This window comes from Choloepus didactylus, chromosome 1, assembly GCF_015220235.1.
Source record: "Choloepus didactylus isolate mChoDid1 chromosome 1, mChoDid1.pri, whole genome shotgun sequence".
Lineage (NCBI taxonomy): Eukaryota > Metazoa > Chordata > Mammalia > Pilosa > Megalonychidae > Choloepus > Choloepus didactylus.
Window position 1 is genome coordinate 140,640,947 of NC_051307.1, and position 124,979 is coordinate 140,765,925.

The following is a 124,979-nucleotide window of genomic DNA, read 5'->3' on the forward strand; positions in this document are numbered from 1 at the left end:
TCATTTCCTTTCACATCCCCCTTTTGGTCAAGAAGATGTTCTCCGTCCCACGGTGCCAGGTCTACATTCCTCCCTGGGAGTCATATTCCACGTTGCCAGGGAGATTCACTTCCCTGGGTGTTAGAATGTTTTTAAGTCCTTCACTACCCCCTGTATTCTTGGCTTGAACTTCAAGCCATGTTCAAGACATTCAAATTCTTTTTATCCTTTACATTAAAATCTGTTTTCATAACCTGCTTACATGGCCAAATTATTGGCTTGAGAGAATTGTCTCAATCAAAAATAATCAGGAAGCTACCAGCATGGGACTCAAGAGAACATAATGCAAGATTAAAAAGCCAAAAGGAATCAAATAAACAATGGCACTCTTGTTGATCATAGGGACAGGGATATGATTTCCTAGGTGAAGAAAATTCGCATAAATAAGAAAAATAGGAATAACTTAGGACCTGTTTGAGTGTAGGTTATGCAAAATACGTGGAGAATTAAGTTACCGTAAATGCTTTATTAAGCATGCCTTTTTTTTTTATCTCAGGATACATACCAAACCAAATTTAGCAATATAATGTCATAAAGCAGCACACACACACTGATTTTAATGTACTTTGTACTTTAGAATTCATATTTTATTCTTATCAATTCTCAAAAATGTTAACAATAATCTCAAAATCATTGAAAGCTTTATGATTAAGATATCCCTTATAGGATTTGCTTGAGATGATACAAGTTTATTATTAATCAGTTTTCTTACTTACTGACACTACTTATGGCTTTATTTAACTGCAATATTTATAAAATATGAGTGCTCATTTTTTATAGGGCAAATCCCTTTACAACCAAACTCTCAATAAAACAAACATAATAAGGCTTTCATTCTAAGACCTATTTCAAGGAGTTTTCAGAATAATATAACTTCATTATGAAGAGAGGATTGGGGGGTATATTATAAAGAATTTTTAGTTTAGAACATGACTTTGTAAGGTCATAACATAGGCTCCTTGCTTTGAGTTGAAGCAAATTCTTGAGTTCAAGATGTTTAATATGGGCTTCATTCACATTATCATCAAATAGTACTTTAAGATATTTAATAAGAAGGCTTCCAATCAAAGATAATGGTGAAAAGGTATTTCTACTCAGATCTCCTTCATGAAGGAGAACCCCTCCCACAAAAAAGAAAAATGGCAAAGAAAACCCATCTTTGATAAAGCTTTCCCATGCAGTGGATTGTGTACTGAAGTCAGTGGAAAGATGGCAAGAGCAAACATATGTCTCTGCATGTTACAGATTGAATCGTGTCTCCCCAAAAGTCATGCCATGGGAGAGGAAACTTGAACTTAGGGAACACAAATATTTTATAATGGGCAGTAAGCATGTCTGCCTTTTACTCTGGAGAGAAACATTATCCCTATATTCCCAGATTATAAGCACTCCTGTTCTTTACTTTAGAAAGAAACAGTATCTTTATATTCCAGGGCTGTTCACTATTAAAACATCATCAAAAAGAGAATCCAGAACAAAGGCAGTCAGTGTCTCTGCTTGCAAGACATGCAGACACATGAGCTTCAACACGTAAAAATTTAAATTCAAAAAAATGATAATATATAATATCAAGGAAGACATGACATTATTTTATGTTTTTTATATGTAGAAGTACTTTCTGTGTGACATTATTTTATGTTTTTTATATGTAGAAGTATTTTCTATGTGTGATTCCAGACCCCCTTCCTTCTCTTTGAGTTGTTTCTTATTAATGAATGTTCTTGCTACACAATAGCCTAAATAAAATCATCTCCTTAAAATATAAAAACTAAATAATGATAAACAAAATCATAATAAAATTCATAAATTCAGAACAAATATTTGAACAAATAATGAAGTTCTTATTTTCTTAACAGACAACAGGCATTTATAACTAGCAAATTGTTATAAAAAAATCAAAAACTTTACTAATGCTCAGAAACAGTGAGAATGGGAGAGAAATAGGCAGTCTTCATATACTTGGTTTTGTGCTACTGTAATTAGTGCAACTTCTTGGTTGGCATAAAGCCAAATCTGTCAAAATTTAAAGCAGCTTTGACGCTGCAATACCAATGATAAGAATTTGCCTTGCGCACGTACATTTATGCCTTGATAAATATGCAAGGATGCTCACTCATCATTGTTTTTATCGCAAAGCAGTAAGGAAAAACACAGAAGGAAAAAAGGCTTACATGTCATTAAATAAGGGACTAATTAACTAAACTATAGTTCAAGTAAATACAAAAAGTCATATAAAAAAAAATGAAGTGCTGATATGTAGTGATCGTCAAGATAAATTGGTCCATGAAGAAAACAAGATGTTGAACCATATGGTGTACAGATTCCGTTTGTGTGTACACGACACTGCTACTTGTCATTACTTCTGCACAGCAAGAGCATATCTTTCTTCTGTAGGGATTTTTGTTTCTGTTTTTGCTTTTTCGCCATATCTTTACAGTTATATTTAAGCCATATGCAAGCCTGATTTAATGGCATTCATCTCAAACCCTTTCTGGAACAAACGAAAGTCAAAATATAGAAATTGTGTCTATTATTTTATTTGTATCTCTTATCCCTGACCTCACCAGGCTGGCTGTATTCCCTCAACCCCCCACCTCTCACCACCACGAAGCACCACAGTCTATCATTGCAGATACTTCGTCTACTACATATTTCACACCCATTCTCTCCCACCTCCTTTTCCTTTCACAGTTTACGAATCTGAGCGCCATATGCAAAATGTGATAGTGGCTTTGTGGTTCAGATGATCATCGGAAGTGGAAGGAAAGGAAAAAGATAGCTCCTTCACCACAACTGATTCTCTCCTTTTACTGTCTTCCATCAGAGAACCCAGAGCTTATGATGGTGTCATGTTTCACCTCAGTGGAATCTGCCAGTTAATCTATCAAGAACTCATCATTATTTAGTCTAAGCTGTTATGATGCTTTTCATCTGAGCTCTTAAAGTTCTTCAGGATCAGCATCATTATTCTGTCTATGAATAAGGAGGAATTGAGCCATAGGCAAGATTAAATGGCTTGTTAAAGGACTCAGAGCTGCCATGGTGACAGTTAGAAATCACCTTCAGGTCATCAGATTCTGGCTTCTCTGCCAATGACTAGAGAATCAATACCACTTTTCACCTCTACAGCACACTTATTTCTAAGCTCTTACTGTGCCTTTCATTCAGATTTTAAAAGTTCTTCATAAATAAATAACCTTTTCCTTTCAAACATACCCAAAACCCTGAGGTATTTCTCACTCCAAAGCCCAGAGACACTTCTGCCCTTGTGAGTAGACAAGGAATGATGTATAGAAGGGAGGTCAATTTAATTTCCACTTCAATCACTGAATTGCATTATCATACTGAACAAATGATTTTGCTTACGTGCTCTGACTTAGCTGTAGAGTTTGGATAAAACTTCACTTCTCCTTAAAGACATAAGATCTACTGAGATAATTTTTTTTAAAACCTTTGGAGCTCAATGATGCTAAATGAAAAGCAAGAACAGGTGGCCCTCTGCATTATTCTATTACTGATTTAGGGCCTAACAAATTTGTATTGCCTCAGGAAATTCTCTTCCCCAGCAATGACTCTGATTTCACTTAGTCTGATAGACTACAGCTCATAGGATATTTGCAAAGGCAAGGAATCCAGAGAATAGCATAAAAAATAAAGCACCTACCATCCTGCCTCTGCAAGCCAGGGTTCTGGCATTGGATAACCAAGGTTCCTTCACACAATCAGTATGATTTTAGGTGGTTTATTTATTAGTTTGGGCTAACACTAATGTCCACATCATATAACAAAAGAATGTGCAGCACTTTATAAGAACTAAATAAATCTTAACTGCTATTATTATTGTTCTTATTATATGTTAGACTAGATAAGAGTATGTATATATCTTAATCTCAAAATTGACCCAAACATTTTATCAACCAGAGGGAAATTTGCATTGAATACTCCTCTTTCAGATAAACCAGGGATCAATAATTTTATTCTGTAAATATTTCTGGCTTCATGGGTCACACAGTCCCTGCTGCAACTACTCAGAATTCAACTTTGTCATTGTAGCTTGAAAGGGCCAGAAGAAAAACACAAATGAATGTGCATGACCATATTCCAATAAAATTTTATTTACAAAAACAGGCACTAGCCTGCAGAAAGCACTTTGTCGACCCTTTTAAGAAACCAAGAAATTTTTGAAAGTCATTGTTTTTGCCCATTGAAGGAAGTTGGGCAAAAAAGGCCTAAGATAGAACGTATTTCTCATCACAATAGTCCACATATCACCCCAAGGAAGATGACAATGTTCACACAGGGCACAGAGTGCTCAGTTTAGAAAGCAAAGCTATAGCACTGACCACAAAGAGAGAGAAGCCACTTCTAGGGCAGCAAGAGGCATTCATTTTGCAAAGGATTGGAAAGAGCAGTCTTTTTTGAGAACATGGTTAATGCAGTTTTCGTTATTAAAGTGAACTTTGAACAATTATAGATGTAGAAACTGACAAAGTTCTGATAATACTAAGAAAGGCTTTATTTAAAAAGAAGCAATATCCCACACTGGCATGGAACATGAATAATGGGGAGTCACATAATAATCAAGGATTAGCATTACATGGACCACAAAAGACAAAGAGAAATCAGGACCAGACCAGAACAGATAACTGTTCTCACAGCTACTGAAGGGTTTTCACCAGTTCCCTACTGAAGGGAAACTAGAAATTAATATCACAACCCCTCTGTATATCACTTATATTGATAATAATTAGCTCAGGAAATACTCTATCCCTGAGATACTGAGGAGATGTTAAAATAATTTCTTGGAAATCTTGTAACTCAAATGAACCTCTTGTACATAAGGTACAGGAGTCCCTCTTCATTAGTTCATTACTGAAGTTAAGGTTTGGTCAATTCATTTGCATTCAGGACATTCTCATCTCCAGTATTAAATATTTATCTTATTGAAACCCTTGGAATGGAAGGTTGTTTTCAAAGAGAGGAATTCAAGGAAGAAGATGGTACAAGAAATGATTAGACCGTAAGGGTCACAAGGGCAGGGGTCACAATGTTTTGTTTGCCACCAATGCACATTGCCTGAACCATAGACACTCAGATATTTGTTGAATGAATAAATGTTTACTGTATATAATTATGTTTAATAAAGCTATGTGATAAATTATGTATTATTTTTGTTCCATGAAATGTGTTTAGTAATTCTCAATCCATTCAACAGTTTCACTAAGCTCTACATAAAAACTCCTCCAGGTATTATCTTCATCATATAGTTAAGTGGCCCTTAAATAACTTCTATAGTCAAGATCTAGTGTTCAGATTGAGCAAAACTGAATAAGCAGTAACCATTAGTGAGAAATCTTATTTCTCTCTAGCTGTTCTACATTTACATGTATACATACACACCTCCAACTTTTTGTATCTTATATTAACCATGAAATAGATTAAAAATATCATAATCATGGACTTTCCCATTTGAAAGACCTTTGAAACATAACCACCCTAAATGTCAAGGAGCACCTTTGGGTTTACAGTGTGTTTAGTAGGTTTCTCAGAACTAGTTTCTCTGACTTACAGCCAAATTAAATTGTGTCCTAACTCATAATTATTAGGCATTATTAAGATATGGTGGGTTTCTGATGAGACACTGAAAAAGAAGAACATAAATCACAGCATTTGGGCTTTCCTATGATGCCAAACTGTCAATCACTTTTTTGGCAAACCATCAGCTGAACCAGAGTAAGTATGTATTTCATATAATCTGTATAATACACATATGCAATTATATGTATTATAAATTTATATATACACAATTATATATATTGTAAATTTATGTGTTTATTAAATGTTTTTATTTATAAAATCCAAATTTTAATTACATGTTATATATGTGTGTTCATAATACCTGGATAATTTTTGAGATCTCTCATTTGAGCTTTGTGTTATATTAGACAGTCTTAAACTGAGCAAGTAATCTAAAATGTTTTGGCTTCATAACACTATATTTCTAAAAATAGAGGGGTATTATACCTTCATGATTAACTTTATTTATGATACTTTTTTTATTTTCATAAAAAAACAAGACTAAACAATTCCATTTGGTCCTGTGGTTAGTTTTATTGCCAAAGTCCTACATTGCTAAGAATGTTATTTTACAATACTCAAGTACAACTTTTTGTGCTCTTTCCTGGTCTGTGAGGATTTTTAGATATAAAGTGGACTTTTAGAGAAATGAATTGCCTGAAGCACTTTGCAAAGGTATAATTACATCAAGGACTTCATAAACTCCAAACCTAATGAAATTATTGTCATGTAATTCTCTGTAGGTTGTTTTAGAGTCTGTAATGCTATATTCAGTACATGTTTTAAAGTAATTAAAGAAGCAGTGGGGCAACAATAAGTGAATCTTCACCCAAACTGTTCTGGCATAGCCATAATTTCCGTTTAAAGCAATATAAATTCATATTATTGAGCAATTTGAAGACAGAATTTAAAATAATTGAAGATAAAAAGCTTTAACATAGGTGAGATAAACAAGGCTCACTTACAGGAACTGAGTGAATTTTTTTTAAGACACAAAGGGGCTTCTTAGATATTTTTCTTCTCGTCTCTGAAAAGTTATCCTCACTATATGAAAGTCACTTAGAGTGACATTTTTTAAACTAAGGAGTATATTGTAAAGAAAATGAGATTGTGTCTAAGAAGAGGACTTATAACTTTCAAGAAATGCTGTTGTATATATTTATATGCATGCATTCTATAAAATATAAGGGTTGGTAAAAAGTTGTAAATTAAAATTTTGAAAAATGTGACATTTCAAACATACTTTGGGAGAAAAGAAAGTAGAAAAAAATGTTATCATTATCAACATTGATCGGAAGTATGCCCAAGGATGGGGTGCTTAGAAGAGGTTACTAGAACATTTGTGGCTGTTGTGATTAAGAATGCAGAGCCAGACTACAGTTTTAAAATCCAGTTCTAACACTTAATAGCTATGTTACCTTGGGCAAATCAATTAACGTTTCTATGCCTCTGTTTTCTCATCTATGAAATGGGGGCAATACCTAACACTATTAGGATGAGCCAGGTTATCATGCAATAAGAACAAAACCCCAAATTTCAGTGTCTTACACAACAAACGTTTATTTCTTACTCACACAAAGCTTGCTGTGGCTTCACACAGCTCTCCAGGGCAGCCATAATCACTCAGATGACTCAACAGTCCAGTCTGCTTGAATCTTATGGCATCTTCATACTGACAAGGGCTCAGAGACTATCATAGCAGGGAAAGAGCATGAAGGACCCAAACATCAACTCTTACAGGCTTCTGCCTTTTATAATGATAACAATGCTGATTATTGCAAAGTTGGCAGAAAATAAAATTAAGGTGACGTTAATCTGAACTTTTAAAAATTATATCATTGAGTTTTAGAACTGGAAATGACCTTAAAAATCATCCAATCAAAACTCCTTATTTTAAAAACATCCAGAAAGTATAAGGTTTTTTGCCTTAGGTTACACATCCAGCAATGGCAGAGCCTGAAGTGGAATTCAGATATCTCTTCTTGCTCCCTAGTGGTAGCAATTCCACTACCAACACTTGAAGGTGTGCCAAACACTATTCCCTCTCTGCAGCATCCTAGAGATCAGAGCAACATGGTGGTTAGGTTGCTCCTTTTCCAAATTTCTATTTAATGCAAAACTCAGAAATGATGGTAATGATGGGGGAATAGCCCCAGTCCTGAAATAGTATCACAAGAGCTACTATTAATTTCTATTCATATTAATAAAGTGATACTTATTGCTCAATCTAGCTGAATATCCATGCTTAATACTATTTTGGAGATTAATATTCTTGCTTATGGAGGGAAGGAATGAGATCCGAGAGGAGCAGAATACCATGACACCGATTTTTGAAAGTGATAAAAAATAAGGTCTGTATACAATTTTGTGCTTCTGCAAGGAACATTACTTTTAAAGGAATTTACTCGCAGACCCTTCCTACTCCCACAGAACTGCAGGGTCTATTGCTATCAGTAGAAGAGCTAGAGGGCTGAGATAGTTGTTACATGTGGTTTTTGTTTTCATTTGCTGAGTGAAGGGGAAAATCAAACAATCAACATGCCGAGATAAGTGAAAAGCCTACAGTGTTTATTGATGGGTATGGCTGGCAGTGACTAATACAATTGTTTGCCACTTGAGTAGATTCAGGTTCAAAATGTAGCTTCAGTTATTTCTAAAATGAAAGGAATGATCACAGTTCTATAACCACTTACATTCATTTAGATCATTAGCATGTCAACTCCCCCTTCACCTTCCTCTACTTCCTTTCAGACCTCCAGTACTGGGGTAGGGGGGAATGGGTCTGATCAAGAGGTGAGCTGAGGGAGGAATGCTGCTCTAAAGCATCCTGGGAAATGCCTGACCAGAACCACTGTCAATTACTTCTTAGCTTATGCCACTCATCTTGCAAAACCAACAATTCTTAAAAAGAGTTCAGAGTGCAGTTATTATACTCTGGTTTAAAATGTTTTTGTAGGGTGACCTTCCTGGTAGTCCCTATATAATGTCATCTGGCTTGAATAACAACTAGCAATATCATTTCTTCAAATGGCAGCCTACTTACTTGATGATGTTGGCAGAAAACAAATAGCTACAGGCCTAAAGCTAATTTGGCTCTGCCCAGAGATTCTGCATAATCTTGTTTCAATGTAATGAGGACCATAATGATATTATTATAAAGTACAATATTTTTTAAGAGAAAGAATAAAGCTGGCACATTCTATTCTATTTTTCCTCCAGTGGATTATGAAGCAGGGAAGTCCAGATAAGAATAAAAGCAGCCCCTTAGTTAGCAGAGTAACTTGGACCTTCAAAGGTGATATCTGTATTTCATATCAAGCCTGAGCAAGTATTGGGGCTAATTTCAAATGCCGTATCAAAGAGAAAAGCTTAATAAGGATACTGTTTCTTGCTTTAGATGAGGCACGCTGAGAAGATATACATCCTTTCACTCATACACTGAGCTCCCCTCCTTTTTGTTCCAGCTTTTCTCCTGCTTAGAGCTGACTCCTCCCTCCTGCAGCTCTGAGGATCACAGGCAGATTGAAAAACACAGCGGTTCAGACTCTAGCCTGCGCTCAGGCGCCCTCTGACTGCCTCTCTCTCACACACACACACTCACAGCCCGCAGAGCTGAAACCTACCTGACAATCTGCCTGCCTTTGAATCCAGCTCTGGAACCAAATGCATCATTATACTGCTCTTAAAAGTGCATAGAGTTTGATTACCTCAAGCTCCAAGCTGCTTTGCTCCATAAGAAGAACCCCAAAGGACCCAGGCATCATTGTTTTCCAGTCTACCTGAGGAGCTTTTGCTTTCTTGACCGAAACTTGATCGTGGGAGGGAGTTTTTTGGTTTGTTTGTTTTTAATTAGGAGATTGAAAAGTTTCTTATTAATGTTTTAAATGGAACCCAATTTTTAAATATGGGTTGAGTCAGATCTAAAGGAGACATGCCTGACCATTTCCTGCAGGACTAACCGAGGGAACAACTAGAGGAAAACTTCAGAGAAGAAAATGAAATCTGATTTGCAACTAAAAGCCATTCTTTGTTTGGGGGAAATTGTACAGACTCATTGAAAAGGGAAATTAAATACTGACCAAGGACAATGTCTGTATTTCTCAGTAACTTGCCAACAAATGACTCTAACCTGTGGAAGGAAAATCATAATTCTACGGAACTTTCGAATCCGCCAAGAACTCTGAATATCTTTCTTTTTTGCCTGACATGTTTAATGACTCTTGCTGCTCTGGCGGGCAGCATTTTTTCACTATTTTCCCTGCTAAAAATGCAGAACCGAACAGTTGTGTCCATGCTTGTAGCCTCCTGGTCTGGAGATGATCTCATGAGCGTCCTGTCGGTGACAATCTTCATGTTCCTGCAGTGGCCAAATGAAGTCCCCGGCTACTTCCAGTCTCTGTGCACCACTTCTGCCTTGCTGTATTTATGTCAGGGCCTCTCGAGCAACTTGAAGGCGGCCCTCCTGGTCTCATACAACTTTTACACGATGCACAAGACTGTGCGGGGCGAGGCAGCCTCCAGAAGATCTGGCCAGGTGCTTGGCGTGGCGCTGACCGTGTGGGCAGCCAGTCTGCTTCTCTCTGCCCTCCCGCTGTGCGGCTGGGGCGCCTTTGTGCGCACGCCCTGGGGTTGTCTGGCCGACTGCTCCAGCTCCTACGTGCTGCTCCTCTTTGCGGTATACACTTCGGCTTTTGGACTCCTCGTGGGCCTCTCGGTGCCTCTCACTCACCAGTTGCTGTGTTCGGAGGAGCCGCCGAGATGCCACGCCAACTACCAGGAAATTTCCCGCGGAGCTTCCACTCCCGGAACCCCTCCAACCAGGGGCAGAGTGACTTCCCTGTCCCCAAAGGATGCCCCTGGCCCGACCCTGCGGTGTTTGAGAGGATGCTCCCCGAGCTCGGACACTGCGTTCGGACCGGATCCGCCAGCGAGGGAAGGGCCTGGGCGGGGACTGAGGCGCGGCGCTGCCCCTGCGGCTGGGGCTGGGACCTGCAGGCGTGAGAACCCGGGCACTCTCTACGGCACGAGGAGCTTCACCAGGAGCATAGCGCAAAAGCGCTTCTCTTTGATCCTTGCGCTCACAAAAGTCACCCTCTGGCTGCCCATGATGGTAAAAGTGCAGTTGCTCACAGAGCGCGCGTGTGTGCCAGTTATTGTGAATGGGTGTTGGGACCAGCATCTCTGGTTTGGAGAGTCGTAAAGAGACGCGCAAACAGTCCGCTTTCAAGTGTATTTCGCTGGGTTTTGGAAACGCACTTGGTGGCAAGCAAATTCCGGGTAGTTGGCTCCGAAGCCTACGCCTTCAAGTGTTTCTCACTTCAGAATTGGGGTGGGAGGAAGAGGGGCGCATGGTGGGGGAGGGGGGAGGAGATGAAGCTTTCCAGAATGGGCGAGTTAGTTTTCCCAGATCTGTCATGGCCAACTGTGTTTAGAAAAGAGAGGGAGTAAGAAGGGTTTTTTGTTTGTTTGTTTCCTTGTTTGTTTTGTTTCGTTTCCCCCCCCAACCTAATGCCATCCCCTTCTCACCGTTCCATTCCTGCCTGGTGAGGACACCGCTCGTCTCCAGCAGGGCGAGAAGAGGGGCGCGATCAGATGAAGTGAGAGGAGAGGAGGGGACGAAGCAGGCTTTTGTTCAGGCCTCTTGGAGGGAGTCCAGTTGAGAGGTGGCAGGATAGCGCCCGCTGCGACAGGCGCGCCTGGGCGGAGGCGAGGGATCAGACCCGGGACAAAGACCATCTGGAGTACCAGATGCAGTTCCCACGGGCGCCCGCCTGTTAACTCTGTTTGTGTCCCAGGTTGTAAACTGTGCCTCTCTAGTGGCGACTTGAGTTGATAGGGGCCGCACACCCGGCTCCCAAGAGCGGGAACCCCCAAAGCCCTGTGTAGTCTCGCGGAGCGGGGCGCGTCCCACAGGCTCCCAGGGACCCACCACTGAAGTCGAGTGCACCAGTCCAGGAGCAGGGCTTCCTGTTCTCAAGCAGAAAAGGGGCGTGGAGAAGGGGACTGGGGAAGCGTGATGGGGAAAAGGCTTGGGGAAGTAGAAAACGTGATCCCGAATTAGGGCTGAAGCTCTCTCGCCTTTGCAGATCCGCATGGTGGCCCAGCACGTGGTGGGATTTCAGAGCCTTCCCTTCGAGACACTCAGCTTTCTACTAACCCTGCTGGCCTCCACTGTTACCCCAGTGTTTGTCTTGTCCAAACGCTGGACCCACCTACCCTGTGGCTGCATCATCAACTGCAGGCAGAACTCATACGCAGTGGCATCCGATGAGAAAAAAAGTAAGTCCTAGACAGTGCGGCAGGTGGAAGTAATGTGCATACATTCAGGTAGGTAAAGTGGTCTATTAAGAAAGTTGCCTGAGAAGGAAATGAGCAGCCCAAGGACAAATGTAAATGGTGAATAGTCGGAAGAAATTATAATTCTTAGCACAGTGTTGGCATAGCTTTTAAATGAAGCAGGCTTAAAACTTAACCTTATGTAGTAGTTTTGCCTTGAATAATTATTTTAGATACCATAGCAAGAGACTAGCATTCATTCAAACATAGCATGAAATCAACAAAGGCCCTTAGATACTATATCCACCAGGGCTCATTGCCCAGAGAAGAAAATAAACCCCCATCCCAAGTCTGCATATAAAATTTGCTATGAAAAGCCTGCATATAAAATTTTCTGTAAGAAGCCTGCCTCTAAAAAGAGTTTGTCGACATCTGTTCACATATGAATCTAACCATGCTATTTACTATAAAAAAAATGTCTGTGTACTAAAGAGCACACCTACAATGGGGTTGGGGAGGCAAGTTTAGTTACAAAATTCTCTAGAATGTAATTGTTCCCATATTCCAAGTCAGGAGAAGTCTGAAAAAGAACCTGTTTACTTTAATTCTGATAGGAAGGAAATAGATATTGTTATTTTGTCATTCCAGACAAAAAAAATAGGCTGTTGTACTAGTTAATAAATCTCATTACTGTAGGCTGAATTAACTGTTCCATTACCCATGAGAAATTCTTTGCTCAGAATAGGCAAGTATACTATTCTTTAATAGAGAAGAAAGGTTAAATAAAGATAGTTCATCTTAGGCTATTTTAGAGTTGTAAAAACTGAAAGATATCAAAACATACTCTGCAATCAATTCAACAACAGGGTTATTTTATAAATATTAATTAGTCATGATCTGGGTATTTTCCATGTGTTGATGACATTTAAAATTTAGTGTGCCTAGATGTTTTTCAAATGTCCAGAAGATTTTTTTATTGTTAAAGATGCCATAAAGATTTGCTGTTAATAAATGCCAAATTCATCTGTCTTTAAAATAAGATACCCATACAGCGTATAGTAATGATGTGCTTCTGGGGGTTAATATAATAGTGCTGGGATACAAAAAATTAATAATAAACCTTTATGGGGCACTGTTATGGAACACATAAGAAATCATTTACAAGCCTAGAGATTCTAACATTCTAATGAAATATTAACATTTTTCCACTAAATAAGTGAACCAGTCTTGATTTATAACATTTAATATTGTGAGAAAGATAAGAAGAGTCAAGTGCCAGTGAGAATGAAAAATCTTAGTGAGATGGTTTAGGACAGTCATTTTTAAGGAGTGGGGACACCTAGATCAGAAGCAAAAAACAAAGCAATGCAACAGGATTATCACTACAAATGACCGAGGACATATTTTATCTTCTGTACCACAGATAGAAAAACCTCAGGCTAGCAGAATCAACAATCATGTTAATATCACTTGTCTGAAATTACAGCCAGGACTTTCAAGACCAAAATAATATGTTTTCTCTAAAATTACCATTTTTATATGCATTTATGTTTAAATTCAAAAGAGGTCCTTGAAATATGTAGCTTATAAGAAAAGACATGGGTTCAAAACTAAAACAGGAGTGGTGTGAGAAATATTAGTTTAAGATCTCTATAGTTCAAATGACTCCATTCACTTTTATGATCCCAAACTCTGCCATAGGAGAATTTTGAGAATTAGATTGGGACATTTTCACTGTCTGACAGCCACCATAAATTTTCCTGTTGCTGGGACGACACAACAACAGAGTCTGTAAAGCCCAAAGATGGCTGTCTTAGGTGGGCCAGTGCTTGATCAGCTATAGTATTTTCTTCGGCATTATTACTGGAATTTCACATTTAAGATCTTTTCCTTTGACAAACTAAGATAGCCCCCCCTTTACATTCTTTATCATCAAACTTCAGGAGAAAGGGAAAATATTTTTTTTCCTAACTTATATTTACCATATTTTCATTTTGTAGTTGTAAGTATGATTCTACATCTCAGCTTCACTGAATGGGAACTGAGTGACGTGCAGCTAGAAAATGACTCAGTCCTGGAAAATAATTTTCAGAAATAGTAATTCTTTCCTGTTTCCAACAATGATCTTTATTTACCAACATCTCAAAAGTGTAAAAAAAAAATTGAGTTGACAGTGACACAGAGGTCTCAGGTGGCAGACATATGGGCTGGATATGGCTTTCAGACTTTTATTTTCCTGACACAATGTTTTTTTTAATTGAAAAAACAGTTAAAATAAAATTCTTTATATAAAAACTCAGATTTCCAATTTTATTTTTAACAAAATCAGAGTACCTGGTAAGTGACATATTACTCTGAAGAATTATTCATTTTTTTAGCTGATATAATTATTTATGTCTAAAATTATAATTGGCAAGATGTGACTAAAAACAAAAGACTAGAGCTGACTCATATTTTGTTCTGAGTTTGGAACGGTGAAAATTTTGCTTTTCAGAGAAAATAGAACATTGTGTTTATTTTTCAGAATTGTTGTACAGATTTGAAAATATCCTGGGCTGTGTTTTCTGATTGTCTTAAAGTTTCTCGCAAGTTACTAATCAGTGAAAGACCATTGTCTACATGAAAAAAAATTAAAAAGCAATTCCGCTAAGCTTTTCAGTGGCATGAAAGTAGGAGTCAGGACCTCTAATGCCCTTGATTCCCTACTTCCTATAAATAAATCACTTTTAAAGTTACCGTTTCTCTTGAAATCATATTCCATTCATCCAGGGTCTTTAACTCACAGCCATCCTGTCACAAACCTTCCCTCTCACACCAGGCATGATTCTCACTGCTTGCTTCATTCATTCACTCACTCACTCATCCAATATGTATTAGGGGAGTGGGTCACCATGAATCTGGCACTGTGCTACATGTTCAATATAGACCGGAGGTTCCCAACTCATGGCCCATGAGCTGAATTTGATTCAAAGACATGGTTTTATAGTTTTCATAGGTATTTTTTAAAATTATTTTTACATGTGCTATATAACCACCAAACATATACTCTCCTTCCCCTCTCCCCCATTTCTTGATAATCTCTAATCTACTTTCTGTTTCTGCATATTTGCTGTTTCTAGACATCTCTTAATAAGTCAAAGCATACATTTGTCCTTATATGTCTTGTTTATTTCAATGAGCATGTTTCCAAGGTTCTTCCACATTGCAGCATGTCTCAGAACTTCATTCTTTCTTATGACCAAATTATATTCCATGTACGTATGTACCACATTTTGTTTAGCCCTTCATTTGTTGATGGACACAGGGTCCTTTTCATCTTTTGACTATTGTAAATAATACTGCTATAATTTTTGGTGTGCTAGTATCTGTTTGAGATCCTATTTTCACTTTCTTTGGGCATATAAGTGGGATTGCTGGGTGATATGGTAGTTCTATATTTAACTTTTTGAAGAACTGCTATAACTGCTTTCCAAGTGGCTGCACCATTTTGCATTCCCACTAACAATACACTAGAGTTCCAATTTCTCCAATCCTCTCTGACACTTGTTATTTTCCATTTTTTAAAATAATAGCCATCCTGTGGGTATGACATGGTATTTCATTGTGATTTGGATTTGCATTTCCTAGCTCACAGGTGTTTTGGGTCAATTTTAAATAGGTGTAAAGATTTTAAGATCAGATTTTACATCAAAACCTGCATATCTGTATTGTCTTGAAATATCAGAAAATATGACATTGCAGCTCCTCCATCTTACAACAATTGGCTGGACCTAAGGCTTACATGGAAAGGAAGCTCTTCCATTTGCCACAATAAATATGTAAGCCTTATTAAATATTGATGTTACCTAACTGGCACCTCTAGACATAGGAGTTTTTCTACTCTTGATTCATAAAAATGAATAAGACATACACTTTGTTTTCAAGGAGCTTATAAATGATTTACTGTGACTCTGATACTAAGATTACTCTTCAACATAGTTATGATTATTCACTACAATAGAAACAGGGTTTTTCCCCCTTATAATTACCCTTTGGTCAAGGATTGCCAACCAGGGGTGACATTGTTATACCTAATATATTTCTCTTAGTAACCTCACTCAGAATTTACCTTTAGTGCTAAGAAAACTCACTAATATGAAATGTTTTCTTTGGTTACACTTCATAATTAATACACTTCCTCTTACTTAAGGGTAGTCATTCTGCTTCCATTAACATATTTCTTTCCTGGGTCTGGTTAGCAGTAAAGAAATTTCACATAGAGGTTAATAATTCCAATTGCAGATTCAGTTAGTTTTAAATTAAAATTTGTTAACAAGGTAATTAATCTCAGGTATGTTTCCTCTATTAACCTCAGTTTTTTTATCTATAAAGTAAGACCAATAATCTTTTCACTGTGTAGGGTTGCTGGTGTGTTAAAGAAATTATCTGTAAGCAGTACCTTGCCCTGGAATATTCTATTTCCCCATCGCCTCTTTCACCATCTCCCTTTCTCCTCATAACCTACATCAGATTGCCTTTTGCACATCATTAAATGAAGGGAAATTGATACATTCTGCACACTCCTTCAAAAATCTTATTTTTGCTTTATGTATTTCGTAGTTATAATATGCAACTAATAAAATACATAGTTATAAAAGTTGATTTTATCATGTTACACCACAAAATTGAGATTTTATGACAGTTTTCATTTTTTAGTGGTCCCAAATGAACAATCTGTTACATTATGCCTTTTTTAAGAGAAAAAAGAAATCAATCAATACTTAAAACATCCTTTTAATTTCTTCACTTTCACACTGTTAAAGTAGCTGAAAAATACTAGTTTTATCTATATTACTAGAAAATCTATATTACTAGAAAAAGTAAGTACAAATATAAATTAGGCAGTATATAAAATACTAACACATCTGTTTCTACTTTTCTATTCTCTTTGAATAGAAATTCTTTTTGTTTCTATTCTGGCTCAAACAACAATGAATGATGCTTATACACTTTTTTCAGACAGAACTGGCTTGTAAATCTTCAGTTCTGGGAGCATTTAAGTAATAGAATCAGCATGTAAATCACTGGGGTGAATTACAAAACAAATCAAATTTTACCTGTTTTCCCATAGAAAAGTCACAATTTTTCATAAACTTTTTCCACCAACAATAGTTAAATATCTGGCTATAAAACACAGAGCTATCAAAGTAGAAAATTTGCCTGAAATAAGCCATATTTCAAAAGATGAAAACAAAAATATTCAATTGCATTTTTCTCCACTACCATGATATAACTCTATTCTCAATATATAAAACTTTTACAGTATTTAGTGACATTCACACACACACACACACACACACACACACAAAGTATCACTTTCTGTCATGTCATCACTTGTCATTCTAATAAAACTTTGTGCCATTTCCACCAACTAATAGTACCATATTTAGGATACTATCATATTTCATCTAATTTAAATCCTAAAAAGTTTTGTGCATTCCTACTAAACTCACCTTGTAATTAGTCAGTTTTATAGACATGCTGTAAAGTGCTTCAGCTCACAGGAATATAAATCCATTCACATTTTTTACCAATTAATTCCAAATTTATTAGTATAAGAAATGAGCACATTATTTAAAAAAATTTAAAAACTGTATTGCAGCATGATTAATTTTTCAATGTATTTATAAACATATAAATTTCAGGAATAATATCAAAATATTCAGGGCAGTTATATTTGTTCATGGTATTGTTGGCTGAATAACTCAAATGTTAAAGCTATTTGCAAATTATTTACTAGCAAAATAAAATTTTTTAAACACTATATTTTTATCCTGAAAAACAGGAAGGTACACAATAATTAGTTAGACTGAAAAAAAAAGTACTAAAATTAAAACTGAATATATTTGAGAGTTTCTTTATTGATGGTTTAAATTTTTAAGTTACATAAAACTGCTTTAAAAACTGAAAGGGTCCTTTGTGTCATATGTACTCCAAGGCCCTCATTGTATAAAGGAGAAAAAGTAGACCCAAGGTGATGAGATGGCTTGAATTTGTAAACCAAAATTGCTTTGCATAACTGATAACATGTAAACGAAGGCTGCTTTTTAATTCATAATGATCAGGTTGGATGCACTTTCCTATTTTATTCACTATGATATTCAACAGTTTTATCTGTCTTATTAACCATGAAATTTCATTTTTGTTTTAACTTAGCCAAGAGAAGAGGCTTTGAATTCAATCTGTCATTCCAACGAAGTTATGGAATTTATAAAATAGCACATGAAGATTACTATGATGATGATGAAAATTCTGTATCTTATAACAACCTAGTGAACTATGACTGTGAAACTACAAAAGACTCTCAGAGAGACACCCACAATTTCCTCAATGCCATTAAAGTGGAAATCAGCACCACACCCTCTCTGGACAGCTCCACACTGAAAGGCATTAACAGATGCACCAATGCTGATATTTCAGAGGCTAAACAGGATTCTGACAAGGACAAGAGCATTCACCCACTGTGTTCTGACAAAACAGCAGGGGACATTAGCTGTGAAGACACTACCTTTTTGGAAGGACCAGAAAGAAGACTTTCTCATGAGGAGAATCAGAAACAAGATCTTTCAGACTGGGAGTGGTGTAGGAGCAAATCAGAAAGAACTCCTCGTCAGGTACAGTAAAGGTTGTTCTAACTGTGAAATTAAAAGTGAGACTAAATATGACAGTCATGAAAAAATTATCTGTTGCTTATTTTATTCAATCAAGTCCAAGGTTAATGTCACTTGCCTTAATTAATTTCCATAATGCTAACTTTTATTTTAAGGTGCTTCTTGGAGGACTTTTAAATTTTTTAATCAGCTATTCATTTTCATCCAAAATCTATATGTTTTGGAATAAGAAAAGTTAAGTAGACTCTTTGAGAATGGTAAAGCATTCTACTTTAACCTAAGAAGTCTGCATAAACTCAGATTCTCAAAATTTATGTTTCAAATCAGTTAACTTACGGGTTTGATTTTCCCATCTCTCAACCAAAATGTATCTCACAAGTCCCCAGAGAGATTTTCTTTTTAAATAAATGCAAATATTTATACAGCCAGCAATGAGTAAGAGTGTCCTGGGGAACTATACTAGATAACTTGCCTATCAGTCTTACTAGGGAGCAGTCCCTCCAGTACACAACGAGGAAACAAAAGGTCTGTTCCAGAACACACTGTTTGGTGAGCCTTTCAGAGCCCTGTTGAGTGCTCTGTCCCTTTAAGTATGGAAGAATGGTTTTATAATGTTTTACAAAACTAAGCATTTGCCCCTGAATCTTATCTCATTCTCTCCCATATTCCAGCCTGCCTGGAATGATGAGGGTTCCTACTTATTTTATTGAAACTGCAGTGTGACTTTGATATTGGATTGTTCTTTCCTGCAAACTCTTGTATCTGATAATTAAAGTTGCCCTTGCTTTCCACACTATTGATTTACTAGGAAGAAGGAGTATTTTCTACATGATTTAATGCATTTCAGAGGCCACTTGCATCTAGGCTATCTACTCAAAAACATAGTTCAAGAAATATTACACTAGAAATTTTGTATTTATGCATCAAAACATGAATATATGTAACACCAACTGTGATGCTCGGTAGAATAATCTGAGACTTTCTTTATTCTCACTGATTAATACTCACTCTGATATCAGCATTTTAAAAGTAAATTGATATACTCAGAGGAACTGAAAGTTAAGACACAAATGTACATTTGCAAACTGATGTTTATCGCAGCATTATTTATGATAGCCAAGAGATGGAAACGGACCAAATGTCCATCAGTGCAATAGTGGATAAATAAACTGTGGTACAAACACATGATGGAATATTATGCAGCTGTAAGAGAGAATAACAGAACATGTAATAACATGGATGAACTTGAGGACATTATGTTGAGCAAAGTTAGACAAAAACAAAAGGACCAATACTGTATAGTCACACTAATATGAACTAACTTTGATAACCAAACCTTGAAAGGCTATCAGAAGATAGAAAGAGAGTAGAGATTGGGCAGTTGATGCTTACGGACTACAGAATATTTAGCAACATTGATTGTATAGATCCAGAAATAGCATTATACTGTGTTATGGTAGCACAATAATGTAACTACACTGAGCAAATGTGTCTGTGAGTAAAGCTGAAGGACATGGGCTAGGGGTAATTATGACACCTGAGGTAGAGATGGAAGATAAAGACTGGGACTGTTTAATGTAGTGGAAAACGGAGTGGTCGGTGATTGTGACTAAATGTACAAATAGATAAATATTCTTGTAAGTTGGAGAACAAATGAATGTCAGCCATGCATAGTGTTGGAAAGGGATGGTATTTGGGAAAAATATAATCAAAGCAAACTGGAGTCTGTGGTCAGCAGAAGCACTGTAATATGCTTCCATTAAATGAAAAAAAAAAAAAAAGTAAATTGAATAATGCACCCAAGCATGCAAAATATATTATTAGAAAAGATAGTTGTGATTTTGTTTAGCAATTAGGAACATCAGAGAAATATCATTAAATATTTGCAACAAATTCAATAATACAATGAAAAGTAGAGGTAAAAGAACATAATACCTGGTATTTTTTAACAATATGGTACCCAGCTAAGAAGGGAAGCCCTACAATTTCATCCTAGATTTGTTCCTGAAAAATACAAACTTACTGGTTTTCCTCCACTTAAAAATTAAGCAATAGTCATGAAGAGGCATTATATATATATATAAAGCTTACAAATATATACATACACATATATATGCAAAAAACTTTAAGCTACCCTATGTGTTCCTCCCCCCTCCAATCTTACCCCTAATCTCATGATCACCTCTTAGAGGTTACAGCTATCTTAAATCTTGGGATTTTTTTTATTTTCATCTTTTTGTTTTATTATTTTATCACAAATGCATATACTTCTAAACTAGAGGTTGTTTGGTTTTGCTTATTTTAAGCTCTCTAAAGATGATATTGTATTATACTATACGTAGTCATCTGGGACTTGCTTTTTTTCACTCAACATTACTTTCATTGACTCCATTTTCTTGTATATTTTCTTAAAATATTCAGAATGATCATCAAAAAGATCACAGTTTACAGCTCTTATTTAAAAGTCATGGTTTTCATTTGAAGAGTTTCATTGATTAACTACACCTAGAAACATGGAAGAAATCAGACCATGTTTATATATGAGTATATCGTCTATTAGAATGATGAAGCACAACTTACCTACAAACCTTAAATCAAATAACAAAATAATATATGGAAACTACAAAACTTTGATCACCTAAACATCTTTAAATTACAAAGACTTGCTTACTAAGTATTCATGTTCTAAGATATCTGTGATGAGCAAGTAGCTCAGGAAACTGATCTGAAAAGGTGGCTATGAAAAATAATGATTAGTGGGAAAATAGGTATTGCAATAATTTGAAAACTTGGGCATTGTATTTCCAGAGAGTAACTGAAATTAAATGAAATGGAATCATAGATGGTATCACAAATAGAAAATATTCAACTATATGTTGATGTCTATATGGCCTTCCCTTAGTAAAATTGCCTATGGTCTTTAAAGCTAACATTATAATAAAAAGTTTATGAAAAGCTTATGAAGATTTTTCCTATGACCAGAAACAGGTTTTAACTCTTATCCTGTTCTTCAGTGGCAGATATTTCATAAGAATAGATGTTAACTTAGAAAATACTTTCATTTTCATCCTTTTCTTCCAGGTGCCTTCATTGCTCTTAGAGCAATATTAACTTGATATCTATGAAATCATAATAGACACTGAAGTAACTCTAAAACATTTCCTGTTTTGGCTTTCTGTGACCATACTGTCAAATATTTAGGCCCAATTTATTAGCTTGTATTTAATGGTACTTTGTTGACTAGTGTGTGTTCTTTGCTCCTGGGCTTAAAGCAAGTTTGATTTTCAAATATATTTTATGAGCCCTACTTTATTCTTACAATATACTTGGATTAGTTTTTTTTATTAGATTTTATGTTGGTTCTTATTGTATCTTGTTAGGAATCTGGTCCTAGTAGGAGTGAAAATGTCAGATCAAGGTTAGGGTATAAAGAAGACGGTAGAATGGCTTCAGTAAGTTTAAATGTGATCCAGTGAAATCAATGAGAGTTGAGAATGTCTGTGAGACTGAAAGTCAGCACTAAACCTGACCACATGATTGCCTCCTTTTGGACCTCTAGTAGGTAGACTCCTGCTAAGCAGTCCACTGTTAAAATGTTTAGAAGTGATACTCAGAACTATCAGAGATCTTCAGTTATGAAGTTTTAATGTGGGAGCCATGGTATGACTTTGTTTTTGAACTGAAATGATGATTTTCCAGAACCCAAAAGTTCTTACATATATGAATAAAGGACATCAGACTTACAAAGTAATTTGGTAGCTTCTGGTAATCATTCTATTTTTCTTTTGTAACACTAAGCTTATCAAATTACCCACAGGTTCATTTCTTTTCTTTTTATGTCTTGTTGTGGAGTTCTGGAAACTCATTCATTTAATATTACATATCAGAAGTGGTATGCAATAACTATGCCACTTGAGCCCATTTATAATCCTATCATTATAAAATCTGAAAGATGAAAGTGTTCTCCATTATTCAGTAGAATATAGAAAACAGATTCTGAAGCAATCTCTTTCAAATGAGAGGCAAAGCAGAGTGCGTGTGTTTGAATTTGCTACACAAACTACTTTGTGTAAAGGGTGAATGCAGCCAATGGGAACTAATTTTAAAGTTACTTGAGAATAAAGGAAATTTCATTCTAATTTTAAGGAAAATGTTTTAACTATATAAAAAGTTTTACAAATCAAGTTATGTTTGGTGGCATTATCAGTTTCCATAACCTGTTTTTAATATTATTACTCTTTAAATTATTTTCACAGGAATACAGAAACTAAGTCAGTGAGACTATTTTAGGTCCTTTGGACCAGAGTTCTCAAATTTTAATGTGCATACAAATCAGCTGGAAATCTGGTTAAAATGCAGACCATGATTTGGTAGGTCTGGGGTAGGGTCCAAGATTCTGCTAATTAACAATCTCTCAGGCAATTCCCATGGTGATAGTAGGTGAAATCAGAGTCCCACCCCTGGCTTACAGAATCAAAATTCCCCAGATGGTTCGTATGCACGTTAAAATGTGAGTTCTGCTTTAGAACCTAGGCACTAAAGAAAAGATATTAGTTTAAAAAGCAGAGTAAAATTAATTCTTTCTGTTTAATATGCTCCATAAAGTAAAATAAAATGAGAAGAAAATACCCCAATAAATATAATCTTTTTCCTCTCTCCAAAAAGATAGTACATTTTCCCTTTTCACTTTTTAAAAATAAACTTAGAAAATCAAATCGGATACAAGATGTTTCCTGTGGCATTGTTAGCTGAATAATTGCAGGCACTTTAATTTGTTCTCTGAGTAATTGTTGACATTTTTAACTGAAGTGACCACAGTAGAAAAATCCACTTATCACCTCCTATTTGCAGCCTCCAGGAAGTCATCCTAACACAAATGACTGTCTGGAGTGCAGATTTTTAATTTTTGGCTCCCTCCATCTGTTTGGAGTGGTTAGATCATTACTCTTGATTTAGAGACCCAGATATTGTTACATTGCTTTCTTTTAAAAAGAATTATAATCTTTATTTTTATAATTATAAAAGTAATAAATATTGTAGAAAATTTAGAAACTGTTGATACCCTAAGAGAAAACATCCACTTCCCACCACCTCACCCTCACCCCCCTGCCCCAAATTAAGAACTTTATATTTTGTCATATTGCAATTTAGCCTCTTTCCTATACATATATATATTTTTTTATTTTTGACAAAAATGAGATCATGCTGAATGTACTGTTTTGAATCTGCTTTTCTCCACTTAACAGTAAAATTTTCATCTGATCTAAAGTGTTGGAACCCTTTATGTGATTATCGGTATAGTATAGAATGACTATTTCCAATGTGGCTGAAAAACTCATCCATAAATGTAAATTTGTTTTCAAGTATTTAAAGTCTTGGAGGTTGAAGCTAAGGGAATTTCACTAAGAACTAATCAAAATAAATCATAATACATTTTGTGGTCCTGGCAGTGTGCATTCTTTGTTGCAATGTAGTAAAAATTGAGCTAATTGCTCACTTTCTACAAATTCAAGGGAATTATCATTGGATCAAAGCTGGTGTGGAATCCTCTAATACACCTCATTAACTAAGAATTCCAATTACATCTTCAGAAAAGTCTCTGGGCTTAAAGGAACCTAAAGGCTGTGTATTATCATTGCCTACCCATGGCTTGAATCCTTTCTACAAATTCCTATTAAGTGATTATCCTTTACATGAACTCAAGTGATTGGAAACTCACTACGTTTTAAAATTTTTTTATTTTGAATTCATTTTAGACTTATAAAACAGTTGCAAAGATGGAACAGAATTCTGATGTATCCTTCATCCACCTTCCATTGATGCTAACATATTTCAAGGAAATATATAACTACTCTACAGACCTTACTTAAATTTTGTCAATTGTCCTACTGATGTATTTTTCTGTTTCAGGATCACACATTGTATTTGTTGTCATGTCTCTTAGTCTCCTCCAAACTGTAACAGTTCCTCAGTTTTTCTTTGTCTTTCGTGACTTTGACACTTTTCAAGACTAAGGCCATTTTTGTTTTATTTTGTTTTGTTTTTAGAATATTCCTTAATTTGTGATTGTCTAATTTTTTCTAATTATTAGCTTGAGGTTATGCATTTTGGGCAAGAATACCAAAGAAATGATGTTTACCCTTTCCAGTGCATCACATCAAGAGATACATGATGTTGCTATGTCTTATGATGGTGATGTGGACTTTGATCATGGGGTAAAGGTGGTATCTGTTCCATGTAAAGTTACTGTTTTCCCCTTTGTAATTTGTATCTTGTGGGGAGACATTTTGTGACTATGCAAATATTGTTTATCATACTTTTGCCCATTAATTTTAGCAGTCATTGATGATTCCTACCTGCCACAATCATAATGTGATATTTGCCTAATAGTGAATTTCTATTTCTATCATTCCTTCTATATTTATTATTGAAATTCTATTGGAAGGAAAATCTCTCTCTTCCCCATTTATTTATTTATTTATTTATTCCTATCAGTATGAACTAATAGATATTTATTTGATTCTATAGGTTGTAAGCTTTACTATATTTATTTCATCAATTCAGTTCTAGATTTGGCTATGCGAAGCTTCTACAGGTTGGTTTCTGTATCCTTTTAGCATGTCACCATCGTCTTTTTTAGCACTTCTTTACTTTCTGTCAAAACAAGATATTCCAGCCTCACCTTGTCTTTCCCTTCACCCAGACCTTGAATAGAGAACCTTTGGTTCCTTTTATTGTAGAATGGTGTTTAGAAATCAAGGTCTGGGTGCTAGGTAAGCTCATTGCTACTGGGATGCCTTGCTTCTGCACCCTGCCATGGGACAAAGCTAGGAAATACATATAGGTATACTTAATACATATCTATATTATTTCTATATCAATCTCTCTGTATAAATAATTTAAAACCGTGAGTTATGTACTGATACGTCTGATTCTAGTTCAATACCGCAGGTTTCATTCAAGACTCACTCCCTTTCCTTATTTGTAACTTCTTTCTCTGACAGTGAGAAAATTGGCCCCCATTATCAATAATATATTTACTTACTTGCCCAGTCCTGGTATGTGCAAAAAGTAATTTTAGAATTGCTAAACTACACCCCTGGAGAAAAATTATTAACTGGAGTACAATAGTTACGCACAGTTCTTTTTCTCTAAGCCTAGAGCATATAGTCAAAATACGGTTTTCCAAAGTTACTTATTTCTCCATCCCCTTCATTTTGTATTTCATTTAGAATTTCCCCCACAATCTTTTTTGATTGTGGTTATTTATTTTTTTGGATATGTGAAACCTTACCATTATTCCAAGAGTCTAAACTATGTAAAAGGTATGCTGAGAGGTTGTCACTCCTCCCTCATTCCTTCTCCGCTAATCCCATTTCTCATTCTTCCAGTCTGTTCCCACTTCCCCTGTAAGTAACCAATCTCATAGTTTCTGGTTTAACCTTCTTGTACTTCTTTTTGCACAAATGAGCAGATACATGTATATTTTCATATATCCCCTTCTTTCTTACCTATAGATACTCTTTTGTAATTTCCAATTTTTCATTTAGCAATATATCTTATAAGTCTTTCTATAGCAGTTAATAGAGATCCTCCTTATTCTTTTATAGGTGCATAGTGTATATATACCATAGTTAATTCAACCAGTCTCTTATGTATGGGCCTTTATCCTGTCTCCTGTATTTTGCAATTACAAACCATACTGCCACAAGTAACCCATGTATATGCTTTTTCATATTGTTGGAGGTATACATCCAGTATAAATTCTAAGAATTGGGACTATTGGGTCAAGATGTAAGTGTAGTTTTCTTAGGTATTGCCAAAGTACCCTTCAGAAGGGTCATACCAGTTTGCATTCCAACCAGCAATGTATGAAACAGTGCCATTTCCCTACTGCCTCACTAACAGAATGTTATCATGTTTTAAAGTTTTTGTCAGTTTAACAGGACAGAAATGATAACTCAGCATTGTTTTAAATTTGATTCCTCTAATTATAAGTGAGTTGAATATTTGCATATGTTTAAGGAACTTTAAAGATCTATTTAATGAACTATCTGCTCTTGTCTTTTTCTAATTTTTCTATCAGGTTTTTTGGTCTTTCATCCCTACATTCTAAGAGTTGTTTATATATTAAGGCTGTTAGCCCTTTGTTATATATGCTGCAAATATTTTTTTCCTCCTTTTCCAGTTATTTGATTTTGTTTTTTTTTTTAATTTATCAATCATTTTTTAATTGTTTCTGGATTTTGAGGCATCATTAGAAAGTCTTTCCCTATGCCCAGACTGAAGTAGAATTCACCCATGTTTTTTCAGTAGTTGTATGGGTTTCATTTTGAGCTTATTTTTGTATATAGTGTGTGATATAGATCTAATTTTATCTTTTTCCAAATAGCTACCCATAATTTATTTTAAAAATCATTTATTTAAAAGTTCATAATTATTTGCAGTGATTTGAGAGGGCATCTTATCTTATACTACTTCTATTTATATACTTGGGTCTATTTCTGAGATTTCTGTCAAATGCCACTATTGTGTCTATTTGTGTTCCAGTACCTCACTGTTTTATTTATAGAGGCTTTAGAGTGTTCCCCTTGTATTTTTTCACTTTCAGTGTTTTTCTGGTTATTTTTTTTTTCATTGTGAAGATTGGTTTTATATTTTATATATGTGAAAGAAATACATTTCTAATTCAATAAAATAAAGAGAATTAAAAAAAAAAATTCTGGCTTGGTCTCTAGAGTCAGACCAGTAGTTGACTGGATTCAAATTCCAGCTCTGCTACTTACTAGCTGGGTAACCTTTGGCGAGTTTTCTCATCATGTTGAACCTCAGTTTCCTTATCTGGAATATGGAGATGATAATATCTTCTTCATAGGGTGGCCTGAGGATTAAATGAGATAATGTCCATAGTAAGAGCCCACTGAACATATTGTCTCCATGGGGCTGGGGACAGTCAAAGCAGCTATTGCTGGGAATTACTTTTGATGAAGTTGGTGGCAGAGATGAATTATCGGAGATTGCATTCCAGGTGGAGGAGACAACATGGACAAAGGTTGGAAGGTAAGGCTGGAAACCAAGTATTCCAGTCCCCTCTAGGGATGGGGCCCTGCTTTCTTCCTACTAGAGCCAGTTTAGTGGAGACAAGCCAAGTAGTTGCCAGAGGAGCAGGTGAGAAGATTTGTGGACAATGTCTCTACCCTCAGGTAGCTTTAATATGATGAAAAATTTCTAGACAGATTAGCAGGAAGCATCCAGAACACCTGCAATCCCCAAGCCTTAGTAGACCAAGACTTCTTCTGTCTTATTTGGCACTGTACCCTATTACCTAGCATAGGGCCTCATCCAGGGAGGCAATCCATAACTTCTTTTTTTTTATTTATAAACTTAAATTGTGTTTTATTGATACCACTAAAACATATGAGGGTGTAGTTTATTTCCATTACACTTGTTATCTCCTCCCAATTTTTAATTAAAACTTTTAAGCAGTTTTATTGAGATGTATTCACATACCATATAATCTATAAAGAATGTACAATCAGTGCCTTTTAGTATAACCACAGAGTTGTGCATTCATCGCTGCAATCAATTTTAGAACATTTTCATCACTCCGAAAAGAAAAACCCCGTTCGCCTTAGCAGTCACCTCTCAATCCTTCTATGCTTTCACAGCCTTATATAATCCCTAAACTAAATCTCTCTATAAATTTATTTATATGTACATTTTATAGAAATAGAATCATACAATATGTAGTATTGTTTCTGGTTATTTCACCCAACATTTTTTTTTTAATTTATTTTTTTTTCCCAAATGAAAACATCTTGCAAAACAATAGTACAATATCATAACTAGGATACTGATGTTGATATAGCCAAGATAGAACATTTCCATAACTATAAGCGTCCCTCTTGTTTCTCATTTAGACACACCCACTTTCCTTCTACCCCCACTGCCTCCTTAACCCAAGGCAATCAATAATTTGTTCTCCATTTCTATAATTTTCTCATTTCAAGAATGTTATTATGAATAGAATCATACAGTAGGTAATCTTTTGGGATTGGCTTTCTTACTCAGTATAATTTCTTGGAGATCAATCCAGGTTTTGTGTGTATCATTAGTTTGTTTCTTTTTGTTACTGAGTGGTATTCCATGGTATGGATGTACCACAGTTTGTATAAGCATTCACTCATTGAAGGGCGTGTGGTTTGTTTTCAGTATGGAGCTATTATGAATAAAGCTGCTATTAAATCCTTCATGTATAGATTGTTGTATGAACATAGTCTTCATTTCTTTGGGATTAAAGCCCAGGATTGAAAATGGCTTGGGTCATATGACAGCTGTATGTTTAGCTTTTTAAGAAACTGCAAAACTGTTTTCCAGATTGTCTGTATCATTCTACATAAATTGCTGTAGAAATTTAATTTAATTTTATTGAGAGTGTTCACATACTGTACAGTCATCCAAAGATCCAAATTGCACAATCAATTGCCCACAGTACCATCATGCAGCTGTACATCCATCACCACAATTAATTTTTTCCAATTTTTAGGACATTTTCATTATTCCAGAAAAGAAATAAAGACAAAAAAAGAAAACTCAAATACTCCCCTACCCCTAACCACCCCCCCTCCATTACTGACTCACAGTATTGGTATAGTACATTCATTACTGTTTTTTTTTTTAATTTTTTTTTAATTGAGATTGTTCAGGTACCATACAACTATCCAAAGATCCAAAGCATACAATCAGTTGCCCACAGCACCACCATACAGCTGTGCATCCATCAACACAAATGATTTTTTTTCAATTTTTAGAACATTTTCACTACTCCAGAAAAGAAACAAAGACAAAAAAAAAGGAAACTCACATCCTCCCATACCCCTAACCACGCCTCCCCTCCATTATTGATTCATAGTTTTGGTATAGTACATTTGTTACTGTTGATGAAAGAATGTTAAAATACTACTAACTGTAGTATATAGTTTGCAATAGGTATATATTTTTTCCCTATATGCCTCTCTATTATTAACCTCTAGTTATAGTGACATACATTTGTTCTAGGTCATGAGAGAGATTTCTAATATTTGTATAGTTAATCACGGACATTGTCCACCACAAGATTCACTGTTTTATACATTCCCATCTTTTAACCTTCAACTTTCCTTCTGGTGACATGTGTGACTCTGAGCTTCCCCTTTCTACCACCTTCACATACCTTTTAGCACTGTTAGTTATTCTCATTACATGCTACCATCAACCCTGTCCATTTCCAAATATTTAAGTTCGCCCTAGTTGAACATTCTGCTCATAATAAGCAACCACTCCCTATTCTTTAGCCTCATTCTATATCCTGGTAACTTATATTTCATGTCTATGAGTTTACATATTATAATTACTTCAAATCAGTGAGACCCTGCAATATTTGCCTTTATGTGTCTGTCTTACTTCACTCAATATAGTGCCCTCAAGGTTTCTTCATCAACCCATTTCTTTTAAGATGGTTTTGTTCAACACTATACATTCCATCCTAAGTAAACAATTGTTGGTTTCCCATATAGTCATGTATTTATGTATTGAGCACCATTGCCACACTCTATATAAGGACATTTCTTTGACAAAGACAGAGGAAGAGTCAAATAAGTCAGAGAGGCAAAAGAAAAAAGGCAAGAGAAAGAGAGAAAAACAAACAAACAAACAAAAAAACTTGATAGCTAGAAGGTGACAAAAGGAAAGAGAGCATTAACCTAAAGTAGAATAAAGAATCAGACAACATCACCAATGCCTGGAGTCCCATACCCTTCCCCTATTCCCCACCCCACCCCCATATGCATTTAGCTTTGGTGTATTGCTTTTGTTACATTAAAGTAAGCATAAGACAATGTTTCTGTTAATTCTAGACTCTAGTTTGCATTGATTGTATTTTACCCCCAATCCCACCCTATTTTTAACACCTTGCAATGTTGACATTCATTTGTTCTACCTCATGTAAAAACATATTTGTACCTTTTATTACAATTGTTGAGCATCCTAGGTTTCCCTGAGTTACACGGTCCCCGTCTTCATCGTTCTTATTCTGGTGTCCCACATGATCCCAGCCTTCCTCTTTCAACCATACTCACAGAAATCTTTGTTCAGTGTACTTACATTGCTGTGCTACTATCTCCAAAATTGTTTTCCAAACCTCTCACTCCTGTCTTTTCCTTTCTGTCTGCAGTGCTTCCTTTAGTGTTTCCTGTAGAACAGGTTTCTTGTTCACAAACTTGGTCATTGTCTGTCAGTCAGAGAATATTTTAAGTTTTCCTTCATATCTGAAGGATAGTTTTGCCAGATATAGGATTCTTGGTTGGTGGTTTATCTCTTTCAGTATCTTAAATATATCACCCCACTTCCTTCTGGTCTCCATGGTTTCTATTGAGAAATCCACACATAGTCTTATCAAGCTTCCTTTGTATGTGATAGATCGTTTCTCTCTTGCTGCTTTCAGGATTCTCTCTTTATCTTTGATGTTTGATAATCTGATTATTAAGTGTCTTGGCATAGGCCTATTCAGATCTATTCTGTTTGGGGTATGCTGAGCTTCTTGGATCTGTAATTTTATGTCTTTCATAAGAGATGGGAAATTTCCATTGATTATTTCCTCTATTATTGCTTCTGCCCCTTTTCCCTTCTCTTCTCCTTCTGGGACAACAATGATATGTAAATTCTTGCTTTTTGTTTTGTCTTTAAGTTCCTGGAAATGTTGCTTATGTTTTTCCATTCTTTTCTCTATCTGTTCTTTTGTGTGTAGGCTTTCAGGTGCTTTGTTCTCTAGTTCCTGAGTGTTTTCTTCTGCTTCTTGAGATCTGCTGTTGTATGTTTCCAGTGTCTTCCATCTCTTGTGTTGTGTCTTTCATTTCCATAGATTCCACCAGTTGGTTTTTTAAACTTTCAATTTCTACCTTATGTACATCCTGTGTTTTCATTATACGGTTCATCTCTTTTGCCATATAGTCCCTAAACTTTTTGAATTCAGTTATTATTAGTTGTTTCAATTCCTGCATCACAGTTGAAGTGCAAGTTTGTTCCCCTGACCAGGCCATAACCTCATTTTTCTTGGTGTAGATTGTAGTTTCTGTTGTCTAGGCATGGTTTTCTTGGTTACCCCAATCAGGCCTCCCCAAGCCAGAATGGGCTAAGATCCCAGAAGGAAGAACTATTCAGTATCCAGTTTCCCTGAGGGTGTGCCTTAGAAGATTGGTACACCCTCTGATGCCTCCGGTCACTGTGCTTTTCTGCCCAGCAGGTGGTACCTGTTAGCCTGTAATTCTTAACTGGTGTAAGTTCTGAATGAAAGGCAGGTAGTAGAGCTGGGCCCGACCCCTTTTGTCTTAGAGAAGATAGATGCCCTAGGGGGAGGAAATTAGCATTCCAATGGTCTCTCTCTGCCTGTGCTATACCCTTCTCTGGGTCACAGAACTGGGAACTGAAAATGGCCAAGGCTTTCTCCACTGAGTCGAAAAAGGAACAGAGCTAGTCTGAGGTGACCCTCCAGCTCTCCAAGGTCAGTTGTCACCCAAAGCCTCTGTCTACCTGGGGATTCGTACCTCGTAGTGAGCAGTTCACACTCGCTAAATAAAACCCCAGTTGGAGCTTAGCTGAGCGATATTGGCTTGCTGGGAGAAAGCTTCTCTCTGGCACCACAAGGTTTTGTGGCTCGGGCTGTGGGGGAGGGGTCTCCCGATTCGGTTCCGCAGTGTTTACTTAGAAATTTTATGCTGAGATCTCGGGCATTCCTCCCAATTCAGGTTGGTGTATGATGAGTGGATGGTCATGTTTGTCCCCCTGCAGTTATTCCTGGTTATTTACTAGTGGTTTCTGGTTTTTTTTAGTTGTTCCAGGGGGACTACTTAGCTTCCACTCCTCTCTATGCTGCCATCTTAGATCCTCTCCACATTTGTTACTGTTGATGAAAGAATGTTAAAATACTACTAACTGCAGTACATAGTTTGCAATAGGTATTTTTTCCATATATACCCCTCTATCATTAATTTCTAGTTATAGTGTCATACATTTGTTCTAGTTCATGAAAGAGATTTCTAACATTTATACAGTTAATCATGGACATAGTCCACCACAAGATTCACTGTTTTATACATTCCCGTCTTTTAACCTCCAACTTTCCTTTTGATGACATATGTGACTCTAAGCTTCCCCTTTCTACCACATTCACACACCATTCAGCACTGTTAGTTATTCTCATAATAATGTGCTACCATCACCTCTATCCATTTCCCAACACTCAAGTTCAACCTAGTTAAACATTCTGCCTATAATAAGCAACTGCTCCCCATTCTTTAGCCTTGTTCTATATCCTGGTGACCTATATTTCATGTCAATGAATTTACATATTCTAATTAGTTCATATAGGTGAGACTATATAATATTTGTCCTTGTGCGTCTGACTTATTTCACTCAATATAGTGCCCTCAAGGTTTCTTCATCAACCCATTTTTTTTTTTGAGACAGTTTTGTTCATACACCATACATTCCATCCTAAGTAAACAATTGATGGTTCCCTGTATAGACATGTATTTATGCATTCACCACCATCAACACTGTCTATTTAAGGACATCTGCATTTCTTCCACAAAGAAGGAGGAAGAGTCAAAGAAAAGGAAAAAGAAAGAAAAAAATGACAGCTAAAAAGCAACAAAAGAAAAGACAGAATTAAACTAAAGTAGAATAAAAGAGTCAGGCAATAGCACCAATGCCAAGAGCCCCATATCCCTCCCTTATGTCCCCCTCTTATAGACATTTAGCTTTGGTATATTGCCTTTGATATATATATATATATATATATATATATAAAGGAAGCATAATACCATGTTTCTGTAAACTGTAGTCTCCAGTTTGCATTGATTGTATTTTTCCCCAATACCACCCTATTTTAACAACTTGGAAGGCTGACATTCATTTGTTCTCCTTCATGTAAAAATATATTTGTACATTTTATCACAATTGTTGAACACTCTAAGTTTCACTGAGTTATACAGTCCTAGTCTTTATCTTTCCTCTTTTCTTCTGGTGTCCCATTGCTGTGCTACCATCACCCAAAATTGTGTTCCAAACCTCTCACTCCTGTCTTTTCTTATTGGTCTGTAGTGTTCCTTTTAGTATTTCCTGTAGTGCAGGTATCTTGTTCACAAACTCTGTCATTGTCTGTTTGTCAGAGAATATTTTAAACTCTTCCTCATACTTGAAGGACAGTTTTGCCAGATATAGGATTCTTGATTGGCAGTTTATCTCTTTCAGTATCTTAAATATATCACCCCACTTCCTTCTTACCTCCATGGTTTCTACTGAGAAATCTGCCCGTAGTCTTATCAAGCTTCCTTTATATGTGATGGATTGCTTTTCTTTTGCTGCTTTCATGATTCTCTCTTTGTCTTTGATGTTTGATAATCTGATTATTAAGTGTCTTGGTATAGGTTTATTCATATCTATTCTGTTTGGGGTATGCTGCACTTCTTGGATATGTAATTTTTTGTCTTTCATAAGAGATGGGAAATTTTCGTTGATTATTTCCTCTATTATTGCTTCTGCCCCTTTTCCCTTGTCATCTCCTCCTGGGACACCAATGACATGTACATTCATGTGCTCCATGTTGTCATTCAATTCCCTGAGATGTTACTCATATTTTTCCATTCTTTTCACTATCTGTTCTTTTGTGTGTAGTATTTCGGGTGTATTGTTCTTCAGTTCCTGAGTGTTTTCTTCTGCTTCTTGAGATCTGCTATTATTGTATGTCTCCATTGTGTTTTTCATCTCTTGTGCTGTGCCTTTCATTTCCATAGATTCTGCCAGTTGTTTTTTCAAACTTTCAATTTCTACCTTTTGTTTGCCCAGTGTTTTCTTTATAGCCTTCATCTCTTTTGCCATGTCCTCCCTGAACTAGTTGATTTGGCTTTTTATTTGATTTAGCATATTTCTTTGAAAATCTTCAATTGATTGTTTCATTAAATTGAAACAATATCTCACCTGTATCTTGATTGAGGTGTAAGTTTGTTTCTTTGACTGGGCCAGTGTAGTTTGTAGTCTTCTGTTATCTAGGCATCTGGCTTCCTCAGTTACCCCAATCAGATTTTCCCAGATCAGAACAGGTTCAGATCTCAGAAGGGGATTATATTCAGTTTCAAGTCTCTCTGAGGGTATGACAGACTTTCCTGTGAGGTCTCTAGCCAGTGCTTTTCCTAACCTGCCTGGCTGCTGGCACCTATCAGCCTGTCACTCCTGACTGGTGTAAGAAGGTGTGGCCTCCTTAGTGTCTGCTTTGGCTGTTTTCTCAGAGGCTCTAGGGTCTGAGTTCTGAAGTGAAGGTGGGAGTAGAGCTGGGGTCTCACCTCCTTCCTCTTAGGGAAGATACACCCCCTGTTCTCTCTGACTCTGTTATCTCCACCCCCATGCTGCAAACTGAAAATGGCTGAGGCTCTCTCCACTGAACCACTCAGGTGGAAAGAGAGAAAAAAAGGAAAGAAAGCCCCTTTTAGAGCTAATCCATCGCCCCCCAGTTTTGCCTATCAGCCAGAGATAGTACTTGGTCTTCTGGGCTCCCTCTCCAAAGGAGTTTTCTGGCTCTTTAAGGTCAGGCATCACTAAAAGCTTCTGTCTGCTTAGTATTTTTTTAGCTTGTATTCAGCAGTCCACATTTGCCAATTAAAACACCAGTTGGAGCTGGCCTGAGCTATATTCGCTTGCTCCAGGACTGCTGGTCTCTCCCACAGCGAGGTTTTGCAGCTCAGCCTGCCATGGGGAGAGACCAGCATGGGGAGAGGGGGCTCCCGGCATGGTTCCACAGTTTCTATTTACAGATTTTATGCTGGAATCTCAGCCACTTCACCCAGTCCAGGCCAGTGCGTGATGTGTGAACAGTCACGGTTGTTCCCCAGCAGTTATTCCAGATCGTTTACTAGTTGTTCCTGGTTGTTATAGTTGCTCCAGGGGACTAACTAAACTCTGCTCCTCTCTGTGCCACCATCTTGCCCCTCCTCTCTCATCCAGCATGTTTTTTTAAAAATTATTTTTGTTTTTTTAATTAGAAAAGTCATAGATTTCCAAAAAACTCATGTAAAGAACAGAAAGTTCTCATATATTCCCCTCTTGTTGACACTTTGCATTAGTGTGGTACCTTTGTTACAATTGATGAAAGAATATTAAAGTCAACTTAAAGTCCATAGTTTACATTAGGTATATTTTTTTCCCATATACCTCCTGATTATTAACACCTTGTTATACTGTAATACATTTGTTATAATTCATGAAATAACATTGTTATATTTGTACTATTAACCACAGTCCCTTATCCACAACAGGGTTCACTGTGTTAAACAGCCCCTTGTATTATCTTCTAACTTTCCTTCTAGTAACATACACAACCCCCAAATTCTGCTTTCAACCACATTTGCAAACATAATTCAGTACTGTTAATTACACTCACAATAATGTGTTCCATCACCACTATCCATTTCTTAACATTTACAATCAACCTAAACAGAAATTATGCACAAATTAAGCATCAGCTCCCCATTTTCTACCCCATTCTTTCCCCCAGTAACTTATATTCTAGATTCTAACTCTATGAGCTTGCTTTTTATAATTAATTCATGTCAGTGAGATTATACAATATTTGTCCTTTTATATCTGGCTTATTTTACTCAAATGAAATAATATCCTCAAGGTTCATCCATGTTGTTACATGCATCAGGACTTCATTCCATCTTACAGCTGAGTACTATTCCATCATCACAATTTGTTTATCCCTTTTTCAGTTGATGGATACTTCAATTGTTCCACCTTTTGGCAATTGTGAATAATAGTGCTATGAACAACAGGGTGCAAATGTCTACTTGAGCTTCTGCTTTCAGTTCTTCTGGGTTTATACCTAGTAGTAGGATTGATGGATCGTATGGCAATTGTATGCTTAGCTTCCTGAGGAGCTGCCAAACTGTCTTCAGCAGTAGCTGCACCATTTTACATTCCCACCAGCAGTAAATGAGTTTTCCTATTTCTCCACATCCTCTCCAACACTTGTAGCTTTCTGTTTTGTTTGTTTGTTTGTTTGTTTGTTTGTTTTAGTAGTGGCCATTCTAGCAGGCTGAAATGGTGTCTTATTGTGGTTTTGATTTGCATTTCCCTAATAGCTATTGATGTTCAGGATCTTTTCGTGTGTTTTTTAGCCATTTGTATTTCCCCTTTAGAAAAATGTCTATTCAAATCCTTTGCCTATTTTTTAATTGGGTGGTCTTTTTATTGTTGAGTTGTAGGATTTCTTTATTCTTTAATCAGAATGGCATTGATAGTCCATGGCATGAGTTTGCAATAGAGATATACATAATATCACCATTAGACACTGCTACTCATACATTTATAAGAGGCAAGACTCTAGTGACAGTGTTTTTACACTTTGATAGAGTTTTGTGGAGTTAAAAGGTATAATGATGTTGGCTGGCTGTTCCTAGATATGCTGTATTTAGTTATAAAAGAATGGATGAGCCAAAGGCTTCAGATTTGCCACACGAGTGCCATATGAAAGATGTAAAAGTTTCTGTGTGCCTTGAAAGAAAATCTTATTTCCTGTGGCTGCAGACTTGAGGTCTCTGAAAACCAGACCCAGAATCTCATTGTGCAAGTGGCAGAGGTATAACATAAAGTAAATTCACAACCTCGCAGGCTGTCTGCTGTTAAAGTGAGGGCATTGATTAGAAAGGAATGGGATCCTGAAATTTGGAATGGGGACTTATAGGTTGATAATGTTGGCAGTGGGAACATTGAAACCCTAGATTCTGCTGATTCTTTGCTAGATAGACTTGTAATAGTCTGTCCTGAAAAAAACAGCCTCCCCACCTCCAGCCTGCCCTAAGGAAAAAGCTTCCCTACCACCAGTCTGCCCTGAGGAGTCTGCCATCCAACCTCTACCTGAAGAAATTAACCCTACAGCACCTGATAAACCTGTAACCAGCACCCATTCTTGATAAAAATACTTTGAAAGATAGGAATAAAAGGAAACTTCCTCATCATGATAAAGGGCATGTATGAAAAAACCCATAGCTAATACCAATGATAAAAGACTGAAAACTTTCCTTCTAAGATCATGAACAAGAGCAGGATGCCCAATGTCGCCACTGTATTCAACATTCTGCTGGAAGTTCTACCTAGAGCAGTTAGGCAAGGAAAATAAATAAAAGGCATCCAAACTGAAAAGAAAAATGAAACTTTCCCTTTTTGCAGATGACATGATTCTATATTTAGAAAATCCTGAAAAATCTACAACAAAGCTACTGGAGTCAATAAATGAGCTCAGCAAAATGGCAGGAGACAAGGTCAACATGCAAAAATCATTAGGGTTTCTATACATCAGTAATGAGCAATCTGAGGGGGAAATCAAGAAAAAAATTCCATTTACAATAGCAAGTAAAAGAATCAAATATCTAGGAATAAATTTAACCAAGGATGCAAAGGACTTTCCACAGAAAACTACAAAGCATTGCTAAAAGAAATCAAAGAAGACCTAAATAAATGGAAGGACACTCCATGCTCAAGGATTGGAAGACAAAATATCATTAAGATGTGAATTCTACCCAAAATGATTTACAGGTTCAGTGCAATCTCAATCAAAATTCCAACAGTCTACTTTGCAGAAATTGAAAAACCAATTGCTAAATGTATTTGGAAGAGTAAGGGGCCCTGAATAGCCAAAAGCATCTTAAAAAAGAATGAAGTTGGAGGACTCACACTTCCTGACTTTAAAGCATGTTACAAAGCTGCAGTGTTCAAAACAGATCTATTGACCAATGGAATTGAATTACAGTTCAGAAGTAGACTCTCACATCTATAGCCAATTAGTATTTGATGAGACCTTGGATGTAAAATTGATCTATTGTAGACAGCACATAGATGGATCACACTTTTTTTAATCCATTCCGCCAGTCTGTGTCTTTTGTTTGGGGCGTTTAATCCGTTAACATTCAATGCTATTACTATAAAGACAGTACTTACTTTAACTATTTTATCCTTTGGTTTTTATATGCCACATTTTATTTTTGTCTCTTTTTTTATCCTTTTAGTTACCTTTACTGGTAACCAGCATTTCTACACTCTACCCCAAGCCTCTTCTCTTCTGTTTCCTCCTTTCAGCCTGAAGAGCTTACTCCAGTATTTCTTGCAGGGCTGATCTCTTATTGCCACTGCCTTCTGTCCTTCATGGTTTTTGATGAGAAATAGGCACTTAGTCTTATTGAAGTTCCCTTGTATATGATGAGTAGCATTTCTAGTGCTATTTTCAGGATTTTCTCTTTGACTTTGGCATTTGACATTCTGATTAGTATGTGTTTTGATGGAGGTCTATTAGGATTTGTACTTTTTGGAGTGTGTTGCGCTTCTTGGACATGTATATTTATGTCTTTCTTAAAGTTGAGAAATTTTCTGTCATTATTTCCTCAGATATTCTTTCTGGCTCTTTTCCCTTTTCTTCTCCTTCTGGGATACCCATGAGGTGTATGTTTGTGCACTTCATGTTGTCATTCAAATCCCTGAGACCCTGCTCAATTTTTTCTATTCTTTTCTCTATCTGTTTTTCTGTCTGTAAGATTTTGATTGTTCTGTCTTCTAGTTCTCTGATTCTTTTTTTTGCCTGTTCAAATATGCTGTTGTATGCCTCTAATGTATTTTTTACTCTCTTCTGTTGTGTCTTTCATTCCCATCATTTCTGTTATGTTTCTTTTTATACTTTCATTTTCTTCTTTATGCTCACCCACTGTCTTCTTAATAGCCTTTATCTCTTTAGCCATATTTTCATTCATCTCCTTCAATTGACTTAGGAGATTTGTTTGAATATATTTGATTAGTTGTTCCAAATTCTGTGTCTCCTCTGAAGTTTTAATTTGTTCCTTAAACTGGGCCATATCTTCCTGTTTCTTAGTATGGCTTGTAATTTTTGGCTGATGTCTAGGCTTCTGATTATCTTGATGGGTTTACTCTGAAAGTCAGCTTCTCTCTCTTGCCTAGGGTTTTATTTTTGATTGGCTTTGTGGAAAGGTTCTTCTTTGACACTTGATTCAACTTATTTTAGACATTTAGAATTGCGCATGTTTAACTGATCAGATTTTTTCAGCTCTTCTTCATCTGATTCTTGCCCTGGATGTGTGGTACAATTTTTAAGATTGTACTATTTGTGCAATTGTTTTACCCCCAGGTGAAAGCTTTCTTTACTCTGTTCCTTCACTGGCAATCTTGATCTGTTCTGTCTTCGTTTTTCTTCTGTAGATTTTTTTATACTCCTTTTGTTACCTCTAGATGACTTGCTAAGGGTGGCAGGCAAGTTCTGGGAATAGGGTCATCCCAGAGAGGAGTCTCTCAAGTCATTACTTTCCAGCCAAAACAGAGCCAGAGACCCACAAAGTGGGTTCAGACCAGCTCCACGGATCCTGGAAAGAGGGTCAGGAAAGACATCAAAACCTTTCTGAAGCTGCCCTTTCCTTGCCTGCCCTGCAGATGCCTCACTTCAGCAAACTGTTTCCCACAACCCTAAGAAGCCCGTGCATCTTTAAACTTCCACTGTCTCTGCTCCTGTTGAGTACAGAGTTGAAACAATGGCCATGTCTGTCCCTATCAATACTGGGCTGAAACAGCAGCTCAGAGCCAGGACCTGGAGATCCAAATTTACTAATCAAAAGATATGATCAATGTTTGGCTGCCTTCTACACACACACACACCCATTCTTGGGAAAGAGGACTCCCATGTCCCTCTCTGTCCATAGCAGCCAGCCAGGGACCACACCCTATGTGGCCCACCTTGAGAGTGGGGAATGGGCACCAGCAGCCACTGCAGAGTGAGCTACTCATAGTTCTTGGCCTCTTCATACTGCTCTTCTCTGGAAGCTGCACAGTGCTCCTTTGGCCTCTGGAGCCCCAGAACAGTTGTTTCAGACAGTTTCTGCCTGTCTACCAGCTATTTTGGAGGAGGAGTGAGTCCTGGAGCTCCCTACTCTGTCATATTTCCAAGAAGTTCCCCTTTTTCTGATTATTCTTGCATGTTTTTTTATTTTTGTTTTCAATTGAGACTTAGTTTCAACTTGCATAACTTCATGAAATAGCTTCATCAATTTATAAATTAAATCAGAGAGAACTGATACCTTTATAATGTTGAGTTTTCCTATCCCAGAATAGTTGCTCTTTCATTTGTTCCAGTCCATCTTACTTCTGTCTCTTGAAAGATTTTTTAATTCCTCATGTAAGTTTTCAATATTTTTGATAAGTTTATTCCTAAGCATTCAGTCTTGTTTGTTTCTATTTTAAATAAGATTTTGTATTTCATTATATCCTCTAGCTGGTTATTGCATGTATATATTAAAGCCATTGATTTTTGTCTGCCAACGTCTATTTCTGCCTCACCGAATTCTTTTGTTGTTTGAATTAATTTTATCATTAGTCATTGATTCTCTAGGGTTTTCTAGGCATAGTGTCATATCATCTGCAAATAGAGATAGTTTTATTTCTTTTATATCAATTCTTATGCCTCTGTTTTAGATCTCATATCTAATTGCATTGGCTAGTACCTCTAGAACAAAAGTAAATACTGGAATAGAGGGTGGGCATACATGCTCTGTTCCTGATCTTCACGGAAATGTTTCTAGTGTTTTCCCACTAGGAAAGATACTGGCTCTTTCTGTTTTCTAGGGCAGCTAATTTAATCTTTAGATAATAATAATTATAACAATCGCAATAATAATAGCCAATATTTATTGAGCATTTATGTCATATTTGTTCTACTCCTTTGCTGTTCACGATAGCATTGTGAATAGGGCCCTCAGAATGTGTTCACATGGACTTATGTTTTTAAAAAATTTAACATAAGTAAGATTCTTGTATTTTTTTCTTAAAGAATATAAGTTATATAAGCTTCAAGCTCCTGAAAATATAGTTCTGCTCCTGACTAAAAAGCAATGATACTTAAACCAGAGCAAAACACATATGAATTAGTTCTGCAAACAAAATGAAAGAAGCATAACAGATAAGGACCCCATATACTATGATTGAATTTAATAAAGTTTGAAATCAGATACAACTAAATTAAGTGGCTTAGGGATTGTTTTAATTTCCCAGGTGCTAAAACAAATACCGTACAATGGGTTGGGTTACACTGTTATTGGCTCACAGTTTTGGGGTTTGGAGAATTCCATATTTGAGGTGTCAGCAAGGTGATGCTTTCTCCCTGAAGACAGTGGCATTATGGGCTGGTTGCTGGTGACCTTGGGCCTTGACTTTCCTGTCACATGTCAAAGTACTTGGAGACCACTTCTCCTTTCTCCTCTGAGTTCCATTGATTTCCAGCTTTTTCCCATGGCTTCCTCTGTATTTATCTGGATTTCATCCTGCTTATAAAAGACTCCAGTCACCTAGATCAAAGCCCAAATTGATTCAATTGGGCCACACCTTATCTGAAGTAACATCTTCAAGAGATCCTATTTATAATGGGTCTGCATGCACCAGAATGTGGATCAAGACCAGGGAAACATGTCCAAATGGTGGGACACAATTCATCCCATAGGGATACATACATAAATGGTAAAACCATAAAGAAGAGCTTGGAGGTGATTATCGTAGAAATCTGAGCAAGATTTGCCTTTAGAATGAGGAAGTACACACGGAGTCTTATGGGATGCTAGCAATAGTCTATTTCTTATCTTGGGGAGAGTTTATACTCTCTTATACTGCATGTTTATGTTTAAGGCTCTCTTAAATGCATAATTACATTTCACAATTCTCTAAAATGTTAAACATAAATAAGTAAAACCTGCCCAGGTAATTCTAATAAGTAACACTGCTCTATGCCTCTCACCATGCTCTGCTTCTGCCTCTTGGGACCATCCAGAACCATTCTGTTACTTCTCCAACTTGTTGCTAAGTTAATGGAAGATGGTTATTCAATTCTTCACATTGCTGTTTTTTCTCATCTGTGCTAAATATTGTCACTTTCCTTAACCTTCCTCATGATAAATTCACTTATAGTAGTCCATAGTCCTTTTAAGTATGTAAAACTCAGAACAAATACAGTATTTAAATTGATTTTCCTCTTTTACTCTATGAGCTATACTTATCTTAATGCATCTTAAGAGCTTATGCACTTATTTGACAGCCATATCACCCAGCTGATGCTTGATGTACTTATCAGCTAATATCCTCAAGCCCTTTTTGCTCATATGTCATGCTACTCAGTCCCAAAGCTCCCCATTTTGTACATTTTTAATCTATTGTTTGGACCCAGTTTTATCTCTGTCCAATCTAATCTTGTTCATTTAGCTTACTCGTACATCTTTTTGATAGCCTTTTGGATGCTAATTCTGCCACCTAACTTATACACCTTCATTCTCAAATTTATTTCACCCATGGATTTAATGTTACTCTTCAATTTCTATCCTAATTGTTTATTTAAAATGTGGAGCAAGACAGGGCCAAGGATGAAGATCTGCTACTAGAAAAAATTCCCTTGATTCGTTTTTATTTGTTTAGGAACATCTCTGCTAGTGTGGTTCCAGTTGTCATTAATCTGATTAATGTCCTTGCAATCAATATATTTTTCCTCCTTTTTGTTCATAAACATATTGTAAGTATATTATGGGATACATCAATTAAACACTAATTTAAATTGTCTCCTTATGTACTATTAATTAGTTTATTTGTTAAATAAACATGGTTCATAAAAACTATGTTGATATAAAAATATAAGCTCCCTGACTTCAAGATGCTCACAACCAAGTGTAGGAAGCAGAATTACAGGCAAGTGCTGTACCTCAGTGAGAAAATACTAGACAGAATATATGCAATGTGCTTTGGGACCACAGAGCACGGGGTGGTAAGTCCAGCAACCCTGAGAGAGAAAAGGATCAGTATAGTAAGATATGGTCTTAAGGAACCCATACTATGTCCTAGCCATATAGACTTTCCCTCTTGGTTCTCAAACTCTGTCCCTTCATCAGGAGATTTTAGACACATTCCAGGAATTGATGTAAATATTACTTATCTAGTTTATTGAGTTCATTTCTTCCCATTTGAAAAATTAGAAATATATGCATGTTTTCAAGGGTAAATTTTCCATTTTCGTAAAGGTCATCAACAACAACTTTGTTTATACAGTATCTTTTCACAGTAACTTTGGGTCTGATTCTTTTCAGAGAGAGAACTTGCACTCTCTTGCAGTACCATATATGGTGATGAGTGTTCTGTTCTATAGATCCCACTTAAACCTGACCTGGATTCTTACGATACAAGCTGCTTTTCTTCCTCTCCTTGATCACTTATCATCATTACATAGCCAAAACTGCAGTTTTGTGACTCATATCTAGTTTTTTTCTGTTTTTTGTTCCAATCTGTCTCCTGAAGTTTAAAGGTATATAGCCTTCTACGTCCAACCTTTCCCTTTCTGGTTATCACACATTCTAGGAATAAATAGCCATTTTTCTCCTTAGGGTGTCCAAGTCTTCCAATTTTGCCAATCGTTTCCCTTATTGGGCAGAATTAGATACTAAGAAACTGTTCCCTGTTGCCTTCTGTGCTCTGTGAGATGAAACTGTCAGCCAAATGAGGCAAGGACATGCCAGACAATCTGCTTTTTAGTTGAATGAAACCTCAAGCAGATTTACTGGAAAACACTGCTCTGCCTCTAAGCAAACTTAGACTCTCTGCTTTCAAGAATGTATCTCTATTCAAGATTCATCTTTCCTGTATCTTCAGCCATGATTTAGAAATTTATATTCAGTTCACTGGCACTCTCTGAAAAGACAGAAAATGTTCAGAAAACAACCAGCAAATTAATAGCACCTACTAATAAATACCACCTATTTATGATGTGTCATAGTTTGCCAGGTTGCCAAGACAAATACCACATAATGGGTTGGCTTAAACAATGGGATTTATTGGCACACATTTTGAGTTTAGGAGACGTCCAAAACTCTGTGCATCAGTCAGGCAATGCTTTCTCCCCAAAGTCTGTAACATTTGGTGTTGGCTGCTGGTGATCCTTGGGGTTCCTTGGCTTGTAATCTCTACTTCAGGTCACATGGCAATGTCTTCTTCTTTCTCTTCCAGGTTCCCTTGACTTCCAGCTTCTGTCTCATCCTCACAACTTTCTCTCACTCTGGCTTCCAGTGTCTTTCTCTTTTATAAAGCCCCCAGTAATCTGGATTAAGACCCAGCCCCATTCAGTTGGTCTGCACCTTAATTTAAAATGACAACTTAAAGAGATTCTCTTTACAATAGATTCACACCCACAGGAATGCAGATTAATACTAAGAACATGTCCAAATTGGGGCACATAATTCAATCTGTCACAGAAAGTCACCAAGTTTAAGCAGTTCAGGGAAATAAAAGGGAAAAAAACTTTTAATAATTTTAGGAAATGTCCTTTTTTGTGTTTCCTCCTTTAAATAAGGAAAACCTTTGAACCAGGCCTCTTCTCCCATGAATTATGCAACTATAAGCAGTCAAACCAGCACTCCAACACATTTATCTTCCAGTGAAACAATAAACATTCTGTAGTATTTTATTATAAATTCCATTATGTCTCTTACCAATGTCCATTCATTTTGAAACAAAGATTATTCTAAGCAAAATACTGTTTTAATCGCTGATTATGATATATTTTCACTCTAGTAGTGGCCTGGTTCTCTAAGAGATGTTGCAGGTAGAGCACAGGCTTTGGAAACAAGTAGACCTGAGTTTGAGTCTTGGATCCACCTCTCTATACATGTTTCCTCAACAACAATATGGGAAAATAATAGAATCTGTTTTTATAAGTTTTTATGAAGATTAGATAAGGTAATGCATGTCAGTTACTTATTTCATTGGGTAATGCATAATAAATATTTCATGTTGGATACTATTGACTGTCCTCATGGATTTAATTCCTAGCATAGAAGAGATAAATTAAATAAATGAGTATTTATTAGTAAAAGTGATAATAAGAGCATCTATTAAGAAATCTAGCCTGGTCTGGGGGGATCAAGAAAGGCTCCCTGGAATACAAGGTCATTTAAACTGAGTAAGTGTAAAGAGTAAGTAGTATTTATTTACCTGCAAAATGAGAGAGAACAACATCCAGGATAAGATCTGTCATACTCCAAAGCCTATCCCCTTTGTGTAATTCCTTCATCTCTACAATTTTACAGTAAAGAAAGGAGGGTGATCAACAGCCATGCTAGGATATGTTTTCCCATATCTACTGAGTTATTTTAAATTTCCCTCAAAAATATTCAAGGTTACCTGTAAAACTCTTATCAACAAAATATAACTTAATTCCATGACCTCAAGGAAGTGGTTTTGCAACTTCTGAAATGATGTCATCATATTCAACACAATTTAGCACTGTGTCACTGGGGGAGTCTTTAGGATTTCTGTATAGGAAGAGCATCATAATGACAATCTTATAGAAGGGAACTAGGGGAGTTATCTTAAAGTGGTGCTTGCATAGAAAGCTCACTGGTTACTCTTATAGAACATGTTTTCTGAAGTGGGCTTGAGAGGTCCCATGAAGATTACTGGGGAGGATGCTAAGACCCTCCCCTAGGTTTTCCCTCAAATTGTACATAAACTCCCTGACTCCTAGTAAGCTCATAGTACTGCTACGAGGAACAAATATCTTGATAAAAATGATTTCAAATATATAAAGCTATTTACACACGTCTATGATTTTGACAGTACAGAAGTTTCAGACAAGAAGACCTTTGGATATGTATATGTGACATACAGAAGAGACTATAACTTGCTGTGGAATAAATAAATGTCAGTGGAAACAATCATGTATTTCAAGCTGGGTGCACAGGTGACTTAGGTGTTTATAATCATTATTTTCCTGCTCTATGGTAGAGATAACTCGGGTCTCAAATGTCAAGGACTCTAACAATAGTGCCACAAAGATAACCTCAGGCCATACCTTCAAATATTATAACAGTCTTAGCAGGGTAAATGGACCATCAATCTCTGGGACAGAAGAAAGCTGCCAACAGCCCTGGAGATACTCTGAGGATTTTGATTCCAACCTGGAGACTAAAGTACTAGGAGAAATTTGGGTTAAAGGTAGGATCGTGGGTGATAAGAAAGGAGGATCCCAAACCTAGCCTGAGGTTAAAGATGGGATTTATTAAACTAAGTGAAGACTGACAATTTTTAAACATTTGTGGGAAAAGAAAGAATATAATTAGATGAATTAGATACTCTTATCTTCAAATTATCAATTTTTTAGCATTTATTTGCTTTTTAATGTAACTTATATTCACCTTTTGAATGAGAATTTAATTTTGTACAAAGATGGAAAAATAGCATTGTAGCCTAAATCGTTGACAAAATATTTACAATAGAGATCTGAACTTTGACTTGTCTTTTGAATTTGATCTCTGGAGAAGCACCTAGTATGAGAAAATATGCTAATGCCCATGGTTCTGAACCCTAACTAGAAATTAAAGTCACCCAAGTTGCTTTTAATAATGCCCAGGCCCCCCTCAGACCAATCAAATGAGAATATCAGTGGGTTGGCTCTAAACGTTGGTATTTTTTTAAAACCAATGATTCTAATGAGCAGCCTAGATTGAGAACTACTAGTGCATGCTTTATAAACCAAAGTTATAAGATAATGAAAAAAAAAATAACCCAACTAAAATTAGGTCCCTTCCTCTTTTTATTTTTATTGGAGTCATGCTCAGCTAATCTGAGCAAATGGTGAAAACTAAACAGTGTTGACTTGGTCTAGTCTTTCTTCAGTTTGTCAAGACAATCATGGTACAAATGATATTGTTTCCTCTGAGTCAGTTCCACCATTGATGGGATGAGTCATGGTCCTTTTAATTATTTAAGATGCAAGAGACTTTTTGGAAATAGTTGGTCTTTTAAACTTATCATCTCATCCAAATTTCAATTTTAGTAATTATATTCTGCTTAACTCATTTCCCCATGCTGTTTCAGAGTTTCTTTCTTGCTCATTTTCTCTTTTTCTCTCTTTTTCTTTCAATCTTTTCTTCTTAAATTGCACTCAGAGCTTCGTGTTCTCAGCTGTGTGTGTATAATGAATACAGATGACAATAACTGTTCTAAATGCTCTCTTTTGTCGTTTTGGATAAAAGGCCATGAAAATAAGCAAGAAAAATATCAGAGATCAATGAACTCTACACTATGTTATTAACTCTCATAAAACAACTTTCTTCCCCAGTGAGTCTTTTATTTTAAAGATTCAAGATTTTTTCCTTAAAAGGAAAAAGCTTTAAAAAGCTTTGATGGTAGCCTAGACCAGGAGAAAAATGTGCTTTAACTTTCTATGATCATAATCTCAATTATTTGTATAACACTTTGCAATGCACAAAGAATTTTTACATGTGTTACCTAATCTTATCCTCCCTCTAGGTAGTCAGGGGAGATGTTGTCATCTGTTTTGACAGATAAATAAACTGAATTGAGATTGATATTCTAGTGGTGTGCTGGTAAATGTTTAACAACTGCCTCTACATAAGCTTATTGGAAATTTTCCTGATATAAAGGATATTTAACACACAAGTTATAAATGATATTAAAATAAACAATACTCTTAATAGTCAATTCCACAGAATTCTTACAGAATGCTGTCCCAGATTTTTGCCAAACTCTTGTATCCATAGTCAACCTATGGTTGCAACTGACGAGCGAGTGTGGTTCCAATACGAATGTTGGTTAGTATTTTCATACATTAATGAGTAAGATGAAAGTGTAACAGTGAAGACATGTGTTGAACTCATTTGTTAATGATGTATGCAACTGCTTTATTGACACAGATAATAGTTTTCAAATACTAGAAGAATATTTCCTCAATTTTCTGAGCTATTCGCATTGTAATGGCTACAGACATGACACACTTTTAATTCTTCTGACTCAACATGTAGTACTCTTTTTAGAGAACTTTGTCTTTTAAAATAACAAGGGACTAACTGACAGAAGAGATCATCCTCATTTTATTTTGTCCCTATTTCCTTCTCTACCTCAGATTGGTAGAAATGATTGAAAATACCTAAAGAGTTGACAAAGACAAAGGGCAAAGAGGAAGGCTCTCTATCCCCTACAAAGTTCTCACATATATAATAAAAATCTGAACTTAATATAGTTATATTCCTAAACTTGTTTTTTTGATATCAAGATTTATTTGCAATCAAGTTTTTAGTATCATGATATTTTATTTACCTTTAGATAGAGTTTAGATTTTTTTTTTAATTAGAGCTGTATTGGTTTTTTTTTTTTATTTTGAAATAAATTCAAAGTTACATGAATAGTTGCAAAAACAATACTAGCCCCATACACAGAATTCCATCATACCCTGACCCCCCTCCCCCGATAGCTCAATCCACCAACTTTAACATGCTGTCACATCACTATTTCTTTCCCTCCCTCCCTCCCTCCCTATCTATCATCCATCATGTATTGCTCCGTCTTCTAAACATACGAGAGTTTGCTGCACACATCCTTTAACATACACTATAATTCACGTATATACTTCCCATGAACAAGAGCATTCTTTTATGTAATTCCATTAAGCGCAGCTAAGAAGTATAAGAGATTCAACAATGATACAAAGCTTACATTCTATATTTCCTTTTCCTTATGTCTCAACTGTGTCCCTTTGAGCCACCTGTCCTCCACCCTCCAATCCCATCCAAGTTCCTCCTTAGTTTTCAATTGTCATCTAGTTAGACTTGTCTTTTTTTTTTTCTTTTTTCAGTTGTGGAAACATATATACAGCCTAAATCTTCCCATTCCACCCCCTCCCTAGCCTTCCATTAGTGGGATTAATCACATTTAGAATGTTGTAATGCTCTTTCCCACCATCCATTACTAGAAATTTCCCTTCACCTCAAACAGCAACCCTACACTCATTTCTTAACTCCCCATTGCCCCTTCCCCCATTTCTCTTAACCCAAACTCTACTTTTCATCTCTATGGTTATATTCTCTGATAATTTCTTTGTGTTTACTGTGGGGCTTAAAATTAACCTCTTAAATCCCTATCAATCTTGTTTTTCTTTGATACCACCTTCACTTCAGTACGGCACATAAACTATTCCCCCACCTTTATATAGTTGTCTAAAATTATTCCCTTCACCCCCCCACCTTTATATAGTTGTCTAAAATTACTGTGCCGGTTTGAGTGTGTTGTGTCCCCCAGATGCCATTATCTTTGTGGTCTTGTGTGGGGCAGGCGTTTTTGGTGATGGTTGGATTTGCTTGGAATGTGCCCCACCCAGCTGTGGGCAGTGATTCTGATGGGATGTTCTCATGGAGGCGTGGCCCCATCCATTCAGGGTGGGCCCTTATCGGTGGAGCTATATAAATGAGCTGACTCGGGGGGAAGAAAGAGAGTGCAGCTGGGAGTGATGTTTTGAAGAGAAGCAAGCTTGCTAGAAAGGAACATCCTGGGAGAAAGCCGTTTTGAGGCCGGAGCTTTGGAGCAGATGCCAGCTGCCTTCCTAGCTAACAGAGGTTTTCCGGATGCCATTGGCCATTCTCCGGTGAAGGTACCCAATTGCTGGGGTGTTACCTTGGATGCTTTGTGGCCTTAAGACTGTAACTGTGTAGTGAAATAAACCCCCATTTTATAAAAGCCAATCCATCTCTGGCGTTTTGCATTCCGCAGCATTAGCAAACTAGGACAATTACATATTTTACATTGAGTTCAAAACCACTGATTTGTCCTTAGAGTTTGTGTATTTTTTATCATGTAGGAAGTAAATAGTGGAGTTACAGTTCAAAAATTATTGACTTCTATTTGTATTCCATTGTGGTTGGAGAATGTTCTTTGAGTATATTCAATTTTTTTTTTTTTTTAATTTCTTGAGGCTTGTTTTATGTCCCAGCTTATGGTCCCTTCTGTAGAAAGATCTGTGATCACTAGAGAAAAATGAGTGTCCTGGTGATTTGGGATGTAAGGTACTATGTATGTCTGTTAAAATTCTCTATATCTCTTTCTTCTTTCCTTGTCTTTCTGTTGGTAGGGCTCCCTTTAGAATCTGAAGTAGGGCAGGTCTTTTATTGGCAAAGTCTCTCAGCATTTGTTTGCCTGTGAAAAATTTAAGCTCTCCCTCAAATTTGACGGAGAGTTTTGCTGGATAAAGTATTCTTGGTTGGAAACTTTTCTCTCTCAGAAGTTTAAATATGTCATGCCACTGCCTTCTCACCTCCATGGTGGCCGCGGAGTAGTCACTGCTTAGTCTTATGTTGTTTCCTTTGTATGTGGTGAATTGCTTTTCTCTTGCTGCTTTCAGAACTTGCTCCTTCTCTTCAGTATTTGACAGTCTGATCAGAATATGTCTTGGGTTGGGTTTATTTGGATTTATTCTATTTGGAGTTTGCTGGGCATTTATGCTTTGTGTATTTATATTGTGTAGAAGGTTTGGGAAGTTTTCCCCAACAATTTCTTTGAGTGCTCTTTCTAAACCTTTACCCTTCTCTTCCCCTTCTGGGAACCAATGAGTCTTAAATTTGGACTTTTTTTTTAATCTATCATATCCCTGTGATCCATTTCAATTTTTTTTATTTTTTTCTCCATTCTTTCTTTTGTTCTTTCATTTTCTGTTCTGTGGACTTCTAGGACACTGAGATGTTGTTCAGCTTCCTCTAGTCTTGTATTGTGAATATCCAGAGTCTTTTTAATTTGGCCAACAGTTTCTTTTATTTCCATAAGATCTTCTATTTTTTTTACTTATTCTTGCAATGTCTTCTTTATGCTCTTCTAAGGTCTTTTTTATGTCACTTATGTCCTGGGCCATGGTCTTCTTGATGTCTTTTAAATCCTTTGCCATGTTTTTGTTCCTCGATTGTAGTTCTTTGATTAATTGTGCAAGGTAGAGTGTTTCTTCTGAAATCTTGATTTGTGTGTTTGGAGTTGGATTCTCCATATCGTCTGGTTTTATCATATGCATTAAGATTTCCTGTTGTTTTTGGCCTCTTGGCATTTGTTTTGCTTGATAGGGTTCTTTCAAGTTGTAACAAAAAAAAGGATATCGATCTAATTTTTCAGAGACATAGTTTGGTGATGTACACTTTCTCTAAATAACCAGCAGATGGTGTCTGTGAGTCACCTATATCCCTCAAGTCAGTTCACAACCTTGTTCCCGTGGTGTGTGGGGAAGTGATTCTTGTGGGTTCAGTTGGAGAACTCAGTTTAGGTGTGTTGCTGGAGCCGTCTGCCCTGAATGTGGGGCATGTGTACGGGTGACCAGGGAGGAAGGGCAGTTCTAATGTTCAAATCCCCCTCGTTCCAGGAGATTCCAGGCTGCCACAAGAGTCTAAGCCTTCATTTCAGTTCAGTCCCAGACCCTCTCTCTCGCTGCTCCACAAACCACTGGACTTGGCGTAGCGCCCCTGGGTTCTCCAAGCAGGTCCCCCCTCCCAGCCGCGATCCTCCAGGAGCTCAGCCGAGGGAATGCCGTGCTACATCACCCGTGTGTGCCGTCCTTCAAGGGAAGCCCTGGGCTGCCGGGCTGTGCCACAGCGTGCTCTCAGCTCGTTTCAGAATGCAGAATGTCTGAGGCTGTCTTTACTGCAACGCCTTGTCGGCTGAGAACAGCTGAGGTTTTTTCCCCAGAGAAAGAGCGAGGGACAGAAAAACTCCCAGGTTCACCCGTCAGCCAGAGATAGCACCCGATCCTCTGGGTTCCCTATCCTGAGACAGATATGTCCCCCGATACTCCCAAGGTCAGTTGTCACCAAAAGCCTCTGCCTGCTTGTTGAGGATTTGCTGTCTGTATTGAGCAGTTAATATTAAAACCTCACTTGGAGCTGGGCTGAGAGAGTGCACGGCATGGCTTCCATGAGGGAGGGGCTCCTGGCTCTAGGCTCTCTGCTCTCAGCACAGGTCCACAGTTTTACTTACAGATTTTATGCTGTGATCTCGGGCATTCCTCCCAATTCAGGTTGGTGGATGATGAGTGGGCAGTCACGTTTGTCTCCCCACTGTTATTCCAGGTTATTTACTGGTTTTTTGTTCATTTATGAATTGTTCTGGGGGAGGCTAAGTCTTCCACTTGTCTCTATGCTGCCAGCTTCCCAGAATCCCTCAAGTTTAGATTTTTAAACCTTCTGAAAATGACCTTATAAAATTGTATAATGTTTAATTAAGATGGATAATTCCTATACTGAATCACAATAACTTATCGATTTAGGGATACTTTGACGCAAAAGAAGTATAATAAAGTCAACAAACTGTAGACAAACATTTTTAAGGCCCGCGTTGCCACACATGAAATGTCACAAAACAAAAGAAAAGTTATTGGGGCAGATATATTTATAATCAAAAATGCTGCTTCTTCAGTAATGTCTTAATAAACCAAAACATGAATTCCTTAATACTGGAAACCAGTAATGTGTGAACTTTACTCGTCCTTGACAGTTAACTAGCTGCTTGACTTTATTGCTTACTAAGTTACCTGCCTTGTAAAATGAGGATAGTTGTATTGGCCATATACTGAACTAAGGTTCCATAATGAAGAAATGGAGGATAGTCTAAATAAAAATTTGCAGTGTAATTTCTAAGTTGAAGCTCAGTGGAGCAACATAAAAAAGTTCTGCTTGGAATGAAATTTTCTAGCAAGAATCTGACAGAACTCAAACTACCTCAGAATTTTTCAGATTTATGTTCAAAACTAGGCAAAATTAGAACATTTATTATTCTTTTTGTTTTCCCAATCTGAGCCTCAGGAATCAGGAAAAATATTAAATGGAAAAAAATTGGCATCTTTCAAATATTAAGTAAATATTTTGAAGCCCCTTTCAAGAAATTACTTTTGAATGATTTCTTGCTTTTCCCACATCTTTGTTTTGGTCCTGTACATCAAGGTTTGGAAAACATCATCCTTTACTTGGCAGAGAATATGTATTTTTAAGTTATCCATGTTTTTAAGTGCATTTGTGCATGGTTTTAGTCTTGCTCTGGAAATTACTATGCAACCTGATTTTAAAAGTTTTCTCCCAATCTACCTCCTTGCTTTTCTGTTCACAACCTAATGCTAAGTCAATCCTTCTTACAAGAATTATTTACTTGCTCTTTTTAGGTCAGTATTTCAGTCTTCTGGCCTGTTTTGGCTTCCTAGCATGTTAGTATCCCAGTACTCATTTTTCCTTCTAAGCCATTCCATTTTCTTAAATTGACTTTCACCATTATAGTTTTTCACATATTCCAGCTATAGACTGGCAACACATCTCAACCTTACAATCTGTAAGAAAGCAATTACTCTTTTTACAAAGCAAGAAGGGAGGAATCAGCTTGAATGATAAGGAAGAGACAGATCTACTAAGTGAAGAGTGGTAATGCTAGAAGACAATTATGAGGCCTCTGGTAGTTGACTGATTAATGGTACTCAATCAATGCCTGCATATCCAAATAACTGGGAAATTTAAAGCATTTAAATTTGGCTTTAAGTCTTATTGTATCTAAAACTTTCTTCCAATTGTATTCTAAAATAGCTCATAGTTGTTAATTTTGTTGATAATCTCAGTTAACCATCTGATCTCAGTTTTCTGGGACTAAATCTTCTATGCTGTAAAACTGTACTGTCCAATGAGGAATCCATTAACCACAGTGTCTATTGAAATTTCAGTTAATTAAAATTAAGTAAAATTTAAAAATCATTTCCTCAGTCTCCCTAGCCACATTTCAAGTGCTCAGTAGCCACATTTAACTAGTGGATACCTCACTGAGCAATGCAGACATTTCCGTTATTTCCATCATTGCAAAAAGTTCTGTTGGACAGAGCTGCTCTATAGCTTCTATGCTTTAAAGCTCATTTTAGTAGCTGACGTGCTTTTTTCCATTCTACTCTGTGACTGTCAAAAGCAGATTGTCTTAAGAAGAAATCAGAGAAACTTAAGACTCAAATTCCATCCTCCCCACTCTCAACTCAAGTTTTATGTGCCAACCCAAACTTGGGAGGCTTCAGCCAGGACTAAACATTTGCTCTTGTACATAATGATCCCTGCAGACCCAGTGTTGCCCTTGTTGCTCTCTGATCTGGAAGACTCATAGGAAATAAGATCATTTCCAAAGGTGATCTGGACTCATTTCAGTACGTTTAGATGTGCCCTATCCCCAGCATAAGTGATTGTTCTTTCCTGTATGCCTCCTTTTACACACATACCTCTCTCTACCCTGTCTGTAATTGCATAATTTTGTAATTATGTATCTGTCACCTCTACTAGGATATGGTTGACTCTTTTCAATCTTTGTATCTCCTCCCAGAACCTTGTACAGTGCCTGGTGTGGACTTAATGCATAATGATGAATGGAATGAATAATCTGGGCTCAACTACTCTGTCCTAGGTTCTCCTGTAAGGTGTTGCCTTTTCTTGGAATTCTGAGGAGACCTATTGGTTCTCCCTCCTGTCCTGTGTTAATTCTCTTGTATTTGAATACATTTTATATCTGTGAAATTCTTAGCACAGCAGTGATTCTGCTTCTCCCAACAGGGGTCAGTTTGTCAGGAAGAACTCTGCTCTCTCTCATTTTGTGACAATAATGATACAGTTCTGTGCTAAGATTGTCAACCTGCAGACCACACCAGTGGTTTGGAGGCAGGTTCAGAGCAGTCGAGTTGGGTGGAATGATCAGGAGTTATGCCCCAGTTTCTGCATCTCAGCTCCATAAGCCTTACTAGGGAGGGGGCAAGGACGATGTTTTCTGAATGCTGCTCCCAAGACACAGAAGGGCATTCCTAAGTTAGCCCTCAGGCAAAAGCACAGTTGCAGGCCCAAGTATTTAGAAATTCAGAAAATTCAGAAATAGGAGTTTGAACGGCAGTGGAAAGCTGGGGAATAGAGAGAGAGAAAGAAGTTGTTTGAATTTTCCGGAATTTAAAAAGGGAAATTGGATTCCAAATTGGTATTTTTCCTACAAATTATAGTTTGGAAAAGTATATTTTGGAATGTCACTATTTGCCTCATATCTCATTTTCATATCTCATTTTATATATGAGAAGAACCATAAATATAAATGTACTTTAAGTGTCAGATAACATAGAATTAGCAGGGTTTTTCCAAAGATATCATTAAATGAAACATAATTTTCCAAAATAATCTTAAAAAATCAGTGTTATTATTTAAATGCATTTTATTGGAAACTGTGCATGGCTCACAAATCAATATCCGTTCCTGCAACTCAATATATCGGAAATTATTATTTGTTTTAAATGCCTCTACACCTTGAAGCAAGTTACAAAAATCAGTGGTCCCACACAATGCTATGCTCAGATTTATCTTTCTGTTTGCCTTATTCTTTGCTTCAGTTTTCTAAGATCATGCCGTAAGGTTTCACAGGACGTGCACTGTTTGATAATAGAAAACAGCACAGGTAGAGTGAAATGTTTCCAATTTCTTTTTCTCCTTGGGATAGATTTTTCAGCACTCTGGAGAGTGCCTGGAGCTAGCTTGACGTATTGATAATAATGTACTCTCTTATAAGAAACCCTGGTTCTTGAGATATGGTCTCACTTATTTTATACCATTCCTGTGAGGTAGGAGAATGTACAACTTTCTGCATTTAATAAGACACCCAGAGATAACAGATGATTGAACTACTGAAATAATTTAGGCTTACTAACTTCTACTCTGCCAAAATTAAAGGTAACGTAAAATCTGATCTAGGCTTGGGTCTAAGCAGGTTTCGACTTGGGTCTAAGCAGGTTTCAGCTTTTCTCAGCTGTACCGGTTTGTACATATTATGTCCCCCAGAAAAACATGTTCTTTGATGCAATCTTGTGGGGGCAGACATATTAGTGTTGATTAAGTTGGGACATTTGGATTAGGTTGTTTCCATGGAGATGCACCCCACCCAACTGTGGGTGATAACTCTGGTTGGATAATTTCCATGGAGGTGTGGCCCCACCCATTCAGCATGGGCCTTGATTAGTTTACTAGGGCACTATATAAGCTCAGACAGAAGGAGTGAGCTTGCTACAGCCAAGAGGGACACTTTGAAGAATGCACAGAAGCTGAGAAAGTAGCTGTAGCTGAGACAGACATTTTGAAGATGGCCATTGGAAGGTGATGCAGACATTTTGGAGAACGCCGTTTTGAAACACAACCTGGGAGCAAGCAGACACCAGCCACATGCCTTCGCAGCTAACAGAGGTTTTCCAGACGCCATTGGCCATCCTCCAGTGAAAGTACCCTTTGTTGATGGACACTTTATAGCCTTAAGACTGTAACTCTGTAACCAAATAAACCCCCTTTTATAAAAGCTGATCCATGTCTGGTATTTTGCATAATGGGCAGCATTAGCAAACCAGAACATCGGGTAACTGCATCTCAACCTAAGGCACATTGGGGAGATTGTGACAATACTTCTGAATGGGCCCAGGACTCATTGTTTAGCATTCAAAAGCAAATAAGATATTGCAAAATCAGCATTGGTGGGAGGGCACAGATAATGACATTTATCTTGAGTTAATTGATTACTACCATTTGGGAAAAAGTGCTACGTGCACAACTAATTCTGCCTGAGGGAAAACTGAAATCATCACAGCTTCACTATGAACCTTGAAAGGTATAATAGTTCACCTGCAGAAAGGTTGGGATGAAGAGAGCATGTTCCATTGCACTGAGGCATGAAAAATCCAGGAAATTTCCTATTTTCAGTTTGGCCTAAAATTTCTGTTCAGATGTTGTGGTGAAAATATCCAGTTGTTCATTTCAAAGTTTAACATGCATAGTGAGCATAATCCTGAGGTTCTATAGGATACTTGTTTTACAGAGAGAGAGAAGAGAGAGAGACAGAGAGAGAGAGAGAGAGAAATGCACTTCAAGTCCTTCTTCCAAAAGAGCAAAGCTAAATTTATTTCATATGAACAGGAAGGAAATGCATAGATAATTATAATCTTTTAAAAATATTGATTCTAATTTGTAATGTCTTTCAAGAAAAATCATATTTTTAAGCCTATCAATTCTTAGTGTCAGCTCCATGATTAAATCAGCAGTGACTGTTTCTTTTTTGTGTTTTCTTCAACAACAACTTTCACAAGGATATATGGCCCATTTCAAATGCACAGTCTCTGTAAAGCAGGTCCTAGGTGGAATCAGCTGGAAGTGGTCTCTCATGAGGGGATGCATGTTGCTTTAAGGAATTGTTTTACACTACAAGTGCATCCTGTGCAGTCGGGGAGATGAATGCAGGCGCTGTTGTGGAACTCTGATCTCCTGTTTTACACCCTGAGGACAGTGCCATCCACCTCCCTCTATAAAGTATTCCCTTGAGATATACAGGTAGGCAGGTATTTTAGGTCTTCAGAAATGAAGTCTAGCTCTTTGCAGTTATAGAAGTTGGTAAATGTGGGAATTTGATGCTTCCCAGCTGCCATTTTGTAGCTCTAACCCACTACTACTGCTTAACCTCTTTTAACCCTCAATTTCCTCAGCTGAATAGGGGGAAAAAAATACCCACCTTACAGGGTTTCAGGGATTAAACAAGCTAAAAATATAAAGCATCTTTCAAATATTAGCTGTTTGCTGTTCATTAAATATGTATTTGGTCATGTATTCATTCAACTAGCATTTGTTATGGGCCATTAGTTATTCCCCTATTTGCACATAAAAGAGTCATAAAGTGACAAGAAGTTGTTAAATTTATTGCATTGGAGGGTTTTCTTTGGATCCATGCCCGTACCTTGATCAGTTCTTAAGGGTAGACTCTGTGTGGATTTGATGGTAAACAACAACAAAAAAGGAATTCCCTTTAGATCACACAACTGGTAAATGACTCAAGATTCTACCCAGTCTGTCAGTCTGTCATCCTATCCTTTCTCACCCAACTCACTCCTCACAGTAGCTGTTAGAGGACTACATAGTAATTTACAGTGAGGACAGTAATTGGTTTATAGACGTTTCACAAATAGTTTGTGCCCAGGGGCATGGTGCATGAAGTAAGAGTTCCTCTGTTGGGTGTGAATAGGTATTTGGTGCTCACAACCATTACAATAACTATGGAAGCTCACTTTGGACTTCCCATATCTAAGGGATCCCCAGGTTTGGAGGATGATAACCTGATGAAATTACCCCAAACTCATCATCCTTGGTCTTGCTCCACAACAGGCATACCTTAAGTCTCTTTTCAGCAAGTCACTTTACCTAAGACCAAGTCCCCAGATACAGACTAACCCAGATACAACCCACAAACTCAGATAAGCACAACACACTTGTATCCTTTAAGAAATTCATTCATGGTATCTCAGACACACACATGCACATGCTCACAAAATGAATAATATGCATTCAAGGACAAAAGGAGAGGCGGGGCAAGATGGCAGACTGGTGAGCTGTAAGTTTTCGTTACTCCTACAGGAAAGTAGGTAAAAAGCCAGGAACTGCGTGGACTGGACACCACAGAGCAATCTGACTTTGGGCATACTTCATACGGCACTCATGAAAACGTGGAACTGCTGAGATCAGCGAAATCTGTGAGTTTTTGCGGCCAGGGGACCCGCGCCCCTCCCTGCCAGGCTCAGTCCCGTGGGAGGAGGGGCTGTCAGCTCCGGGAAGGAGAAGGGAGAACTGCAGTGGCTGCTCTTATCGGAAACTCATTCTACTGATTCAAACTCCAACCATAGATAGACTGAGACCAGACACCAGAGACTCTGAGAGCAGCCAGCCCAGCAGAGAGGAGACAGGCATAGAAAAAAAACAACACGAAAAACTCCAAAATAAAAGCAGAGGATTTTTGGAGTTCTGGTGAACACAGAAAGGGGAAGGGCGGAGCTCAGGCCTTGAGGCGCATATGCAAATCCCGAAGAAAAGCTGATCTCTCTGCCCTGTGGACCTTTCCTTAATGGCCCTGGTTGCTTTGTCTATTAGCATTTCAATAACCCATTAGATCTCTGAGGAGGGCCGTTTTTTTTTTTTTTTTTTTTTTTTTTTAAATCCTTTTTTCTTCTTTCTAAGAAGCCCAATACAGAAAGCTTCAAAGAATTGCAATTTGGGCACGTCAAGTCAAGAGCAGAACTAAGAGAGCTCTGAGACAAAAAGCAATAATCCAGTGGCTGAGAAAATTCACTAAACAACACAACTTCCCAAGAAAAGGGGGGTGTCCGCTCACAGCCACCATCCTGGTGGACAGGAAACACTCCTGCCCATCGCCAGCCCCATAGCCCAGAGCTGCCCCAGACAACCCAGTGTGACGGAAGTGCTTCAAATAACAGGCACACACCACAAAACTGGGCGTGGACATTAGCCTTCCCTGCAACCTCAGCTGAATGTCCCAGAGCTGGGAAGGTGGAGCAGTGTGAATTAACAAAGCCCCATTCAGCCATCATTTGAGCAGACTGGGAGCCTCCCTACACAGCCCAGCAGCCCAGAACTGCCCTGGGGGGACGGCACTCACCTGTGACATAGCACAGTCATCCCTCAACAGAGGACCAGGGGGTGCACGGCCTGGAAGAGGGGCCCACTTGCAAGTCTCAGGAGCCATACGCCAATACCAAAGACTTGTGGGTCAGTGGCAGAGACAAACTGTGGCAGGACTGAACTGAAGGATTAGACTATTGCAGCAGCTTTAAAACTCTAGGATCATCAGGGAGATTTGATTGTTAGGGCCACCCCCCCTCCCTGACTGCCCAGAAACACGCCCCACATACAGGGAAGGCAACACCAACTACACACGCAAGCTTGGTACACCAATTGGGCCCCACAAGACTCACTCCCCCACTCACCAAAAAGGCTAAGCAGGGGAGAACTGGCTTGTGGAGAACAGGTGGCTCGTGGACGCCACCTGCTGGTTAGTTAGAGAAAGTGTACTCCACGAAGCTGTAGATCTGATAAATTAGAGATAAGGACTTCAATAGGTCTACAAACCCTAAAAGAACCCTATCAAGTTCAGCAAATGCCACGAGGCCAAAAACAACAGAAAATTATAAAGCATATGAAAAAACCAGACGAAATGGATAACCCAAGCCCAAGCACCCAAATCAAAATACCAGAAGAGACACAGCACCTAGAGCAGCTACTCAAAGAACTAAAGATGAACAATGAGACCATAGTACGGGAGACAAAGGAAATCAAGAAGACCCTAGAAGAGCATAAAGAAGACATTGCAAGACTAAATAAAAAAATGGATGATCTTATGGAAATTAAAGAAACTGTTGACCAAATTAAAAAGATTCTGGACACTCATAGTACAAGACTAGAGGAAGTTGAACAACGAATCAGTGACCTGGAAGATGACAGAATGGAAAATGAAAGCATAAAAAAAAGAATGGGGAAAAAAATTGAAAAAATTGAAATGGACCTCAGGGATATGATAGATAATATGAAACGTCCGAATATAAGACTCATTGGTGTCCCAGAAGGGGAAGAAAAGGGTAAAGGTCTAGGAAGAGTATTCAAAGAAATTGTTGCGGAAAACTTCCCAAATCTTCTAAACAACATAAATACACAAATCATAAATGCTCAGCGAACTCCAAATAGAATAAATCCAAAAAAACCCACTCCGAGACATATACTGATCACACTGTCAAACATAGAAGAGAAGGAGCAAGTTCTGAAAGCAGCAAGAGAAAAGCAATTCACCACATACAAAGGAAACAGCATAAGACTAAGTAGTGACTACTCAGCAGCCACCATGGAGGCAAGAAGGCAGTGGCACGATATATTTAAAATTCTGAGTGAGAGGAATTTCCAGCCAAGAATACTTTATCCAGCAAAGCTCTCCTTCAAATTTGAGGGAGAGCTTAAATTTTTCACAGACAAAGAAATGCTGAGAGAATTTGCTAACAAGAGACCTGCCCTACTGGAGATACTAAAGGGAGCCCTACAGACAGAGAAACAAAGACAGGACAGAGAGACTTGGAGAAAGGTTCAGTACTAAAGAGATTCGGTATGGGTACAATAAAGGATATTAATAGAGAGAGGGAAAAATATGGCAAACATAAACCAAAGGATAAGATGGCCGATTCAAGAAATGCCTTCACGGTTTTAACGTTGAATGTAAATGGATTAAACTCCCCAATTAAAAGATATAGACTCGCAGAATGGATCAAAAAAAAATGAACCATCAATATGTTGCATACAAGAGACTCATCTTAGACACAGGGACACAAAGAAACTGAAAGTGAAAGGATGGAAAAAAATATTTCATGCAAGCTACAGCCAAAAGAAAGCAGGTGTAGCAATATTAATCTCAGATAAAATAGACTTCAAATGCAGGGATGTTTTGAGAGACAAAGAAGGCCACTACATACTAATAAAAGGGGCAATTCAGCAAGAAGAAATAACAATCGTAAATGTCTATGCACCCAATCAAGGTGCCACAAAATACATGAGAGAAACACTGGAAAAACTAAAGGAAGCAATTGATGTTTCCACAATAATTGTGGGAGACTTCAACACATCACTCTCTCCTATAGATAGATCAACCAGACAGAAGACCAATAAGGAAATTGAAAACCTAAACAATCTGATAAATGAATTAGATTTAACAGACATCTACAGGACATTACATCCCAAATCACCAGGATACACATATTTTTCTAGTGCTCACGGAACTTTCTCCAGAATAGATCATATGCTGGGACATAAAACAAGCCTCAATAAATTTAAAAAGATTGAAATTATTCAAAGCACATTCTCTGACCACAATGGAATACAATTAGAAGTCAATAACCATCAGAGACTTAGAAAATTCACAAATACCTGGAGGTTAAACAACACACTCCTAAACAATCAGTGGGTTAAAGAAGAAATAGCAAGAGAAATTGCTAAATATATAGAGACGAATGAAAATGAGGACACAACATACCAAAACCTATGGGATGCAGCAAAAGCAGTGCTAAGGGGGAAATTTATAGCACTAAACGCATATATTAAAAAGGAAGAAAGAGCCAAAATCAAAGAACTAATGGATCAACTGAAGAAGCTAGAAAATGAACAGCAAACCAATCCTAAACCAAGTAGAAGAAAAGAAATAACAAGGATTAAAGCAGAAATAAATGACATAGAGAACAAAAAAACAATAGAGAGGATAAATATCACCAAAAGTTGGTTCTTTGAGAAGATCAACAAGATTGACAAGCCCCTAGCTAGACTGACAAAATCAAAAAGAGAGAAGACCCATATAAACAAAATAATGAATGAAAAAGGTGACATAACTGCAGATCCTGAAGAAATTAAAAAAATTATAAGAGGATATTATGAACAACTGTATGGCAACAAACTGGATAATGTAGAAGAAATGGACAATTTCCTGGAAACATATGAACAACCTAGACTGACCAGAGAAGAAATAGAAGACCTCAACCAACCCATCACAAGCAAAGAGATCCAATCAGTCATCAAAAATATTCCCACAAATAAATGCCCAGGGCCAGATGGCTTCACAGGGGAATTCTACCAAACTTTCCAGAAAGAACTGACACCAATCTTACTCAAACTCTTTCAAAACATTGAAAAAAATGGAACACTACCTAACTCATTTTATGAAGCTAACATCAATCTAATACCAAAACCAGGCAAAGATGCTACAAAAAAGGAAAACTACCGGCCAATCTCCCTAATGAATATAAATGCAAAAATCCTCAACAAAATACTTGCAAATCGAATCCAAATTCACATTAAAAAAATCATACACCATGACCAAGTGGGGTTCATTCCAGGCATGCAAGGATGGTTCAACATAAGAAAAACAATCAATGTATTACAACACATTAAAAACTCGAAAGGAAAAAATCAATTGATCATCTCAATAGATGCTGAAAAAGCATTTGACAAAATCCAACATCCGTTTTTGATAAAAACACTTCAAAAGGTAGGAATTGAAGGAAACTTCCTCAACATGATAAAGAGCATATATGAAAAACCCACAGCCAGCATAGTACTCAATGGTGAGAGACTGAAAGCCTTCCCCCTAAGATCAGGAACAAGACAAGGATGCCCACTGTCACCACTGTTATTCAACATTGTGCTGGAAGTGCTAGCCAGGGCAATCCGGCAAGACAAAGAAATAAAAGGCATCCAAATTGGAAAAGAAGAAGTAAAACTGTCATTGTTTGCAGATGATATGATCTTATATCTAGAAAACCCTGAGAAATCAACGATACAGCTACTAGAGCTAATAAACAAATTTAGCAAAGTAGCGGGATACAAGATTAATGCACATAAGTCAGTAATGTTTCTATATGCTAGAAATGAACAAACTGAAGTGACACTCAAGAAAAAGATACCATTTTCAATAGCAACTAAAAAAATCAAGTACCTAGGAATAAACTTAACCAAAGATGTAAAAGACCTATACAAAGAAAACTACATAACTCTACTAAAAGAAATAGAAGGGGACCTTAAAAGATGGAAAAATATTCCATGTTCATGGATAGGAAGGCTAAATGTCATTAAGATGTCAATTCTACCCAAACTCATCTACAGATTCAATGCAATCCCAATCAAAATTCCAACAACCTACTTTGCAGACTTGGAAAAGCTAGTTATCAAATTTATTTGGAAAGGGAAGATGCCTCGAATTGCTAAAGACACTCTAAAAAAGAAAAACGAAGTGGGAGGACTTACACTCCCTGACTTTGAAGCTTATTATAAAGCCACAGTTGCCAAAACAGCATGGTACTGGCACAAAGATAGACATATAGATCAATGGAATCGAATTGAGAATTCAGAGATAGACCCTCAGATCTATGGCCGACTGATCTTTGATAAGGCCCCCAAAGTCACCGAACTGAGCCATAATGGTCTTTTCAACAAATGGGGCTGGGAGAGTTGGATATCCATATCCAAAAGAATGAAAGAGGACCCCTACCTCACCCCCTACACAAAAATTAACTCAAAATGGACCAAAGATCTCAATATAAAAGAAAGTACCATAAAACTCCTAGAAGATAATGTAGGAAAACATCTTCAAGACCTTGTATTAGGAGGCCACTTCCTAGACTTTACACCCAAAGCACAAGCAACAAAAGAGAAAATAGATAAATGGGAACTCCTCAAGCTTAGAAGTTTCTGCACCTCAAAGGAATTTCTCAAAAAAGTAAAGAGGCAGCCAACTCAATGGGAAAAAATTTTTGGAAACCATGTATCTGACAAAAGACTGATATCTTGCATATACAAAGAAATCCTACAACTCAATGACAATAGTACAGACAGCCCAATTATAAAATGGGCAAAAGATATGAAAAGACAGTTCTCTGAAGAGGAAATACAAATGGCCAAGAAACACATGAAAAAATGTTCAGCTTCACTAGCTATTAGAGAGATGCAAATTAAGACCACAATGAGATACCATCTAACACCGGTTAGAATGGCTGCCATTAAACAAACAGGAAACTACAAATGCTGGAGGGGATGTGGAGAAATTGGAACTCTTATTCACTGTTGGTGGGACTGTATAATGGTTCAGCCACTCTGGAAGTCAGTCTGGCAGTTCCTTAGAAAACTAGAAATAAAGTTACCATTCGATCCAGCGATTGCACTTCTCGGTATATACCCGGAAGATCGGAAAGCAGTGACACGAACAGATATCTGCACGCCAATGTTCATAGCAGCATTATTCACAATTGCCAAGAGATGGAAACAACCCAAATGTCCTTCAACAGATGAGTGGATAAATAAAATGTGGTATATACACACGATGGAATACTACGCGGCAGTAAGAAGGAACGATCTGGTGAAACATATGACAACATGGATGAACCTTGAAGACATAATGCTGAGCGAAATAAGCCAGGCACAAAAAGAGAAATATTATATGCTACCACTAATGTGAACTTTGAAAAATGTAAAACAAATGGTTTATAATGTAGAATGTAGGGGAACTAGCAGTAGAGAGCAATTAAGGAAGGGGGAACAATAATCCAAGAAGAACAGATAAGCTATTTAACGTTCTGGGGATGCCCAGAAATGACTATGGTCTGTTAATTTCTGATGGATGTAGTAGGAACAAGTTCACTGAAATCTTGCTATATTATGTAACTTTCTTGGGGTAAAGTAGGAACATGTTGGAAGTTAAGCAGTTATCTTAGGTTAGTTGTCTTTTTCTTACTCCCTTGTTATGGTCTCTTTGAAATGTTCTTTTATTGTATGTTTGTTTTCTTTTTAACTTTTTTTTTTCATACAGTTGATTTAAAAAAGAAGGGAAATTTAAAAAAAAAAAAAAAGAAAAAAGACAAACAAGGAAAAAAAAAAAAAAAGATGTAGTGCCCCCTTGAGGAGCCTGTGGAGAATGCAGGGGTATTCACCTACCCCACCTCCATGGTTGCTAACATGACCACAGACATAGGGGACTGGTGGTTTGATGGGTTGAGCCCTCTACCATAAGTTTTACCCTTGGGAAGACGGTTGCTGCAAAGGAGAGGCTAGGCCTCCCTATATTTGTGCCTAAGAGTCTCCTCCTGAATGCCTCTTTGTTGCTCAGATGTGGCCCTCTCTCTCTGGCTAAGCCAACTTGAAAGGTGAAATCACTGCCCTCCCCCCTACGTGGGACCAGACACCCAGGGGAGTGAATCTCCCTGGCAACGTGGAATATGACTCCCGGAGAGGAATGTAGACCCGGCATCGTGGGATGGAGAACATCTTCTTGACCAAAAGGGGGATGTGAAAGGAAATGAAATAAGCTTCAGTGGCAGAGAGATTCCAAAACGAGCCGAGAGATCACTCTGGTGGGCACTCTTACGCACACTTTAGACAACCTTTTTTAGGTTCTAAGGAATTGGGGTAGCTGATGGTGGATACCTGAAACTATTAAACTACAACCCAGAACCCATGAATCTCGAAGACAGTTGTATAAAAATGTAGCTTATGAGGGGTGACAATGGGATTGGGAAAGCCATAAGGACCACACTCCACTTTGTCTAGTTTATGGATGGATGTGTAGAAAAGTAGGGGAAGGAAACAAACAGACAAAGGTACCCAGTGTTCTTTTTTACTTCAATTGCTCTTTTTCACTCTAATTATTATTCTTGTTATTTTTGTGTGTGTGCTAATGAAGGTGTCAGGGATTGATTTAGGTGATGAATGTACAACTAAGTAATGGTACTGTAAACAATCGAAAGTACAATTTGTTTTGTATGACTGCATGGTATGTGAATATATCTCAATAAAATGATGATTAAAAAAAATAATAATAAAAAAGAAAAAAAAAAAAGACAAAAGGACAAAAAAAAAAAAAATATGCATTCAAGGCTGAAGTTCCTTTATTTACGTGTCTATTTGGAGGAAGTCCATAGAATAAGTTGTCTGGGGAGAAGGTGAAACAGAGACAACAGTGACACATAACTGCCTCTTATGGCAAGAGCATTAATAACTATTCCATAGCTATTCTACAGCCAAAATGATTGCTCATCCTGAGGATGGAATTCCAACCACGGACCCTAAATTAGCTCTACCCTGACTCAGAGTGATTACACACAGAAACGTGTAAATACTAGAACCTTGGACAGCCTTCCTGTTGCTTGGCAGAATATGCACTCTAGTCCTGGCTCTGGGATTAACTGCTCTTTGCCTTTGTGTCCTCATCTGAAAAATGAGACAATTGAGGAAAACTGAAAGATTGGAACTAGATAACCTAGGTCTTTTCCAGCTCTAGAATGCTATAGACTATAATTCTTTCCTATAATGCATCATCCCCAAATTCCACTTTGAAAACTCTCTCCAAAGTATTACAGTTTTGCTTATTCCTGTTATGTAGGCCCAAATTTTAGATTTCATGACCACAATATAATTCTCTCAGTTTGTATTTCTTATTGAAGTTGTGAAATTTCCTACAGAGCTCTGCACCTGGAGGCAGTTATTGGTGTGGCAAAGGTTTTGTTTTTGAACAATATTTTTTTAATGTTCCTAAGTGCTTTATATAGAGTCTGGAAATGTAGAAGCAGTGAGAAAATGGCTAGAATTTTGTTTTCCTAGTAAAAGCTATTTATAACTTTGCTTTTTAAGTTTAGTTTACTGGAGACAATATCTCACCTGAGGCTTCTGAAAAATGCCTGGAGTTTTTTAATCTTCACGGTTTTCTAAACCTCCCATGAACCTTCCACACTCTCAGTACAAAGAACATTTTGTCGATCCAGTATTTTATGTGTAACTTTCTTTTCTCCTCAAATGTCTAAAGATAACTGTAGCACCTCTGTTTCTCTAACATATGCCCATGGAATATGGGACTCAGAGTACTGGGGAATTTGTAACTCAAAGCATAAATCAAAACTTTCTTAAGAGAAGGATCATAAATGACTAGAGTTTCAAGAGCCCACGTATAACTAAATCAAGTCAATAAGTTGGCTTTTTTTAAAGTCACTTCAGTGTATCCAGCACTACGCTGCATACCCCCGTGAGGAATCTACATAAAATAAGAATTGAAAATACTGCTTCCTTCCTAGAGAGAAATCAGTAAAGAAGTAGGTACCCACAGCCAAATCCTAATTGAATTGTCTTCTATCTTGGGACCACCCAAGATTTAAAAGGAACAGAGACAATAGTGTGCAGTCTGAGATGGTTTAAATTGACCAGCTCAATGAAACTTCTCAGCCTCGTTCCAATTTTCCAAGCTTCCGCCTGCTCCAGTTCTCCCACAGCTGGGTCAACTCATTTTGTCTTCTGCAGATCTAGCCTCATGGTTTATTTTCAGACCAGTTTGGGTTGTGTAGCAAGATATAAATAAGTAGCCTCAGGCCCATGCCTCCATTCAGTGAGGCTGATTATAGCATCTCTTTTCCGGCAAGCTGGCTCCCAGATATGGGCAGAGGCACTGTGTCCTGGGTTGCCCCCATTGCAATCCAAACAAGACCCATTCTCTACTCTTTCCGGATCTCATCACCCCCCATCCCAGCTCTAATCCTGCTCCCATTGCCAGCCTGGGTAGAAGATAGGCCAATTCACAAAACTGTTCCCTGCAGGAGCAATGTTTGGAATGACTAATTCACTGAAGTTAATAATGTTACCAATATACCAACAATTTATTTTAAGGAACATTCTTTTTGAAAATATTAAATGAATTAGGATATAACCTTATTGATAGTATGTTCAAGAATACATTTTTCTGGAAGATGATCAAAAATATGTTCTTTCTGAATATATGCAATAAATATGAATATTCTTATGAACTGATTCTTCATGGATATAGTAATAATAAAATAGTTGACTCTTATGACATTCAGTATTCAATGAATAAAACATTCCTTAAAATACAACTAGAGAAAAATATTTCCATAGAATTTCTTCAAAGGGACTATTCCTCAATATGAGCTTTAGACAATTGGTAAATTTAATCAAATAATCATCCGACAATGATCTTTTAATAAATTGGCTTTCTGCACATTGATCTAGAGCTGCCTGGGTGCTGTGCCTGTGCTTTTCCATAGGCAGACCTCCTACACTGAAGTTCAGCCTTCCTGGATTTCTGAGTACTTTTCACCCCAGACTCCCCTTGGCTGAGCTCTGTTATACCAGCATTCCTGGTATTGACTGGAGAATTCCATTCCTCTAATGAGTGGGTCTTACCTACATGACTGAAACTCTACCACTGGCATTTTAGCCCACCCAAACTGAGACATATAGTGTTGAGGCCCAAACTCTCCTCCTACCCCTCAGCCTCACTGACAAATTCCAAGACACAATGGAGCCGAAGTTCTGTCTTTTTAGTTGTAGCTGTCCCATTTAAAATGTTTCCCAGTCTCCCATTATAATGCCAAAGTTATAAGAGATATTTAAGAACCCCAGGGAAATATTTTTACTCCCTTTGTTGGAAAAAATCCTTTTTGGATTTTAGAAGAACCACTGCTGGAAGAAGTCTTAATGTTTGGAGAATGATATAGGTAGTTGAGCAGCAAAATAGACAATTTTAGTATCTATTTGATTTACTGGGTTGAAACAATTTTCCCCCATACTTCCTTCTAAAGACGAGTAAATATTCCTAAGCAATTTGTGCTAAGAAGTAATCACATCTTTTTAAAAATTAGTGCATATTCATCAAATTCAGTTTTTGAGTATTATGACTTACAATATATGACTTCCCTGCTCTTTCATAAATGAACTTCAAATCATTACCTTTATTCCTGAGATTAGACCTAAGGAATTTGTTAGGTTATTTCCATACCGTATATCTTAAGGTCTGTTTTATCTTGCAGCTCCTCACCACCCCCCAACACTATCAAATATAGTGGCTTTTTATTAAGTATCTTAAAACATTGAGACATTCATGGTATGGTATGGTATGATATGGTATGGTATGGTATAGTACATTTCAAATTAATTACTAGGTATAGAAACACTAAACCTTAAATATTTGGAGAGCAACAAAGCTAAATAATTTTTAAAAGCAGCAATTCAAGTAGTAAAACCTTATTTTATTGGTACTCAAGGAAAAATGTTAGCTAAATATGCTAGTTTTCTCAGATTAAAATGATGTAGCAATGGTTGATCTGCAATATTTATAATATATAGGAATTTGAAAAGCAAGCATATAATAAGTAACAGGAGCACATCAGTTGTTTTCTGTTAGATTGTGACAATGTGAATGGAACAGACAAGCCCACATGGATAGCTTCAGGTGTTGAGATCCATGACCAAAACCTGAGAGTCTGTGGTGAATCTCTCTCAGGGCATCCATGTTGTTTTCAATATATTTTCTTCTGGGGGGAAAATTCTCACTTGCATTAAGCATGATGTCACACTTAGCTGCCTTTTTGAGGTTTTATTTAGAACACTAGTTCTTAACATTGACTGCACATTAGAATTACCTAATAATGCCTGATCCCAACCCTAGACTAACTAAATTATAATTTCTGACTGTGGAATGCTGGCATCTATATTTTAAAGAAAACTCTCCAAGAGTTTTTGATGAGTATCCAGAATTGGGAACTGTTCTGGTTTGCTGAAGCTCCCAGAATGCAAAATACCAGAAATGGATTGGATTTTATAAAGGAGATTTATTAGGTTACAAACTTACAGTTCTAAGGCCATAAAAATGTCCAAACTAAAGCATCAACAGGAAGATAACCTTCACTGAAGAAAGGCCAATGGCATCTGGGGTTCCTCTGTCGCATGGGAAGGCACATGGCCAGAGTCTACTGCGCATCTCCCAGAGTTAGCTTCTCCAGAATGTCTCTGGGCTTCTTTCTTAGCCTCTCTCTCAGCTCCTGTGCATCCTTGCTTGTTTTTCCAGGGCATTTCTCTCTAAGCATTTGGGGGTCCTCTCTTAGCTTCTCCAGGGCAAACTCTGGGCTTCATCTCTTAGCTTAGCATCACCAGACATCTCTCTGTCTGCATCTCCAAGCATCTGGGTCTGTGTCAGCCCCTGAACTCTCTTAAAGACTCCAGTAAACCAATCAAGACCTGCCATGAATCAGTGGGGTCATATCTCCATGGGAATAATCTAATCAAAAGGCCCCACCCACAATAGGTCTGCCCCCACAAGATTGGATTAAAAAACATAAGTCTTTCTTAGGGTGCATAATAGATTCAAACCAGCACAGGAACCAGTGGTTCAGAGCATAGTGTCTCCTAGACTCAAAAATAAAATAGCTGTAGGAATTTCCTTTCTTCTGCTGCACTGGCCTGGATCTTCCTGTTTTTAAAATCTTGCACCTGATAGTGGCTCAGCCCAAATAGTTGTGGTTGGTTTTGCGTGTCCTAATAGCAGGGGCTTAACCTAATGAGCTGTTTTGTCCTTTTTTTTTTTTTTTTAATTCAATATGCATAATCTAACCCTTAAATACTTTTCTAGAATTGGATATTGGCAGTTCGGATTTAATTTATTTAAGCACATCAAGTTTATCTTGAAATAAATCATTTGTGTTAAATATTATTTAAGATTATTTAATTCAAAAATACTCATTTCTAAAAGAATAATGGGAAAGACAAAAATTGATATGGAGGAGCATGAAGGAATAAGAGCCTATTTGCATGAGCACATGATAAAGGAATAACCCATATTTTTCTCAGCCAGAACAGGGACCACATGATTGTCATCTATACAAATATTTATTTCAGTTTTTTTTCTTTGGTGAGCAATTATCTCTACATTTTAGTTAAATTAAGGTGCAAAGAGAGCAACAAAGTGCTTCAAGAAACTTCAGCAATTGGATTTGACAAGATTCCTTGGACACCTGGTATTAAAAATGAAGGCAGGCATCTAGATAATGAAATATTTCTATAACTACCTTTGTGCATTACCTTTTCTCTTGTTCATGCTTTAATATTTCTGTTCTGTGAGGGCAGCACTATGCTCATGTGTGATCTTCAACGGCAAATTGAACATGGTATATAGCAGATGGCACTTTGGGGTGAGAGGTGGAGAAGAAAGGCATACTTAAGTCAAAGAACAAAGTCCTAATTACCTCTGTCTTTGTTTGCCAGGGCCACTATGACAAATACCAACACTGGTTGGCTTAACATTTACTGGCTTACGATTGAAGAGGCGAGAAGTCCAAAATTAAGGTGTCAGCAAAGCCATACTCTCTTCTGGAATCTGCGATGTTTGGGGGATGGCAGCCCTGCCTTGCAGGATGGGCTCTCTCTCGGCTGCCTGGCTTCTGGCTTCTTCTGACAGCGGCTGAATTTCCCCTCTTAATAAGGCCTCCAGTCATACGAATTAAGGCCCACCTTCATTCAGTTTGTCCACACCCTGGCCCACTTTAACATATTCAAAGATACTATTTACAAATGAGTTCACGTCCACAGGAATTAAGACTTGAATGTGTCTTTTGTGGAGTATGTGATTCAATCCCCAAAAATCCCTTTATTATTTTTTCATGTAAGTGGGAGTGGATGTAAATGGGGTCTTTGATGAAATCATATTGTTTTATTTCTATAATTATCATACATAAACAATTTACCTTAATCACAAAAATTTAGAAATAGAAAGTGTAGAAGCAGTTCCCTTGCAAAATATATAATTTTTTTCCTTTCCTGCTTACTTAATTTATTTTGTTTTCTTCCCTACTTGTGGTTTTTTTTTTTGTTTTTTTGTTTTTTTCATTTATCCAGCATCAACTTTTAATAATATACCATGTCCTTTCCAATTTCTTTTTTTATCTTCATTTTATTGAGATATATTCACATACCACGCAGTCATACAAAACAAATCGTACTTTCGATTGTTTACAGTACCATTACATAGTTGTACATTCATCACCTAAATCAATCCCTGACACCTTCATTAGCACACACACAAAAATAACAAGAATAATAATTAGAGTGAAAAAGAGCAATTGAAGTAAAAAAGAACACTGGGTACCTTTGTCTGTTGTTTCCTTCCCCTATTTTTCTACTCATCCATCCATAAACTAGACAAAGGGGAGTGTGGTCCTTATGGCTTTCCCAATCCCATTGTCACCCCTCATAAGCTACATTTTTATATGACTGTCTTCGAGATTCATGGGTTCTGGGTTGTAGTTTGATAGTTTCAGGTATCCACCACCAGCTACCCCAATTCTTTAGAACCTAAAAAGGGTTGTCTAAAGTGTGCGTAAGAGTGCCCACCAGAGTGACCTCTCGGCTCCTTTTGGAATCTCTCTGCCACTGAAGCTTATTTCATTTCCTTTCACATCCCCCTTTTGGTCAAGAAGATGTTCTCCGTCCCACGATGCTGGGTCTACATTCCTCCCCGGGAGTCATATTCCATGTTGCCAGGGAGATTCACTCCCCTGGGTGTCTGATCCCACGTAGGGGGGAGGGCAGTGATTTCACCTTTCAAGTTGGCTTAGCCAGAGAGAGAGGCCACATCTGAGCAACAAAGAGGCATTCGGGAGGAAGTGACTATGACACTAGTGGAGACTTGGGGACATGGGCATCAGTTCATATGGAAGAGAAACATTTCCACCAAACAGTAATTTCATAATTAATTATTTGGGTTTCTGCAGCATGATAGACTACATCCATTAACTACCTGGAAGTAGACTGACATTAAAAGAACAGTTCCATAAAGAATTGCTTGCCATTGATGTTTGCAGCTTTAGCCAATAGGAAATCTCATACACACACACACACACACACACACACACACACACACACACACACACGCACACACACCAAAGATGTTAATGAACAAGTTCTAGTTAATGTAAACTGTGTAGCTACACAGAAAACATTTATATTCACTTGCCATATGTACCTATTCCTTGGGGTTATTTAGAGTTTTTTTTGTTTGTTTTGTTTTGACCAAAAAGATTGAAAGAAAGAAAGAAGGGAGGAAGGAAGGAAAGAAAGGAGCAGGCAAGGATTTATTCTATGCTTAAATCTTGTATGTCCAATGTCATGAATGTTAAAAATACCTGCACAAAAGGGAGAATAACAAAATTGGAAGATTTACACTACCTAATTTCAAAACTTATTATAAAGCCACAGTAATCAAGACAGTGTGGTACCTGGCATAAGGATAGACATATAGTTAAAGTAAACAGAATTGAGTGTCCAGAAATAAATCCATAGATTTAAAATCAATTGATTTTTTGACAAAAAAGCCAAGACAATTCAATCCAGAAAAGACATACTTATCAACAAAATATTCTGAGAAAATTGAATAGCAATATGCAAAAATAAATAAATAAATAGAATTTAAACCCTTACCTCACACCATAGCAAAAGTTAGCTCAAAATGGATCAAAGTCTTAAATGTAACAGAGACAATGCAACTTCTAATGAAAACTGGAAAAAACATTTATGGCCTTTGGTTAGGTAGAGTTCTCAGATATGAAACCATAAACAAAATCCATAAAAGAATGAATCAATAGCATTGAACAGCAAATGTAATAATTTTTGTGCTTCAGAAGACACCATTATGAAAATGAATAGATAAGCCATACACTAGGTGAACATATTTTCAAATCATATATCTGATAAAAGACTTGTATCCAGAATATATAAGGAACTCTTACAACTCAATAAGAAGACAAGCAACCGAATTACTAGAATGGGCAGCAAATTTGCTCAGACACTTCACCAAAGAAAATATAGGAATGGTTAAAAAGCATATGAAGATATCAGATTATGGCCCAGTCATTCTGTCTTACTCTCTGCCTCTCTTTGCTCCTGAGAAGATGACAGCACAGCCACCCAAGTCGGTGCTGTTTGTATGTTTGGGTAACATTTGTCCATCACCCATTGCAGAAGTAGTTTTCAGAAAAGTTGTAACTGATCAAAATACTTCAGATATTTGGAGGATAGACAGGGCTGCAACATCCACTTATGAGATAGGAAATCCTCCTGATTATTGAGGGCAAAACTGCATGAAAAAGCATGATATTCCTATGAATCATGTCGCCTGGCAGGTTACCAAAGAAGACTTTGCCACATTTATTTATTTACTATGCATGGATGAAAGCAATCTGAGAGCTCTGAATAGAAAAGATAGTGAAGTTAAAAACCATAAAGCAAAAATTGAACTACTTGGGAGCTATGATCCACAAAAACAACTTATTATTGAGGATCCCTGTTATGGGAATGACTCTGACTTTCAGGCTGGGAACCAGCAGTGTCTTAGGTGCTGCAAAGCATTTTTTGAGAAGTCGCAGTAAAGCTGCATCCATTCATTGCTGAAGGCCAACAATGATTAATATCTTTATAGTGATGTTCTAGGTTTCTCAGTCAATCAGTGTGTTAAAATGTAATGCTTCATAGCTCAACGCCACAACTTTTCTTTCAATTAACTTATTATTTTTTACCTTAAAAAATAATTGTAGATGGAAATCAGTGTTGCGTTTGGCAGAAGAACAAATAAACATCTTTGATTCAGACAGTTTATGGGGTATATTTTAAATGTTTTTAAACAAGTTGAACCTCTTATCTTGCCCCAATTACAAAAATAGTGGAACAAACAAAATATAGAAACACAAAATACAGTGTTTTGTGTGTGTTTTGTAACAACCATTTATTTCCATTGTTTAACCTTAAGGTACTAATCCAGTGACAGCTAGCATTCTAATATGCTTAATTATGATCTTAATAAGTAATTAAATCATCACTTTCATGCCCAAGTCAATATCTGAGCCCACTGAGAATTTTAAATAATCTCTCTCTTTATTAAGTCAATATGTATAACTTGAACAAATGTCCTCTATTCACCTATACTACCTCTCTTTTTACTCCAGGATCTTTTAATGAATTAGATATCCCTAGTCATAGGAGTTCACAATCTTGATTGGAAATATTTTGATTCACACATACCCAGAGTGCACACTTCTATGTTAGAAGGATTGGAAAGGGAATGGTTTATGGAATATATCTTTAGCATTATTCTTAATTTTTGTTCATCTCATTTATTTCATGAGGAAGTCTTTAGCTCCCATTTGGACCACCTTGCCTCTGAAAATTCATATTCAGAAAGGACACTGTATGCTGTTTCATCTTATGCTCACTTGGACAAACGTGTCTGTTTTATATGCACAAGAAGCCCAAATGTCAAACTTTACATATTGGCTTAGATGGGAAAAAATAGTTTAAAAAGCTGGAAAAAGAGAATTCTGTTATGTTGAAGTCCTTAAATAATATGCTGTGTACTTTTATCACCATTTTATTTATAAGAGAATATAGTTAATTTCTGTGTACTTTGAGATAACTGCAATTTCAAATTTATTTGGCTATATATCATAAAAGGTTGTTTTCAAAATAAACTGGGGAGTATGAGAATATAATTGAGATTTAAAAAAGTATATGAAAATATTCCTAACATCATTAAGGAAATACAAATTAAAACCACAAGAATATCACTACACATTCACTAGAATGGCTATAATCAAAAAGATAGACAATAATTTCTGTCAGGATGTAAAAGCAAAGATGTAAAGAAACTGGAAGCTTCATACAGTGCTGGTGGGAATGTAAAATGATACACCCACTTTGGAAAACCATTTACTAGTTTTCTAAAAAGTTAAAGATAAATGTATCACATAACCCAGCAATTCCATTCCTGGGATTCTACCCAAGAGAAATGAAAATATATGTACACACAAAAACATGTACATGAATATTCATAGCATCATTATTCATAATAGCCCCAAATTTGAAACAATCCCAATAACCATCAACTAGAGGATATATAAACAAAAATGTATATCCAGAAAATGGGATTCAATTCAGTAATAAAAGAGAATGAATTGATACATGCTACCACATGGATAAACCTCAAAAACATTATCCTCAGTGAAAGAAGTCAGCCCCAAAAGACTACATATTGTTTGATTTCATTTATATGAAATGTCAGCAAAAGGCAATTCAGTAGAAATTGAAAGCATATCAGTGGTTTCCAGGGGTTGGAAGTGAGAACAGAGATTAACTGCACATGGGTACAAGGAAGGTTTTGGGAGGTAATGAAAATATTCTAAACCTGGGTTGTGGTGATGGTTGCACAACTCTATAAATTTATTAGAAATCACTGAATTGTACATTTACAATGGGTGAATTTAGTGATATGTAAATTATGTAAACAGAAAGCTGTTTTTAATTTAAATAATTTTCAGAGCAGAGCAAGAAGATATTCTAGTCCAGACTGTACCTCTCAATTTTGACTTATACAGACTTTCCTTATAAATTTAAAAACAAAACAATCTTTATATAAAAACCTCTCTTTTCTTTTAGTACTTCATTCTTTTTCAAGGGCCATACTATCAAATATTCATTCTGTATAATGATTCAACGTATTTCCTCCCCATCCACTTTAAAACTGTGTTCCACTGTGTTCCACTGTCAAATCACATCTTTTTACTTTCTGAATACCTTCTGTGATTTTTTAAGCAACCCCACTCCCACCCTCACCAACCCCATCTGTTAAATTTTTTAAAATTCTCAGGGCTACTAGTACTCAGAGCTTTCAAAAATAGCTAACATTTCCTGAAATATTCACTCTTCTAAATACTTTACACAACTCTTGAATTTACTCCAAGCCTTATTTCATTTAACAATTAAAAATAATCCAAAGAATTGGGCATTATCATTATACCTATATTATAAAAAGGAAACTGACTCCACAATTAGTGCAATTCCTTTGCTACATCTGATGAAACAACATAATTATAATTACACTATTAACTATTAACGCCAGACAATTAGGGTTCACCCTTTGTATTGTACACTTCTATGGTTGTTTCCTTTAAATTTTTGTTCTGGTAGCACATATACAACCTAAAATTTCCAATTTTATCCACTTTTAGTGATATAATTCAGTGGTGTTAATTACATTCACAGTGTTGTGTCACCATCATAACCATCCATTACCAAAAATTTTCCATCACCCCAAATAGAAACTGAGTATCTTTAAGAAAATTGAAGGCCTAACTTTAATTCAGTCTCTAAAGCTTGAATAACTGAGCAATGAATAATAAAAACAGGAAATCGTTTTATTTTCATAATCAGGGACATGAACATACATCCAATTTCAGCATAATTAATCTTTTTCCATTTTTTCTTATGCTGAATGCCAAGATGGGATACAAATTATGAGAAAATATAATTTGATTCATGGTAAGTTTCAATACTAGAATCTGTCCACCATTAGGATCTGTTAAAAATTAATGTTCTGGCGTATCTAGTCCACTGGTGAAAAATAATGTCCAAGTGTCAAGTTGACAAATAGCCAAAAAGCATTTTGGGCAGGAATTGTAGAGATTTAGTAATGACAAATATCCCTTATAGTGAGTTATGTTGGTGGCATTGACTAGAGTTCAGTGGGAGTAAAAAAAATTTTTTTAATGAAAGTCATTTTAAAAAATACAATACTTACAAAATGTAATCTTTCTTCATAGAACTCTTGAGGAAAAAATGTTCTCAGATCATTTGTTAATCTTTTTTACAGGTAATGTTTCCTACTTAACCCAATTAAAGCTGCATTTTAACACAGATAGTATACCTCTACTAGGAAAAGAAAAGGAGACAACCAGTATTAAACAGTGGCTCTTAGGTGAACATTTGGATTAAATTCCATGTTTACTATTTCTTAAGAAGCATTTCTGAATTTCCAGGAAAAAAAAAACCTGTCAAAAGCTACTATATTGCTAACTCTAAATATTTCTCTGGCTCAAACTGTACCACTTTGTGTAAGACTTGGAAGGCTAGCCAGAGAAAATGAGAATATTAAATGCATCTGCAATAGCAATCTGTTAGAAAGGATGGGTGAATTTTTGGAAGTGCCAGTGGGCTTGCTTCCCTGAGGACCAAAGTCTGTTTCTCCAATGATGGCATGACAGAGCAAGCAGAGAAGAGGTGGACAAACAGTCAACTGCTTTACAATCTTCCCTTGCTTCCTAAGATTTGCCAGGAATGATTTACTAACACATGCCATCTGGGTCTTGAGATGCTGTTTTAGTTTCCTAGGCCGCTTAAAGCAGATACCATGAAATGGGTTGGCTTAAACAATGGGAATATATTAGCTTACAGTTTGAGGCCATGAAAATGTTCAAATTAAAGCATGAGCAGTGCAATGCTTTCTTCCCAAAGACCAGCTGCTAGCAATCCTTGGCTTCTCTGACAGATGGCAAGGCACATGGTGGCATCTGCTGTTCTCTCCCTCGTCTTCTGGGTTTCATTGCTTTCAGTGTATTCCATGGCCTACTCTCTCTCTCTCTCTCTCTCTCTCTCTCTCTCTCTCTCTCTCTCTCTCTCTCTATTCCCCACTTCCATCCATTTATTTATAAAGGACTCCAGTAAGAGGATTAAGACCCATCCTGAATGAGGTAGGTCACATCTTAGCTGAAGTAACTGTGTCAAAAGGTCCTACTTAAAATGGGTTTACACCCACTGGAATGGATTAACTTTAAGAAGATGTCTTTCTGGGTACATACAGCTTCAAACCATCACAAGTCCTAATCCAAACAAATGTCATTTGTCAGTGTTCCTCTCCCTTGCTATGAAAAATATTGAGATATTTGTTTTTGCACATTTGAGCAAGTATGGTCGGAGAGTCTGGAAATCCCTCTACTCCTGGGCATTGCGAGGAGCTAGGGCCCTCATACCCAAACACCCGCCACTTGGAAATCCTTGAAGAACGTTAAGACTTGTGTGGCCTCTTAGATGAATGATTGAGCTCTCAAAGAATGCATAACTTTTTTTTATGGGTCAGGCGAACAACTCCAAGCACCCAAAAGATAAATTTTATAGCTATTTTTTCTATTTTTTTCATTCTTTCTATTAGAGATGAAGATTAAAATCACTTCTTTCATTTTCCTTTCTTCCATTCATTTGATAAATATTCGTTAAGAGCCTACAACTAACAGGCATCATCATAGGCACTGAGAATATAGCAATAAATAGTCATCTTTCTCTTTTTGTAGTAAATTATCTCTATCTAAAACCCTGCACATCAGACTGGTGCAGAAGAGAGTTGAAATGTAGATGCCTGAATAAAGGGGTCCTGAGCAAAACAGAAAAGAATATCAGATTCTGGATCCAGGCCATGTATGTTCTCATCAAGGCCTTCAGTGGAAGGCAGGAAGAACTGTGTCTCTTGTTCTTATCCTGACCATTTCTTAAACATATGGCAAACATATTTCTTAATACAAAGAAATCCGTTACCAGTTCTGACAAATATAAACACATTTAACATGACAGGATTTTGTAAATCAGGACTGTTACATAATCCAGGATATTGGATCGTAAAGTACTTGGCAAATGGTAATTGAGGACAATCAGTGATGTATTTCCCAAGGGCTTCTCAGTGTGGGTTTCATCAAACACTGCTCCATCTTGAGTCCTGAGAGGAAAGAACATATATGTTCATGTTTGCACTGACTCCATTTATTGAAGCCTGACTCCTTACCTCTCCAGGGATCAACTAACTTTTCAGTTCTTATTCTACCTGGCATCTCAACAGCATTTGACACTTTTATCTCTCTTCTACTCATTTCCTTGGCTTCCCTGACATCATACATCCTTGATTTTTCTCCTACCTCTTTGGCCAGCTCCTCTCAGGCTCCTTTGCTGTCTCCCCATCTCTGCCCATTCCTTGAATGTTCATGTTTCTTAGGATCCTCTTTTCAGCCCCAGTCTCTTCTCTTTTCACACACTTTGCTGAGTTGATCTCATCTGAAATATATACTTCTAAGACAAATCTTTCCTGAGTCCCAGACCCCAATGTCTAGCCTCCTGGTGAATTTCTCCAATTGGAGACCCACAGGTACCTCTGTTTTAGTTTTCCAACACTAAACTGATGATCTTCTCCTGATCCTATTATCCCATCCCTCCAAACTTTCTTCTCCTCTGTGTTCCCTCTCTCTGGAAATACTACTATCACCCATCCAGTTACCCAAGCCAGATATTTGGTGATCCTCTTTGACTCCTCTTTCTCTATTACTCCTTACATCAAATCAGTCACCAAATACTACCTCTAAAGTATCTCAGCATACCCATGTCTCACCATAGCCACTGCTTCTTCCCAAATTCAAGTCACCATCCTCTCCCAATAGCCTCCTTACTGGTTCTTCTGCCTCCAGATTTGAACCCTTCCAATCTGTCCTACACACACAGTCCAGAAAAAATTGCAAAAACATGACTTTCATCATGTTAACTCCTTGCTTAAAACATTTTGATGGTGTTTTTCCCCTTTAGGATGAAGTCACAACTCCTTAATATGGCTTCTTTGGCTTCTTCTCTCTTCAACCTCCCCTTGAACTCTTTGCTCCAGTCCAGCAGTCTCTATTAATAATTTTATTTCCTTGAATGCACCAAGCTTTTTTTTCCACTGAGCCTTTGTATGCTCTACCCATGTTCCTTTTAGAATACTCTTCAAGGATTATCTGGTACTGTGGAATGTCAGAAGGTTTAATGTCCTAATACATCTCCAATCCTAAGTAAGATAGATATTCCTGCCCTGGTTTCTTTCTTTTTTTTTTTTTTGTAATTCATTTTTATTGAGATGTATTCACATACCATGCAGTCATCCAAAACAAAGTGTACATTCAATTGTTTACAGTACCATTGTGTAGTTGTACATTCATCACCAAAATTAATTTTTGACATTTTCATTACCACACACACACAAATAATAAGAATAAAAACCAAAGTGAAAAAGAACCACCAAAGTAAAAAAGAACACTGGATGCCTTCCTTTTTTTTTTTCCTACCCCCCCCCCCCAATTTTTCTACTCCTCCATGCATAAACTGCACAAAGGGGAGTGTGGTCCATATGGCTTTCCCAGTCACATTGTCACCCCTCATATACTACATTTTTATATAATCGTCTTTAAGATTTATGGGTTCTGGGTTGTAGTTTGATAGTTTGCTAGCTATTCCAATTCATTAGAACCTAAAAAGGTTGTCTATATTGTGCCTAAGAGTGACCTCTCGGCTCCTTTTGGAATCTCTCTGCCACTGAAGCTTATTTCATTTCGTTTCACATCCCCTTTTTGGTCAGGAAGATGTTATCCATCCCATGATGCTGGGTCTAGATTCCTCCCCGGGAGTCATATTCCATGTTACCAAGGAGATTCACTCCCCTGGGTGTCAGATCCCATGTGAGGGATTAATCCCATGTAAGGCAGTGATTTCACCTGCCAAGTTGGCTTAGCTAGCGAGAGGGGGCCACATCTGAGCAACAAAGAGGCATTCGGAAGGAGGCTCTTAGGCACAATTATAGGGAGGCCTAGCCTCTTCTTTGCAGCAACAGTCTTCCCAAGGGCAAGTCCCGTGGTAGAGGGCTCAGCCCATCAAACCACCAGTCCCCTACGTCTGTGAGCACCTCAGCAACCATCGAGGTGGGGAAGCCCAACACCCCTGCATTCTCCACCAGCTCCTCAAGGGGGCTCTGCATATTTTTTTCATTTTTCTTTTAATTAATTCTTTTTTTTAAATTAATTATATCAGAAAAATTTTTTTTTAAGATACACAATAAAAAAAGCATTTCAAACAAACCATAACAAGGGAGTAAGAAAAAGACAACTAACCTAAAATAACTACTCTACTTCCAACATGTTCTTACTCTACCCCAAGAAAATAACCTAATATAGCAACATTTCTGTGAACTTGTTCATACCATACCCATCAGAAATTAACAAACCATAGTCATTCCTGGGCATTCCCAGAACATTAAATTTGGCCATCATAGCTTATCTGTTCTTATTGGGTTGTCGTTCTCCCTCCATTAATTGCTCTCTCTCACTAGTTTCCCTCATTCTACATTATAAACCATTTATTTTAAGAGTGTGTTGTTTAACCTCCAGGTGTTTGTGAATTTTCTAAGTCTCTGATGGTTATTGACTTCTAATTGCATTCCACTGTGGTCAGAGAATGTGCTTTGAATAATTTCAATTTTTTTTTTTTTTTTAATTTATTGAGGATTGTTTTATGTCCCAGCATATGGTCTATTCTGGAGAAAGTTCTGTGATCACTAGAGGAGAAGAATGTGTATCCTGGTGATTTGGGATGTAATTTTCTATATATGTGTGTTAAATCAAATTCATTTATCAGATTGTTTAGGATTTCAATTTCCTCATTGGTCTTCTGTCTGGTTGATCAATCTATAGGAGAGAGTGATGTATTGAGGTCTCCCACAATTATTGTGGAAACATCCATTGCTTACTTTAGTTTTGCCAGTGTTTCTCTCAGGTATTTTGTGGCACCTTGATTGGGTGCATAAACATTTATGATTGTTATTTCTTCTTGTTGAATTGCCCCTTTCATTAGTATGTAGTGGCCTTCTTTGTCTCTCATAACATCCCTGCATTTAAAGTCTATTTTATCTGAGATTAATATGGCTACTCCTGCTTTCTTTTGGCTGTAGCTTGCATGAAATATTTTTCTATCCTTTCACTTTCAATTTCTTTGTGTCCCTGTGTCTAAGATGAGTCTCTTGCATGCAGCATATTGATGGTTCACATTTTTTGATCCATTCTGCTAATCTATGTCTTTTAATTGGGAAGTTTGATCCATTTACATTCAACGTTGTTACTGTGAAGGCATTTCTTGAATCAGCCATCCAATCCTTTGGTTTATGTTTGTCAGATATATTTTTTACCTTTTGTCCTTTTATGAACCAATATTGAATCTCTTTAGTACTGAACCTTTCTCTATATCTCTTTCTCCTTTCTTTGTTTCTCTGTCAGTAGGGCTCCCTTTAGTATCTGAAGTAGGGCAGGTCTTTTATTAGCAATATCTCTCAGCATTTGTTTGTCTGTGAAAAATTTAAGCTCTCCCTCAAATTTGAAGGAGAGCTTTGCTGGATAAAGTATTCTTGGTTGGAAATTTTTCTTGCTCAGAATTTTAAATATGTCATGCCACTGCCTTCTCGCCTCCATGGTGGCTGCTGAGTAGTCACTACTTAGTCTTATTCTGTTTCTCTTGTATGTGGTGAATTGCTTTTCTCTTTCTGCTTTCAGAACTTGCTCCTTCAGTATTTTACAGTCTGATCAGAATATGTGTTGGAGTGGGTTTATTTGGATTTATTCTATTTGGAGTTCGCTGGGCATTTATGCTTTGTGTATTTATATTTTGTAGAAGGTTTGAGAAGTTTTCCCCAGCAGTTTCTGTGAACACTCTTTCTTTGAATACTCTTTCCCTTCTGGGACACCAATGAGTCTTATATTTGGACATTTTATTTTATCTATCTTATCCCTGAGGTCCATTTCTATTTTTTCAATTTTTTCCCCCATCCTTTCTTTTGTTCTTTCATTTTCTGTTCTGTAGTCCTTGAGGTCACTGATTCGTTGTTCAGCTTCCTCTAGTCTTGTACTATGAGTATCCAGAATCTTTTTAATTTGGTCAACAGTTTCTTTTATTTCCATAAGATCATCTATTTTTTATTTACTCTTGCAATTTCTTCTGTATGCTCTTCTAGGGTCTTCTTCATGTCCTTTATATCCTGTGCCATGTTCTTCTTCATGTCCTTTATATCCTGTGCCATGCTCTCCTTGCTTGTCTTTAGTTCTTTGATTAATTGCTCCAAGTACTGTGTCTCCTCTGATCTTTTGATTTGGGTGTTTGGGTTTGGGCTATCCATATCATCTGATGTTTTCATATGCTTTAAAATTTTCTGTTGTTTTTGGCCTCCTGGCATTTGCTTTACTTGATAGGGTTCTTTTAGGATATGTAGGATTATTCAAAGACTGATCTCTGATTTGTCAGATCTACAGCTTGGTGGCATACACTTTCTCTAACTAACCAGAAGAGGGCATCCACAAGTCACCTATTCCCCTCAAGTCAGTTCTCCCCAACTTTGACTTTGTGGTGTGTGGGGGTCTGATTCTTGTGGGGTCCAATTGGTGCACCAAGTTTGGGTGTGTTGTTGGTGTTGTCTGCCCTGAATGTGGGGTATGTGTCTGAGTGGTTAGGGAGGGAGGCCAGCTTTAATAATCAAACCTCCCAGGTATTCCTGGAGATTTAAGGCTGTTGCAAGAATCTAAACCTTCATTTCAGTCTCTCCACAGATTGTCTCTGCCTCCGACCCCAAGTCTTCGGTATTGGCATATGGTCCCTGGGATTTCCGAGTGGGTCTCTCTTCCAAGCCGTGCCCTTCTAGGGCCTCTGCTGAGGGAAGGTTGTGCTACATCACAAGTGCACGCCGTCCCTCAAGGGAAGTTCTGGGCCGCCGGGATATGTAGGTGTGTTCCCAGCCTGCTGTAAGGATGGCTGTATGGTGCATGCTAATTTCCCTCTTTCTGCACAGCTCCACCTTCCCAGCTCCCTGGACAATTAGCTGTGGGTGTGCAAAAGGTTATTGCCCACGCCTGATATTGTGAGGTGTGTATGTGTTGCTGGAAACAGTTCCTGTCACACTGGGTTTTTTGGCGTGGCTCTGGGCTGTGGCACTGGCGCCGAGAAGGAGCATTCCCAGCCCGCTGGGAAGATGGCTGCAAGGGGCATAATTATTTTCCCCTTTTGGCTCCCCTCTCCCTGCCTCACTCTGAGACAATTAGCAGCGGGTGTGCGAAAGGCTATCTTCCATGCCAGATATTGAGGTGTTCACACAGCCCGTTACTGCCATGCTTCACTGTGCGGTTCTTGCTGCTGTATCTGCAGCTGCTTTTGGATTTTTTAGAAAAGAACTAGTCTGCCTCCAAAGGCCAACCCACGGTTTCCTCACACTGTAGTGTGGCTGCCGGATATCCAGTAAGCTTACTCACTCGTTTCAGAATGCAGACTCCCAGTTTCACCACATGCATGGTCCCTGTGGAATTATTTAGCAGAACTTGTCCAGCTGGTGCATCGCTGGAACTGGTGTTCTGGGTCACTTTCTGGCTTTTATCTAGTATTTTTCATGGAGATATTTTTTTGCCCTGTCTCTCCTAGCCACTGTCTTAGGTTCTCCCCCCTGGTTTCTTAATATTGGCCTAAATGTGAACTTTGGGCAGGGGTGGATCCAGGTCGTGTGAGACTTGAATATTTTACTTTTGGGGAAGATGTCTTTAAGGGAAAGTGTACAAATAGAAAATTAAGTATGAAAATAAGTATTTATTTACAGCAAGAAAAGAAATCACAATATGTCAGTGTCTTGGAGATTCAAGTCTCAGGCTCTGAGACCTCTTTAGGCTGTTTCACAGTTATGTTTACTTAGAAATGATTTCTTATCGCAACCTGGGTTTTCCTCCCTGTAAGTCACTCTACACCTCCCAACAATAACCAAGACTCAGAAGGGCTCATGCCAGTCAGTGGCACTGGAGCTTAAGCTTCATTATCTTCATGGAAAATTTGACTCTGCCCTGAGGTTTTGATATTTTTTCCATAGCTTTTAAGTGCTCCTGCTAACATAAATGCCCACATTGCTTCTTTGGTTGCCATTGACTAAAATGGAGGAAATGGGAAAATATGGCCATCTAGCAAAATATTTCTCTAATGGCTTTTTCTAGGCTTTTCAATAGATTGAATAGGAGATCATTCACTCTGTGCAGCATTGTGACACTCTCTTCATTTTCTAATACCTTCTAAGCCAGTGGTTCCAAAATCTAGCTACACATCAGAATCATCTGGAGGGCTCCTTAGAAATAAAAAAACTCTTGATTTCAATTCTGAACCTACTGAGTCAGAATCTCCAAAAGTGGGCTCTGTAAATCCATATTTTTAACAAGCTCTGCTGGTGATTTTTCTGTGGTCAGTTCAGCACCAGCCTATAATTGGCATTTGGAAACAAATGATCTAAAGAATTTAAGAAGTCATGCTGTAGGCCTGCATCTTTGGAGAACAAATAGTTGCAGTAAGTGGATTTAATTTACTTCCAACACTTTTATAATACAAAGAATCATTGGCTGCAAAAGATCCCTATTGCAGATCTTTAGGACTATCACATTAGGACAGCCAACTTATTTTAAAACATTAACAATTTTTGGTAGAGAAGAGCAAAAATCTGTATGCACTGGCCCAAATTAAAAAAAAAAAGACTTTGGAACATCAAAAATTTTCACCCATGTGAAATTAAAAAAAGTATTTGTGCGTATGGTTGTAGTATCCACTAACACATAACTAATATGAATTAGGACCAAAACCCAAAAAATATTTAAATGTAAATACCTTAGTAATTCCACCAATGAAAAACACTATGAGGCATGTTATAAAGAAACATACATTTTATTAAGACAAGGACCTTTGTCTCTTCCTGATGCTGTTCTATATACGCATCCTATTCTCTTCTCAGGAATAAGAAATCTCATCAGATATGCCATTTTCACCTTCACAGCACTCACTTCCTCTGAAGGCAAGTGGTTAATTTCTGAAGAGTATGCAGAAGGGTGATGTTCTATGTATAACTTCATCATTAGCATTCTCCTTTCTTGAGATCCAACAATATCACTAGGATTTTTAGTTAATATTTTCTAAAGAATCTTTGTAATAATGTTTTTTAAAAGCATTTCTTTAGTATTTGCTGTGTGGGATGTGAATATTTTGGAGACCTTGCCTTCTAACTAGGTTTTGGAAAACAATTTTCCTCGTCATGTTCTATTGCTATGTGAGTTTAAGAAAGAGTTTAAGAGTGAGAAGAAAGAACAAAGCAGTCTTTTCATAGTCCTTTGAGTTTAAGGTCTGAAATTTTACTTTGTATTTTCTTAAAAAGAGAAATGAGTTGCATTCCATTTTGTCTTTAAAATAATGACTTCATTGTTTTTATAAAAATAACATGCTCATTATTTTAAAAATTCAAGCAATACAAAAAAAGTGCTAAGATTAGAGGGCAACTAACCTAAAATCATACTACTCAGAAATAACCACAGCTCTATATGCACATGTACAGGGAGAAGGATGGATGGGTATATGGATGGATAGATGAATAATCATTTTATATTCCCAGTCTCTGAAATAGTGCCTGGCCTTCAATAAAAATATAGTAAATGAGTGATTTGGATTGGACCTTCGCCTCCAGAGCCATGCTGCCCAGATTAGAATCTCAGTTCTACTATTACCACCTGTTTGATTTTGAAGAAGTTACTTAACATCTCTGTTTGTGTTTCCCTTTTCTTATTGGTAAATTGGGGATAATAATAATACTCACCTTCATCAAAGACATTCTTGAGTGAAATTGGCTTTTTAAAAACTATTGTGCATGTGTACTGATGAATAATACAATGGCTACTAGTAGAACTTTATGCCATTGCTTTGATTTATGCTAAGGTACTAGCAATTTTGCCCATCAATGAAACTATTGGCACAGCAAACATGGCAAATAAGGTCTTATTATTATTATGAAAACAAATATGACTATACGGACTGTCTTAACAACACCCCCAGTAGTCTACAGACCTCTCTTTGAGAACCACCAGTTAAAATCACCCCATGCCAAAATGAAGTTTATACCCATAATTCTCAGAATTTTTTAAAATTGCCTCTTTCTGCACAACTGCTTATAGAAGAGTGTAAATTTTTTACTCTTTTATTTGGCCACTACTCTTAGAAGCTTTTGGAGCAAGTCTGAGCCCTTTCCTTATCTAGTTGCTGCTAGTAAATCTATGGCTGTTATTTTTTCTTCATTTTATTACTGGATGAGAGAGATTCAGTGATTGGGCTTTACTCTACCACCTTCATCCATAAGTGTACTTCTGCTTTTTAATTAATTAAAAATCAGTGAATTTTTTATTATTATGGTTGGTTTGTTTTTCTTTTCCATTGAATAGGAGTTTGTAGCAAGCAGGGTTTAGTCAGAGGAGCAGAATCACTGCAAGTGTCATGGGTTAGGGATTTACTTTAAATTGTGGGAAGAGCTGGGTAAGTGAAGTTCTGGAAGAGAAGTTGGGGGATCAGAGGAGTAACCAGCTGACAACTTGAGAAGTCAAGGGTGTCCAGTGGCACTGTTAAGACTGTGAAGGGGGATTTTGTGGAGAAGTCTATAGAAAACCGTTGCCTCTGAATAACCAAAACATCTGTGGGTCCATAGCTGAGCATCTGGGTGTGAGTCTGAGGCCACTGTTAGTCAACAATTCCAAGAGACAGGAAGGAAAGCTTGATGTGGAGGAGAGGAGAGTGAAGATAAGACAACACCCACTAGGTACTTCTGTTTCTCTCTCTGCATCCTACTGTGAAAAGATCTTCAAAGGGTTATGGCCACTCCCTTGTTTCCACTTTCAAAATTTCATGCAACATTCAATCTTGGCCAACTCTAACATGGAAGAAAGCAAGAAAGGGTTTCTGGAAAATGTAATTCCAAGCTTTACCACGTAGACAGAGCACAAACCACTGCAGTCTTTTTTAAGGTGTTAATATTAAACTTATCAAAGAATTTTCAAGATAAGAATCATTAAAGAATTTTCGAGTGATTTCCCTCCTATTTTTCAAAAAAAAAAAAAGTTTTTTAAAAAAATGGGAAGGAATCTCATCCATTCAGATAAGTCATAATATCTAGAGCTGAATAATCATCTTTTTCACAAGGATCAAAAATTTTAGAATTATAGTTTTGCTATTGAAATATGAAAGTTTATTCTTAATTTGCTATATGCTAGAACTCCTTGGTGTATATTCTTCAGGTATTATTTTAATTACAAAAATTAAGGAGTAATCTATTATTTTTATTATTAGAAAAAAGTTAAATATCAATTACATATATGTATATACAAATATATACTACACACACACACACACACACACACACACACACACATCCAGAATTCTATATGTTCTCCTACCTATCCAGTACACAACAGGTGTTTCCTATTGATGGAGGATTTAAATTTGAAATGTATATGCATCATTAAACCCTCTTATTGGGTTTCTTTATAGAGTCATAAAGGTCTATGAGTCATATAAACATTGATTTATAATCTACTTCACTTTCTTTCTATTTTATCTTCCCATCATTTTATTGTATTAGTGTGGCATGATAGCTTAGAATTTATATATTTTCAGGGTCTAAAAATGTTCCACCAGCAACAATCCTTGATCTATAATGCATTTTCCAAGGTCTTGGGTCTTTTGGCAATTTTTTTAATTACCTTTGCAGTTTTAATTTTTTTCACAAGAGCATCCCTACTTAGATATTTGTCAAGGAGCAAAAGTGCTTTCTTTAAAGCTAACTTTGCCAAAACAGAGTCATAGACTGTTTGGATGGAAAGAGACAAAAGATACTTCGGGGTTCACCTAGTCCAACCCCTTTTTTTTACAGATAGAGAAACAAGGGTCTATTGAGAGTACATTAGCTTTCTAGAGTCACCCAGCTATTTAGTGACAGAACAAGGACTATATTTCAGAATCCCCTGAATATTACTCCATTGAACTTTTGTTTGTTTTGTTTTTTATCATTTTTTATTAGAGTAGTTGTAGGTTTAAAGGAAAACCATGCAGAATCACAAATTTTCCATGTACACTCCCCACCCAGCAACACACACACAGTTTTCCCTAATATTGTCATTTTGCATTGGTGTGGTACCTTTGTCACAATTGATGAAACATTATTATAATTATACTATTGCCTATAGTTCATAGTTTACATTAAGGTTAACTCTTTGTGTTATATGGCCCTTTTCTGGTAATATGTATACAACTTAAAATTAATCATTTTAGTTGCTCTTGAGAATACAGTTCACTGGTGTTAAATACATTCACAGTCTGTGCTACCAACACCACAGTCCAAAACTTTTCCATCACCCCAAACAGAATTAGTATTAGTCAGGTTTCTCTAGGAAAAGCAGAACTAACAGGAGATATATGCAAATATGAGATTTCGTAAGTGTCTCATGCGACTGTGGGGATGCGCAAGACCAAATTCCGTAGGGCAGACAGCTCTGATGAAGGTCTTCAGTGAACTCCCCAGGAGAGGCTGGCTGGCTGAAGAAGAAGTGAAGGTTCTCTCTCTTCTCCCTGAAAAGTCTTCAGCTGATTGGATTAAATCCAGCTGATTGAGGTCTCCCACTACAGAAGATCTACTCTTCCTTGATGTAATCAGCCACAGGTGCAATCAATTGACTGATGATTTAATAAACCAGCCTTCTGGTATATCAGCCAGCAACAAATGTCCTTGCAGTAATGATTAGGCCAGTGCTTGCTTGACCAGACACCTGGGCACACCATCACTTGGCCAAGTTGACACATGAACCTAACCATCACAATTAGGATTTACTCTTTGTGTTGTACAGTTCTATTCTGGTAACTTGTATACAACCTAAAATTAATCATTTTAGTCACTTCCAAGAATACAATTCACTGGTGTTAAGTACATTCACAGTCTTGTGCTGCCAACACCACAGTCCAAAACTTTTCCATCACTCCAAACAGAAACTCTGTACCACCTGGGCATTAACAAGGGCTATATCTCAGGGTCTCCTGAATAATTCGTTCAGTTATCTTTTTTTTACAATTTTGTTGAGGCATCTTTTACATATCATATAATTCACCCATTTCAAGTTCATGAGTCAATGATTTCTAATAAATTTATCAAGTTGTACAATCATCATCCAAATGTGTTTTTGAACATTTTCATCACACCAATTAAATTCCTCATGCCCATTTACCATTCTTTACATGCAGTTTTATTGAGATATATTCACATACCATACAATCTCCCAAAGTATACAATCAGTTGTTCACAGTATCATCATATAGTTGTGTATTCATCACCACAATTTTTTTAATGTTTTCATTACTCCAAGAAATAAAAATGAAAATAAGAATAAAAATTAAAATAAAAGTACAAAAGGACACCCAAAACATTATATTCCTTTCCCTCCTATTATTCATTTACTCTTTGTCCCCCTTTTATCTACTCATCTGTCCATACACTGGATAAAGGAGTGTGAGCCACAGTGTTTTCACAATCACACAGTCACACCACATAAGCTACATCGTTATACAATTGTCTTCAAGAATCAAAGATACTGGATTGCCATTCAATATTTTCAGGTATTTCCTTCTAGCTAGCTATTCAAATACACTAATAACTGAAAAGGGATATCTACAAAAGGCATAAGAATAACCTCCAGAATGACCTCTAGACCCAATTTGAAATCTCTCAGCCACTGAAACTATTTTGTTTCATTTATCTTCCCCTTTTTGGTCAAGAAGGCTTTCTCAAGTCCATGATGCTTAGGCTGGGCTCATCCCTGAGAATCATGTCCCACGTTGCCAGGGAGATTTACATCACTGGGAGTCATGCCCCATGTAGGGCGAGGGGAGTGAGTTTACCTGCCGAGTTGGCTTAGAGAGAGAGGCCACATCTAAGCAACAGAAGAAGTTCTCTAGGGGTGACTCTAAGGCACAATTATAAGTAAGCTTAGCCTCTCCTTTGCAGTAACAAGCTTCATAAGGGCAAGCCCCAAGATCAAGGGCTTGGACTACTACAATGATAGTCCAAATGATTGTGAGAATATCAAGAATTCTCCAGGTGGGGAAGTTTAATATTTCCAATTTTTCCCCAAGGGGGCTTGGCAAATATATTTTTATTCTCTGCCCAGATTACTCCGGGATGTGTCACGGCTTCATATTAACCTGTAAAATCCACCAGATCTCACCCCCTATTCAAGGTTCCATGCAATTATGGTGTTTGAATAAATTGACCATACAAGTTAAATTATATAGCATGCTACAGAAAATATAGATTTTCCACCAAATAAACATCTCTTCCTTTGGCCTCACATAGAAGGTAAAATTTTAAAACACAGTCAATATCATCCTTTTCCCTTTAGTCTGGTTTACCTTAGTCCTAACCAAGTCCATTTTGTTCATATCTGAAATTAAAGTCTGATCTCTTTTTCAGCTTCTTTAATGTTTGCTGTATTGGGTAATGCTGACATTCATAGCTGCCAAACTCTGGCTCTGAGTCTTGGGTGTCACACAGATACCAAAGTTCCAGGGACTAACCATGTTATACACAAACAGCTCATCATCTCAGATTTTAGAAATAACCATTACAATTCATGAATAGATGTAACTGCTGTAAGAGCTTACAATCTAGGAAACTTTACCATAAGCCTTCCCCTGATAACCTGTGCTTAGATTCAATTCGCAGATTTTGCACATTATTGTTAGTCCATATTAGTGAGGCATTATAATGTTTATCTTTTTGAGTCTAAATTATTTCCCTTCCCTCAACATATTATCCTCAAGGTCCATTCATCTAGTTGTATACCTCACAACTTCATTTGTTCTTGCCACTGCTCAATATTCCATTGAATACATACACCACAGTTCACCATTCCATTTATCAGTCAATGTACCCTTAGGTCACCTCCATCCATTGTGAATTGTGAATACTGCCACCATAAACACCAGTGTGCAATGTCCATTTATGTCCCTGCTCTCAGTTCTTCCAAGTATATACCAAGTATATTCCAAGTATAATAACAGGGTTGCAGGACCATGTGGCAACCCATAGTTAGCTTCCTGAGGAACCACCACACTGCCCTCCAGATGGGCTGCCCCATTCTACTTCCCTATCAACAGGGAATAGGTACATCCCTCTCTCCACATTTTCTCCAGCACTTGTATCCCTCTGTTTATCTTTTAAATAGCTTTTTTCACACACCATGCAATCCACTCTAAGTAAACAATCAGTGATTCCCAGTATAGTCTCATAGGTATAAATTCACCTCCACAATCTGTTTGAGGACATTTCCATTTCTTTCACAAAGAAAGAGGAAAAGGTGAAAAAATGAATAAAAGTATAAAAGATAGAAAAAAATAAAAATAAAGTAAAATACAGTGAAAAGTTCAGACAACACCACCACCACCAAGAATCCCAGATCATTCCCTTATAACCCCCTCTTATAGACATTTAGCTTTGGTATATTGCATTTTTTTTTTTTTACAATTAATGGAAGCATCTTACCATGTTACCATTAACTGTAGACTAGTTTGCATTGCTTGTATTTTTTCCCTTGTACCATCCAATTTTCAATACCTTGCAATGTTGACATTCATTTGTTCTCCCTCTTTTAAAAACATTCTTATATTTGTATATTTAATCACCGTCATTGACCGCTCTAGGTTTAACTAAGTTATACAATCCCAGTCTTTATCTTTTACCTAGCCTTCCTCTTTCAACTGTACTTACACTCGTCTTTGTTCAGAGTACTTACAACATTACAACATAGTATTATGCTATCCATTTCTGGATTTATACAATCAATCCTGTTTACCCTTATGAACTCCTTCAGCATCAAATGCCCAATTTCTAACCTCTTTCTCTCTCCTGATAACCTGTGTTCTCAACTTTATCTCTCAAATTTCATTCTTCAGTGTTAGTGCATATTATTGAGTCCATACAGTACCCATCCTTTTGTTTCTGACTAATTTTGCTCAACATAATGTCTACTGTCTACCATTTTGAATTTTGGAATTTATATGTCATATCTTATTTTTTTCCCCTCTCTCTTTTTACTCTCACTGATAGTCTTCATTTCTACTCTCCTGTCCAAACCACTCTCTCCTGTCTTTCCTATCTGCCTGTAGTGCTCCTTTTACTATTTTCTATGGAGTAGGTTCTTATTCACAAACTCTCTCAGTGTCTGTTTGTCTGAAAATATTTTAAACTGTCCCTCATTTTTGAAGGACAGTTTTGCCAGATATATAATTCTTGGTTGGCAGTTTTTCTCTTTCAGTATCTTAAATATTTCATGCCACTGCCTTCTTTCTTCCATGGTTTCTACTGAGAAATCCATATATAGTCTTGTAGAGCTTCCCTTGTATGTGGTGGATCACTTTTCTCTTGCTGCTTTCAGAATTCTTTCTCTTTCTCTGACATTTTGTAATCTTATTATTAAGTGTTTTGGAGTAGGTCTATTTGGATCTATTCTGTTAGGGATATGCAGCAGTTCTTGGATCTCTAATTTTATGTCTTTCATAAGAGATGGGAAATTTTCAGTGATTATTTCCTCCATTATTGTTTGTTCCCCTGTTCCCTTCTCTTCTCCTTCTGGGACACCCATGACACATATGTTCACATGCTTCATGCTATCATTCAATTCCCTGAGATGTTGCTCATATTTTTCCATTCTTTTCCCTATCTGTTCTTATGTGTGTAGGATTTCAGATGTCTTGTCCTCTAGTACCTAAATTCTTTCTTCTCCCTCTTCAAATCTGCTGTTGTATGTCTTCATTGTGTTTTTCATCTCTTGTATTGTGCCTTTCACTCCTGTAAGTTCTTCCAATTGTTTTTTCAAACTTTCAAGCTCTACCTTATGTTTGCCCAATTTCTTCTTTATGTCATTCATCTCTTTTGCCATATCTTCCCTCAATTCATTAATTTGACTTTTGAATTTATTTAGCATATTTGTTTGAAGATCTTTAATTTGTTGTTTCAACTCCTGTATCTCATTTGAAGTGTAAGTTTATTCCTTTGTCTGGGCCATATCTTCATATTTTCTGGTGTGATTCATAATTTTTTGCTGTCTAGGCATCTGGTTTCCTTGATTACCCCAAATTTTCCCAGACAGGACTTGGTCTCAGGAAGGTATAATCTGTATCAGGTTTCCCTAAGGATGCGACCTAGCGGGTTGTCAGACTTTCCTGTGAGGCTTCTAGATGCTGTGCTTTTCCTATCCTGCTTAGCAGGTGGCATGGGTCAGCTCACAGCTCCCCACTGGCATAAAGAGGTGCATTGCATTTAATTCTCAGTAGACACTGTCCCTGCCAGGGGCTGTGAGTGCCAAGCTTAAGCTGTTTCTGTTTTCTTTTTTCTCTCCAGGCCATAGGGTCTGAGTTCTCTGAGGGAGGGCAGCCACTTGAGCTGGGCCCCACCTCCCCCTTTTCATAGGGAAGATAAGCCCTTTAGGGACTTATCTCTTACATCTGACTTCTTCTTTAGTCTCTCTAACTATCTTAACTCCACCCTTGCCTCAGTCTGTGCTGACAATTGAAAATGCCTGAGGCTTTCTCTAATGAGCTACTTAGAATGAGAGAAAAACAAAGGAAAAAAGAAAGAAATCCCCTTTTTAGAGCCAGTCCTCAGCCCCCAGTTACCAGTCAAGAACCAGAGTTGGTGCCTGGTTCTGTGTGCCCCTTTTCTTGACACATAGTCCTTTTTCAGTATTCTGAGCTGAGCTCAAATGACTCCAAAAGCCTCTGTTTTTAGTTATTTATGTATTATTTTTCCATCAGCCCTACCTCCTCTCTGCTGGGAGAAATCTCTGGGTTCCTTTCTTGCTTGCTCCAGGTTTATCTGTGCTCATAACTTGTACTCAGTAGTCCAAATTAGTTAATTAAAACTGCAGTTGGAGCTTAGTTGAACTACCTTCCCTTCCTCGTAGTAGACTGCTTCTATTCCCCACAGGGAATTGTTTCAGTTCAGCCTGCTTTGCTGGTGGAGGAGGGGTGCCAGCTCTGCAATTTGGGGAGCTTTACTTACAGTTTTTATGCTGAGATCTTAGCCGTTCCACCCATTCCAGACTGATGTACGATGTGTATCTGGTCACAGATGTCCCCCAACAGTTGTTTCAAACTGTTTACTAGTTGTTCCTGGCTATATGCTAGTTGTTCCCAGAGAACTAACTAAATTCCACACCTCCCTATGCCACCATCTTAACCATTTACTATTAATTCCTATTCCCACCCCCCTCCCCAGGCACCATTAATCTATCATCTGCCTCTATGCATTTGATTTTTAGTCTGGTACACTTTTTACTACACTGTGCTATCTTATAAAAACATTTTTGTCTTCTCTAACTTCGAGAATATTGTCAACACGAGCCTTAACACTTTTACTGGGGTATAGCAAGCTTCCCAAAAACATTTATCCTTTGAAACTGTCTCACAAATGAAAATTAAATCTTTTATAACTTCATTGATGGACTAATTCTGGTCAGTGGGATGTGAGAAAAAATTTTCTTGGAGCCATTTTAGTAGGATATTCCTAACTGATATAATATGCAATTGGATAAATATCATTAAGATAGAGAGGGCTATTTCATTTCTCAGGATTCAATTATTCTTGATAAAATCTGTTTCTTTTCTAAATATAATCAGGGCATGTTTCAAGTTACAGTTTATTGTCTCTTATTTTGTCAGAAAAACAGAATTAGTAACACATGGAAATAAATCTGGGTACACATCATATCTGAATTACAGTGTTGTTACTAGAGATAAAACAAGAGATTTAGTTTCCAGCAAACTAGAGAATAAAGAAAACTATCCTTTAATCCCAAGAAAAACAGCACACAAATTCAAAATTTCCACCAGGTATTTTGTAGCTTGTGATGGTTGTGCCCATGGGCTTAGAGCTTCAAAGTATGAATTGAAAATATAATATCAATTTTCATAAATAAGAAATAAAGTAATTTAAATGCAAAGATATATGCATTTAGAAGCTTTTATTTTCTCCATAAGATCAATGTAAAATGAGAATTCATGCTGAAATTTGAATTTTCATTAGAATAGTTCATCATTTGCAATATATATTTTATATATATGGATAATTTGAAGGAAGTATTAGGATATAGTATATGTATTTAAAAAGACATGTCATTTTTCATTTGGGTCAGCTATAAAGCTGGATTTTAGGAGTTTCTGTTATTCCATAAACTAAAATTGATTCTACCCTCTATTTTTCCAAATTGCTAACACTATAAAATAACAAAATCTATATCCATGAAATCATGTAATATTTGAAATATAAGGAGCCTTAGTGATTGCATAATTTGCTACTCAAAGTATGCTCTGTGAACAAGTAGCCTCAGCATCATCTGAGAGCTTTTAGTCAAGGCAGAATCTCCAGTCCTAACACAGACCTACTGAACAAGAAACTGCATTTCTGCAGAGCCAATTTTAAATTTTGATGAAGTCCAATTTCCTTTTATGGTTAATGCTTCAAGGGTCAAATCTAAGAACTCTTTGCCTGGGCTTAAATATTGAAGATTTTCTACTATTTTTTTTTTCTGGAAAGTTTGTTTTACATTTTACATTTAAGTCCATGGCCTATTTTGAGTTAATTTTTGTATAGAGTCTAACATAGTTCTAGTTTTTTGTTGCTGTTGTTGTTGTTTTGTTTTATTTTGTTTTTGCCTATGGATATCCAATTCTCCAACACCATTTTTTTTTGAAAAGGCAATCTTTCAACAATTGAATTGCATTTGTACCTTTCACAAAAATCATTCAGGGATATATTTTGGGCTCAATTTCTGGGATTTCTATTCTGTTCCATTGATCTGTGTGTTTATCCCTCCACTATTACCACACAGTTTTGATTGTTGCAGCTGTTTTGAAATTGGGTAGACTGATTCCTCCTGCTGTATTCTCTTTTTGAAAATTGTTTTAGCTATTCTAGTTCTTTTGCTTTTTGATATGCATTTTAGAATAATCTTGTCTTTATCTGTGAAAAATCTCACTGGGATTGGGATAGGAACTTTATTACACATGTATATAAGCTTGAGGAGAGTTGCATCTTTATCATGTTGAGCTTCCAATCCATGAGCAGGGCATGTCTCTTCATTTATTTAGATCTTTATTTGATTTCCTTTATCAGTGTTACATAGTTTCAGCATACATGGCATGTACATGTTTTGCTAGATTTACATCTAATTATTTCCTTTTTTCTGGCTAATGTAAATGGAATTGTGTTTTTAATTTCATATCAATTGTTCTTTGCTGGTGTATGGGAATAGCAATTGACTTTTTTAATATTAACCTGTATCCTGCAACCTTGCTATAATCATTTATTAGTTCTGGGAGTTTTTTTGTTGACTTTATGGGATTTTTGACATACACTATTATGTCATCTATGAATAAAGACATTTTATTTCTTCCTTTATGATCTCTATATCTTTTATTTTATTTTCCTGTCTCTTTGCATTGACTAGAACCCCCACAACAATGTTGAATAGAGTTTGGAGAGCCAATATCCTTGCTTTTTTCCTGATCTTAGGGAGAAAGCATTTAGTCTTTCACCATTAAGTGTAATGTTAGCTGTAGGGTTTTTATACTCTTTGTCAAGGTGAGGAATTTCACCTCAGTTCCTATTTTTCTGAGAGTTTTTATTATGAATGGATGTTTAATTTTCTCAAATATTTTTTCTGCATTGGTTGACATGATCATATTTTTTTCTTCTTCAGTTTGTTAATATAGTGGGTCACACTGATTTTTGAATCTTGAATCATCCTTGCATTCCTAGAATAAACCCCACTTCATCATGATGTATAACTCTTTTATACATTGCTGAATTCCGTTTCTTAAGGATGTTTGTATGTATATTCATGAGGGATACTGACCTGTAGTTTTCTTTTTTTTGTACTGTCTTTGGTGTTAGTATCAGGGTAAGACTAGCTTCATACACTGAATTGTAAATTGTTCCCTCCTCTTCTGTTTTCTGGAAGAGATTGTGTAGAATTGATACTAATTCTTCTTCAAACATTTGGTAGATTTCTTTAGCAAAACCATTTGGGCCTGGGAGATTTGTTTTTTGGGAGTTTGTAAATTATGAATTCAATTTCCTTAACGCTTATAGAATTATTCAAATTATCCATTTCACACTGGGTGAGTTCTAGCAGCTTGTGTTTATCAGGAATTGGTCCATTTTATCTAAGTTGTCAAATTTAAATTTTTAGAGCTGTTTGTAGTATTCCCTTATTGTCTTTTTGTTGTCTGCAGAGATAATAGTGTTGTCCACTGCTTTAGTCTTGATATTTGTAATTTGCATCTTCTATCTTTTTTCTTTATCAGTCCTGCTAGAGATTTCTCAATTTTTATGATCTGTTCAGAGAACCAGTACTTTGTTTCAATAATTTTTATACTGATTTTGTTTTCAATTTCATTTCCATACTTTTACTTTCATCATGCCTATATCATTATATTTGGAGTGAGGTTCTTATACACAGTATATAATTAAGTCATGTTTTTAATCCATTCTGCCAATCTCTGGCTTTTAATTGGTGTATTTAAACCATTAGAATAAAACACTGCAGAAGCATATGCTACCTGATTAGTAGACGAAGATTACAGAAATAATATTAAATTATCTACTTCCTAAGCTCCTTTCCTCAACTACTAATACCAGACACTAGGTTTGGAAAGCTCAAAAACACCTTGTATTCCTTCTCCTACTCACTTCCCATAAAGGCTATCAGTTATGGATTATTTGTGTTGTGGCAGACACTCTGCTAATCATTTTGCATGCGTTAATTAATTTAATTCTCATATTTTACAAATGAGACAACTGATAGACAGGTAAGGATTGTATAAATAGTGACTGAACTGTGTTCAAAGCCAAGTGTATGTGACTCCACAGCAGCACCTCACCTCTACCCTCACAGCAGAAAGAGTTTTGCCTCTACAATATGCCTATAGCCCATCCCGCATTGGCCATTCCTGCTATCAGTAATGAAGTTCACATCCTTTTTTCCTGTGCACAGATGATTTTTAAAACCTCTTAATTGGTCTCTGTTCTAGTTTGCTAATGCTGCCGGAATGCAAAACACCAGAAATGGATTGGCTTTTATAAAAGGGGGTTTATTTGGTTACACAGTTACAGTCTTAAGGCCATAAAGTGTCCAGGGTAACACATCAGCAATCGGGTACCTTGACTGGAGGATGGCCAATGGTGTCCGGAAAACCTCTGTTAGCTGGGAAGGCACGTGGCTGGAGTCTGCTCCAAGGCTCTGCTTTAAAAATGGCTTTCTCCCAGGATGTTCCTCTCTAGGCTGCAGTTCCTCAAAAATGTCACTCTTAGTTGCATTGGGATACTTGTCCTCTCTCAGCTTCTCCAGAGCAAGAGTGTGCTTTCAACGGCCGTTTTCAAACTGTCTCTCATCTACAGTTCCTGTGCTTTCTTCAAAGTGTCCCTCTGGGCTGTAGCAAGCTCGCTCCTTCTGTTTGATCTAATATAGTGCTCCAGTAATTTAATTCAGATCCACCCAATGGGTGGGTCAACACCTCCATGGAAATTACCCAATCAGAGTCATCATCCACAGTTGGGTGGGGCGCATCTCCATGGAAACACTCAAAGAATTTCAATCTAATCAACACTGATACATCTGCCCACACAAGAGTCCATCAAAGATAATGGCGTTTGGGGGGACATAATACATTCAAACCGGCACAGTCTCCCTGATACTGTTCTTTCCTTCTCCAATCTGTCTTTCGTAGAGTCCCCAGTTAACCATCCTAGACCCTGAGTGGCATAGTGGAAAGGATTTGGAATCTGAGTTGAGTTTGCATATCCGTTCAAACCTTTACTTCCTATGTAACCTTGAGCAAGTTACTTATCTTCTACACACCACAATTTACTTGTTTGTAAAATGGAAATAATTTACCTCCCTTGTGGATTATTGTAATTAATTAGACTTTACATGTAAAATGCCAAGCACAGTGCCTATGCATAGCAGACACTCTAAATATCTTAATTCCCTTCCCCTCTATAATTGTAATAACAAAAATCAGTAGTTCCTCCTTGCCTATGGGATAGAATCAAAATTTCTTAACTTGGCGCTGAGGGCTCTCAGCCCTGAGTTTAACCTCCATTTCCAGCTTCATTTCTTTGTAGTATGTTATTCCCCCAAAATTTATTTGCCCTGCTTTTATACTTGTCTCATCCTGGAATATCTATTCCCCACTTTTCTGCCTACTGAAATTATCTCTGATGGCTCTGTTGAGAGGCAACTTTTTCTGAAGTTTCTTCTCTAAATCCTCCTTCTAATTCCTAATCCAAATATATGCCTTCTCCCCATCTTCCTTGTCCACAGGACATTGCAGGGCTCTAGCTGGACTAGGATAGTGAGATTTTATTCATGTTTTATCACCCCACGTGTCTACACTATATCTTGATATAGCAGCATGCTCAGGGGTTTGAGTCAAATAATCTTGGATTTGTATTCTGATTCTACCATCTAATAGCTTGAGATGCATCCCTATGACTCAAATATATCATCTATAAAATTGGGATAATGAGGGCCTATTTCATAGGTTGACATGAAAATTAAATAACAAGCTGTTTATAAAGTGCTCAGCAAGAAGTCTGATACACGATTCCATTGCTAGTGTTTAGTCAGTAAATATTTCTTACGATAAATAACAATCCTGAATCTGCACTCGGTTATGAAGTTTTTCATCATCAGAAAGAAAAAGTTTAATTTTTATCTCTCAGGTTTGTGAGGAATAAATGTGATATGTGTTAAAATACCCAGCACTTTCCATGCTGCATAGCAGTTCCTTATAAAGGTTTTTACTTTCTTGTCTGTTCTCTCTCTTTCCCTTGGTCAATCCATCTGTCTTTTTCTCTTAATTTAGTTAAGCATTTAAATGAAATGACAAAGCAAGGAATATTGTGGGTGTTGAATATATGAAAATACAGTAACCACATAATTTTACATATTAAACAAAATTCCAAGAAGTTATTAAGAAACTACTTTAATTTGGTTTTCTCACAAATGTATCATTCACCCTGCTTTTTTTTCCTCTTAGTGTCCCTATCCCTTCGCCCCCAAGCCATCTTAGATGATCTTGCTTGATTTAAATTCCCCAAGGTCTGTACTTTTAGAGGCCTAAAGGTCATCTAAAATAATCTAAAGATAATCTATATGATTTGAGTTTAGATTAAAATTGTTAGTCCCTAGTATCGTTTATATTTTAGTGATTGAATTCTAACTTCTGGGGCTGAAAACCCATGACCTCATCTTGACTAAGCAGATGCCTTTTAAAGTGGCAACATGTTGCAGTGGAAAGAGCACTTAACCAGGAATTAAGAAACCTGAGCCCTGGTGCCAGTCCCACTACTACTACCTACCTATATGACCCTAGGCAAGTAGTTTCACCTCTCTAGGTGTTAGTCTTCCCTATGCAAAACGTTGGTAGTGAGTAAGCGCTGTGATCCTATGTGCTATAAAATATCTTTGCTAAATTGAGTGATTCAAATAATCAACAGAATACCTCAATTTGTTAGGATAGAAATTTGAAGCAACTCTTTTATAATTTCACTGTGAATTCACCTAGAGGCTCAGACTGAAGAAATAAAAATGTTCAATATGTCCAAGGTCAGAAAGTCTAAATCAATTATCACTGCAAGTTATTTGTGCTAATGTGTTTACATGGCATGCTCCTTCTCCTCTTGAAGCATTTGTGAGGTTTAAAGACTGCTTTTCATTTCCAAATAAAAATGCTCCCAGCCACCTACGCTCAGGAATACAGCAATAATGGATTATCATTCTTTCTGACAGCATATGCTAATTCATAGACTTTTAAATGGAAAGCAGAGACTATGAAATGAGTAGAGTTTTTATGTTCTCTGAATCTATCATTCTTTATCATGCAATGAAATTTCACATACAATTCAGCCCCGTAATATTTTATTTTTACAGAAAGAATACGTTTTAATATGACCTTCCAATGTACTTGTACCAACATTTATTAAATGAGGCTGTTAAAATATAAAAAAATAAAATTTAAACAGCAATATGTTAAAAATATGATCCTATTTCTTACCCTTTAAAAAGTTAAAATATAGATTCTGAAGAACCTATAAGGTCAAAGTTGCAGATTCATTCATGCATGCATATATTTATTCATTTAACAGATTTTTTTGAGGGCCTGCTATATGCCAGACTCTGTAATAAGTGACATAGAAAATAAAGATCAACAAGGAAATGCTCCCTCCTTTGAAGAATTATAGTCTATGTGGATTTGACAGAAATGGCCATATATTCCCAGTCTCCAGATGAAAGCAGGTAGTTATAGGACTTTGTCACAAAAGTCTATTCACCTGTATTTTTGCATAAAACATATAAAGATAATTAGGCCAGTATTAACAGTCTTTTTCTATTATTTCCTACTTCTTACAATTAATGTTCATTTTCTCTTAAGATTGTATTGCTTTTCACGTTTAATCTCTTACTGGAAATTGTTCTTGTACTTTTTGAATGATTCGCAAATCCATGACCTACATTGTGGTTTGTGGCTCAAACTCTTTAATTTTTCTTTCTTTCCTTCTTTCTTACTATTTCTTTTTTTGAGTTGGGTTTCTTTGTTTATTTGAACATAATGTTTACATTGACAAGCTTGTTAGAGTCAAATGTTTATAACACTTAATCTAGTAAAATTTGTGAGAAGAATCTGACTCATTACAGACCCTGCCAACTTTCAGAGTGCCATAAATTTTAGTCTGCCCAGGGCCAGAGGATAATGTTAGCAGCTTTTCCTCTCTGAGAATTTCAAAATATTCTTTTTCCTGTTGTTAAGTGCCATTCTCTACCCTTTTAGAATACAAATGGAAAATTAGCTATTCCCTAACTGGGATTGTCATTCTAATCAACCACACCATTAGGGCAAAATTTTGAGACAAGTTCTTTGTCTTCTCTCTCCTAAACTGAATATAACACAAACCTCCAGATGCAGCCTTTTGACCTAGGACCCTGAGGCTGTCATGACAGGCAACTTCCACTCAGCACCTCACCCCTACACCCCGGGTTAATTCCTAGAAATATTTTGTACTCTCTGCCTCCCCTAATAAGCTTCCTTGAAGAAAAAAAAAAACGTTATAAGTTAGAAATACGGAAAGTAAAATTGAAATCCCCTCTTTAAATCTACTCCCAGAAGAAACAATTATTTATTGTGTGGCCTTTCAAATTTGTTTCGATGCCAATAGAAAATATGTGTGTGCTTGTGTATGTATCTATTTTTATTCAGTTACATGTATAATTTGCTGTGATAATTTCTGGAGGGTGGTTTTCTGCAAGAAAACTAGACCACACTATACATATAGTTTTGCAGTTTGCTTAAAAATATATTAAAATTATTTCAACCAGTCAGAATTTATAGCTTTACCTTATTCTTTCAACACAGTTTTACAATGTAGAGCTGTACCATAATTATTCAAATATTTTCTTAATGATAGACACAGGTTATTTCTAATTTGGGGGCTTACAACAGTGCTGAAATAAACATTGCCTTTATTTACATTTCTTTGATTATTTGTGAAATAGTACATCCTTCCAAGTGATTTGTATTTCTTGTCTTAAATGCTTTGCTGGCTTATCTTTCCCATTTTTCTGCCTGGGTTGTTTATCTTATTGATTTGGAGGAACTGTTTACATTATGAAGATTAATATTTGATATATGCTACAAATATTTTTCTCCGAGGCTGCCATTTGTCTCTTTTGTTTATAGCATATATTTCTAGACATAATTTTTAAATTTTTCTGCAATCAAATCTGTCCATCTTTTATGTCATGGTTTCTGGTTTTCATTCACCATTTGGAAAAGTCTTGGCCCAGTATTTTAAGATTTATTAATCATCAAAATATATTTTAGATATAACATGAAAAGAGATCTAATTTAATTCTGTAATGGATAGCCAATAATATGAAAAAGTTTGTTTGAAACTTTTCTCCACTTATTTTGAAGAGCCGTCTTCATGATATACTCTGTTTTTTTATTGTCTATTCCTGTTCACTGATTGAATTGTCAAATCTTGCCATTACCATCCTGTTTAACCACTGTAGTTTTATATTATGTTTGTGGATTTATGTTAAATCAACCATATAAGTCTGTTTCCACATTTCCTTAGTTATTCACAAGCATCTATTCTTCAAAAATAGAACTTTTTGAGTTCCAAAATAAAATTTCATTGGAATTTTCATTAAAATTTCCAATAAATGAAAAGAAAATTGTCATATTTACAATATAGGATTTTACCATGCAGAAACATTGTTTTGTGTCCCGTGTATTCAAGATTTCTTTTATTATTGTAGTATTTTCTTCATACAGCTCTCACACATTTTTATAGTTTTGTTGCTATTTTGAATGAGACTTTTTCTGTATATTTTTGATTGGTAACAGCTATGGATTTTAAAATATTTATCTAGAATTCAGTTCCCATATTGAACTCCCTAAGTAGTTCTTTTTAGATTTGATTCTCTAGAATTTTCTAGGTCAACAATATTTTCATCTGTAAATAATGATAATTGTCTCTTCCTATTCAACATTTGTATTTCGTCTTTCTTTCTCTTTCTCTTTATCTCTCTCCCTCTCCTTCTCCCCTTCTGTCCCCCAACCCTCTCCTTTCCCCCTTCCTCTCCCCCACCCTCTCTCTCTCCTTCACCCCCTCCCTCTTTCTATTTTTTTTTTGCTTAGCTAGGGCTCTAGAGCTATGTTAGACAAAAATAGCATTGTTGGCAGGTATTTCTACTCATCTATAAAAACTGAACCCTGCTTTAGGAAGGATTCTTGGGTCTCCTTTTCTTTCATTCCATCCAGGTTAGGTGCTGTGATTCCATATTCTCATAATACCCTGACCTAGGTCTACTGTAGCACTAATCCCACAGAAATACAATTGTTTATGGGTCTGAGCATCCCTGTATTTTATAGGCTCTTAGGAGATCAGAGTCTCTTCATTGTTACAGTCCTATCATCTAACCCAGACCTACTACATAACAGTGGCTCAATTAATGTAGTCTTCTGGTTTCTGTTCTCTCTCCATTCCATTCCTCCCTCCAAACTTCCAAAAAAGGTAGAAAATTCTGTCATTTTACTCATTTTCTGTCAGGTTCCTCCCTTATCTCTTTCCTGGTATTGCTCCCTTAGTTTAAGCTTCCTTTTACCTTCATCTAGAGCAGCATTTCTCCAACTTAAATAATATACAGGTCCCTTTTAAAGGGAAAAAGTTCTATGAACCCCACTGTTAATTTAAAATTCTAATGATTTTGCTTAAAGACATACAAACATAAAAATTGGATGCAAACTCCTTATACCTATCATTCTTACACAAATCTGAAACCAACACAAATTTATACAGCAAGCAGTTTCAAAACCAATAAAATTAAAATAACTAAATTAATTTAAAGCAACAGTATTGTTTTGATGGAACCAGCTTGGCATGTGTAAACTCAGCCCTATTTCTATGTAATCTGTTTCTGTGTTTTTATATAAGAATGTTTCACAGAATGATTTTAATGACTCAAGGTTGGTTTTCTATTTCATAAAAAATTCAGACCTCATGCTTAACCAAAACTCTGGCACTATGCAACTTTCAAATGCCAGTTTTAATAAGGTATCATTTGATAACTCAGTAAATGCAGCACTGCTTGTTTGTTCATTTGAAGAAAATGTTAGCTTGGGGGAGTTACAGAAATCTGTATTATTTGGATATGTAAAACTGGGTGCAGATAAAATCTTCATCACATTTGCTTATATATTAATTGTTTGCTCATTGACATAAATTGGTATATCTGAAGACATAATTATGGTGTTGGATTCTACAGTGAGTGTTCTTTTAAGGTAGGCATGTCTATATTTCTAAGCACTCACTTCTCTCATCACATTTTTCTGTTTTAAACTAGTATACCCCATAGTACTTTTTCAAAACAGTGTACCTACCATGTCAATGGAAAAACTTGTGCAGAAAGATTTTTTTTCTTCTTGCATTAAAGCATCAAGAAGCTTTCACATCAACTGGATCTCAGAATAAAGAGAAAGCTATATTAATAATTCACATTTCTAAACGACAGCCAAATTTTCCTGATTGAAAAATGTTTCAAACAGTTTTGATTAAAAAAAAAAAAAACTGGAAGTTTCTCCCTTTGATAACAGAAACATTTTCTCAGGATGGTCCTATATATTAATGACTGATCACTCAAATACAAGGCTTTTGACAATGTAAATCTTCTCATGGCCATGAAATGATTAGGTGCTCTTGTGTCAGACAGGGCCAGGCGCAGCTAAGAGCAAAATGTCAGTTCCAGTTTTTCAACCATGATGAAAATTTGTCCTTCAAAAAGTACACTCTCAGTCATAAAAATATAAGCACAAGCAATAAAATTGCATGGCAGTACTCAGTTTTAAGATGATGTCCAGTTGATTTGATTGTGGAAACTTTAATTTAATACATTTCTCAAGTTGACTATGCGGACCCCAAATAACATATGTCTCAGGAACTGTAGGAGTCTGCTGACTGCAGTTTGTGCAAATTAACCTCTACCTATTGTTACAATTTCCTAAAATGTCTCAATGATCCCAGTCTTCCTTCCTATGGACCCACAACAGTGATTTTTCTAAAACGCAGCATAAACATCTCATTGCTCACTTTGTATTTTTTTTGTCCCTAAATTCAAGGAGTGGGACATGAAAGCATTCCTAATGAAGCTCATGATGCATCTTCCCACAAAAATGTCCCTTAATAGGGGATCTAAACTATTCTCCAATAGTGAGACCCTTATCCTCGAGATTCCTCTAGTCACTCTTGGATCCAGAAGCAAAAGGCCCATGCCTAGTACAGTGATGAACTATTCTAGTTTGCCTGGGACTGAGGAGTTTCCCAGGACGCTGAAATTTCAGGGCTAACCAGGATGGTTGGTCATCCTAAATTGGAATAGTGGACTGGTGGACAGACACACAATCCAGTAAAAAACTCCAGACTTGACAGGTGGTAAACACGTGTATAAAAATGTCTAACTCCCCTGCTTCTTTATCTAGGCCCATAGCTCTTTAGTTAGAACAGTGCTTCTCAAATTTACCTTGCATTAGAATAGCCTGGAGAACTTGTTAAACCACAGGCTGCTAGACCTCACTCTCACAGTTTCTAACACAGTAGGTCTGGGGTAGGGCCCCAAAATCTGCATTTCTAATGAGTTACCAGGTGATGTTGATGCCATTGGTCCAGGGATGCCCGCTTTGAGGACCACTTCCATAGAGGCATCACATATTATCTTCTTTTTCTGAGAGTAGACAGTATTAGGGATGAGTAGACAGTATTAGGACATGAAGCAACAATACGAAGTACAGGCCTTTAAAAGAGAGATCTTATTTTCTTCTTCATTACTTAAGCACCTCTCAGTGATGAGTACAGCTTAAAAAAGAGTCTTAGTATATGAGGCATAATTTTAAAGGTTCAAACTTTCAGGCAAGTTTTTGCAGAGATGTGGGGGAGTTCTCTATTATTGGTTTTATTTTTATGACTTTGATTTCCCTGTAGAAAAGTAAGCACACTTACTTTTCAGTTCTGGTGACATTTGGTTCCTTTTATGTATGCTCCAAACTCACAGTTGAAATATCCTTTGTACTTAGTATGAGCCATAGTTTCAAAATTATCTCTCTGGCATATTAAGCAGGGAAAAAAAAGCATTTTGATAAAGCAGTCTGCATTTCTTTTAACCTATACAAACTTTTTTTATGTACTTGAATACATAACAAAAATATAAAAGCATTCCAGAGTGTAAATATTTACCCAATTCTATTCCCAAATTCTTCCCTTAGAAACATTTATTGCTTTCCATCAATACACAAATTTTGCCTGCAACTTTGCAAATATGTTCCTTATTTTCAATGAAATGTTCTTGGCTATAATCACTTAGATATTGTATTTGGCCTATGACATAGTGAACTATGGGGGATCTGGGGGCAGAATTGAAATCCCACAACTGTCAAAGGCTTGTAGGGAAAGAGGTCTGATACAGAAAAACTTTACCATTCTGATGAATAAAATGATTTTTCAAAGGGCCTATTCTCAGAAGTTAGCTTTCTGTAATGGTTTTGTTTTTATTCTAGCGCTCTGGTGGTGCCCTTGCCATTCCTTTGTGTGCGTTCCAGGGGACGGTGTCTCTCCATGCTCCCACGGGGAAAACCCTCTCTCTTTCTACCTATGAGGTAAGCGCAGAAGGGCAAAAAATAACCCCAGCATCTAAGAAAATAGAAGTCTATCGATCCAAAAGTGTTGGCCATGAACCGAACCCAGAGGACTCTCCCCCAACCTTTGCGGACACCAGTGTGAAAATACACCTGGAGGTTCTTGAAATCTGTGACAATGAAGAGGCCTTGGACACTGTGTCGATCATTAGCAACATCAGCCAGTCCTCCACACAAGTCAGATCTCCATCCCTACGCTATTCACGGAAAGAAAACAGATTCGTTTCCTGTGATTTAGGGGAAACAGCCTCATTCTCCCTCTTTTTACCCACGAGTAATCCTGATGGTGATATCAACATCTCCATTCCGGACACCGTTGAAGCACACAGGCAGAACAGCAAAAGGCAACATCAGGAGAAGGATGGCTACCAGGAGGAAATTCAGTTACTAAATAAAGCTTACAGGAAAAGAGAGGAAGAAAGCAAGGGCAATTAGTAATCATTTGGTCTAATAAAAGCAAGAATGGCTCTGCAACTTCAAACTGCTAAACTAACACCTTTCTTCTGAGGCAATTTGATTTCCTTTTTTATTTAGCGGTTTACATAAGCGTTGCAGATTTACTAGTTAATTCTTTTTCATGCCAACAGGTAGAAAAGAACTAGGGCAAACACTCATGCATTTGATGTGTTACTTATAGATCACACACTGTGGTAATTAAAAGATTTTGTTTCTTATTGAATTTCTGAAAATCTTTTCTAAATCAAATCTTGGCTTAGTTTACCAATGGTTTTATTTGTCAACCTCAGAATAAATTAAAAGTTTATAAACTCAGTGAATATACCATTCCCAGGCACACATCATATAATGTTGGCTGTTTCTATAGGGGAAAAGGGTGTTTGGGGAATGGGAGAAAAGTAGCAAGATTCTTAAGTTTTATTTGCCTAAATGGCTAGTAAAACAAGCTCATTACAGTCACTGCTTTAGCTTTACTTTAGCTTTACACCGATGTCTAAGAAATACATTCTTGTTTGTAAATGGCAAATTAACTTCCAACTTGGAAACAAGCATGTCTGTAAATAATTGTTTCTTTCATTTTATGAAATACTAATTGTTTACTTTTTCCTTTTCTCTTAGATATTACAATGTTTTCCTTTAGTCTTTGCAGTGTGTCAAGATTAGCTCTTAAATATATTGTGTTTCATGGGTAGAATTAAAGTAGTCTTTAACTCACATTTTTGGAAAAGGTTGTAAATGTACATTTCATCATTTGTAGAATTGCTTTGTTTACTTGAATAGGACTTTCAGGGAAACATGGCAAAATTAAGTACTGAGAAGTACACCCAACTAGAACAAACTTCTGGGTAAAGCAGAGGACAATTCTAAATCTAAAACTGAAGTATCTGCTGCTAAAGCTGCAGATTTGGCAAACATTCTTAGCCATTCTTTAAGCATAGAATATTTTAGTTCAAATATTGTTTCAAATTTAGGTACTTTTAAGAGTTTCTTCCTAGGAGACATGCATATCTCAAGCACAGAAAAAATTCACAGCATTTAAATGATTGTAAGGTGTACCATTCAAGATTAATTTCTAACTGATGAGATTGTATAAATGCAAGGATCACCTTGTTAGAGTATTAGTAATGTATATTTCAAAAATTATGAAGTGATTTTTAACTTAATTCATTCCACACTTTCTTGAAATATATATTAAATGTATTATTAAATGTTTAATTCTTTTCCTGAAGTTATTGAGTCAATATTCTACATGGTCCTAAACCTTGAGCATCCCCACCTCACTCACATATCTTATTTATTCATTTACAGATTAAGTGAATTATTTTTTAGAACAATTAATTTTGTTTCCTATTTCATTATATTGAATCAGAATTCTAAATTATTTGACAAGGGCTTTCAGAGAGTTTCATCTTTAAAGGGTGTTTCAAAATGATTTTTAAAATAATTATCTCAATGAACTTTCCCCATCTCATATTTAACGTTTTGATCTCTCATTATCTAAATTTAGGAAGCAAATGTAATGCCATCAGTAATGTTTAAAGCAAGCTGCAAATAATAACATATAAATTCAAATTCAAGAGTTTTCTCACTAGAACTATAATTAAAAGACTTTTTATCTCCAAAGTTGAGGGCTATTTTAGCACAGAGGCAAATGGGCAGATAAATCTGATGTTTCAAATCAATAGCTTTAACTTTCTCTTATAAAAGAAAAAAGGAATTTAATAGTATAATAATGCTTTGTAAAAGATAAGTTTTAATATATTAAATTTAGATGTATAATATTCTAAAAGAGAAAGGTGATTTTGTTGCTTTAAGACACAATTTCTGGCAGAAAGGAAATTAGAAACAAGATCATAATATGACTGAAGAAAATAATAAAGAGACCGTTTGAATGCAAACAAATCCTTTATAATTGCACAGTACTCTGAATGGGGAGAAGTAGATGGCACAAATCAAGATTTGAAAAGCACAAAAATTGGATTGGAAGACAATATGCCTCCTTTCCCTCTTGTACTCCATTTTCTTTTTTACTGGATATGGACTTAGTCTGCGGGAACAGAAAAAAAAAAAAAAAACCAGCTAGGCAATTACCAGGACATTCCCATATAATTGCCCTTAGTTGACTTTACAATGGATTCACTAAAAGAGTGATCACAATACCAGGATTATTTAGCCCAAAGCAACAGTTTGAGAGATTAATGTGTATCACATTACTAACCTGTAACACTTCAAACTCTGTGACAACAGTAGCTGAATCCACAAGAAAATTCCACTAGGGCTGTATCTAAACATGAATGACGCTTCCAGATCCTTGTTAAAAGAGGTTAAGCTGAGCCAGTATAATTAAGCATACAATTCTTTAGAGTGATTCTGATTGTGAAAGTGTGTTTTGGGCATGGGAAATACCCTTAACGATATCTTGTGCTGTCCAAGTATCTTACCTTTGCATAATTATATTGTTCTTGTTATTTAGAAATACTATAATTTTTATAGCTTATCTCTTTTCTCTACGAATTCATATTTCTGAAGGCAGAACTACTTGTTACCTAACAAAAAGATCACCATCTGGTGCTGACTTCTATGAACTGCAAACACATAGTCCCTGAGACTCAGAAGTTTCTAGATGTTGTGACTGACCAAGCAATCCATTCTGAAGAACAGCAAACATCACAGTATTACTCAGAATATAATAAAAGAAAAGTTGTCAAAAATCTTTTGAGACTTGGTTATGCATTGTTTGGAAGCTTTTCTCAACATGGTTACATGGTATCGGAGTTCATAAAGAGATTTTTTCTTAAATTCTTACTAATAACATTCAGCTACTTTAATTCATTTCTTCACTTTACTAATATTTACTGAATACCTATTACATGCTAGAAATTGTTCTAGGTACTTGGTTATATCTGTGAACAAAAATAAAACAAATATGTATACGTATGTACATACACATATCAGGTAGCAGTAAATGGGAAGAAATACAAAACATAATCAAGGGACAGTGATACGAGGAGTGCTTTTTCAAATGATTTCTTCAGGAAATACCTCAGTGATAAGGTAACACTGCATCAGAGACATGAATAAAGTGAAGGAACATGCCGTGTGATTAGGGAAATGGCAGTCTCAGCAAGGGGAACAGCGAATTTCCAGAGGTGAGAATCATTTTGCATTTTATGAAACTATCCAAGGTCGTTGTGAATTCAGATGAGCGTGAGAGGCAGAAAGTGGTTTAAGATAAAGACAAACAGATAAGGGAAGGGAAAGAGGTCATCAGTGCCTTATAGACCAGGTATGGACTTTGCAACTTATTCTAAATGAGGTGGGAACCCATTGGTGGGTACTGAGCAAAGGAGTGACATGATCTGATTTCAAAAATCAAGGTCTGTTGTGAGGGGGAAAAGACTACACAGGTACAAAGATGATCACAGGAAAGACCCATTAGAAGGCTATTTTAGTAATCTAGATTAGTGTTGATGGTGGCTAGGATTAAGATGGGAGCAGGGAAAGTGGTGACAAATAGTCTGAATTCAATCAACAAGGAACATCTTTTCCTTGGTAACTTTCAATGAGTTGCATATTTCTTAAATGTCTATCTATGGAGTCTGTTAACTTAAGGAAAGTAAATTACTTCTGGCACCAGTTTTCTATTAATATTCTAGAAGATTGCCACTCTTCTAAACTCTTCCATGTATCACAGAGGCTAGAAGCCTGAAAATTACATTTCTCAGTCTTTCTTGCCAGAAGATTCAGGTTTACATCTGTCATGGGCATTTGCAGAGTTGAAGAGAAGCAGTAGCAGTTAGATGGATGTTCCTTACCAGTTGGGCTTTTCTCCTCCAAGATTTGGTTCAAGGGCCTAAATTCCCTCCATCTTATAGTTCCACATTTTCAATGCTTGGTTTCCATGATCACTATGCTCATATGCATTAAGCTGGTAGATGGGAAAAAGCATGTAGGATCCTGCACTGGAGTTCTTAATGAGGCAGCACTGGAAATACAGCACCTCAATCACTGCAGCTTCTGTTACATTGGCTAGAAGTCAAAACACAGCAACACCTAATCCACAGGAGACTGGGAAATGTATCTTGTTGTGTGCAAAAGAAGAAGAAACCTATGGTGAACAGCTAGCTAGTCAGTCTCTGCTACAGGTCCCATGACCTCAACTGGGTAACCATACACCAATACTAAAATGGAACATGAATGGTGACACTGCTGTTGTCAGGTACAGAAGTAGAGGCACCTCACACAATAATCCAACATTGGTACATTTTCCCAAGTTTGAGTTATTTGGTCTTTACTCTGTTTGGACATCAACACTCTAGTCCAGACTGTACCGCTCTAAACCTTAGTCAGTTTATTTATACAGTCTCCTTTCCAGCTCAGAATACAAGGATATCAAACCTGCACATCTTCCCTAGAGTATTGAGGTCTCAATTTCAAATACATAAGGAATACACATAATAATTCTTTATTATTAAACACATTTTCCTCCTAGCGTAATTACTATACTCTCTCATACTTACAATTGTCCTAGTTTAGACAATGAATTATATACACACATTCGCACATATAAAATTTATATTTTTCCCAAGAATAAGCAGCAACTTGCTTGCATTGAAAAGTCAAAATCCAAATATAAAAAGACCATGTTGACAATAATCTACATTATTAAGCAGAACAATTTAGATTTCTGGAGCCATTCTGTAATTCTGAAATTACTAGAAGGAGGATCTTTGCTCTACCTTTACATGAGTATAGTCCCACTGGGTAACTTTCCCAGGAAAAAGGAAAAATCTGCTCAAAAGAAAAATTTTAGTCCCCACCACATAGCAGAATACAACTCCCAGAAACTTTAAATGTCAGAGTCAAAAATTTTTAGGGTTTAGACAAACCCGTGGTCACCCAGATAAGGGTATAAAGCTACATATTTACATACTGACAATGGCCCTAAGATGTTACATTCACATTATCTTTTTTAAATTTAGCAAAAATGTTATTGACTTCAAAAATGTCTCAATACTCTGTCGTAATATTTTTCCTTAAGATCAAGATTGTTTCCTTAAGTTAGGCAGAGGAAAGTCTATTAATTTAATGAGATTATACAGCTTTCAAGGGAAGGTGTGTTATGGTAGACCCCCAAGAAATTCTTTAACATGGATCCTGAAACCCTTTGACTTCACCAAGTTATAATTTCTTTTTCTTCTCACGATAACAGATGGGATTAGCAGAATGGCAGTTTCATAGGATGACAAAATATCTGGTTTGCCTGGGATAGATCCAGTTTAAACACATTTTCCTCCTAGCATAATTACTATACTCTTTCATACTTACAAACTGTCCTAGTTTAGACAATGAATTATATAGTCATCCTATCTATAGTTCTTAAGCAAGTTATACCAAATGTATATGCTCCTTGTCCAGAGTTACTATTGTAAATAGAAAAATGACTATGCAATGTATGAAAATTTCCTGTTAAAAGTCCCTCTTGTTTGTTTTTTTCTTTCTATTAGAGAATAAACAGAAATTTCCCTTTCAGTATTCTGAGTGAAATAAGAAAATTATTATTGGATGTCATAATTGGATGCCATAAGAGAAGGTAATACAAAGGGACAGGCCTGTCCTGCCTTCAGAAACTTAGCTTAAAGGTTACAATATCCCCCTGATCCCTAACTGAAAAATGCCCCAACTCTCAAAGAAAGCAAAGCCATTTGGAGTCACAGAATGTTTGATTAAAGAATTTTGTTTCCAAACAGAAGTCTGGAAGCAAATAAAATCTACATTTGATATGGAATAGAGACATTGAGATCCTCTTTTTGATCTCTGCCTCTTGTTGGCAAGATATTTACATTTCATTGCAATAAGAGCATGTTCTAGATTGGAGTGTTGGATCTCTTACCTTGTTCCCTCTAAATCCACTATATCCTCTGCTCCAAGGGACCTGCCCCAGATTTCTATGTTTTCCATTGGGTTTAGCCAATAGGGCACTTCAGCAAGAGATGAGAAGGAAAGAGGAAAATGAGTTCAGGGTATTTTTTGCTCTGTTTCCTTTCAAGGTCATCTTGGACTGGCTCTGTCCCTTCAGTAAAGGTTTCTGCTCCTTTGAGGCAGCTGACTATGCAACTTTGTTTCAAGATGCAAGTTCCTGTTCCTTTTCTTCATCCATTTGGCTTAGGGATGATAACATCTCTGCTGCTACTAACTTGAGTTTACTGAAATCTTTTATGTTTTATCCACATTTACACTTGTGTGTATGTGTGTGTGTATATATGCACACACCCTCCTGGAATTATCCTCTTTTGAGTTTTTCAACTGTTTTCCACAGGGACTCTGATAAGCCCACAATCTACAACCTTTCCTGGTACTTAACTGTCTTGGTTGTACAATCAGAAGAGCACTGTGCTAGGAATAAGAAGACTTAGTTTAATCTCTGATTCTGATACTGACTCTGCCATTTTTTGACACAGACTTAACCTCTCTAGAATTCAGTTTATTCTAGAATGGATGACGAAGGATTGGGGACAAGGTGAGTCCATTTAGATTAGATATCTCTAAAACCCTTTTAGACATGGCAGTGTATATATAATTCTATGATTCTAAAAGAAGTTAATGGATCCTCAGCAACTCCTGTGTTATATGGAAATCTACTATGATGATGATATAAATCTCTTCTTCATTCAAGAATACCTTTGAAGGGGTTTGGTAGAGCAAATTTTTGGTATTCTTGGAACAATGGATCAAGAGACTTCAGCTGATCACCAATTTTAGGATAAAGAGCTGAAAAAAATCCTGATTTATCCAAAAGTTTTCCCAAAGGTAAGTGAAAATAGAGAAACTAGCAACATGAACTGACAAAACTGGCAAAATGGAAGAAGGATAAATTTGAGAAAAGGAAAACAAAAAATCTCCCAGACTTCCAGGGGAATACAAGCTTCAATGGTATTTTCCTTTTTAGCATAAATTATGGACATAGCAAAACCTATAACCAAAGATTTGAAAAAGATATTTCAAAACATTATTATGTCAACATTGTACTGGAGGTTCTAGCCAGACCAATTAGGCAAGAAAAAGAAATAAAAGGAATCCAGATTGGAAAGGAAGAGATAAAACTATCTATTTGTAGATGACCTAATCTTATATATAAAAATCATAGGAAGCCATGGGAAAACAAACAAACAAACAACTATTAGAACTAGTAACCATGTTCAGCGAGGTTGCAATATACAAGATCAATATACAGGACTTCTGGGGAAGATGGTGGAGTAACGGGCTCCAGGAGTCAGTCCTTCCACCATAACAACTATTAAACAGTCAGGAACTGTCTGAAACAACTATTTTGACATTCCAGGGGCCAGAAGAACACTGTACAGCATCCAGGGAAGAGTGGAAGAGGCTGATAAATTACAGTAAAGAACTGTAAATTGCTCTCTCCCCTTGGTGGCTACCAGCACCCATCCCCTACTTTTGCAGTAGGCCACCATGGGGTACATGGTGCTACTGACAGAAAGGGACATAAAAATCCTCTTTCCCAAGAACAAAGTGTGCACGGCTGATCACTGAGCATGGCTTTTGATTAAGGAATTTGGATTGCTGAGTCTAGGCTCTGAGGGTAGCTATTGTTTCAGCCTGGTCCAGACAAAGGTGGCAGCAGCCATTGTTCCAACCATCCCCAGACAGGAGCAGAGGTGGTAGAGAATTAAAGCTAAAAGGGTTCACTTGCTGGGCAGGCCAGGAAAGCTCAGCTCTAGCGAGCCATTGGAGAAATTGTCAGTGCCCTTCCTGACCCCTTCCACAGGGCACATTGGCACCAGTCTGCACCCTCATTATGGGTCCCTGTCCCTGATTTGCCTGGGAAAGACTGATTTGGGAAAGTCCTCCCTGGTGAACCTTTTACTCTCCAGGCAAAAGCAGCTTGAGGCAAAAAAAGGAATATAAAAAACTATAGAGGCTGACGGTCTGGGACAAAGGTGTACTGGCTTCAGATACCTGGAAGAGGGAGTTTTGTACCCTGGGGAACAGAGGGGCAACCAAACTTTTGTGAACAGGGGAACTCCAAAAGAAGTAACAAGCCCAGGATAAGACAGAGGCCCAGAAAGACAGGGAAAACCCTGCACAGGACATTTGCCTTGGGCAGAACTTCCTGGTAGGAGGGCTGAAGCTCAAGAAAATCTATGTCTTATCACTAGCTGGGTGATAAGGGAACAGAGTTAACATTTTAAAATGATAAAATGTACAGTGTGAAACAAAAGAGAACAAGACAAACAAAGAAACAGGAAATGATGCCCATCCAAAGGAAGGGAATAAAAATATAGAAAACACCAATGAAGATGATCAGAATGTGGACATACCAAACAAAGCCTTTAAAATAAAGATCTTAAAAATGCTTAAGGGAATGGAGAGAAAGAACTACAGGATATCAGGAAAACAATGACTGAACAATAAGAGAGGCTAAGTAAAGATACAGAAATGTTGAAAAGGAACCAAACAGAACTACTAGAGTTGAAGACTACAATAAGGGAAAAGAAAAAATGCCCAGCAGGGTTTCAGAGCACAGTGGAGCTGGCAGAAGAGTTACTGAACTGAAAGTAAAGACAGTTGAAATGAGTCAGGCTGAGGAGCAGAAAGAAAAAAGAAATATTAAAAGAAAAAGCAGTCTAAGACAGCTATGGGACACCATCAAGCTCACCAATATAAGCATGATTGGAGTCCCAGAAGGAGAAGAGAGAAAGGGGCAGAAGGAATAGTCAAAGAAATTATCACAGAGAACTTCCCAAACTTAGCAAAAGACAAGAATATGTACATCCAAGAAACTCAGAGAACACCAAACAGGATAAATATGAAGAAAAATAAACCCTGCCATATATTGATAATACTGTCAAACAAAAAAGACCAGGAGAGTGTTCAAAAAGCTGCAAGAGAAAAGCAACATGTTGCATCCAAGGGAGTCCCAATAAGATTGAGTGCCAATTTCTCACCAGAAACTGTATAGGCAAGAAGGCAGTGAGTTGAAATACTTAAGGTGCTGAAGGAAAAAAAACTGCTAGCCAAGAATTTTATATCCAGCAAGACTCTTTCAAAAATGAGGAAGAGACTATGACATTCTCAGATAAACAAAAGCTGAGGTAGTATATCACCACTAGACCTCCCCTACAAGCAATGCTAAAGGGAGTTCTTCAAACTGAACCAAAAGGACACTAGAGAGTGGTTCAAAGCAGTATAAAGAAATAAAGACCTGTGGTAAAGGTAACCATGTGGGTAATTATAAATGCCAGTATATTGTATTGTATTATTTGGCATGTAATTCTGCTACTTCCTTCCTATAGGTGCTAAAATGCAAATACATAAAAAGTAATGATAAATCTAGGTTTTTGGACATACAACGTACAAAGATATAAGTAGTAAAAGGTACCAAAAATGGTGGGGGTACAGAGGGGTATAGGAAAATACATTTATATGCTATTGAAGTTGAGTTGGTAGCAAACCAAATATAATTATTATATATTTAGGATGTTCAATTTTAATGCCATGGTAACCCCAAGGAAAACAGATGAAAATATATCCAGATAGAAATGAGAAGGCATGCAATACAACACAAAAAAACTAATAAATATAAAATAGGGTATAATGTAATTAGTGAGGGACAAAAAGTTATAAGACTTACAAAGGCAGAAGAAAGACCTGTATTATCAGTGGTGAAATGGATTAAACTCTCCAGTCAAAAAGCGGATTAGTAGAATGGATTAAAAAAAAAAGCATGACCCAACTATATGCTGTCTGCAAGAGACTCACCTTAAAGTCAAAGATACAAGTAGGTTGATGGTGAAAGCATGGAAAAAAAATTATATTCAAGTGGTAGCCAAAGGAGAGCTATGTGGTTATAATAATAGAATAAGTTGGATTTAAAAACTTACTACAAAGCCACAGTAATCAAAACAGCATGGTAGTGGAACAAGCACAGACATATAGACCAATAGAATAGAATTGAGAGCTCAGAAATCATCCCTCACATTTATGGCCAACTGATTTTTGGCACGGTAGCAAAGACCACTCAATTGGGAAGAACAGTCTCTTCAACAAATGGTGCTGGGAAAACTTGATCTCCATTTGAAAAAAAAAGGAGGACTAGGAGGACCCCTACCTCACACCATATACAAAATAACTCAAAATGGATCAAAGACTTAAATATAAGACCTAGAACTCTCAGATTCCTGGAAGAAACTGTAGGGAAGCATCTTCAGGACCTTGTGTTAGGTAATGGTTTGTTAGCCTTTACACCCAAAGCACAAGTAACAAAAGAAAAAATAAATGGGATCTCATCAAAATAAAAAACTTTTGCTCCTCAAAGGACTTAATCATGAAAATAAAAAGGCAACCCACACAACAGGAGAAAAGATTTGGAAACCATGTATTCAATAAAGGATTAATATGTAGTATATACAAAGAAATCCTTCAATTTAACAACAAAAAGACAAGCAACCCAATAAAAAAATGGGCAAAAGACTTGAAGAGACATCTGTCCAAAAGGATTGTTAGGTAGGTAGGTAGACAGACAGATAGAAGGATATGGCAAATGTGGCAAAATTGGTGGATCTGGGTACCTGGCAGGAGCAGAGGTGGTATGTTGGAGTTCTGTGTATACAATTTGTATTATCTTTAAGGTAACTTTCATGTGAGTTTTAAAGTATTTCCAAATAAAAAGTCAGAAAAAGAGCTCCAAGCCATTTTACAAATAAATTCAATAGGAAGTTAAAAAAAAAAAAGTACTTTGTAACCTTTGAAGAAACTTACTTTCTTATATATGATATGGACAAAAATATTTAATGATACATTCTGCTTCCAGCTTCAATGTGATTTCAGGCTCTTCCCTAACATAAACTCTAGTAAATGTCATTAGACAACCCTGATCAGACTGAAAACTGAAATTCTTAAGAATCTATGGTTGCAGCATTTAAGTCATTAGTTTTAGGTAGGTAAGTTAGTATATACATACCTACACACAGGCTGAAAATTTTTCTATAGCTCTTTAACCTGAATTATGTTTTTTTTTTTCATATACTCCAATGATTGGGTTATGTCAAAGGCAATCTACTTCAAACACTGGCAATTTTTACATTATAGATTTTAGAATAATATCCTTAATATTTCATCACCTCTGAATTTTCTCTAGAAGTAAAAATAGTATATGACTGTTTCCGTAGGATCCCCTCAATTTTGTTGTTACCTCTGTTGATTAAACTTTATCTGATATAAGGCATAAAAATTTGAAACAAGAAAAAGCACTTTTTAAAATCTCCATACAGTATGAACCAAATTGTGTTCTCAGTGCTTGTACGTGAGTTACTAAAACCATGGAAGAAAAATCATGCAATTATCTAAATAAATGGTGACCAGCTCAGTGAGCCCTCAACCCTGCCCCATTAGCCTACTAAGTTATTTATTCAAAACTCTCTCCCATCTTTCACTCTATTATAAACCTTTTTTATCCTTCAGACCTCCACCCCTACCATCTGATCCTTCAGTTACTGCCACTAAATGTACAAGCACACCCTCCATGGAATGACTCTTTCTTTGACCTACAGATAATCTTTATAGTATTATAATTGGAAGCCAAACAATTATCTGCTGGCTACATCACAACTAGAAGAAGGAAAGGGATGACAATGCTATAAAAGAAGTATCTGTCACGTGCTAATTACGTGTCAGGCACTATGAGTAAGCACTATGTTATTTCTGCTGTAGTTAGGCCAAGAAACACAAGGAATGGAAAGACTGCAATGAATAAGAGAGACCTCCCCAAGGAAAGGATAGCACTGTCACTGATATAATTCATGAAATATAATGTAGTTTTATGAAAGTTAAAAAAAGTGCATCATTCTTCATGCCTCCTAGCTTTATCTACTCAATTAATAAACCCTTATGATATGAAACCTTGCAAATCAAAGATATTTTTAAAATACTAAATTGATACATTTTTAATCCTCTTACCTATTAATCATGTTATCTAGTAGATATTTGACAATTAGAACTCAAAATTATCAGGGAGAGTGAAGTCCACTTTGGGAAGGATGTTATGACAAAACGCCTATCTCTGACCCATGGGAAATAGAACAAGAAAATCTTACTGTTATGGGATAATGTTGGAGGAGAGCTGGGTAGGGGTGGGGGAAGATATGTTTGTGTCACGACCTCCCACCCCACCTCAACTTTTGTTACATTGACTGCTTAGAGCTGTAAAAGCAGACCATGATGTGGGAGTGACTGTGCTGCAACATGAGAAGTCCATGAAACTGTCACAGTGATGATGCAACATAATTATGGTGACAGCCTGAGTTACCACGTATGGCAGATTGTATCCTCCAAAATCAGGCACAGCACTATCTCCCATCCCAGGTGCTCTTGTGACGTTGACACTTCTCCCATAGTGTGGTGAGGTCTAAGGACCCTCACCTTGAATCTGGGTGGACATTTGTAACTATCTCAACCAACAGAATGCAGAAGTGATGCTGTGTGATCTCTGAGGCTAGTGAATAAAAATGTCATGTACTTCCATCTTGTCCTGTGATACTTGCTCTTGAACCCAGTCACAATGCTGTGAGGAAATTCAAATTAAGCCTCACAGAGAGACCAAATGTAGATACTATATGCAGGTGTTCCAATCCACATCCCAGTCAAGGTCCCAGCCAAAAGCCAGGATCAACTGCCTGACACTTGAGTGAAGATGCATCCAAATGACTCTAGCCCCCAACTATCAAGTCTTCCCAGGTAAGACTCCACATATCTTGGAATAGAGAAAAGCCATTCCTCTTGTGCTCTCTCTGAAGTCATGACCCATGGAATACCTGCCCATCATAAAAATGAGTTTTGGGGTATTTGTTGTATAATAACTGTAATGGCACGCTGGAATCTTCCTCAGCTCTTAATCAGTGCAGAAGGGATACAGAAGCTTCTGTCTATGTCACAGAAGGTGAGGCAGGTGATGGTGCTAGCTAGCATTCTTTCCAGAGGAACTGCTGTGGTGGAACAAAGTGACTGCACAGCTGAGGGCTTCAGGTGAACTGCCTGGGAGGGAACCAACTGGGAGTGACAGGCGGATCCAGAAGACTGATTCCTAAGGTAAGGTTGGATTAGCCAGGGCCAACCACCAGGCTCTGATGGCCATGAGTTCCCTAGCATAGACTTCATTAATGTGCACTGGCCCAGGTATTTGGTCAGACTAACCGCCTTCAAACAGAAACCAGAAGGATGTAGGGGATACCATCTGTGGTAATGTAAGCCTCCCTTATTTCCCTTACATCAAGCACCAACTTGGGGAGACCCAAGAAAGGGAGAAAAAGGCCTGAAAGTTAAATTTATAATTACCTGAAACAAGACTGTCTTAAAGAAGAAAGCAACAAAAATTAGCTTGTAAGATATCCCCACTACTCTCTTGCTGTCTTAGCAAGAAGGGATTTTGAAGTCTACATCAGTAATAAACAATTCTTTTAAAATCCTACATTTGCCCAATTGAGTTGTAGTTTGTGTAGATGTGTGATTTTACTACAAAAGTTATAGCCAGAAAGAGTTGTTCTCTAGAAACTAATTTTCAGGGTAACTGAATTTCCTAATTTAAGTTCTGTTCTAGTTTGCTAATGCTGCCAGAATGCAAAACACCAGAAATGGACTGGCTTTTATAAAAGGGGGTTTATTTGGTTGCACAGTCACAGTCTTAAGGCCATAAAGTATCCAAGGTAACACATCGACAATCAGGTACCTTCACTGGAGGATGGCCAATGGTGTCTGGAAAACCTCTGTTAGCTGGGAAGGCATGTAGCCGGTGTCTGCTCCAGAGTTCTACTTTCAAAATGGCTTTCTCCCAGGACGTTCCTCTCTAGGCTTCAGCTCCTCAAAAATGTTACTCTTAGTTGCTCTTGGGGCATTTGTCCTCTCTTAGCTTCTCCAGAGCAAAAGTCTGCTTTCAAAGGCCATCTCCAAAATGTCTCTGTGAGCTGAAGCTCCTCTCTTGGTTCAAGCATGTTCTTCAAAGTGTCCCTCTTGGCTATAGCAAGCTTGATCCTTCTGTCTAAGCTTATATAGTGCTCCAGTAATTTAATTCAGACCCATCCTAAATGGGTGGGGCAACACCTCCATGGAAATTATCCAACCAAAGGTCTTGTCCACAGTTGACTGAATCACATCTCCATGGAAACACTCAAAGGATTCCAAAATCTAATCAACACTAATATGTCTGCCCACACAAGATTGCATCAAAGATAATGGCGTTTTGGGGGCCATAATACATTGAACAGGCACAAGTTCTAAAATTTTATCTGACAAGATATTCTATTGAGTTATTTAATAAATTTTGCCTTATTCTTGCTGAGATAAGAGGGAAACATTTTATCTGTTGTCCCTCCTGCCCATTTACCTCCCATACAAATATAGCCACACTTCTGTGTCTTATAAAGGTCTAGGATCACTCTTATCAAAGCAAGCCCATCACCCCCAAGAGAGGGGATAGGAGTCAATTAAGGGTTTTATATTTCCAAGGGGGACAAGGAAGAAAATCCCCACCTAAACTTCCATGAATACTGGACCCATTCAAGGGATTACACAAGATATCCCAGACAGCTTGTTTAAAGAAGAGGGGGAGATAAAGGGATTCCTTGAGGCTCGGGGAATCTGATAGTTTGTAATAGTGAAGTGGCCCTATGTCTCTCACCCCTGCCGCATCACAGAGATGGCTGGACTCTGATGGGAACAGATGCCTGTGTGAAGCTGAACACCAAATGCTGTGGGTTTGAAGGCAGTGGTTGTGCTCTCTGTGACCCAGCTGTGAAGAATGGAAAGGACATTTGAAAGACACATCTTTGTAACCTGCCCAGAGCATGGCACATGGCAGAAGAGCAGTAACAGTAAAAATGGCCATTATAATGAACCAATGATTCCCTTTTTCCTCTGGCATTTGGTAATCTAAGAATTCTTGTGGTTCCAAATCAAGGCAGTGAAAAAACAAAAACCAAAAACACACACACAAAAAACCAGCAATCCTGCTAATGACAGAGGCTTTTCTTCCCACTGGTGTTTT

At 37.0% G+C, this 124,979-nt stretch overlaps 1 protein-coding gene across 1 annotated transcript; it reads left to right on the forward strand.

The window, feature by feature from the left end:
* The first annotated feature begins 9,217 nt into the window (after positions 1–9,217).
* On the forward strand, positions 9,218–111,493 carry GPR149 (G protein-coupled receptor 149). Its single transcript, XM_037827429.1, has 4 exons — positions 9,218–10,726; positions 11,703–11,895; positions 18,088–18,545; positions 109,328–111,493. The coding sequence occupies exons 1-4, from the start codon at positions 9,704–9,706 to the stop codon at positions 109,898–109,900; spliced, it is 2,247 nt and encodes a 748-aa protein (XP_037683357.1). The 5' UTR covers positions 9,218–9,703; the 3' UTR covers positions 109,901–111,493.
* The last annotated feature ends 13,486 nt before the right edge of the window (positions 111,494–124,979 follow it).

What these genes read in the sequence shown, in the direction of transcription:
- GPR149 (XM_037827429.1), top strand. Translation starts at nt 9,704, where the DNA reads ATGTCTGTATTTCTCAGTAACTTGCCAACAAATGACTCTAACCTGTGG. An exon ending in GGCATCCGATGAGAAAAAAA is followed by an intron (nt 11,896 to 18,087) that starts GTAAGTCCTAGA and finishes GTTTTAACTTAG; the next exon opens with CCAAGAGAAGAGGCTTTGAA. An exon ending in CAGAAAGAACTCCTCGTCAG is followed by an intron (nt 18,546 to 109,327) that starts GTACAGTAAAGG and finishes TTTTTATTCTAG; the next exon opens with CGCTCTGGTGGTGCCCTTGC.